This window comes from Papaver somniferum, chromosome 1 (assembly GCF_003573695.1).
Source record: "Papaver somniferum cultivar HN1 chromosome 1, ASM357369v1, whole genome shotgun sequence".
Lineage (NCBI taxonomy): Eukaryota > Viridiplantae > Streptophyta > Magnoliopsida > Ranunculales > Papaveraceae > Papaver > Papaver somniferum.
The window spans coordinates 44,486,954-44,631,132 of record NC_039358.1 but is presented as its reverse complement, the minus strand read 5'-3'; the positions used below and the strand labels follow the sequence as shown (position 1 = coordinate 44,631,132).

General features: G+C 36.4%; 5 protein-coding genes and 4 long non-coding RNA genes across 10 annotated transcripts; 5 read left to right on the top strand and 4 right to left on the bottom strand.

Moving 5' to 3' along the window:
• Positions 1-10,369: 10,369 nt before the first annotated feature.
• On the top strand, positions 10,370-11,608 carry LOC113298367 (F-box protein At3g07870-like). The gene has a single exon (XM_026547127.1). The coding sequence runs from the start codon at positions 10,370-10,372 to the stop codon at positions 11,606-11,608; it is 1,239 nt and encodes a 412-aa protein (XP_026402912.1).
• Positions 11,609-34,691: 23,083 nt separating this feature from the next.
• LOC113328332 lies at positions 34,692-35,932 on the top strand. The gene is made up of 3 exons (XR_003349356.1): positions 34,692-34,852; positions 35,354-35,408; positions 35,794-35,932. It is a non-coding gene; the product is annotated as an uncharacterized LOC113328332 (long non-coding RNA).
• Positions 35,933-40,511: 4,579 nt separating this feature from the next.
• LOC113284686 lies at positions 40,512-43,390 on the bottom strand. The gene is made up of 2 exons (XR_003328322.1): positions 42,556-43,390; positions 40,512-42,206 (listed from the first exon to the last, which is right to left on the bottom strand). It is a non-coding gene; the product is annotated as an uncharacterized LOC113284686 (long non-coding RNA).
• An 18,372-nt stretch (positions 43,391-61,762) lies between these two features.
• On the top strand, positions 61,763-65,929 carry LOC113284670 (protein trichome berefringence-like 7). Its single transcript, XM_026534173.1, has 3 exons — positions 61,763-63,122; positions 64,775-64,942; positions 65,344-65,929. Exons 1-3 carry the CDS (start codon positions 62,302-62,304, stop codon positions 65,651-65,653), a joined length of 1,299 nt encoding a protein of 432 aa, XP_026389958.1. The 5' UTR covers positions 61,763-62,301; the 3' UTR covers positions 65,654-65,929.
• Positions 65,930-71,434: 5,505 nt separating this feature from the next.
• On the top strand, positions 71,435-72,048 carry LOC113328327 (B3 domain-containing protein REM19-like). The gene is made up of 2 exons (XM_026575443.1): positions 71,435-71,492; positions 71,725-72,048. The coding sequence occupies exons 1-2, from the start codon at positions 71,460-71,462 to the stop codon at positions 71,971-71,973; spliced, it is 282 nt and encodes a 93-aa protein (XP_026431228.1). The 5' UTR covers positions 71,435-71,459; the 3' UTR covers positions 71,974-72,048.
• A 1,480-nt stretch (positions 72,049-73,528) lies between these two features.
• LOC113298288 (B3 domain-containing protein LOC_Os12g40080-like) lies at positions 73,529-80,299 on the bottom strand. Its single transcript, XM_026547020.1, has 10 exons — positions 80,177-80,299; positions 79,520-79,910; positions 79,254-79,432; positions 78,646-79,005; positions 78,474-78,521; positions 75,725-76,100; positions 75,444-75,628; positions 74,916-75,297; positions 74,019-74,260; positions 73,529-73,792 (listed from the first exon to the last, which is right to left on the bottom strand). The coding sequence occupies exons 1-10, from the start codon at positions 80,297-80,299 to the stop codon at positions 73,529-73,531; spliced, it is 2,550 nt and encodes an 849-aa protein (XP_026402805.1).
• A 3,194-nt stretch (positions 80,300-83,493) lies between these two features.
• Positions 83,494-84,858, top strand: LOC113328321. Its single transcript, XR_003349355.1, has 3 exons — positions 83,494-83,722; positions 83,809-83,928; positions 84,389-84,858. It is a non-coding gene; the product is annotated as an uncharacterized LOC113328321 (long non-coding RNA).
• Positions 84,859-85,436: 578 nt separating this feature from the next.
• On the bottom strand, positions 85,437-88,128 carry LOC113298205 (B3 domain-containing transcription factor VRN1-like). Its single transcript, XM_026546923.1, has 8 exons — positions 88,000-88,128; positions 87,481-87,880; positions 87,266-87,387; positions 87,083-87,168; positions 86,660-86,745; positions 86,462-86,583; positions 85,854-86,252; positions 85,437-85,694 (listed from the first exon to the last, which is right to left on the bottom strand). Exons 1-8 carry the CDS (start codon positions 88,126-88,128, stop codon positions 85,437-85,439), a joined length of 1,602 nt encoding a protein of 533 aa, XP_026402708.1.
• A 45,096-nt stretch (positions 88,129-133,224) lies between these two features.
• On the bottom strand, positions 133,225-135,858 carry LOC113328313. 2 transcript variants are annotated; one of them, XR_003349352.1, is made up of 4 exons: positions 134,990-135,858; positions 134,831-134,881; positions 133,559-133,880; positions 133,225-133,397 (listed from the first exon to the last, which is right to left on the bottom strand). It is a non-coding gene; the product is annotated as an uncharacterized LOC113328313 (long non-coding RNA). The 2 variants fall into 2 exon arrangements; XR_003349353.1 differs by having other exon boundaries at positions 133,644-133,880.
• Between the last annotated feature and the right edge of the window lie 8,321 nt (positions 135,859-144,179).

The following is a 144,179-nucleotide window of genomic DNA, read 5'->3' as shown; positions in this document are numbered from 1 at the left end:
GTAGTTGAGCTTAAATCTCTCGACGTTCATCTCTTGAAGACGAAGAACTACTAAGGGGAGCTTGTGGAACTTCTTCGACAAAAGGTATGTGGAGACTTGAACTTATCTATCACTTGGAAAGTCTATTTCTACTATCTCCTATATTGAGACATAAGTCGTGTTATGATATAGTTTTCTCTATAGATATTTGAGATTTCGAGCTGAGTATATCTCGCTTACATATTTCTCGAAATATGTGTTGGTAAGCTTTTGCTTCGACCAAGTTCATCTTATATCATGAGAAAATTGCCGAGTAACATCTTATATGGTTTATGTGATACAATCATTTGGTGTAAGACTTGGAAGGTTTCAATAATGATTATTTCAATATCTTGAAAATTGCTTTGATGCTAATAGTGTGTGAAAATGGCTATTGACATTATAGAAGAACGTTTCAATGATTGAAATAAAGAGTTGATGATGTAAACATCTTTGGATATAAGCATATATAGTGTGTTCGCACATTAGTGTATAAGTCCATACACCGGAAGCCAAGAGTATGTATATGTCTGTATACGAAATTGGTGAAGGAGACAGGTTAAGTATGCGTACCCGTACGCATACTAGCGGAAGTTCTCGAATCGAGAATTTCTGCTGAGTTTGGTTTTTGCAAAACTCTTAACTAGTCACCTTAAGTATGCGTACCCGTACGCATACTGGCGGAAGTTTTTGAACCGAAAATTTCTGATGAGTTTGGAAACTTTACAAACTCAAAAACGGTTGCTTAAGTACGCATACTTAAGCTGGTTCTTTTGTCAAATCGGTCAAGTCCATGAAATTAAACATTTAAATCATAAGGAATGCAATCTTTGCAAAACCGTGGTTATAATGTTCATGATTGAATTCAAGTGAATCAAACCGATTTGATTTCAATTGTGTTTTCTAAAAAATCGAACAACTCTTTAACTAGTTTCATTTGAGTCATTTGAACTAGTTATGGTTAATATGAATAAGGTTTATATGAGAGTAATCATATGGCTAACCTCGGTTAACTGTTTGTGAACCAACATGGTGTACACGTTTAGGTACGGCTACATAAACCAAAATGAGGGTACATTTCATTTGTGTGTAACAAGCTAAGTTCGATCTAACGGTTGAAAGATATTATCTTAGTTGAATCAGGCTTTTCATCTAACGGTGAATATTGAATTCTTTGTTACCAAGGTAACTTGGATTGCAAACCCTGATTTGAAAACTATATAAAGGAGAACTCTAGCAACTGGGAAACCTGATCCCCACACCTCTTGTGTGTTACTAGTTGCATAACTAGAGTCGATTCTCCTTTAACTTTAGGTTTATTCTCGAGACCCTGTAGGTTAACGACTTGAAGACTTCATTGGGATTGTGAAGCCATACCCAACTATTATCTTTGTAGTTGCGTGATCTGATCTTGTTGTTTCTATCGTGTCGAGTGCAATTGAAATAATTGGCTCGAGATTTTATATCCTCGATAGGCAAGATAGAAAAGTAATCACAAACAAACTTCGTCTCATCGTTTGTGATTCAACAATAACTTGTTTCACTAGTCGATTAAGTTTATTGTGAGGTGATTGATAATACTAGGTTGTTCTTCGGGAATATACGTCTGGTTTATCAATTGGTTCCTGTTCACCCTGATTTATCAAAAGACGGAACAAAAAACTCTTGGGTATTTCTGTGGGAGACAGATTTATTCAATCCTATAGACTTTTCTGTGTGAGACAGATTTGTCTATCAAGTCTTCGACTTTGGGTCGTAGCAACTTTTAGTTATGGGTGAGATCAGCTAAGGGAATCAAGTGCGTCGTATCCTGCTGGGATCAGAGACGTAAGGAGCGCAACTGTACCTTGAATAAATGTGAGATTGATTAGGGTTCAACTACAGTCTAGTCCAAAGTTAATTGGTAGTAGGCTAGTGTCTGTAGCGGCTTAATACAGTGTGGTGTTGAATCTGGACTAGGTCCCGAGGTTTTTCTACATTTGCGGTTTCCTCATTAACAAAATTCTGGTGTCTATGTTATTTCTTTTCCGCATTATATTTTGTTATATATTTGAAATATCACAGGTTGTGCCTTAAGATCAATCAATTGGAATATCCAACCTTTGGTTGTGGATTTTCACTGATTGACACTTGAACATTGGTCTTTGGTACCGTTCAAGTAACTCCTCTTATATTCAATCAGGCTCGCAGATTTCTATTTGTTGATTGCGGATTGAATTAAGAGTTAGAGATATTAAACTCTTTGATATAATTTAATCTAGATTGAGTCTGACTGTCTAGTTGATTCTCTAGAAAGTGTATTGGAGTAAGTCCTCTCAGATTGCCAAACAAATTTTTGGGTGTGGTTGTTAGACCCCTGCATTTTCAACTTCCATTACCAATTTTGATTAATTCAAATTCGTAAGAAATTGCGGAAATCTGGGTTTTTTTACTGTTTAGGGATGGGAAGAAGTTGTCGTCACAACCGTGAAACAATTGAACGACTAGGAAAAAGCTCTCTTCGCAACCGTTATATATCTTTACGGTCTGAAAAGTAAGTACTTTTGTCCGTAATACACATCACGTCTAGGTTAAGATCAACTTCTGGCCGAATCTTCGTCTACATTCCCCTGTGTCTCCATCACGGCTGCGAACCCAACTGAGTAGTCATAAACGGCTGGGTATCCCAGCCGTTTTTTGGTGTCGACACTCTCACCCAATGCATTTATTTCTTTTTTTGAATTTGACAAATATGGTTGATGACCTAAACGACTAGTTTTCAAGAAAAAAGTAGTTGTTAAGTCATTAAACCCTACAAAGGAGACCATTCTATCATCTCTTCCTCACCCAAATTATAGTTATAAACTTTCAAATTCATTCTCATCTATTTATCATCAAATAAAATAAGAAAAAACATTATGGTGACTCCGTACCCTTAATTATTATGAAGATTCTGTGATTGTTAGAGCATGGGCGACGGTCAGACAACATGATGAAGATCTAGACATTAATATAGATCAAACATCCATGTATTTTTGGAACCGTGTTTTCATAGTTTTGTGGCAATAAACAGAAATCATAATGGAAGAACTTTGGTGATCGTTAAGGAAAGATTCGAGAAAGTCTTTGAAGAATGCGAAGTTTTCAAAAAGGAAATGAAATCCCGAAAATCCATCCCACTATGCCGGGTGCGATAAAAGTAAGTTTGTTAATAAGTTGTTTCATTAGAAATCGTTTTGAATAACACTATTTAACATAATGTATTTGTTTCTACAGTGGTCGAGGGCTCACCTCTAATATGAGGCAGTTCATGGGAAAGAGTTTGAACAAAATGATAGCTATCGCATCTTGGAAAATACTACATATGATTTTGACCGATACGAATAAAAGTTAATTTTAAATATTATGATATATCCTATCAATGTAATGAAATATGTATGCTTTTTTGGTTCAATGAATGAAAAATCATTTTGGTGTATTGAGTTTTATGTTTGTTCCATTTCTTAAAAGAAAAAACGAATAGTTTAATTTTTTTTAAGTATTTCCAACTAGGTTCTGATCACAAATGACCTAGCCATTTTGACCAGAAAAACTGAAAAATTTAGATTTACGGTTCGGATAACGGACATGATCTAACCGCAGTCCAGTTATGGCCCAGATCCTTATATTATACAAACCGTAATAGTTCTTCCAAAGATATTTACGGTTTGAAAAACCCTTTTCGGCTAAGATTTTATCAGGTACACATGGGAAACAATAAATAAAACGACCGCAGGATGCTAATCGGTTGGGTAGACCCAACCGTATACCATGCGAACGTCTAGAAAAGCTGCAAAACTGAACCGTCAAACCAAATCACAGTTGGGAACTTTGTGTTACGGCTGGGACGTCACCTCCACGATTGGGATTTCCTAGCCGAATCAGAGGTAAAATTTCAAGGTTTTTTTTAATATACAAAAAAACTAATGGCTAGCAAAGTCCCAACGGTGCCAGAAGTTACGGCTGGGAGTTCTTATCGACCAGGCCGTAACTACTACTTTATCGGCTAGGTTGGGAAGAACTCTTAGCCGTAACCAACCTAGATTCAGTTTTCAGAATACCTAAATTCATCAATCTTACCTATTAAAAGAATCTAAAGGCAAAATTAATCATGGGTTTTTTGATTCTTAACATTGTGGAGTGATTATTGGTGTTTGGACAGATTCATTCATCGAATCTTAAATTTGTGGTTCAACACCTTCATAAACGTGAGAATCATAACCAGTTGATGTTGGATTCAATCCAAATCTCCTTGATCTTGTCATCTCGAGAATTAACCTTGATAAATATTTTTGAGAGTCGATGAAGATTCGATCAAAAAATTTGGAAAAAAAATTTCATCATAAATTTTTTTGTTTAATTTTGAGAAGAAGAAGAGAGAAAGTTGTGAATTAATTTTTGTTTTGAATTTTGATTTTAATCTTGATTTTAGGTATTAGGATTAACTAAGGGGTAACTTACTTGACTTTTAACCAACTTGTAGTCTCCCACTACCATTTTTAGGACATTAAAATCATATCACATCCCCAATAATAGGATTCTAATAGCATCCACAGTGGGCGAGTATAACCAAAAATTTGGGATGAGATCGTAACACAGTGGGACGGAGTAAAGATCAAATCCCAACCAAAGATCAAATTCCAGACCAAATATGGTCGCGACCAAATCCCAAATTCTAATATAGTCGGGCGTAAATTTAAAGTACGCTTGTTGCTGGGCGTAAATTTAAAGTACGCTTGTTAACGGGCGGAGATTTAAATTACGCCCGATGAAATTTTAATTAAATAAAAAAAAAAAGAATGAGGCGGACTTTTAAAGTCCGCCTGATGAAATTTTACAAAAAAAAAATGGGGCGGACTTTTAAAGTCCGCCTGACGAAATTTTAATCATGTACCGTTGCGTCACAACACGGACTAAACCCAAATTTTGGTCTTTTTTTTTGATCTTTGATCTTTGGTTTTGATCGCACCACTGCAGTTGCTCTAATGAAATACCACCAATTTTTTTTTAAAAAAGAAACAAATCTTCATTCAAAACAGCAGAAAACCAAAGATCCATACAAATTTCAAAAACTTCAATGAAAATTTTCGGCCGAGTCAACCGAAATTCAACCAAAAATTCCTACCAATTTTTGTATTGGCGAAATCAAACATTTCACTACTTTGAATAGCATGCACTGGAGTGGCCTTCTAAATGAAAAGAAAGAGTTCAACTTTCTGGCGAGTCAATCTGGAGTAAAAGGATTCGAACCTTTGCATGTCGGTATCAAAAATCGATGCCTTGCCACTTGCCTATACTCCAAGTTAAGGTCTGAATTTCATAAATCTTTCGGGACCGTGGAACTGGATTACGAGACTCTTCTATACCGAAAATGGAATTTCTGGCAGAATCTCGGCCATCTCGGCCGAGATTGACTATATTGTTTCGGACCCAAATTTATATCAAGGTTCGTAAAAAATCTTTTGCCCCCAAGTATCGACATTTGCCGGAATATTCATAAAGGATGAGTCATCAGAGTCTTTTCCCTAAAACCCTACATGGTCCTTTAAACCCCAAAAAGTCCCTTAAAAAAGTGAAAAGGATTCCTTTCTATCTCCCAAAGTCGGTTACTCTCTCACTCACACTTCACTTCACTCTGCAGCAAAAACCCATTTTTTTCATCAAACTTTGATCTGTTCTTCATCTTTTTCTTTCTACACGAGGGTTTTTGAGATGGGGAACTTCAATATGCTTCCAGGAGATATCGTCTTCAACATCTTAACACGTTTACCGGCTGAAACAATTCTAAACTGCAAGTCGATCTCAAAATCATGGAAAAAAGTGATCAGTTACAAATCCTTTTCTCAATCTCACTTGAATCACTGCCTTAACAATCTTGATTCTGCTGGTGGTAAGTTTACTTTCCTTTTTGTGAATGAAAATCCAATTCATGCATACAGACAGTTCCATAGAATTTTTTGATGATGAAAATTCTTCTTCAGAGGAGCAACCCTGCCATAGAGTTACAAGATTAAAACTAAACCCTGCTCCGTTTAGGTATTACAATGTTATTGGGTCGTGCAATGGTTTAGTTTGTCTAAATGGAGTCCATGATAATGAGTGGGTCAACTATGAACCAATTTATATCTGTAATCCAATTACTAGGGAATGTGTGTTCCTACCGGAATTTGAGAGACCAGATGATCGTGGTGAATGATTGGTGACTGGATTTGGTTATGCTTCTTTGTCAAATGAGTACAAGGTTGTTAGAATGTATTACTTGTTAAAAGAACACAGTTTATTATATGTTGATGTGTACACACTTGGCAGTTGCAAGGGATGGAGGAACATAGGGAAGAACATTAATAAAAATCTGCATGTGTTTGTTGATAGACGCTGTGTGTACATGGGGCTGTGTATTGGGGGCTTAGTGATGGCAAACTTGTGGTTTTTGATTTGGTGAATGAAAATTTTGTCAAATTACCTAAATCTTTTCCCACTGATTAAGAATGTTGTCATTAGAAATAATGACATGGCTTGCCCTACGTACTTTACTAATGTGGTTCTTCCTGCTTGGGATAAAAATTAGACCGACCAACCATTAACTCTCTTCTCAACATCATTTTAGAGAGGTAAATGAGTCTAAGTTTTAGACCTTAGAATGTAATTGGGGCACCCAAATACTTCTCCCCGAGACTAAGATTGGAGATATTAACGATTTTTGCGAGGATTATTTTATGCTTTGGATGTACCTTACTACTGAAAAATAGTCCGGACTTTTCAAAGTTTATCCGTTGACCACTTGCATTGCAATACTTTTGCAAGTATTCTTTTAGAGCATCCACAGTGGTGCGACTAAAATCAAAGACTAAAGAGTAAAATTGGTGACTAAACTTTAGTTTAGTCCGTGGTGTGATGTAGTGGGCGACGACTATATTTAATCGGGCGGGGTTATAATCAACGTTTCGTTATGGAGCGGTGGTATAAAGTGCGCCCCATTCAGGCGTTGATAAAGATAACGCTCGGTGTGGGGCGTTGGTAAAGTTTACGCCCAATGTGGGGCGTAATTAAAGTTTACGCTCAACGAACGGGCGTTGGTATATATCAACGCACCATGGGGCGTGCATAAAGTCACCGCAAGAAGGAAGGCGGATGTAAAATCAACGCCCCATGGAACGCACGTAAAGAATCCGCCCGAAGCCGGGAGGATGTATAATCAACGCCTAAATGATGGTTGGACTTGGGTTAATTGACTTAGAACTCATTGATTTACTGTTATGGCTAAAGTCAATGCAAAAGGACTTGGACTTGACTTGATCGAATTATGAGGCAAATTATATGGATTTGAGATTTTCAGTGACAACTTCCAGGCAACTTACTTTTCTTGTGTGTGTGGTAATAGTTGTTGGTGATTTATGTGTAAGGTACATTTTGTGTGTGAGGGTTGTTAGTTGGCTTTCCTAATATTTGCATGCCATTTTTGATGCAATGGTCATGCTAAAATGTTTTGATTAACGAGCGGAAGCTTTAACCAACGCCTGATTTGGGCGTTTACTATATCTCCGCTTGACGCCAGGCGTACACTTTATCTCCGTCTGTTGCGGGGCGTATACTATATCAACGCATGTTGTTGAGCGTAAACTTTACCTCCGTTTGAATGGGGCGGTTGGTATATCAACGCCTGATTCCAGGCGAACAACTCAGCAAACGCTCCATCGGGCGTACAGTTTACCAACGTTTCGTTGGGGCGTAGTTTATATGGCCGCCTAGTCGTGGGACGAACTCTATACAAGTGCCCGTTGAGAAACGGAGATTATATCAATGCTCGATTATATTTGGGTTTGGTCTTGGTCCCGGAACAAATATACTCTGGGATTTAATCGATGGTCTGGATTTAGTCGATACTCCGTTCCACTGTGTCTGGGTTTTTTACTTTAAATTTGGTTATACTCGCCCACTGCAGTTGCTCTTATGGAATGGAATTCTGGGATGGTGGCTCCAGTGAATAAAAAGCTATCATTTGTAAACAACATGTGGCTAATAGAGGAGCAAAACTAGCACACTTGATACCATGTGTCATATTCAAATCTTCTAAGTGTTTAATATAAGTTGATAATGCCTTTGTGCAAATGATATACGAGTAGGGGGCAAACGATATACAAATAAGTGTAACAACGTAAATGATCTTGTTCATTATGTTTCCTACCTTCTTTTCCGTATCCATCCATTTTTATCATTGATTTTAGGTAAACCCTAGCTTTCCCAAACTTCTTATTCTCTAATACAACATTTCTTCTCACAAAATAGAATTCTAATGATTGCTGTGACTCTAAAATCAATATTTACTAAATAATTAACCAACATTATCACTAAATAATCAAGAGTAGATTAACCATTGTGAAAAGTCGGTGGATAAGAGGTTCTGGATAGCCTATTTTGTTTTATTAGTAGCCTCCAAATCTTTTTAGTCAGCCTTCAAAAATGCAAGGAAAAAAAATGACGAAAAATAACAAAAGAAAACACATTTGATATGGTCTATGTTGCACGGACACTTCAAGAAAGATGTCGTAATCGTGTCGGACACACAACACGGTTACAACACTTCCCGACACTCGATGGACACGCCACATCACGTGTCGCGTAAAAATTGATATTGGACATATTGCAGACACTAATTGGACACTTTCGGACACATCATAAATGATTTATTTTGGTTTACAAAGTCAAAATAAACTAAATGTGACGTTAATTTATTCTTGTTTTAGTCAAATCAAGCATAATTCATGAAAAGCTTTACCATTATTACATTATTATTAATTTTATATAATTAGTAATCAAATATTTTAAAAATAAGAGTAATTATTTTGTTGTGTAGATTATAGTAATATTTCATTTTAATGATGTGAGTAATATATATAATGTGTCCCTGCAACCCGTTTTTTTGAGATTTGACGTGTCCCCGTAACCGTGTCGTAACTGTGTCCCGTGTCCGTGTCCGTGCAACATAGGGTCCATAAAATAAAACGGAAAATGGGTCATTTGTCCAAATATTTTTAAATCACGGTTCAAATGGACGAGTAAAAAATAGTTTGGGTGAAATGGCCAAAAAAAATAGTAAGGATGAAACTGGTTTCATCATAGCTTAAATTTAAAAAATAGTAAGGATGAAACTTGATACCTCCTTTGTAAATTAAAAATAAGAAAAAATATTTGAAAATGGGCACGATGAAACTGGTTACATCCTGCCTGTTTTTACATTTATGTCCATTTAAACAGTATCAAAATATAACTGTCCATTTCACCCAGAAATTATTGATTTTGGTCTTTTTAACCAATTTTATGATAATAAAATTTCTTGACAATCGACATGTATCTTACGATATATTGTTGGTAATATTGTTAACATTGTAACTTACGTGATAAAAAATTTGGTAGATATTTTTTTTTGTTAGATTTTGTATATTTTTTTATCTCTGAAAATCCACTAAATTTATATCTATAAATCATTAAGACTGATATGAAACTTTCATAAAACCATTAGAAATCACTAGATTTCAAAATAGTCTCCAGCATCCCTCAAATAAAAAGCCTACGAAAATTTATAAATTCTCATTTGAGCATCTCTCTTTAAAGAACCTTTCTCTAAGAGTAAGTCTTATGGTGGAAGAGTTCCATTTTCCATCTTCCACGCCACCTCAGCATTTGGAATTGTGGATGCAAGTGTAAGTGTAGTGGTGGAATAGTGAAAACGCTATTCTTAATAGCACAAAAAAACGCTATTAAGAATAGCACAAAAAAAACGCTATTAAGAATAACACTCAGTGTTATTAAGAATAGCGTTTTTTTCTCAACTGTTAGATTTCAACAACTCATTTGATCTACGGATAAAAAAAACCGCTATTCTTAATAGCACTGAGTGCTATTAAGAATATCGTTTTTTTGTGCTATTCTTAATACCGTTTCTTGTCTTCTACTGCGCTATTCTGATTAGCGTTTCCATGGATTCCACGGATCCTTCCATCAATTCATGGAACTCTGCTTGGATTTTTTGTGGAAGACCCCAACTTGGAAGTCACTAGACTTGACATTTCATGATTTTTCCACACTTGGAATAGGTTGGATTTCACCGTAAGACTTGCTCTAATACTCTACTTGAGTGGGCTTTTTCATCTAAAGTATGTCCATCAAGTTTTTGTCCCCTCAACCCTAATCAGTCCTTAAGAAGAAGGGAACAAAACCCCTTTGCGAAGAGTCACTCCTCGTCTCCACAATAAATCCCATTTCATTTTAAAATCTCTTCAGATCGTCATCTCTATTTCTGCCATTAATACTCTGTAGATCGTTTTGGTTTGAAATGGGGAACTTTAATAAGCTTACAGTAGATTTAATCTCCAACATCTTAACACGTTTACCAGCTGAAACAGTTCTAGACTGCAAGTTAGTCTCAAAATCATGGAATAAGGTAATCAGTCATCGATTGTTTCCTCAATCTCACTTGAATCACCTCCTTAACAATCTTGATTCCGCTGGTGGTTCTGGTGGTAAGTTTACTTTCCTTTTTGTGAATGACAATCCAATTCATGCATACAGACAGTTCCATTACTTTGAATATGCTGAGAATTCTTCTTCAGAGGAACAACCCTTTCATAAAATTACAAGAATGAAACTAAACCCTTTTCCGTTTAGGTATTACAATGTTATTGGTTCCTGCAATGGTTTAGTTTGTCTAAATGGAGTCCATGATAATGAGTGGGTCAACTATGAACCAATTTATATCTGTAATCCAATCACTAGAGAATGTGTGTTTCTACCTGAATTTGAGAGAACAGATGATCATGGTGAACCATTGGTGACTGGATTTGGTTATGCTTCTTCGTCAAATGAGTACAAGGTTGTTAGAATGTATTACTTGTTAAAAGAACACAGTTTATTATATGTTGAGGTGTACACACTCGGCAGTTGCAAGGAATGGAGGAACATAGGGAAGAAAATTGACAAGGATATGCGTTTGTTTGTTGATAGACGTGCTGTGTGTGTAAATGGGGCTCTGTATTGGGGGCTTAAAGATGGCAAATTTGTGGCTTTTGATTTGGTGAATGAAACTTTTGTCGAATCACCTAAATCTTTTACCACTGGTTCGAATTTTACACTGGGGATTTTTGGGGGTTATTTGTCAGCTGACCACTATGATAGAGATTCTAAAACTTCTGATATATTGCTCTTGAAGAAGAAAGAAGATGGGTCGTTGGGTTGGATTAAAGAGTTCAGTATAAGGAACAAGGACGCAGAAGAAATTGTCATAGATTCGCTTGTCCTTACACGTAGGGGTACAGTTCTATGTCACTCAAAGACAAACGTCCTAATTCATGACCTAAATTCTTCGTCTTCAAAGATTCTTGTCAATTTTGGCAAGGATAAAGCTATATTTCAAGCAATCCCGCATATGAACACCTTGGTTTCGTTGAAAGCATTAGGAGAAGAAAATACCAAAACAATGGAATCAGTTGAAGTACCAAGAGTGGTAGCTGAACTATACGCGACTGAATATGCTCGGAAGAATGAACAGGTCAAGCAAATGTGCAGGCAGCAGTAGGAAGGATTACATCTGCACGTACCTACATTTAGTCTGGTAACTATCGTCGGGAATGTTGGGTCTAACATAATTTCTATTTCATGTATAACGACTTTATTTTTGAGTTTCCCAGTTGAAGTTTAGCTATCTTGCTTGGCTAGTTGTGCTTCTCTTATTGTCACTGTCTGCTTATGTTAAATTTTTGTGTGATGCCTTATGCATTTTACATCTACTTCTATATTTGGTGATGGAGTTTTAAAGTAGAGTAAGGATTGAACTTAGAGGCATACAGTACCATCTGCAGTTCTTATTCGCTAGCAAAATGATTTATGTGTTGTAGCTAGGTGGTAAAATGTATTGTATGAGCCAACTCACCCAAGATGGCAGTATTCTTCACAACTCTGTTTTACATGATTTATATTTCTACACTGCTTCATTTTTTTATTAAGCTAATTGTCCGTCTTTTATAAGGCTCTACCAACATGATTTTTGTTTCTATACTACATTTCCGTCTCCACGATAAGGTGCTACTATAGCTAGGCTCCTTGCACCTGCTACTAGGAACTGGAACAAATAATGTTTCCATTGGCAGCAAGGATTTTGGTTTCTTTGTCCGAGAGGATGACGAGTGCAAGTGTAAATACTTGATGCACCCACTTCACACCTGCCATTACCAGAATTTTATGTCTGCAGGCGCTGTAGTGAGGTTCTCAATACAGTAGTATTCTTGTTATTAGTTGTACTGATATATGCGTACGAAGTCAGTGCTAAAAGACTTGCATCCATCTGACATTCTAGATTGAGTCCTGAATATTGTTAGATTACATCTTGAGCATCCATTTCAGTTTTCCCTTTGACTGTTTCTTTCAAGGCCAAAGCACTTAGAATATTTTTCTTCATCACAATGGTTGCATCTGGTTCTGCGTTGTTACCAGCAACCAATCAAGGGAATACCACCCTCCTTAGTATCTAAATCATTCAACACATTGAACTTTACTGTACTCCTAAATTAGTTTCCTCAGATTTCAGTTCATTTCAGCATATGTAGTATCTATCTGGATCCTACCCAAGCAGATCCGGACATGGGATGGCTTCCATTAATTGTTAGAGACTCCATTTCGTCTTTGCTCCCATAAGGATGTTAATTGTTATTTTATATATTTGTTTCTGCATCCTTGAAAGTTACCTGCATTTCGTTTGATTCAATTTGGTTCCTCTAAGATATGGGGATTTTGTGTGGATCTTACCCAAGCAGTTGTTGCTGAAACATCTGGTTACCAAATGTAGCTTAAGGCAGTTGTTTGTTGTTTTTCTAGTAGTTTTCTCTGTTTCTTGGTCTGATGCCTGGCTTTGGCTGTAACTCTTTTGGTTGAGTGTTGGCTGTTTGCCTGCTCCTCTTGTAGCACCTTGTGCATTCCTTTCCCTTGCTTTTAACTTTTAATAAAGCTTTAACCTTTTTCTTCAAAATCAAACAAATTGTAGCTTAAAGCGGACTCCTGGGTGGGTTTTAGTCACATAATGGATTCTCAGATGTATCGGACTTTGTCAAACTTCCTGACCTATCTGCTAGTGAAACTTATTGTCAGAATTCCCAACCCATTAAATTTCATTCTCAGATGTAAGGTATCTAGCTAGTTCAACAAGTAACTCTTACAAACTTCAAAAATGGAAGAACATTTTGACATGCGTCTATGGACTTGGAAATCATATTGCGGGAAAAAAAGAGCACAATTTCTGAGTCCCACTAGCGCTATTTAGGTGAGGCATATATTTAATAATGCGTACTCTTGTTGTGCCAGCGCGTTATGTTTTGTTTTGCATTCAGCAGTCAGTACTGGTATGGCAAATTTAATATGCGCCATGATACAGATAATCTATAAAGGATAAGGTCCCAGATTCCCAGCGTTATACTGCATAGCAGAGTGGTCTAACATTCTCATTGCAATGTCACAAGTCCTGCGCAAATTCCCACTACTTTATCTATATATTAACAAAAAAAGATCCCGCTCAAAAATTTGGTTTTGGATGAGGGGATCATTTTATTTATTTTTGATAAAATAAATAAAATAAATACAAACTAAATTGGGGCCTAATACTAGATGACAAAATAGGGTCATTAGGAGAAAATTCGTAGAAACTCCTTATCCAATATTTATATTGATCCCCAATATACCCTTATTAAATTAGTGTTAATTCGGATTATTAAATAATGTTTAATCAAGTTAATCCTAAAATTAACTTTCATTAATCGATAATCAAAACTTGTAAAAATTTTTAGTTTTTACTCGATCCAGACTCGGTTTATGTTAGTGCATTTGTAAACCGATTCTGGGTTGAGTTTTATGCTTAGGAAGATGTAAACCCAGAATCAGAGTTTTATCAATACCCACATAAACCGATTCCAAAAATCGGACATTTTTAATGCACATGTAAACCGGTTATGCCTTACTTTCAAAAACAAAATATTCATTACATAGTTTAGGAAATTAGCCCACTACATATATATAGGACTCAGTATGGGAATTCTAGAATTTGACACATCAAATGCTCATCGATGAACCTCCGAGCACGTCGGTACAACTTCATATATTCTTTGTGGTGAATGAACTTTCTTTCCCCATTACGAATTCTCCATAGCCCGTTGAAACGTTCCAGCTGAAATTCAATGAATTCTTATATGTTAGTATGTGAAACTAGTGTAGTTGACATGGGTATAAAAATGATAGCATTACTCACTTTTTTCCTAAGAGGAGCTCTTGGATGATAGTGGTACACTATATTTCCAACTATTACGTACTCTCGCATTGCCCCTTTAATGTGTTGGAATCGAAATGCCAAGTCTCTCCATTTGCGGTTGTTGGGATTCGCGGTACGCCCATAAAAGAACTCTTTAACTCTCTTCCAAAACATTGAATAGATTTCATTCGGACGTTCACGGAACGTATTAGCAAAGGATTTAACGAGACATAAAACTTCATGTGGTTCCCATTCCATTTTCTAGGCTAAGTGTGTGATATGGGAGTGGGTGAAAGAGGTTGTCCTTATATAGATAAGGACTCAACGACTATTTTTTTTATTCAAATCAAACAATCGGATTTTATGTATGTCCACATAAACCGATTGTGTCCTTACAAAATCATATAAATTGTGCCTCTCAACAATCGGGCTTTTTTAATGCACATGTAAACCGATTGTCAAAGTTACATAACTTTTCTTCAAAAAAATCGGATTACATTTGTGTACATGTAAACCGATTCTAATAGTTACAGAACTTTTCTTCTTAGCAATCGGGCTACATATTGGTTGATGAAAACCGATTCTTGGCTTCAAAAATTACAGGAGTTTTCTTCATCACAATCGGGTTTGATAAAGTTAAATGTAAACCGATTCTGAAACTGAACCTCTGGGAAATTGTCAGAATCGGGTTACATATAACTATATGTAACCCGATTCTGATAGAAAAAATGCTAGAATCCTGAAATTTTTTCAAACACATTAAGTCATTCATAAACTAGAAACCAGATTAAGTCATTCATAGACTAGGAGTGTAACCAAACATAATTCGACGATAAGTTTAAGACAAGACATAAGTTTTGACTCCATAATTATCCATACTTAAAGACATAAACATGACTACAACCATTCATTCATGAACATCCCCACCACGACCACGACCACGTCCACCGCGTGATCGTTTAGTAGGTTGGGCGCTGCTCAATTCACCTGACTTTGCACCAGCTTCTACATCTTCGAGACTGTTCAATTCATCAATTATCTTTTCATTGGCCTTTACATTTTTCCCTTCCCTGATTTCCAGCTTTTCCCGGGTTATCAAATAACAATCAATAAAATATGGTACTCTGTTTCAATTTCAAATAACAAACATTCAATATATAATGCTAAAACCATTAACAATCAAGCTCAGACCAAGTATTTGACTCGTCCTTCTTGGTCTTCTCTTCATCCCATTGGAACACTTCCTTGGTTCACTTGTAAATCTTGTCCCAATCAAGCTCTTGCGCATACTCTTTTTGCTTCACGGCTCTGGCCCAACTGCCTTTGTAACCCCATAATACATTTCCTCCATCAGCTGGTATCCCTAAAGGTGGATCATCAGGGCCGCGAGCAAGCATCTTCAGATCGTCGGGTATGTGGTCACCTTTCGTCTTCTTTGGAACTTCTTTCTTCTGACCTTTTCCTTTAGGGTCTCCTTCTTGTTCTTGAACGACTTCTCTTATATCTTTATCACCTTCCTCGTCACATTCTTCTTCATCACTTTCACCTTCATCACTTTCACTCTCATCATTTTCGTCTTCAACACCTTTCTTTCCACGGGCACCTTCATCACTTTAACTCTCATCACTTTCTTCTTCAATACCTTTCTTTCCACGGGCATCTTCATCACTTTCACTCTCATCACTTTATTCTTCACCACCTTCCTTGCCACCACTTTGTTCTTCATTCCTCTCCTCCTCACCACCTTCTTGTTCAGTAGGTGTATCAGAATCAGGTTCTTCATATGTTGGTTGCTCCGCTTGAGGTGGTGGGTCATTGATGCTGGTCCCTTTGGCTTTACTCCCCGTGGCCCTTCGGTGAGAAGCATTCAAATTTTTACCGTCTTTTCGACGAGGTCCCAAAGGCTTAGGAGTAGCATGGTCATGTTTCCTCTTATATTTCTTTTCGGCTTAATTTTTTGCCTGTAGAATACGGATTTAAGCGACAAAAAACAATGGAATACAATGCATCTTTAAAGTCATGGTAAATAATCAGTTTACTCAATATACATATAAAACCCGATTCTTAACATAATGCAATCCACAATCGGGTTTTTTTATGTGCTAATGTACACCGATTCCTGGAATCGGTTTACTCGATATACATATAAAGTCCGTTTCTAAACTAAACAATCTTTTTTTTTAAGACATATGTAACTCGATTCCTAAAAAAAAAGATCCAGGAATATTGGCTACCACAATCGGGCTATTTATACAATAACGTTCCCCGTTTCCTTTTCACATACAGAACAATCGGGCTATAAGTTTATGAACAAAATCCGTTTCTAATAAGAATCGGTTTACTTCGTGACTAACGTAATCCGATCCTGTGAACACTGAAATTTTTTTATTTCAAAATTCTCGATTTCTAACCTAAAAGCATGTTACTAAAACCTAGTTTAGAGGATTGGGTTGACAGAAAAGTACCTGATTCGACCCATTTCTTCCTCATGTGCGATACGAGCGGCTTCAGATTGTTCTTGCAGTTCCCTCGTTCTATTTCGAATCGCTTCAACAAGTCCCGGATCGTCATCACTAGAATAATTCTTGTTAGTAGCATACTTCATTCTTGTTGTTGGTTTCGGCATTTTATAGAAGAAAAAAACGATTAATCGTCGTCGATCATCGACGATTTTTGGTTTGAAAAAAATGGAAAAAGAGGGAGTGGAGGAGGAGATGAATCGGTTTTTATGTTAAAAATAAAAACTGATTTTTGTTAATTAGGTTTATTAAGGATTTATGGGGATAATTTAGTAATATTAATATTTTTTTAGGAAAATTTTGGTAGTTTACATAAATATTAGACACCCCTTATCATTTGAATTGGTTAGATGAAGTAATCTATAGGCCTCAATTAAGTGGCATAGGCCCCAATTTAGCCAGGTTAATAAGGTGTTGGAGCTCAGCTTGTTGCTAGGTTTCCAACTAAAAGTTTGTAATTTCAGTTTTGATCATACCTGATTTATTATCATTAATAATAGTGGTCTAACATTCTCATTGCAATGTCAGAAGTCCTGCGCCAATTCCCACTACTTTATCTATATATTAACAAAAAAAAGATCCCGCTCAAAAATTTGGTTTTGGATGAGGGGATCATTTTATTTATCATTGTTATAAAAAGGTATGAGGTTTGTCTCCATGATAGCCAAGGCTATCAGACGGACGTCATTAAACGAGGGCCATCATTCGGCGGCCGGGATGCTCCGGATGGAGTTTTTAAGTGGACGGCTTGGAAATTTTGCCTAATATTAAGTGGGAAGGCGTGGGTCAACGAAATTGGGGTGGATAGTCTTTCCGCCTGCTAGAAAATCTATATTGTACTGGGGTGGATAGTCTTTCCGCCTGCCAGAAAATCTATACTGTACAATTCTTCCCTCTTTTGTCTCCCCAAACACTTTTTCTCCAATGCAGATAGCGTAAATTTTTTTTTGTTTCTCTCAATTCTTCCTTGCTTATTTAATGTGGTTACCTGAATTTGATTGTATTTATTTTTTCAGGGTTTTCAGGGGGTCGATGCAGAATCAAAAAGATGTGGTTTTTAAGGTGTTATAATCGAATCGATTAGGTTTTAGTTTGGAATGAATTAATGGAAAAATTATCTTCTTCTTCATCCTATTTAAAAATCTTAAAATCTTCCAGTTTATGACTTTAACAATATTCTCTTCATCTAGCTTAATCACAACATAGAAATCGTTGATAAAGTTTTTGGCAAATCGTTGAAACCCTTCATCATCTTCCGTGTTTTAGCAAGTTCGATCTTTTATCTCAATTTCATCGTATTTTACGTCCTGAAGTGGTTTGAATCTCAATTTTTGTCGGCGTTTTCGTGACAATGTAAGTGTTTTGTATCTTTAATTGACCAATGGAGAACCTTGCGCAGAGAAACATAGAGATATGGTGGTTTTTGAGAATGATTTTATTAATGGATGGGTTTCCCATCGTGAATTGATTCATACACTGTATAAAATTTTGATATCGATTATGTTTGTATTCCCTGATCTATCTTCAAAACAGATATGGTTGTTTTTTAGCTACAATTTTTTCCTTATAGCATATGTCCAGTATTTTTAATGTTCGCATTATTAAACTCATTCAAGATTATTTCAATAATTTTGGATTATGGTTTATGTGAATAGTATAGCTGAATCGTGTAGTTGATTGGGTGCGATGGGATTTAGTAGATGTCCATTATCATTAATATGGGTTTATGTGGAAGAAGCTATAGGGAGACGGTGTAGATCAGAGATGATTGAATAACGTTGATATGGGTTAGTTTATTTTTATCCCTCTAGAAACATTAGTCAGATAAGTTTCGTTAATCTATTGGTATGAACTCGTAGCTATGTGAAGTGTAGTTTATGGAATCCATTCATTTTATAAAATGTAAAACATTTAAACGACATGATTGTTGAACTATTACTACTGCTACGTATATAATCAATGGTCGACATGTCAAAATCCGTTAATGATTCACTTAATCAAAAGGCCATTGGTTTATCCGATGAACCTCAAATTTCCAGCACGTCTCTCACCTCATTCCATGGTTCAAAAGCATATTCTGATGTTTCTAATGATGTATCACCAACCTTTTCATAGCGTCTTATGTTTTAGTGTTGATCTCTCTCTGAAAGTTATTCTGTCTGTGTGCTTCACAGGTACAGATCTTTAAACCAAACAAAGATGGATGAATGTTTTCCGACTTGAGTAAAGACTAAAAGACATGAACTTTTCGTATATTCAGGTATCCCTCCAAAAACCTATTAAAGATTGAAGGGAAATGTGATGGGTCTCTTTGTTTACTTACACATCTCTTTTAACATCATTTGCCAGTCAATTCACTTGGTCAGCATATGCATTAAGTCACTTGGTCGACAATCAATATATGCTCTGTAGTGTGAAAGAGTTGTAGGTTTCTTTGCGTGGTATTTGAAGCTTTCCATTATATAATTTATGGCTGATGTATACCATTAGATGCCATCTCTTTTATTATTTATCCAATTGAAATTCCTTACACGAAGCACATAAATTGAGTTAGAAATATGAAAAGGCTTTGCTTCAAATGTTTCATTCTGGATGCGACTATAAAATTGACATCTCTGCTTGCTTTTAGGATATATAATTAGCTGTAATCAGGTTTTTGTGTATATTAATTTTTCCATACTTCTTTAGTTATTACCAGCATGCTTATTTGTATCCACAATAATTCTTCTCTCAAATTTCATTTCCTATACAATGAGTATTTTACAAGTCTCTACTTAGCCAACATTTGGGTGTGTTTTCCCCCGGGTACTTCCAGATGCTCCTAAGTAGTGGCCATGATGTGACATATAGTTTGTAGGAAAGTGGAATCACTATTGATACAACACAACAAGTGAAGATACTTGCTACTTTATCTATATCGTTAATAAAAACTCTATTTAGGAGTCAGAGTTGATTCGCTATGAAATTCAGTTCTAAATTTGAAATTCGAGTGAGAACAATATCCAAAGTAATTCTTTACTGTTTCATTGTGTGCTTCTTGAATTTTTATTTCTTTAAGTTCATTTGGGATCTTATATGTTTCAGTTTTGGTCTTTTTTGGATATCTATAATATTTTCTTTTTCTTTTGGTGTTGATTGGTGGTTTTGTAGTTGCAGGAAATCCTACACTACATCCCTCATAAGATTTCAATAACATTCAACTCATTTTAGATTAACAATCTTAATTTTATTGATGAATCTTTGAACAATCATACAAGAAAAGATAAAGGAATCAAGAATAACCACTGCTCTAGATTTTCTCTCTCATATTTACTTGCTTCTCACTCAGAAAAGATCTCTCTTTTTTTCCTTTACAACTGAGCGGCTATTTATAGGAAATTACATAGTGGATGACAGCTAATATATCCTTTATTTTCGGATATGGCTTGAGACATTCTCGCAACCTTACAAATGTTAATCTCGCAAACTCTCTAATTTTCGCAGGACCATCACATTTTTCTCATAATTTAGCTGACGTCGTTTATTATTTCGTTTCTGAAGTTATTCTGCGACGCTGCTGTGTTGTGTTGTTAATAATTTCGCTGAGACATTATTGCTGCGAGATTCTGATCCTACATCTTGCATCTTCTCATATCTTCTCTGCGAAGTAGAGAATGATGTGAGAAATGCCGCAGCTGTTCATCTCTTCATATTCTGCATTTATCACACGTATTCTTTCTTCCATCTATTTCTTGACACGTCTTCTGTAACCGTTGCTTTTCAACCGCTCATGTCTTTTCGTATTAATAGTGTTTATATCTTATCTATATATTCTTCTTACTCTTCTTTCCATTTTATTTTTACTTTCTCTTCTCTTTTTGTTCTCTCATCTCTGCAACTCTATTGTTCTTCCATAAATTCTGCCATCACAACTTTTTCTTCTTTCTTCTTCTTTTAATCTTTTTAATGTGTTCTTCATCTTCATACTGTTCCCTCTGTAGATCTTCACTGTTCGTAACTTTCTTCCTTTTTAATTTTACGAATTAATTTTCCTGCTGGTATTTTCCATGGATTCATCAAGGTTAGTTTTCTTTTTTATTTCTTATGGGTTTTGCTGAAATTGATCTTGCTTACTGCTTTATTTGATGATGCTGCTTATGTGATTCCCATACTGTTTTTATTTCAGCAAAAACGCCTCTAACACCAAATTTACGGTTCAGAACCCTAATATTCCCAAATCGCAGCATAATATTGTTGTAAACAAAAGAAAGTCTGTGAATCAGAAGGTAGTAAGAAACATTATTCTTTTCTAATAACAATATTGTTGCCTCTGTTTCTTATCTGGATTGTGATTCGCAGGGTGATAAGGATGCCAACAGACCTCTCAAGAAGTCTCGCCACCTTAATACCGTTGAAACCTCTGTTCCATTCCACTTACTTATTTCTTCTAAATCTCCCGCGACATCTTCGCAAGTTAAACCACTATCTCCAATTCGCGAAAAGGCTGCCTCAGATTTCATTTCTTTAACTGACCTTTCAATGATTGAAACCCCCCTTATTAATCCTTCTGTGAATGAAACTTCTTCTCTTCCTATTGATAATGTTTCTCAACCTTCTATCATTGCCAGTTCTCTACCTGAGCCTCTTCCTTTTTCGAAATAAACCGTGGAAGGAATAGATATTGCTTTCAAAGTTTTGTCTGAGGTCCTGGATGATGGCAAGAAGTCTTCCATTGATCCTGTCAAGTCTGGTATTTGCGAAATTCTGAGTAAATATTTTGGCCCTGACAGAGCTGCTTCGCAAACAACTTTGGAAAAAGAGTGTAATGCTCTTCGTCTCGAAAATCAAAAGCTCCAGAATTTTTTGTTGGATCGCGACAATCTTCGCAAGAAGAATGATGAACTGAGAGGTATGATTTCCTTATCTGTGTCTTCAATTTGCCTTTCTAATGATTTTATCCTTTCCATATTTAATTATCCTTGAAATCCCTCTTTCGCATGTTAAGCCTTAAACCAGAAACGAATAATGGAGAGATATCAATTTGAATCTGTTGTTGAAGAAGCCCGTGTTGATAAAGAGATTTTGATGGATCAATATAACCAATTAGATAACCTCTATTCATACTCTGTTGATCATATAAATAACCTTACCAATGAAAATACCTAATTAGTTCGGAGGCAAGATTTATTAAGTAATGAAATATCTCGCCTCTCTTATTCTTTAACTAAAGCTAATTTAGGGATGGAATCTTTATCATATGAGAATAAAACTCTGTCTCAAGAGAAGCGAATTTGTTTAAATAAGATGGCGATATCTTCGCAACAACTTAGCATCCTTCAGAAAGTATGTGATGACCAAGAACAATCTCTTCGCTCTTTGAGAAATGAACTTAAAGAAGTAACAGAGTCATCTATCGCTGAAAGAGATACACTCATTCAAGGTAGAATAACTTTAAGTGTAAAGGCGAATCAACTCAAAGAACAATATTCCAAATTAGAAGAATCTTATTCTTCTCTTGCAAAGAAAAATGCCTTTCTTATTTCTAAAGAGAAAAATCTTCAGTCTCAACTTAAAGGTTTAGTTGGAGATAAATTTGATGATGCAATAGACCGTTGGGAGAATAGTTTTCTGACCTTGATTCAACACCTTATTTCGCAAAAGGAAGGTATTCATAATAGTTTGACTGCCTTAACTATCTTTTCTTTGTTATATCTTTTTGAGGTCTTCATCTTACTGAAAATTTATATTCTACTTTTCGCAGAATCTGAGAAAAATCTTCATTCCTCCATTTCTGTTTTGGAGGCTAAATATGCCAAAATTCGCAAAGAAAATGCACTACTCGTCTCTGTCCTTACTGGTTCTCGCGACCGAGCAGAAAGAAGACTTGATTATCTTGCTTACTTTAAGGATATTCAAGATAGGAATCATCAGAGAGAACTTCTTCGTCAAGTTCATCTCCAGGATGAAGTCCTTGTAAATGATATTTTATTGTCCAAATCTCTTCCTCCTACATCAATCGAACCTTTGGAAGTAGATGATGATGAAATTCCTCGTCCTGTTGATATTGATTATGATTATGAAAGTGGTGGAGAGAATAGTCTTCTGGAAGATGGAGAAGAGATCCCTTCTAAGGAAGCAGCTGCTGGTGCTAATCAAGATGAAAATGAAAAAGAAATCTCTTCTAAAGAAGTAATTGCTGGCGATAATCAAGGTGGCAGCGAAAAAGAAGTCCCTTTCAAAGAAATTATTGTTGGTGAAGATCAGAATCGAAATGGAGAAGAGATTGGCGATAGTGAGAACATTGGCGAAGAGCGTCTATTATCTCCTTCTACTGGAATTAATACTGAAGCATGAGATTCTTATCTAGTTCTATCTTCTTGAATTGTTTCACCTTTATTATTTCTTGCGAATAATATTCTTCAACCAACTTTAGAATTAATTTTCTATTTAGTATTTTGTTGGCGAGAAAGATAATGCCTCTTGTTTACTGATTCCCATACTTGCCTCTCATTATCTTTCTTGCGATAAATGATTTGTTATGAATACTTACAAATATTTTGTTTTTTCATGTGGTCTTAATTTTCCTTCCTAATTAAAGGTCTTATTATGCCACCTCTTGTCATTGCGACAAAATCGCAGGACGTCCTTGCACTTTCATGCAAAAACCCATTGATCTTGCCTTAACTTTTTCTTTTGTATTATTGCCTCTTCAGGATTGTTGCGACAATATGATAGGCCTAAATTCTCTTGCGAAAATAAATCCCCATTACATTACCGTCTTGTGACGAAATCGCAGGACGTCTTCGCACTTTCATGCGAAAACCCATTGATCTCATCTTATCTTTTTCTCTAGTATTATTGCCTCTTCAGGATTGTTGCACAAATATGACAAGCCTTAATACCCTTGTGAGTAAAAAGCCTCATGACATTTGCATCTTAAGACACTTATCATCTCCCTAATGGAGGGTGCCCCCCTTATCTCCCCCCTGGTTTCCCCTTCAAGGAGGCGTACTTCTACCATACAAGGTTAGCTCCTCCCATCCATTCTTAACAAAAACCAGTTGTTTTCGCAGCCTCTTATCCCTTTTACCTATAGGATTTATGGTTATGAGACTGCACCCTAAGTGGGGTTGTCTTCGGGCCGAGTGCAGTATAAGCCAAGACTTGTCAAGAATGGAAAGGTACGCTCCAGACTCCCCTGGCACTCTTGACTCAACCGTGTACCTCGGCGCCTTGATCAGATTCTGCACTCCTTGGGAGAGTCCTTATTACCTTAGTCGCTCAACCTAAGTCATTTGCTTAAGCTGAGAATCCAAGGTGCCTCTTCCGGATGGGCTTTATTGACCCAAAATCTCCATGACTCAGGTTCCGGTGGCGGTGTAGCCTTTGCCTGAGCCATGCAATAGGTACCCCCTTATATGATGTACTTTAGGTCTTACATTTGCCTCTTGCGAAATTTTATTCGCGAATTAGGGTGTACGCCATAAAGGTTCGCCCCTTTCTTTTATGTCACTGTTCTATGATTATCTCTGCGAAAGCTTCGCACATCATGATCTTGTTTTGATATGAATAATCTCGCAACTATTCTTTCAGAATCCATAACTTCTCAAAGCTTCTTACGGATAATATCTTTTTAAGTACAATCTGTTCCATGGTCTGTCAAGTCTATGACCAACATCTCTACCTTCTGGATCCATTAATTTATAAGCTCCTGTTCCAAATATCTCCTTAATGATGTAAGGTCCATCCCATTTTTTCGCTAACTTTCCACCATTTTCTCACTGATATATTGGTGTCTCTCGCAGAACTAAATCTCCTGGCTGGAATTCGCGTACTTTGACACGTTTATTATATTCTCGGGCTAATCTTCGCTGATAATTCTCCATATGTTGTAAAGCTCTTTCTCTTTTTTCTTCTAACTCATCAAGTTTGCTTAAGATCAAACCCGCACTAAGATTTTTCTCCCAAGCTTCTCTCTTTGTTGTCGGAATAACAACTTCTGTTGGTAACACCGCTTCAACTCTGTATGTTAAACAAAAGGGTGACATTCCAGTAGCTTCTCTTCTAGTTGTATTATAAGCCCATACTGCATTGTGTACTTGTTCGCACCATGCTCTATGATGTCCTTTTAATTTCTTCTTTAATATATCTGCGATTGTTTTGTTTGTTGCCTCTACCTGCCCATTAGCTTGTGGATACAAAGGAGTAGACTTTCCACATTTTATCTTAAATGCATTAAGTAACATTTTTATGTTCTGTCCTTCAAATTGTTTCCCATTATCAGATACCAACTGCGCAGGAATTCCGAATCTGCAAATGATATTTTTGAATATGAATGTAAAGATATCTTTGTCGCGAATATGCTGTACTACCTTCACTTATGTCCATTTTGTGAAATAATCTGTTGCGACTATTAAGTATCTTCTTTGTCCAGATCCTGGTAAAAATGGCCCCACAATATCTAAGCCCCACTTTCCAAAAGGCCACACACTGGTTGAAGATGACAATGGTGCTCCAGGTGCATGTATTTTCTTTCCATGCCGCTGACAATCTTCGCAACGTTGATATTTGTTTTGCATCTTCGTGCATGTATGGCCAGTAATAGCCTTGCATTTTTGCTCTATGTGCCAAAGATCTTCCCCCGCTATGATTGCCAGCATCCCCACTATGTAACATTTTTAGCACCTTTTTCTCTTCTCGTGTCAAACATCTGAGTGATGGTCCATTAAAGGATTTTCGGTATAGCAGCCCATCTCTTAATTCATAATTTGTTGCGCGGCTTTTTAACTTGTGTGCTTCCAATCTATTTCTTGGTGTTTCTCCTTTCGCCAAATATGCATGAAGTTCTGTTCTCCAATCTGCGATATTGTTCGTTTGTTCTTCTTCTCCACCGTCTATTATCATCACGTCACTTCTTCTTCTTCTTTATTGATTGATGGTGACAGAAGTGTCTGTATTTTTATGCATCTCGCAGTTGGATCTGTCATCATGCTTGAGATGAAAGCAAAAGCGTCTGCGAGTCTGTTATCCTTCCTTGAAATGTGCCTCCATTTTATTTTTGGGATTTTCGCTGACAATTCTTCAACGAGCTTCTTGTATTTCTTCAAGGATGGTTCATTTGTAGTGTACTCTCCCTTTATTTGGCGAATAACTAGCTGCGAATCACTAGTGATCCTGGCATTTTCTAGTTTCATTTCTATTGCGAACTTTAAGGCATGTATCACAGCTTCATATTCCGTTTCGTTATTAGTGGATGCGAATTCCAATCTGAATGAAAAAGCCATCTTCACTCCTTCTGGCGAAATTAAAACAATTCCAACTCCATTGCCTTCTCCATTTGATGATCCATCTACCAATATCTCCCATCTATTTGGTTCTGTTAATAAGTCTTTTGGATCTCCGTGTTCTTCTTCTATATCCATCATTTCTTCTACCGCTTCATACTCTTCTAAAGGAAATTCTTCAAAGAAATCTGCAACTTGTGATTTTGGTGAAGACAAAATTTCATATTTAATATCCAAGTGGCCTACTTGTGCATTCCATCTCTCCACTCTTCCTGATCTTTTTGAATTCTTCACCACTGATTCAATTGGTACTTTTGTTAATACCTTTATTTTGTGCGCTTGAAAATATGTGCGGAGCTTAAATGATGCATAAACTAATGCCAAGATTAGCTTCTCAATCTTAGAGTAATTCTTCTCGGCAGTATTAAAAGTTTTGATAATGTAATAGATGGGTTTCTCCACTCCTGCGTCTATTCGCAATAACACGGCACTTAATGCATGCAATGTCATCGCAAGATAGATTAACAACTCTTCTCCTGATTCTGCTTTTTGTAAAATAGATGTATTCATAAGATGTTATTTGATCCGTTGAAAAGATTTTTCGCATTCATTAGTCCATTTGAATTTCGCACCGTTCTTGAGTATATCGAAAAAATGCTTGCATTTGTCTGATGATCGCGAAATGAATCTCCCTAGCGAAGCTAAAAGTCCATTCAACTTCTGTACATCTTTTATTGTTGCTGGTGTTGGCATGTCACGAATTGCTTGCACTTTTTCTGGATCAACCTGTATTCCTTCTTTTGATACAATGTAGCCTAATTTTTTTCCCGATGCAACTCTAATGGTACACTTCTCAGGATTCAGTTTAATGTCATACTGCCGCATTTGTTCAAAATCTCCCTCAGGTCTTGTACATGGTCTTTGGATTCTTTACTATTTACTAACATGTCGTCCACATATACTTATAATGTTTTGTGTATCCATTTCGTGAACACCTTCTCTACCATTCTTTGGTATGTTGCTCCCGCATTTCGCAAACCAAATGGCATTTTCGTGTAACAATATAAACCTCTAGGGGAGAAAAAAGCAGTATGATCTTGATCTTCTTCAGCGAGAGGGATTTGGTTATATCCTTTGTACCCATCAAAAGACGATACCCTATCATTTCCCGCTGCTGATTCCACCATTTGAGGAATATTTGGTAATGGAAAGCTATCTTTAGGGCAGTCTTTGTTTAAATCAGTGAAATCTATGCAAATCCTTATTCCTTTGTTTTTCTTTGGAACAATGACCATGTTCGCTATCCACTCTGGGTATTTAGCTTCCCTTATAATTCCTGCATCAAGCATTTTCTGTAGTTCTTCTTCTATTTGGGAATGGTAGGCTGTTGCGATTTTTCTTATTCTTTGTTTAAATGGTCTCACATTCTTGTTAATCTCCAGCTTGTGACATGCAATTGATGGATCTATTCCCGGTATCTCATCCATGCTCCCTGCGAAAATGTCTTTATATTCTCGCAAAAGGTTAACAGTTCTTTCTTCTTCTTCTACATCCATCTTGGTTCCAATTCTCAATATTATAGGTTCTTCTATAGTCCCAACGTTTACTTCTTTTGTTGGTTCTACGGCAGTGTAATTGGACTTGGGTTCTCCCGTTGGTGTTGGTTCTTTTATTGTTTTCACAGGTCCTTCTCCTTCTTCCGAAATTTCGTTGGGTATTCCCCTGCCTTCTTTTGCCCTTATCGTGTACACTCTAAATTCTTCTTCTTTCTTTGCCTCATTTGCCAACTTTCTGCAAAATTGTTTCTTTTTTGCTCGTCCTTCATAATGCTTTACTTCAATTTGATGACATAATTTCGCATTGTCAACATCTCCTCTGATTTCACATATTCCATTTGGTGTGGGGAATTTAATGCATTGATGCAACGTTGATACTACAGCTTTTATCGCATGTATCCATGGTTTTCCTAGCAACATATTATATGGCGATTCCATATCCACTACGCATACTGTCACGTGTGTTTCGATTTCTCCCAGTGGAATTCATACCACTATTTCTCCTTTAGGTTTTGTTGTGGATTTTCCAAAGCCATGAACAAGATATGTTGAACTGGACATTTCTTCATCTTTAAATCCCATTCCCCTGAACGCATGATAAAATAGTATATCCACTGAATTTCCTGTGTCGACTAAAGTTCTGTTCAATGTCCATTCTTCCGTTGATTTTGTTGTTGTCCCCTTCTCTTTTCACGTAATAGGTACTGTAATAACCAATGGCGATGTATGGTTCAAATTTTCTTTTGGTATTTCTGTCACCATGAATGTGATTTTTTTCTTTCCCCAATCTTTCAAGGGTGATGTCTTTTCTACCGCCATAACCTTCCTTCCTTCAAAATCTCGTTTATGTATCCTTCCTTTGATGTTTTCATGGAATCCATTAACCATTGTTTTTGTTATCATATTACACTCTAATCTTTTGTCATCTTCATTGATTATAATCATTTTTGTTTTAACTGGTTCACTGATTTTTTTAATCACTTTCTTGATTTGAACTATCTCAACAACAATCTTCAATTTTCAATCTTTAGCCTCCCTGTTTCTAGCGCCATTATGTAGTTGCAGGAAATCCTACACTACATCCCTCATAAGAGTTCAATAACATTCAACTCATTTTAGATTAACAATCTTAATTTTATTGATGAATCTTTGAACAATCTTACAAGAAAAGATAAAGGAATCAAGAATAACCACTGCTCTAGATTTTCTCTCTCCTATTTACTTGCTTCTCACTCAGAAAAGATCTCTCTTTTTTCCTTTACAACTGAGCGGCTATTTATAGGGAATTACATAGTGGATGACAGCTAATATGTCCTTTATTTTCGGATATGGCTTGCGACAATCTCGCAACCTTACAAATGTTAATCTCGCAAACTCTCTAATTTTCGCAGGACCATCACATTTTTCTCATGATTTAGCTGATGTCGTTTATTATTTCGTTTCTGAAGTTATTTTGCGACGCTGCTGTGTTGTGTTGTTAATAATTTCGCTGAGGCATTATTGCTGCGAGATTCTGATCCTACAGGTTTTCTTACAACTCGGGATTCAAATCTTTAATTGGTGTCTAATCTGGAGTCTTATCTAGATGTTGGTGCAGGTAAGACAGCTAGGCGAGTTCATCCTGACAAATATCAAAGTGATCGTCAAGCTGCTGAAAATTCCAGGTGACCTCATTGTTTTTCTTTTTGATCTTTTTGGTCAATGAGTGACAATATTGTGTTCACTATGTACTACAAAAATATTTGTATTTAATTTTTGTTGCTGAATTAATTATATGTGAATTAAGAGGTTGATGGTATCTCACAATTTAAGTGTTTTTACAAGTTTATGAAGCACAATTACTGGAATAGAATACTTATTGAGTGTTAGCTTTCCAGCAGGTATTGGGAGAAGCTTATCAGTTGTTGAGCGATCTAGCACTAAGAAAGGCTAACGATCGGAATGGGGTATCTATATATATATATATGTATGCCTTTTTGGATAAATTATTGATTATGGTTTTTGTTTATTTTTCGTGAATGATGCTTTGGAAAGAAGTGAGTTGTTGAGGAACGGGATTTTTTTTTTTAAAAAAGAACTGTAAGTATTATGTATCTTAAATTAACCAATGGAGAACCATGAGCAGAGAGAAGACGTATAGAGAGCGAGGTAATGACTGGCATAACCATTTCATGAGAACGATGTTGTTACTGGATCAGTTTCTCATCGTATAAATTTTTATCTTGATTATGTTTGTATACCTAAATCAGCCATCAAAACAGAGCGATATGGCCGTTTCTAGCTACATCTAATCTTTATAGCAGATGTCCAGTGTTTATAAAGTTCAAATTATTAAAATCATTCAAACTTATTTTAATTATGGTTCACTTAATGTGAACTTTATAGCTGAATCGATAGGTGAACTGTCTAGACATCTAAGTTTCGCGTGGCTTGGAGATAATGATTGTGTTGGTAAGTGTCGATCTCAGACTCTAAAATATTATCATACGGGGCACCATTTACATGTTCAGCATGGTTATCATGTACATCTTCATACATACTACTTAAGTAAATTGGCCTACGCAATATCCTACATAAGAGAAATTTATTATTGGGATTCGATTCTGTTGCAGATTTATTAACGGAGATGTGCAGGTTTTGAGTTAATTTATTTAAGAGCATGCGTTGTTTTTAGTAGGAAGATTTTCTCTTTCTAAATCTTCTTGAATATTAGCTGCAGATGTATTTTAAACTAATTGATTTAAGAGCTATATTTTGATTTTAGTAGACATATTATTGCTTACTATGATTCTGAATTTTCGCAGGCTCATATCGAAGTTAAATTTGGAAACTTAGAAAATGCAGAATCATTTTATTCTTTGTGGACTTTTGAGTTTTCCTTTCTCATCTTTTTTTCATCTTTAGAAGTATAACATAACGATTACTAATTCATATTAGTGGTTCTTTACCTAATAGATTGTGAGATATTGGATGGATTATTTGACCAAGCCGGAGTTATTGAGATTTCTAAGGTAAAACTTTGTTTCCCTCTTTTTTTTTTCTCTCGCTCATTTTAACAATTTGTGCGGTTGAATGGTGTTAGTCACTAATTCTGATGTTGGATTTCTTAACATTATCAGTTTTCTGAAACCTAGGTTGTTTATGTTGTTCGATGTATGCAGTTTATATGTTTGGTAGAGATCAATCTTTGGTTGTATTATGGGTTCAATGAGACACTGATGTTGTGTGATAGTGCGACTACAACAAGCGTGTTTTTTTTTTTGACAAATACTTACATTAATATGATTAGGGCTCAAACACTATCTCATAGGAAATCATTGGTAATTAATCAGAAATTACTTCTACAGTAACTAAATTTTCATATAACTTTATAAAGAGCAAGATAGTAAAGGTAGGGGATCCATGGTAAATAATCAGGAATTACTTCTAATTGACCGAGTAGGGTGGGAGATAAAATGAAAAGAGTTTGTTGGTACATCTACTTTGTATTTTAATGTATAAATTACATTTCATCTTTTAGTGTTTTGCTCATATATATAGTGCATAGTGTCAACAAAGCTTAGCTTAAGAAGTAGAAGTAGAAGTTAATCTTTTCCTCCTTGCATAAGTTAATATTAGGAAGTTGTGTGATGGAATCGATGTGTGCTTCGATGTATCAGCATGTCAGTTAGTGTTGTATAGGCACTTGCAAAAGTAAGAGAAGGCAAATATAATTTCACATATGTATCTGAGAATGTTACATACACACTTTTGACAGGTATTTCCTGACTTATAATTTTCACAGGTTTATATGGAGTGGACTAAAGGTGCTCCAATGCTAACAGAAAATCCCTCTAACCTCGAATGCCGAAGGATCTGCAGGTACCATTATAGGTTAAATCACTCTATCTCCCACTGTAAATTCTGATGTGCGGTATTTCTTATGATCAGCACAATGAACAACTCAAATAATCTGTAAGTTGTACTATCACTATTGAACTCTTTTGTACTTTTCCCTTCTTCGATCAATTGCAGTATCTGTGAATCTACAAACATTGTTCTATGGTCTAATGAATAAAATGGGTTCTTATATGATTTCCCTTCTCTATTTCTCAAAAGTTTAATAGTTTTCAGGTGGTTCTTATGCTTGATTTAGGGGATCTGTATAGGAAGAATTTTAGGAAGAAATAGGTTTAGCTCAAAATGAGAAAGACAATAATTTTATGGAACATAATAATTGGGGTATCAGTAGAGGAGAGTATAGGGAGAAATTTTTGATGGGGGCGTTTTTAGATGGGGGCATGAGGGAAAAATAAGATGTTGACATGTGTATTTCCAATTAATTGCTTCTAACAAATTTTGTTTCTAAAAATATAAGCGAAATGTATTTTTGGAGAAAATATTGTTTATCATAATTGTTTATATTTTATGGTTGGTATTTCTGGAAACGGGATTTGTGAAAACAATTAATATGAAGGACACATGTAAACATCTTATTTGTCCCCCATGCCCCCATCCAAAAACGCCCCCGTCAAAAAAATTCTCGTAGAGTATAGCCTATGTTTATCGGTTTGCCTGTAGATGAAAATTCGTGTCGCTGGAGATTTAGAATGAAATTTCCTGTACAGTCATATGTATCTCAATAGTATCATTTTCTGTTGTGTGGTGGCTTTAATAATCAGCCCAATGAACAAATATTTGTATACATAAACTCTCTTGCTTACATGTCCACAACATGTATCTATGCCATAATGGTAGCTCATCTGACTACATCTATTTTTATTTATTTATTTTGAAGTTGGACTCCATGTCATAAGGTCGCGTATTCGATTCACAACATCATGTTCGTTCGTTTCGATGAGGCAAAGGAAGATCTGCCCTTGGTAAGATGTAGATGATCAACTAAGTCATGTTCTTTAATTTAAAATTGATTGAAGTAATAGCGTAAAGGAGTAAAGTGCAAATATGTATTGTACTCCATCCCTTTGGTTGTGTTAGCTCAATAGGTAGAGCACATGGATTTAGTCATGAGGTTGTAGGTTCGAATCCCTCAGACAGTGACTGAACCAATGCTTTGTGTATTGATATTACTTTGAGACTGCGTATAGGGTGTGTGGTACACGAGAATAATTTCACTATGACCGGTGTTATATAGCTTTTCAATGTAAACATGAGTAACGTCAACATTTGGAAAGTTGCGGGCAGAAGTTGAATCCACAAAACTTCCTCGCTCTAATAGCTTACACATTTATCTGGATATAAAAAATGTATCGGACGGAGAGGGAATTTGAGTTCAGGACAGGATCTAACACATTTTTAATGTTACAAAAGAATGTTCATCTTGATGAGATTGTGTAGGTTGGGAGCAGCATGCTTATGCCTATGATTAGGACAACAGTTCTCGGTGCCGCAACAGTTGCTGAGTATTTCAGTGTTAAAGAAGAAACTCCGTCATTTACCTATTGAGGTTATACAAACTGAGTTTCTTTTCCTACGTGGGTGATTGTTTTACTACTTTCTATGATAGGTTGGTTGTTTTCTGTGCAGCTGTCATAATAGATTGGTGGTTTGACTTGATGCAAGACAGGTTACATAATATCTTCTATCAAAACTTGCACATGCCGTACCCGGCATTTGGAATTTGTTGAATAAGCTAATGGTTGCCCGGTAGTATTAGCTGATGAAAACGACTTTTCTGATTTCAACTGGGACTTGTACCAACTCATTCTGGGTACGTTATCATAAAATTTTATTTCCTTGCCACTACTTGCCTTTATTTGCAGATGTTCCACGAATTTCATTGAAGAATGTATTGTGATCTTAAATATACATGGTTAATGCAAAATATAATACACAATCATTCAAATGATAATGAACAGAGATGCTATAATGAGGTAATAATTAATGGTTGACAATTTTCAGATCATAATACAATCTTACCCAATCATTACCTCTCAGGGGACACTCAGCTTAAGTTGAGCATTTTGGGAATAAATCAAATACTTTAGACTATTGATTGTAAGACTCAAAATAAAATGTGCAGTGGACTATAAAAATCAAGGAGCAACAAGCCACTGCACATGGATTATGATATGTACCACAGTGAAGTCAGTTAATGTCGCAGTTGTTGTTGCATTCTTTGTTCTACTATTATCGATTCGGTCCATGGAGGCAATAGTTTTATTACATGTGAAACTAAACAAGAAGAATAGCAAGAAGATAGCCAAGGAAAATTTACTTTGTTCGAGCATCAGAATTCCGGGCTCTAAGTCAGTCATTGGTGCATATGAATAACTCCAACATGTTGAATTACATGATCTGAGGTTGTGAGGTTGTAGTTGGGTTGACTGAGTTTTTCTAAAGAGAATTAACAATCAAATAGTTGACATCATCATCAACACCACCATACCTGTTTTGATTGAATTTAAGTAAACCCAAATCGTCTCCTTCTATTTATTCCTTTAGAAATTTGAGGCTTATTTGAAGAATGACGAGTTCATTGAATAACACACAAAAGCATATTTATAATATTTTAAATATTTTCACGGAACATACCAAACTGAAAACCCTGTATTGAATATCAAATTCTACAATAACACATAAAACTAATTAGAGGTTGAGTCGGGGTTAAAATTTTGCAGGATTTTGATCGTTAAAATAGTGATTTCATTACTTGATGCTCATGATTCCATTACTTGATGCTCCCAGAATAGGGCTCCAACAAATATGGAATTGGACTAAGGTCTTGGAGAAGCTTTTAAGAAGGCATTTGTCTTATTATCTCTCGATGGGTAAACCTTCAGGTGATAACTAAGATTGTTTTCATAGGGATAACACGGTAGCCCAAAGTTGCTTCTTGGATATCCTTGCTTTGTTCATAAAAGGTAATTTTAAATTTTCAGTTGTGGATTTTTTTTTCCCAATAAAAATTTAAATTTATCGTTTATTCTTTTCATTATATGCACCGATTTCATTATATGTCCGGGATTCCTCGGATGATGTTTTTTCCATTCGACGGACATGAAATTTCTTTCTCTATTTTCCCACTTTAGCAAAGCTGAGAGGTTTTTTCTTCAACATAATGAATTTGTCTTTGGTCCCACGTTACTGCCTCCATCGACTTCTCCTTTTCCCATAGAGGCTTGAGCAAATCCTTGCAATATCTTCATCATCTTTTTGTTGATTTTAGTTGAGCATAAGAGGATTTGGTAGGTAAGAAGAGATTTTCCTAAGTAATTGAATTTTGTTATATTTAGTTATATTTAAGAAATTAAAACCTAGGGTTTGATTTATTTGGGGGCTTTAAATATATTGTTTGATTTTAATTGATTGTTGTGTTATCTTGCTAAGAAATACCAATTTATCAATTTCTTATACTGTGTTTAGGGCTTTTTTATTTGTTTTTTTGTTTCGAATTATTGAGTTACTCTTTTAATGGGTTTAATTGATTTTTTAATTTAGTTTTTTTATTTCTGCAATTTTGTTAATGAGTTTCTACAAATTCTTGGGTAATTCAATTATGTTTTGTGGATTGGATAACAACCTGGGGACAATGGCATTCAATATGCATATTTTTTAGCTTACTAGGATTTAAAGTGCCTTCATTAGTTCCTTACACATACTACTAGAGGCCTATTGTTTGCATATAATTGAGTTTTCGTTTGAAAATTGGGACAAAACTATCTAAGAATTTTTATTTTTTGGTATTAGCAGGGAGACCAACAGGAGTTGTTACTGGTGCAATTAAAAATCCTAGGATCCTCCATCTGTGAGTTTATAAATGATACGTCAACCTTTCCCCATTATTTTCCATTGCTACTTTCGATTCAAAACAATTCTTTATAAGAGTTTATAATTTAGTGGTGCATTTTCATAAGATTGTTTTCATCTCCTACTTTGATGATGAGAAGAATAATTCTCACTTGATGATAACAAGATCATTAATTCAACAACTAAATCGATCCAAAGTCTTATTTGTTTTGTGTCTTTATGTTAGATTTATTTTTGTTTGGTACGTTCCAGCAGCCATATTAGGATTCTATAATATGCAAGAACTTCAAACGTCATTGCCACGACATTGGTAATTGATATCCTTAACGATGGTAATGCTAACTTAATGTTTTATTTATTTATTTTTTCTTTTTTTTTTGCAGTGTTCCAAAATAGAGTCAGCGGTCATTAAAGCAATTGTTAGAAAACTAATATTTTAATATCCTTAACTCTTTGAGACTTTCCATTCCAAAGTAGCTCGCCTGCAAATGCAAAAAGTTACAAAAGAATAAAATCTACAACACCGTTTTATGTTTTTAATCAAGTTAGTCTTTTGGAACTTTCATTTTTAGTAGTATCCTTTCTGGGGTATAAATAGCGAAGAACATTTTTGAATACTATCAAAAGAATTATTGATGTACTGCATTGTGGAGTAGAGGAGATTTTAAAACCTTGGAATCCTATCTGCCTGTGATTGAAGAAATGAAGGTATCTTTTGGTGGGAAGATGTATCTGAAGTACACTTATGAGTATTCTGGTGGAAAAAATGAGTCGTGTGGAGAAGTCGAGGCTCAGGAGAGGACGAAAATCTCACAAGTACTGGACTCTACATCAAACTTTCATGAGGTCTTTTTCAGCCATTAAATTTTAGCATAGCTATACTTAATGTTATTTATTTATTTATTTATTTATAGTCTAAGCTATTAGATTTTGCATGCAATCAATTGAAAACCAAAACTCAAAAGGAATACTAATTTCAGAGTAATACTTTCAGCCAAGTGAGCCCGAGTTCCTTTAATTGCCATTGGATTTTCTCAACTAGGTTGTTTTAGCTTGAGTTGCATGAGTTGATTTTAAAGAGCAATTTTGTATTGCTTTATAAGTGTTCTGGAAATAGTAGAAGTTGTGCATTAAGACTTCAAAATATTTTTGTCCTCTCACTCACTTCAGATACTACTAAGTCGCATGATGCTCAGGTTTCACGAAAACAAGGGAGACGTTTCTCAGTATGATTTCTTTATTTCTTTGTCAATTTTCTACACATGTACACCTGTAGGATGTCCTAAGAGTATATGAAGTAAAGAATGTGGAAATCATGGATCACCCACCAGTTTTTATAGTTGCACTTAGTGAGGGGTGTGGGTGAACGAAATATGGGGTTGGTGCGGATCCTTCATGTAAAATCTAAATTTCTCAATACAGAGTTCTCAAGCACTCTTTCTCCGCTCTTTTGCCTCTCTGAGCAACAAATCACCCAGTTCAGATTTATGTTTGATTTTTGAAACTTAATAGTAATTAGTATGGTTTCATTGTTATTAGCTTCATCAGTGTTTGTAGCTTTATCTCTTTTTTATTTTGTTTTGACTTTTTTTTTATCGGTAAAGGTAAAAAATTTGATGCTAGCGAGTTGCGAACTCAGGTCACTGGTATCATCACCCAGTGACTTTACCACTGTACTACAGCAGCACCGGCTTTTCGAGGGGAACTGATTGTTTAACTTTTGGTATGTTAAAGCTATACGTGATGTATTCAAGAAAGTGTGAGTTGGGGGTTTTCTGAATTTAGCAAACAACAACTCAAAAGTATTTCTGACAACAACATAAATAGGGCTCTTGATTCCAATGCAAGGAAGCAACATACTTGAATGTTTATATTGTTAAAGTTTGTCCCTCACATGTTAAACCAGATCAATACTTCCATGGATATCTTCTTCTATGTCTTAACTAAACTAGATCAACGAGACTAACCATATTTATAGCTCTGTTTGTGCGAGACTGCAGACTATACAGAATGGACAGGGGAGTTTCGTAGGAAACAATACTTCATTGACGTTTTTGAGGTATGCCTAAGAAGTTACCCAACTGTATATGTAGTTGTTCTTTGTAATTGTACAGTTGTGTTTAGTCTTGCATTCTAAATACTGCCATTCACAATTTGGTTGGAAACAAACTGTTTGATTAAATGCCTTGAACTTTACTGCCTTTATCCCGAATTTTTTTGTGTTGTATTTACATTTTAAAAGATTTGAGGTATATTTACAGCTTCAACTAACGTTGTTGTCAATCCAGAGTAGAATCAGGAAGAGGCAACTGCTACTATCATGGTTTACACGGAACGATTTACGACTTATGAGCTTGAGAAACTAAAAGAATGAGAAAAAGAGTTTTCGACATACCTTATCTATTTTGCAATTATATTTTGTTCATTGTTATGCGTCCACTTCCACACAATGCACTTAGATTCGAAGAGTTTAGTTGACTCCAACTTATGGTGTATCTTTCCCCCAAGCTATCTTAGTCAAGTACAAACATCCTGAACGTACAATGCTTGCAGCCCTCACTATTTGTGCAAGTTAAACATTATATAAGATACTTCTATTCACCATAATATTTCACTGACATTCCCTATATGTGGAGTGAATTCATTAGGTTCTTCCTGATGCATTAAGAGACCTTAAGAATTTTGGGTATTTTTCAGCCAATTGTAGCTGTCATGTTTGAGACATTATAAGATCATCGGGTTAGTAGTGATCCAACCAGTGCAGAAAAAACATGAATATGGATTAGTTTTTTACTGGCACAGTTCATTGACCAGTGTACACATCATTGAGAAACCAAATTTAGAGTTTGCATATGTAGATTTGTTTGACGTTTTGGAGTACATATATTATCTATGGAAGTGCATGATTGGGTCTAACTCCTAGATGTTTTAGCATTACTTTCCATGTTTTCTTTATTTTCAGGACTCATCAGTGTCTTCAGTTGATCTGTGTATTTGCAGCATACTTCTAAAAAGTCGCGTATATGCATTGATATATACGACAAAGTCGCACTGAAGGTGGTGCTTCTGGAAACTTTGGAGGACTCCATGAAGAATAGAAGAGGAAAACGGAGAAAGCTGAAACAAGTATGAAGATTCTGCCTGACTTCGGGAATAAATATTCTTTGATTGCATCTGATAAAACTTTGGATACTTGATTACTTAAATTAAATGGCTAATGTTCAGTTGATTTAAGGCTCTAATATAGGGTTGAAAGCGCTGAATTAAGGTCTCTTATTATTACAATAATTTTTAGTTTGTTTGCGACATTATTTTGACTAGAGGAATGGCTCTATTAATTTACTTATGCACTTATGATGCACAATTCACATGGGATCTAATTGACTAAGTTGTAGTCTTTTTAAAGTATTTGGATACTTTAACTGTGTTGTAGTATTTTTTGTTGCAAAAAATAAAATATGTACATTTAAGATTAAAAGGAGAGGTTGAGCCGGGACCTTACGGCCCCGGTGATACCTAGTTTTTGATAAATAAATAAATACAATTAATAAGGTGTCGGAGCTCATCTTGTTGCTAGGTTGCCAACCAAAAGTTTGTAATTTCAGTTTTGATCATACCTGATTTATTATCATTAATAATACTGAAAATAAATAAATAAATAAATACAATTAATAATCACTTTATATATTTTTGATAAAATAAATACAATTAATAATACAATTAACGGCCACCTAGCTCAGCTGGTTATCCCTGTTCCAAGTTTCATGCGCTCCAGGAGGTCCTAGGTTCAAGCCCTCAATTGCGTAATATTGCAGGAATTAACATGGAAGGTAGAGTTAGTTTTTTCCCCTGTGACACAATCTCAACCCCCCATCCGTTTCGACTCCCTTGGCTAGGTTCCTCATGCTCGCTGGTAGGCTAGCACAGTAACCTGTTTAATTAATGTAGTAGCACGTTGTTGGAGCCTAGCTTATTAGGCTTCCAGCTAGTTAATGTAGTACTCTTTATCTAATAATAAATAATTATAAAAAAAAAAAAGATAATTCCCTCAACCAAAAAGACTCGAGTGATACGAGGACTTGTAGAAGCGAAGATCTCAGTTAAGAAAGAAACTCTTGTTCGGTGGCGGAGCTACAATGGCAAGGGTAGGCAGTTGCCTACCCTGCTGGGCTGGCTGCCAAGTCCATTTTTGCTTATGCCAGGGTTATTTTTGTCCAGCCCAAGTGTTTTCTGCCTTTTTAACTACCCTGTACAAACTTCGCCTCCCCATAGTAGATTTTTTGGCTCCGCCACTGTTTTGTCAAGCATACCATTTTCTGGTCAAACTAACAGAAGAACGAAATTTGGAAGGCAAAATTGCCCTAAAGCACCAAAATCTGAACTCCCTGCTTTGCATTTTGTCTTTTAGGGAATTATACACTTCACAGAGTAAACAATTATCATTCGTCGACAGAGGTCCCTCTTGGTTCACAAAGTTTCAAATTTTATCATCAATACACCAAAATCAAATAATTGTGAAGAGTTTTAAATATTATCTAAACGTCCGAACAAAAGAATTAATATTTTGGAACTATCCATTTACTGAATTTTGATAAAATGTTAATATCTCTTGTCATCATAGACCAGGATTATTTTATTTTGTATGGATTGGTACCTCCTTATGAAAAGAGACGCATGCCTTTAACAATCGTACAAGATTCATTTTGTAACTGGTGTTGGCCAAAAAGTTTCGAGCAAAAAAAGAGGCAATTTTGTATCTTATAGTCATGAGAGTTTAATTAAGTGTTTTATTTAACTAATTCAACCAAACATGCACCAAATGTTTACAGGGTTGATTAGAAGATTAGTTGCTAATTTTCTTTGATTAATATTCACAAATGTTGGTATAATTGTAGAAAATTTGACATCCTACATCTAACATTCAGAGTAAAAACATAAATCAAGATATGTAAAGAGAAATATGAGACCAACATAAAGATATAAGTGGTTCGGCATGATTAGCTACGTCCATAGAGGTGAAAGATGAATCTTATCACGTTATCACACTTACAAGTCACTCGGTTAAGCTTACTAGATTCAGAATGAATCTACATTGCAGACGGTTTGATAATCAATTGATTAATAGAAGAAGATAAGAATGGTTTACAGGACAGACTCAGTTTATATACTCATTTGAATTCTCTCGACTCAGTTCACCTCACATGTGCGACTCTCACACAACTCGCATACTCACATTTCATAAAACACAATTCTCACAGTACATAGTCTCTTATGCTATTACCCTCCCTCAATGTCAAGTTGGCTGTAAAAGACAACTTGAGATCGGAAACACAATTCTCACACTACATAGTCTCTTATGCTGACAGTTAATGGCGATGTGAAGAGTCAAGCATATAATAAAAGGATAATACCAGGTGGATGTAGTAGTTGCAGGTGGAAATCCATAAGTCTAAAAACAGTAGCTCCAAAAGGGGCAGTTGGGTGATGCAGAATTGTTGACGCAGAAGCTACAGCTGCAAAACAGAACACCAACTGATGAAAACTAACTGTACCACCATTTTGATGCAGAGAAAGGCAGTTGAACATGTCACCACTAAGAAGTAATGTAGCAGCTGGTGGATCGGGAAAAATAGCAAGCTCCGGTAGAAATAGTTCCTTGCAGTGTAATAAGGCCATCATGAGTTGCATAAGAATAGGCACCCCTGTATACTGTGGAGAAACTCCGCACCACTGTATTCGAAGCAGTATGCTGCACAACTGATATCCGTAACTTTACGCCTGCCAGAATTGAGCTAAAAGTTCATCCAAAACTGTAACTACACTAGCTTGCTAGCAAAAGAAATATAATAGCTTGTAGTGTAAGAATGTCCTGATAAGATTGCAGTAGTAATTTGAACACAGAGAAGTGAAATTGCAAACCAAGTATGACTCCATTGGACGAGCTGTTGGCGTCACTTACGCATTCTGCAATATAGCTTGTATGGATGCATTTCCAAGGACCAATATTAGCACCAGTGAAATTCAATGCAGAACCATCTTGAATATTAACAACCTGAAAAACCCATCTAACAGTAGCACTGTATCCTGCATGAGCTTATACGACCTGCACATTTTAGATTCATAAAGAGAAGTAGGTGCACGGCATGATGAAAATTGATGACTTGCAGCTAGCTAATAAGTGTAGCCGATTCAGCACCAGACTCTCATATTGAATTGCCATCCCAAAATTCAGTGCAAAAGGCACAACAGCGGTATGCAAGACAGAATAGGCGCCGTAGTGGAATTTGAACTTGCTGACCATGAGAAAACAACTGAAGAATAGCAGCACCAGTTCACTGACAAGCACATCACAGTAAGGAACAACAGGTAACCAAAATTGTGCGCATAAACTAGTAGGTGATAAACGAAACATGGTCTGGAGAAGAACTACACGGTCGTAACCAATATAAACATTTTGGAATGTCACTTGTGTACCAACCTTGTACAATGAGATGCAATAACTCACGAGTCTCTGCAACTGTGATCTTCTTGAAACACCATTATTAGCAAGCAAAGAAATATTGAAAACAACAAACCAAAGCTGAAGCAGTTTATCGAAAGCACTTATTAAAGTACCCATATTATTCACCAACAGAAGAGTAAAGATAACTAAACCAGGCTACATTCAGAAGTGAATGTAAATTCAACAAAGAGAACTCCGATCTCTGATGCAGTACCAAACCAATTCCAAATCCACTCCTCACTCTCAGCTCCATCATTGAAACACGCAAGATTTTCAACACGACGAAAGTGAGGACTGTCTTGAAGTAAGGATTGAGTTATGAGTATGAATATGAGCGATTTAAGCACTAGATTTGTGCAGCAAAACTTCACTAGCAAAAATCTCAACCTTCTACTGAATCTATTTAGTGGAACAACTTTAAGTTGTCATCTAACCATCAAATTTGTGGCAGACTCTAACATGCTCAGACTCAAATAGCAACAGGAATCAAGAATAGTAAATTGATTAAAAAATTAGATGAAACAACTAATTATGATGAAGAAACAAATTATGACGAGGAATTGAACGTTGTTGAGGTAGTGAATCATAAATCGAACACATAAAATCAGATCTAAAGTAATCAAAAGATCAAATTCGAGATTACCAGCTTTGACCTAGTTTTCCTGACGAAGAAGAAAAACCAAATTCTAGAACTGAGAAGTATGCTTGATTCAATTTGAAGACGTAGCAGTGAAGCACCAGGATCAAATCTCACTCCACACCAATAACCACCAGTAACAAATCTTCATCCAAACTCCATGAATCTTCAGACAAAACTCCTTTAACAACCAAGACGTAGTCAATTGTTGCTTGAGATGCAGAAAAGAAACATCAAAACTAAGCGAATTTGTCTTTTAAGAGGTAAACTCAGATCAAATTTCATCACAGAGATTAATTTCTGATGACAACTACCAGCAGAGAAGAGGAAGACAACAGCAGGAAGATGAGTTAAAGAATTTAGGGTTGAATCAGCGGAAGATAGGATCGATACCCTCAGAAATTCATGATTTCTGAGTCTGATACCATACTAGATTCAGAATGAATCTACATTGCTGAACAATTTGTATTCGATTGAATATTAAGAAAGATAAGAATAGTTTACATGACAGACTCATCTGAATTCTCTCGACTCAGTTCACCTCACATGTGCGACTCTCACACAACTCGCATACTCACATTTCATAAAACGCAATTCTCACAGTACATAGTCTCTTATGCAATGGAACATAACATGTTTTCTATCTCAATTCAGCCTGGTATTTATAAGCGAGCTGCACATATAACATAAGTACAGTGTAGGATATATTTATCAAAGTTGTTGTTCCCTTGTCGTGAGGAAGGATCCGATATGTCATCTTCGACATCTTCTTTTTATCTCCTGATATGTTATTGAACCGAGTTTTGAGTGCGTTGAAAGTCTTCTGCCATCAGGTCTCACACTGCTCTGACCTTCTGGTTGCCTCGCGCATCATGTATTAGTATTATTTAATATTATGTCGCATGTTTCAAACTCAACCGTTTGCTTCCTTCTTCCATTTCCACGTGTCGCGCTTCTGGGCAGATGTGGTAGATATCATGATCGCTCTGTTTGAACCTTCGGATAGGATCTAGTACTGCACTCTTATCTTCCTTTGATACTCCATTCCTTCAGATGTACTTATGCTACGTATCATTTTACCACTACAATTGGGTATCATTATATAAAGTCTTATCATTTTGTTAGGTGACACAAAGTGACCATAAAAAAAATTGTTTTCAATTTAGGCGGGTAAAAGCTAAATGTGAGAGCTCACTTAAAACACACCCAGCTATAATAACAAATTTGAGTCACGAGGTTAAATTTGTTCAAAATACCAAACATGATTCATGACACAATTTTAGGTAACGGGGTAAAATTTGGGAGACTAGCTAGGAATATGATAAATATAACGTCATGGTGGAAATTTTACGGTCACTGGTTGTAATGCGAATGTTAAGTCACAAGATAACTTTTGTGTCATAGTGACAAGTTTTGGATTGCGGGATGAATTTGATGATACATACAAATTTTGGCTCATGGCGTAAATTTCAAAACCACACACAAGATTTTGGATCGTTGAGGTTTATGTTAGGTCCATGAACATTTTCAAGATATGTAGCATATTATGATTCTCAATGGCAGATTTCGAGTAATGATCCTTTGTAATGATCCATGAGATTTTCGTTTGAAGTGGTAGATTTACTTTAATGGTGTTAATTTTGAATCAGATGTAATTTAACTTTTAAATCATGAGGCAGACTCTATTTTGTGGAGCAATTTTCGCAAAAATCATATAACCTTTGATTTATGAGACATATATTAAGCCAAAGGACAAGTTTGAAATTTCTGTGCAAAATTTGGTTACGAGAGTGGTTGGGCAAATTTTGAATTATGATGATATATTTATGACAACAATTCAAATTTTTAGTTTGATGCATTTTTTAGATTGAGGAGCGGATTTTAATCCACGTAGTAAATTTTGAATCAAGAAGAAATTTTTGGGCCAGAAAACAAAATTAGGTCACGAGATAACTTTGGTTACACTACAAAACTTTCTGCCAATAAAGTAGAATTAAGATCTTCGAAATAAATTTGGGTCACGAGATAAATATTAGATTAGAGTGTCATATTTAAGGTCATGGGGCAAATGTTAGATCATTAAGAAAGTCTATCTGTATTATTACCCTTTTCCCCTTTAGAAATTTTTAAGTGATTGTTGGACTCTGACGCTGAGCATCATATGCATTACTCATTTTGTGTTTGCAACTTGCATGTGCAAGTATAAAATATCAATCTACTCATCCCATAATTCCACCAAATTTGCACCATCTAACTAATATCTTAAATAATTTTTTAAAAAAAATAAAACATGATATGATTACTGCATTCGTCGTTCTATATTCTGTTTCGGTAAAATTCTAAAAAACAGTTACTAAATTTTGGTTAAGAGTTTTGTTTGGTAACCTAAAGTGATCAGAAGAAAGAAAATTGATGTTTTTTTTTTAATATTTGGGGGCATGGATGGGAATCAAAGTCAAAAATATCCCCAATTAATTCGTATCTAAAAGATAAGACCAATATTCAGTTTACTCGATTCTTATTCCATTACCAAAAAAATGAAAGTAATAATTTTATTGTTGGATTTCACGTTAGATGTATTGTGCTTGTTACGAAGCAAGCTTAAATCCGTACATTGAAGACGACCATTTTTTCCAGTAATATTCTTCTGCGTGGAAAAGGATCCCTAATTTCTATAAATTAACAGTTTTTTTCAAATTCCTCCATCACCTCAAACTTCTCTGATGTTTATACATATCTTTGTAGTTATCATGATAAAACTCACAGCTGCACATATAAAATTGCACAATAAACTATTATGTATAAGGGATGGACAATATGAAAATGGATCGATTTATTAGTGAAAAGACATGCAACAAATATTTGGAATTACAGTCTCACACAAAATTCATTCATTAGCATGTGACTTGTGTTGAATAAGAAATTTATGAGAAAGGTAAGGTAACTTTGTATCTGAAGAAGCGGGGGTCTAACAACCACACCCAATATTTCGTTCGGCAATATGTATGGACTAACTCCAATATAATTCCAAGAGAATCAACTAGACAGTCAATTAAGGAAATATATCCAAGAGTTATATCCTTGTTTCTCAATGTAATCAGAAAGTCAAATTGACAGACATCCGTAAACCTGATCATTATGAGAAACAACTTGAATGGTACCAAATATCAATGTTCAAGTGTCAATCAATTTCAATCAACAACCAAAGGTTGGATTTACCAATTGATTGAACTACGCACAACTTGTGATATTTTAATTATATATACAAATATAATACCGAAAAGAAATAACACATACACCAAAAGTTTTGTTAACGAGAAAACCGCAAATGCAGAAAAACCCCGGGACCTAGTCCAGATTTGAGCACCATACTATATTAAGCTGCTACAGAGACTAGCCTACTGCAAGTTAACTTCGGATTGGATTGTAGTTGAGTCCTTACCATGTCTCACACCGATTAAGGTACAGTCATGTTCCTTACGACTCTGAATCCCAGCAGGACTTTACACACTTGATTCCCTTAGTTGATCTCACCCACAACTAAGAGTTGCTACGACCTAAAGCCGAAGACTTTATAAACAAATCTGTCTCCCACAGAAAAGTCTATTCTGATAGACTTCATCAAGGAGTTTATAAAGATACAAGATAACTCCTACAATATTCCACAACCGCACTCCCCATAAAGATTTTGGCAGTTAAGCACAAGTTCAATTAAAAACTCTCACCCATAAAATGTCATTCCCGAAAGAACAGCAAGAGCAACCTTACTTTTACAAAAAAAGAAGGATTTCTTTGGACATTAACAAATCAGATGTAACATGAATTTGTATCCAGAAAACTCGAATAAATTAACGATAAGAGAACCTTAATGATTAATTTAATTGGAAACGCTCAACATAGCCATACATTACTTTCACTTAGAAGTGGATCAGGGAAAGATCAATACTGCGAAATATTCAAAAGTTCATTCTATCTTTTATCAATATTTGTATTATGACACAATAGACTTAACTTTTGACATATATGAGATAATCATAGTTCACGGATATAAACACGCATATCCCATAAAAATTTTGCAATATATAAAACCATAAAGATTAATACTGCAAAATCATCTTCCAAATAACTTAGAATTTAAATAAATAAATCTATAACATTGCAAGATGAAAATCGTTGGCAATAGCTATGTGTAATCATAATATTTGCTATTCCAAATCCTAGTTATCCTTCTTAAAACACAAGAATAAATTCTTATAAGAAGTTTTCTAGACATTAAAAATATTTCTAAAAAGAATAAGACTGAAGGACTTAGACATAATCAACAACCAGAGGTCGAACAGAAATAAGTTCATCAGTTGCTTTCTTCAGTTCAGTCTTCAGGAACTCAAGATTCTTTGTTGCAATTTCAAGTTGATCATGTACAACCCCAAAATATCGAAGAAGATTTCCAACCAATTGAGATGACATCTGAACTGGAAGATTGTTTTCATGATCAACTGGATGATAGCAGGTTATGCGAAGAGGGTTCTCATGAAACTCGATAACTTTGTCATTTTCAACTTTGTCTTCCTTTTTTCATCCATCCATTGTGGACTCCATGATATCACGAGAGAAATCTTGAGGATACGAACAAGCATATATCATAAGAAAAAAAATCCCTGCATATATATGTGTTTTTCATAGGGAAACCCTAGAGTCACATGTTTATCTTTACAAACTTGTCAATATTGGAACCGTACCTTCGGTCATGAAGCAAGTGCACAGATGTTTGTGGTTATAAACCAAAATTCAGAACCAAGGAACCGATGAAATCTATTTTAGAAGCATGTTTTAACAAAAGATAAAAAACAAGTTCTAAACTTACGACAGAGTAACTTACCCTAAAGGAATTTAGATTACAAGACATTTGTTGACAAACAACAAGTAAATTATCTTAAAGGAAGAACAAAAAGAAGTTCTTTCAAAGCAAACAACAAAGAGTATAATCTCAAGAGTTAACGATCATTTATATTAAAAGTTTGATAATTAACCGGAGCCAGGCTCAATAGTAAGATGATTATTATTTTATGTAAAGATAAATACAACAAAGACCACTTTGTCAAGAAGAAGGTATCTTCTTGAGAATCATGTGCATCCTCACACGGTCTCAAAGAGGACGCATAACTGTAAGTAGTCAAGTTGTAACTCGACGAGCATATTGCTCATCAAGGGTATTGACATTCTCAACTTTTCCTTGAACTGCATCAGAGAAGTCAACAGAGTTAGCCTCAAGAGAATCGATAAAAGTAGGACAAGAAATACCTGAAGCTGCTGCCTTCCTTGCCTTCTTAATGCTATGCTTGAGTCTATTTATACTGGTCTTGAGTTCCGAAACACGATTATTGATATAAATATATTCATGAACGGTCGACACTTTTGATCCAAAACTTCCTTCAGCCACGGAAGAAGAGTTTGAAATTTTCTTACTCAATGGATCAACATGTCAGTCATTTATCCTTACAACACTATTCTTTTTACAATTGTAATAAGGCTTTGTGTTATCTTTACAAGCAAGAATTGGCTCATCACAGCACTTTCCTTGTCTGAGGGTTGGACATTTAAGACTAGTATATGAGAAACAAGTTTAATTACTTCCTTAGACATCCAGATAACAATGTTATGAAGTTTTTCATTCCGCAAACGAAAACGACATCTCCTCTCAAGATGACCTTTGTTTCCTCAATAATAACATCTGAAGAGACTGTTATTAACCGTTCTCATATGAACAAGAGGTTGACAACCCTTGTTCTTTGAAACTTCTGCCGCTGAAGGTAATTTTTCACTTTTGCCATCAGTGAAATTTTTCTGCTGAAAATTGTTATTAGTACAAACAATATCAATCTTGCTTCCTTGGTAGCCCAAACCTCGTGTATCACGATGTTCCTTACAAGATCCCAGCATAGTGGATAATTTTGACGAACTAAGGTTAAACTTTTTCAAGTTTTCTTCCAGCATATTTAACTTGTTCAGAGCAGCAGTTAGGTCATCCTCCAATTATTTTTCTCGTGAGCGAAAGGCGTTTTCTCTGTCATTAAAACAACTTTTTTGAGAGCTACATCTTTCTTCTGAATCAGCAAGTTCTTCTTTCAACATAAAGAGATTTCGACGAAGATTTTCACATTCGGAATTTTTTGAACGCACATCTTTAAGAAGAGATTGTAAAAGATTATACCCACAATATAGTAACCCTTAAACAGTTTTCTAATTTTTCTTGTTTTCTAGACAGAGAGGAGTCAGAAACTTAGTCAAGCAAGACATTGACTTTTTTTCCTTTATGAGATGGTCAAAAAGCTTGATGTATTGCGAGACTTCCTCATCAACATCTTGTCCATCATCTGAATCACTTTCATCTGAAAGATCATCCAACTGTTCATCTAGGCGTATTTATTAGTTATAGACAGTTTCAAACAATGAAGAGGACGTGAGAGATTTGTCAAGAGAGCCAAAGCTTTGAACCAAGTCAGAACGTTTCTGAACCGGTGATGCGTTGTTTGAGATAGCACTTCTGTCCATAGAGTCAGATTTCTACAAACACGGACTTATGACGTCTTTAACGTGTTTGTCTGCTCCGATACCAATTGAAAAAGAGGGGGTATAACAACCACGCCCAATATTTCGTTCGGCAATCTGTATGTACTAACTCCTATATAATTCCAAGTGAATCAACTAGACAGTCAGAATCAATCAAAGAAATATATATAAGAGTTATATATGTGTTTCTCAATGTAATCAGCAAACCAAACAGACAGATATCCGTGAGCCTAATTATCATGAGAAACAACTTGAACGGTACCAAATACCAATGTTCAAGTGTCAATCAATTTCAATCAACAACCAAAGGTTGGATTTACCAATTGATTAAACTGCGCACAACCTGTGATATTTCAATTATATAAACAAATAAAATGCGGAAAAGAAATAACACAAACACCGGAAGTTTTGTTAACGAGGAAACCGCAAATGCTGAAAAACCCCGGGACCTAGTCCAGATTTGAACACCACACTGTATTAAGCCGCTACAGACACTAGCCTACTACAAGTTAACTTCAGACTAGAATGTAGTTGAGACCTAACCAAGTCTCACACTAATTAAGGTACAATCACGTTCCTAACGTCTCTGAATCCCAGCATGACTCTACGCACTTGATACCCTTAGCTGATCTTACCCACAACGAAGAGTTTTTGCGACCCAAAGTCAAAGAATTTATAAACAAATCTGTCTCCCACCGAAAAGTCTATTCATATATAAATTTGTCTGTCTCCCACATAAATACCTACGAAGTTTTGTTCCGTTTTCATAAATCAAGGTGAATAGGAACCAATTGATAATCCGGTCTTATATTCCCGAAGAACAGCCTAGAAGTATCAATAACCTCACAATAACTTAACTATATGGTAGTAGAACAAGTTATTGTGGAATCACAAAGAATGAGACGAAGAGCTTTGTGATTACTTTTTATATCTTACTTATCGTAGATAAATCTCGAGAAAATCTTAGAGAAGATAATACTCAATACGATATAACAAGTAAGATCAGAACACGCAACTATAGAGAAAATAATTGATTATGGCTTCAGAATCCCAATGAATTCTTTAAGTCGTTAAAATATAATGGTTCTAGGAAAAACCTAGGTTAAAGGAGAATCGACTCTAATACGCAGCTAATATTACACATGAGGTGTGGGGATTAAGTTTTCCAGTTGCTAGAGTTATCCCTTATATAGTCTTAAAATCAGGGTTTGATAGCTTTGAAACAAAGCAATCAATATTCATTGTTAGATGAAATCATGATTTAAGATTCAAGCTAAGTTTGTTTAAAACCAAAGCAATATATCTCCTCCATTAGATGGTCTTAGCTTGTTACACACAAATGAAATATACCTTCATTTAGATATAGGTAATCGTACATAAACGCGTATATTGAGTTGGCTCAACAATAGTTAACCGAAAGCCATATGGACACTTTTGTTTTAACCACATTCATATAACACTTCTAGATAAAATAATAATCAAATGAATCTAATTGTGTTACTCATAGAGTTGTTCAATTGCTTATATTCTCATAGAAGTATACAAGACACAACTGAAACAAAATCGAATTTGATTCAAGAGAATCAATTCATGAACATTTAGCCATAGTTTGCAAAGATTGCATTCCTTAATTTATAAACGTATTTGTTCATGAGTATGAAATCATACTTAACCGATTTTAGAACTTAAACCAACTCAGTTTGCAAACGGGTACGCAAACTTAAGTTCCTGACTTTGGTCATGTCCGACAGTTCGCAAACCGGTTTGCATACTGTCATTTCAGACCTAACTCAGGTGAAACCGTTCACATACTGGTATGAAAACTTGGTTCCCGGACCCGAATCATACTACAACAATTTGAATACTGGTATGCATACTGTGTTATATCCACACAATGGTTATTGTTTTAAACTCTCATTTCAATCATTTAAACATCCTTAGAAGACGACAATAGCTGTCTCACACAAACTATTAGCTTATAAATAATTTTCAAGTGATTGAATGATCAGTACGAAACATTCAGAGTCTATATCAAATGATTGTCTCACACAAATCATGTAAGATGTTTCAAGGCAATTTTCACATGATCATTGAATCATTATTTAGTTTCCAACAAATAAATTGTCTCCAACTAAACTCGTCAAGAATAATGATGAACATAGTTAAAGCAAAAATCTTTCCAACATATATTTCGAGAAAAATATAAGCGAGTTAAAGCCAGCTCGAAATATCAAATATGTATAATGTAAATGTTTATATAGCTATAAGACTTAGTCTCACATACCTTTTGCTGATGAAGTTCCTCCAAGCTCTCCTCAGTAGATCTTCGTCCGCAATCGCCATGAAGTCAAAAGCTAAACTACACATTCTATCATAATCCGAGACATAGCTATAAGTAGACTAGAAATCAAGACTTATAGTTTTGATCACCTAAACTTGACAAACAAGCTTGAGATAGCAACACTTGCGAGTTCGACCCAGCAGTGCTCTAACAATATCTTCTAGCCCTACAAGTTTAAGTGTCTATAAAATGAATAATTACGCCAAACATGTACCAGATGCAACAATATGGTTTACTAGGTTAATTATTGTAGTTATTAGTTCTCTTTGATTAATATCCGTTATTGTTGGTACCTTTATAAGGAGATCCTAATTATCCAAAAAAATATCATTTATAATTAAGGAAATCTGTGCTTACTCAAAATCAAATCACTTTATTAGTAACGCAAAGTGGGCAGAAAAAAAAAACTCCGCTAAAAATAGCTCTCTCTCCAAAATAGCATTATGGTGACTAATTCTAAAGAACATAAAAACCTCTCTCTCCAAAATAGCTCCGACGAAAATCCTAATACTATGAGCGCCACTCTGCTTAGATTTACACCTTTGGAGTAGATATGAGCAAATCAATAATCATCCATAGCTTATCCTCCTTTGCCCTATCATCTCCATGTTTTTCAGTTGGTTATTGTCTTTCTTTTGGTTTTCTGGTGAATTCTTCCATTACTTTTTCAAAGTTTTGTTGGTAGAGCATCGGTCTTATTGGATCGTTTTGTTCCTTGTCCTGATAAGTATAATATATTAACACATACATACTTTTCAAAGTTGATCTCCATCACAGCCAAAGCACTAGTTTCCATCTCCGACAACCGGAAGAAGAGTGGCTTTGTTATCCGCTTTAATTCTTATTTCTGTTATTCTTCCTTGTGTTAGACTTAAGGTTGAAGTTATATGTGATGTTGTACTGCTTTTTTTAGCCTATAGTGTAAGTGGATCTATGATTGTGTAGTGTAGTTTGTGTACCATTTCATGTTTTCTTTTATGCTTTATTAGGTCTATTTGTAATTTATATTAATGGTCTATATAACTCTTCTAACATGATTAAGATCAAGATCATCGTCAAACATGTTAATCAAACTTCCATGTCGATTCAGTTCGACAGAACCCGTCCCAAACACCTTGATACTGATTCAAAAGACTCCAAAGGTATATGTTCCTGTTACTTTGACACTGATAGTTACAGTTAGAGCACTGCTCGGTCGAACTCGCAAGCGTTGCTATCTCAAGCTTGTTTGTCAAGTTTAGTATATAAAACTATAGTATTGATTTCTAGTTTACTTATAGGAGTTTCGAACTAGGATAGATTGTGTAATTGAGCTTTAGACTTCACGGCGCTTACAACTGAAGGCGAAGATCTACTGAAGAACTCGGAAGAACTTCATCAACAAAAGGTATGTGGAGATTAAAACTTATCTATCACTTAGAAGTCTATTATATTCTATTCTATCTCCTATTGAAACAAAAGTCGTATAACGATATAGACTTTCATATCCTACATATTTGTTATTTCGAGCTGAGTATAACTCGCTTATCTATTTCTCGAAATATGTGTTGGTAACTTTTTTCTTTAGCTAGATTCATCATTGTTCTTGACGAGTTTATTTGGAAACAATTTATTCGTTGGAAACTAATTAATAAGTCAAAAGATGATCATGCGGAAATTGCCTTGAAATGTCTTACATGATTTGTGTGAGACAATCATTTGATGTCGACTTAGAAAGTTTTGTATTGATCATTCAATTACTTGAAAATTGCTTATAAGCTAATGGTTTGTATGAGACAGTCATTGTCTTCTTCTAAGAATGTTTCAATGATTGAAATGGGAGTTCAGAACTAAAACCCATGTATGGAAAACATCACAGCATGCGTACTTAGTGTACAAACTGTGTTGGTATGATTCAGGTCCGGAAACCAAGTTTGCATACCAGTATGCAAACGGTTTTAACTATTAAAGTCCGGGAACCAAGTCTGCGTACCAGTATACTAACGTTTCTACCTGAGTTAGGACCGGAACAATAGTTTGCGTACCCGTTTGCATATTGTTGGACAAGACCAAAGTCCGGAACTAAAGTTTGCATACCCGTTTGCGAACTTAGTGGTCAAAGTTCTAAAATTGGTTTAATATGTTTACATACTCATGAACAAATACATTTATGAAATAAGGAATGCAATCTTGCAAAACGTGGCTAAATGTTCATGAAATGATTCTTATACTTCGTACATTACGAATCAATCTGATTTTGCTTCAATTGGATCATATATACTTCTATGTGATTGTCAACAATTGAAAACTCTATGAAACACAATTATATTATGTTTCATGATTGATTGATCATCATAGTTGATCCATATGTGTTAGATGAATGTAGTTAAGACAAAAGTGTTCATATGGCTAACTTTGGTTAACTATTATTGAGCCAACTCAATATACACGTTTAGGTTACCCATATCTAAATGAAAGTATATTTAATTTGTGTATGACAAGCGAAGACCATCTAACGCTGGAGAGATATTGCTTTAGTTTCAAGCAAACTTAGCTTGTATCTTAAATCGGATTTTTATCTAACGGTGAATATGGAATAATTTGTTTCTAAGCTAACTTAGTAAACCCTGATTTGAAAGGATATATAAAGTAGAACTATAGCAACTGGGAAACCTAATCCCCACACCTCCTGTGTGATACTAGTTGCGACTAGAGTTGATTCTCCTTTAACCTAGGTTTTTACTAAAACCATTATACGTTAACGAAATAAAGACTTCATTGGGATTCTGAAGCCATATACAACTATTTTCTATGTAGTTGTGTATTCTGATCTTACTTGTTCTACCGTATTGAGTACTATCTTCTCTAAGATTTGCTCGAGATTTATCTTTGATGGGTAAGATATAAAAAGTAATCACAAAGCTCTTCGCCTCATTCTTTGTGATTTCACAACAACTTGTTCTACTACCATATATTTAAGTTATTATGAGGTGATTGATATTTCTAGGTTATTCTTCGGGAATGCAAGACCGGATTATCAATTGGTTATTATGCACCTTGATTTATGATACGGAATAAAACTTCATAGGTATTTCCGTGGAAGACAAATTTATCTATCAGAATAGACATTTCTGTGGGAGACAAATTTGTTTATAAGTCTTCGAATTTGGGTCGTAACAAATCTTAGTTGTGGGTGAGATCATCTAAGGGAATCAAGTGCATAGAGTCATGCTAGGATTCATAGGCGTAAGGAACGCGACTATACCTTGATCAATGTGAGATTAGTTAGGACCCAACTACATTCGATTTCGAAGTTAATTTATAGCAGGCTAGTGTCTGTATCGTCTTAATACAGTGTGGTGTTCAAAATTGGACTAGGTCCCGGGGGTTTTCTGCATTTGTGGTTTCCTCGTTAACAAAACTTCTGGTGTCTGTGTTATTTCTTTTCAGCATTATATTTTCTATATAATTGAAATATCACAGGTTGTGCAATCCAACCTTTGGTTGTTGATTGAAATTGATTGATGCTTGAACATTGGTTTTGATACCGCTCAAGTTATTTCTCATATCAATTGGGTTCACATATTTTTATCTGTTCGATTGCATATTGTATTGATAAATGGAGATATAGTTCTTGGATACATTTCCTTGATTGAGTCTGACTGTCTAGTTGATTCTCACGATTTATATTGGAGTTAATCCATACATATTTCCGAATGAAATATTGTGTGTGGTTGTTAGACTTTTTCTTTTTCAGTTACTTTTACTTTGATAATCTTAGTTGTTATAACTTTGATTCACCTGTCCTTAGCAAAACTGGGTTGGATCCAACCAGGATCCCGTTGCTGGCATATGCAATAGTGGAAAACAGTCTTGTCCAACTAGTTTGGCCACCTGATTTGGTTATTGATTTTCAAAAAACTCGGTTGTATCTTTTCAAGATCCCATTATTGCTTTGTGCATTGATGTAAACTAGAATTAATAGGGTAGTTTGGCTACCTAATATGATTTTTTCTTTATGGAATCCCGAATCGGTTAAAATGTTTGTAGGGTAGAGTTATTAGTCGAGATTTTTTTTTTGGGATACTATAAATTTGATAAAGGTGTTTGAGGTTGAAAGACTCTGTAAAAATTTACAACTACCAAAATCGGGTTCATAAATGAACCGAATGGATGTTTTCCCATAAAAAAAGTTGAAATGATGTGGTAGTGACATAGAAATGTGATGGTAGCGACAATTAAGGTGACAGGGACTGTGACAAATATACAGAGAAGATGGTTTCACATCATTTATGTTATACCGTCTAAGGCTTAAGCTGTGTAGCTTATTGGTGCATTCACCCTTTAATGCACCTTCAATCAACACTGCTTCCATATATATGTCTTATTGACATTTCTACAAATTAAAATGAGGGAGCATTTTTCCATATGCCAAGTCCAGCTGCTTTCGCGAAAACGAATTTAGGAAATAGCACCATAGTGGTGCATAACAAGTTCTGGTTCCACTTGACCAACCTCCTACTGACGTAATGCACTATTGTGATGAAGCTTCTGTCTTGGACCAACATGCCTAAACGCCCCACACATAGCTTGAGATGAAGCTTCATCTCGTTCAGTGACGCATCTTTCAGCATGTGTGTGCATAAAGTGAGAGAGTTACATATATGAGTACCACTTTAGTGGTAATATCTGTTTCAGTAAAACCCTTAACTGAAAAAACGTTCCTTTTTTTAGCAAATCCTCCTTCCGTGCCATAAAACTTGGTCAATTTCCTTTCTTTTTTTCTTCTTCTTATAATAATGATCTTTTTGATTTTCATATGTTATTTTCCCAAACAAATCCTTAACAATATCTAGTGTTGTTAAATTTTTCTCTAAGAAATATAGAGAATTTGGTAGTCATGTTATAATTTTTGTGCATGTCTTTTAAAATATCTGCAACGATATAACATTTAGCAATATCCGTTTTTTAGTTTGCGAGATTTTTTGATTTGAAGTTTTAACACAAAAAAGTAGATAAGAAAAATATACTAGAAAAATCTTTCCTTATGTTCATATTTCTCTCTCATGTTTCCTTAGAAACTGTGCAAATATTAAAAGGATCAAATTTTATGGGAGAAATAGATTGTTTTTTAATATTTTATTGGTAACGATGAAAGTGACCAAAAAAAAAGACGCTTTCTGTTTTTTAATATTTCCTGGCATGGATAGAGCATCAAAGTCAAAAACATATTAAACCGTATGTAGAAGAAAAAACAAGCACTGTATTTACTTCCATTCTCAACATAATTCTATCACAAATTTATTTTCTATAGGATTACTGTGGTGTTTTTGTTGCAAAGCAAGCCTAAATATGTTTATTCAAGAAGACAATTTTTTCAATGATATCTCTCAGGCACTCAAATGGGCGTGTAGTTTTCAAAGAATAATAGCATAATAATAGCATTTTCAATTTCCTCCACCACCCCAACCTTTCTTAATGTTTATATTCATGACTTCTCACAGTGGAACTTAGCATATATGAAAACGCGTTATAATACATTTGCTCGTATGGGGGATGGACAATATGAAAATGGATCAATTTATAAGTACAAAGGCAAGCCAACAATTTTTTAGAATTTCAGTCTCACACAAAATTCATTATTTAGCATATGATTTGTGTTGAATAAGAAGTTTACGAGAAAGAGCGAAGCAAACCTTTTATCTTCTAGAGCTGTAAGTTTTAAGTAATTACATAATGATTGATTATACCAAACATGCCCCAAATGTAATATGGTTTATTATGTCAATTCAGTTCTTATTGTTATGTTAGTACGTGTAAGGAGATCTCTCTATAAGATTTTAGGACTTCCAACTCAAAATCAATTGTGATATGAGTATAGAGGCTAGAGGTTATATGCAATGTCAGACTATTTTATCCCAATACTCCCATTTACATATAAGGGAGACTTAATTCATTTAACATGTGGATCACATACAAGTGGACATTTAATTTAACCAATCACTATAGGCCTCGCTCTGATATCATGTAAGAATTCTGGGCATCCAATTATTCAAAATTAATCAGGAACGAGCGGAGTGTCCCTTACATGTTATATGTGTATAGAGGCTAAAGGTTGAAGGAAATATGGGAATATTTCTTCCGAACAATTTTAATCAAGCGAAACAATAGTTGTAGCGAAATCTTTATTATACTGATAGATTAAAGTCGTTTTATTTTGGTTATTAACATAGAGTGATTAATAAAAAAAGGATGATCCTTAAGGGCTTGTGCCAAAGTTAAATATGAGAGCAAATTCAGCAAACACCCATTTTTAAATTATAAGAAAAAAAATAACACAAACAACACAACACTAAGATCATATCATCGGTTATAAAGAGTTGGGATGATTCAGTTTGTGCTAATTAAATTGAAGATGAATGGTCGGTATTGAATGGTGATAGATTGTGTGTGCACTGAGGACAATGAGTAATATAGAATTTGTAATGAGTTTAAGCACTGCATAAACTATAACCAGTGTGAAGTGTGAACATTATAGTGTAATCCATCTAATTTAACAAGTTGAATGCACGTGCTTGCACGTTCTCGAACATCCATCCATAACCGTCAAGTACCTATTTCCCAAAAAAAAAAGATGGGTTCTTCTTGGGATATCTTGTTTCGGAACCCATTTAAATCGGTTATTGTCTTCATGATTCCTAATGTACCAAAAATTATGACATTGAGAAAATATATAAATCTCAACAAATTCAAATAACTTGTATATACTTTATTTTGATGATCAATTGGATCTAGATGATGGAAACATGATTAGAATTAGGGTTACGATTTTGTTCTTCATAAATTCAAATCTAAATTATCTAAGATGCAATGAAAATATCAACATGTGAGAAAGATTTTAAGGGTTCCGTTTCTCAAATCACAGTTTTTGTTTCTTCCGCTGAAGAACCAAAGAATAAGTGGTTTTTGAAATATCAGTGAAAAATAAGGATTTTTTGTAACCTCTGCAGAAGAACAAAATCGTACCATTAAAGTCAAGATATCCAACGACCGTTATATATTGTTCAGACGGAAAGTACTGTCTAAATCTTGACGGCTGGATTTCGGAGTCATCTCATCCGACGACTGGAAATGAAATTTAATTTGAAAACACGAAAATATTTTAGTATAGTCTGCTGTCATTAAAAGGGGGAGAGATAAGAGTAGATTTGGGTATATCAAATTGGATTGTGGTATCAATTTCTTGACCACAATAGCGAGTTTTTCGTTATTATACATAGTTCTGATTTAGGGGATATATTTCTTTCGCGATGACAAATTTTGGACCGAAACATGTTTTTGGTCAATAAACAAATTTTGAGTCATGTACTAAACTATGGAATACACTCTAGAATTTTGGGACAATAGACAAATTTTAGATCACTATGCGACTTTCGGGTTATATAATAAAATTTGAGCCACAAAGACAAGTTTTGAGTGATGATATTGCCGCAATGCAGATTTGAGGTTTCGAGACTGGTAAATTATCTTTTTCAGGCTGTTTATCTAGGTAGCCATTCGGCCACTAGGCATGTTTAAGTCACAAATGTACATTGTACGTCTATATGCGATCATCAAGCAAAATTTTGGTCACAACAACAAATTACCAGCAATAAAATCTAAAATTTGGATCATGATGCAATGTAACAACAAATTTTATGTTGCTCATCACCCATAATAAAGCCTCTTTACTACATATTGCCCCACCAAACTTCATTCACAATTTTCTATTTGAGTGGCAAGAAACCGCAAGGATATGCATTAATCAACCCCACGCCAAACTTTCACCTTTTAACCTAACATCTCAAATGATCTTTCTTCCAGTAGGAAAAATGTGATTATATGATTTACTACTTTAATGGTTTTATGAAAATGGATCAACTTATAAGTACAAAGGTATGCAACAATTATTTGGAATTTAGTCGCACACAATATTCATTATTTAACATGTGAATTGTGTTGAATAAGAAGTTTATGATAAAGAGACAAGACAACTTTTTATCTTCTAGAGATATAAGTTTTAAGTACTTACATAGTGATTGATTACACCAAATATGCCTCAGATGTAATATGGTTTACTATGTCAATTCAATTCTTATTGTTAGTACCTATAAGGAGGTCTCTCTTTAAGATTTATGAATTTCCAACTCAAAACTAATTGTGATATGTGTATAGAGGCCAGAGGTTATAGGCAATCTCAGGCTACTTTATCCCAACACTCCTCTTTACATGTAAGGGAGATTTAAGTCTTTTAACACGTAGATCGTATATGGGTGGACATTTAATTTAACCACTCACTATGGGTCTCGCTATGATATCGTGTAAGAATTTTGGGCATCCAATTATTCTAAATCGATTAGCAACGAGTAGAGTGGTCCTTATTAAATGTTATAATGTTTATAGAGGCTAAAAGTTATAGGCAATATGAGAATATTTCATCCCGACAATCTCAACTAGGAAAAACAATAATTGTAAAGAAATCTCCGTTAATAATGCTAGATTAAAGTCGTTTTATTTTGGTTAGCAACACACCCATTCTTTAATTATAAGAAAAAAATAACACAAATAACACAACACTAAAATCAGGTCTTCTGGTTATAAAGAGTTATGATGATTGAGTTTGTGCTAATTAAATTGAAGATGAATGAACGGTATTAAATGGTGATAGATTGTGTGTGTACTGATGAGAATGAGTAATATATGATTTGTAATGAGTTTATGCATAACCAATGTGAAGTGTGAACAACTAATCCATCGAATTGAATAAGAGAAGACTTGGGTATATAAAAATTGGATAGCATTTCCGAAATGAAATCACGTACTTTTTCCTAGTATTTGACTTTGCATAGCCATATATTGATAGTTGTTTTTGGTTCGGCTGTTTTCTTTTTGCTTCGAACGTAGCAAGCAGGCATCACTTTGCGTAGCTTTCCCTCATGGGTGGCGATTGGAAAGAGTGATGGTGGTGACATGGACGGTGATAGAGAGACAGAGAAGCTGATTTCCCAAACATAATATTTTTCGTCAATGTTAATAAAGCGGAAGAGTATAACCGTAATTTTTATGATAATTAGATCTTATATAATGGCTCTTAATAGTTATCAAATAGAAGTAAAAAATTAACCGAGTCAACGCATGTCAACGTTATATCCAGGTTCCCATCCTTAAATTGGACAAAAATCAGATCAAACTTTAGACAAAGCCTAAATATCAAACATCGAATACCCCCAATTTTTTTAAAAATTCTTGACAAACTTGGTTCACAAAAAACACACCGGCGGTGGCATACATTTTGGATTACAGTAACATATTTCAAAGCACTTCAGATTTACATAAGATAGATTCTGGGTCACAATTCAAAAATAGTGTATATAACATATTAAGTGTCTCTAGCCTCTAAGTAACATTTGACACACCATGCATTTTGGGTTTAGGGGTGAATTTATGGATCATGTCATCAATTTCGTCACCACAATATCGACTTTTTCGTTATTATACACAATTTTAATTCATGAAATAAATTTCTTTTGCAATGATAAATTTTGGGTCGAATACATATTTCAGGTCAATAGATAAATTTTGGGTAATATTGCAAATTTTGAAGTTTGAAATACACTCCCTATACAACTTTTGGGTCATATACAAAATTTCAGCCACAGACAAATTTCAAGCAATGTTACAAATTTTAGTCTGTTTATTGCGGCAATGTAGAATCGAGGTATCCGAAACCCGTAAATTATCATTTTCAGGCCATTTAGCTAGGTAGCCTTTCGGCCACTAAGCATTTTTTGAGTCACAAATTTACATTATAGGTCTATGTGCAAACATTAAACTAAATTTTAGTCACAGCAACAAATTACCAGCAATAAAATCTAAAGTTTGGAGATACAATTTAACAACAAACTTCATGTCGCTCATCCCTCATAAAGCCTCTTTACTACAACATATTGCCCCACCCAACTTCATTCACAATTTTCTATTTGTGTGGCAAGCAACCGCAAGGATATGCATCGATCAACTCCCCACCAAACTTTCACCTTCTAACCTAATATCTCAAATGATCCTTCTTCCGGTAGGAAAAATGTGATATGATTACTACTTTAATGGTTTTATATTCTGTCCGAGTAAAATCCTTAACTAAGCAAAAACAACATTTGTTAGGACATGAACATCTTTGTTAACTTAAAAGCTAATCATTTTGTTTGGTCAGAAAGTGACCAAATGAAAAGGATGTAGGGGCATCAAAGTCAAAAACACATCCCCGATTTTTTTCATTACAGGAAACAAAACGAAACAGGCACAGATATCGGATCATCACCTTCATTACATTATTACATCTAAATGACAAAAATACTCTTTAAATTTTATATTACAGTATTTCACTCTCTTCCCATCTCTTCTAACTAAACTTTTCTTCTCTGTCTCCGCCATTTTACCACCACCACACTCACAGAAGCTTCCAATATCATTACATCCCGATCTAAGATTAAGGTTCACATCATTACCTTGATCTGGCATTTTCAATGAATCCAAATTAAGGTTAGGTCTTTTTTTATAATAATAATCAGGGTTTGTTTCTCTATCCAGTGCTACTCAAACTGAAGCTTCATCCACTATTGAAGGGATGAGTTTTCAGGGATTTCAATTAGTTTTCAAGAAACCCTTTTCTTGGATTTGAGTTAATGTCTCTGGGTTTGATCCAACAAATTGATCTTGTGCATCTGGGTTTTTGTAAAGATTCAATTTTTATTTGGTTGAATGAATTGTAAATTTTGATGTGGGTTGTTGTTGTTGTTAGTAATATAATCATATGATTGATAAAGATGGTGGCTACATTTAATAGGAGTTTGTCTGGTCATTATAGCAGAAAGGGTTTGAGTTTTGGAAGCCCTAGGAGTCCTAGAGTTGGAGGACATCGAAAGACATGGGTATCAAGGTCGTTTCATATACTTGTTGGATGTAGTTTGTTGATTACATTCGTTTTAGCAATGGGTTGTGGTTATTTGTATGTGCTTCCTAGTCTAACCCAAGCTTTTCATGGGTATGGTTTGTCAAACGACTCGAAACCAGTTGAGAGTATAGGCGGAACATGTGATTTATTTGAGGGAAATTGGGAGCCATATATTGGTTATCCATTGTATAATAGCTCAGAGTGTCCGTTCGCTGAACCAGGGTTTAATTGCTTGGCAAATGGGAGGAAGGATATCGATTATTTGAAATGGAGGTGGAAGCCTAAGAATTGTAATGTACCGGTGTTTGATGTACATGTAGTTTTGGAGAGACTTCGTGGGAAACGGGTTGTTTTTGTTGGTGATTCGATGAGTAGAACACAATGGGAGTCTTTGATTTGTTTGCTTATGACTGGAGTAGAAGATAAAAAAAGCATTTATGAAGTGAATGGGAATAAGATTACTAAGCAGATTCGGTTTTTGGGTGTACGGTTCAGTTCCTTCAATTTTACGATTGAGTTCTTCCGATCAGTTTTCTTGGTGCAGCATGGTTGGGTGCCTAGAATTGGTCCGAAGAGAGTTAGATCGACACTTAAGCTGGATAAGTTGGATGATATTAGTAAAGAATGGATTGATTCAGATGTTCTTATTTTTAATACAGGACAATGGTGGACTACTGGCAAGCTTTTCGACACGTAAGTTTTCTCTGCCACGTTAAATTACTTTACTTTCAACGGTCTTCTTACATTTTGTTAAGATTTCAGGTATTTGCTGATTTGATTACTTGTACACATTGGGCAGTATTTTTCATGTTTCATTGTGTAGTCCTTTATGACATAATCTTTACCCCAACTTTTCGTTTAAACTTGGCATTCATACATCATATGAAATTTTATAAAATCATGGCTCATGGGTACCTCGGATGCGGATAGTAGCTTAACGCCCTCCATTGCTTGTGCGAATTAATAAGTCTGTTGCATACTTTTGTTTAGACAACACTGTAGAAGAAGATTATGATGAACCTCCAGACCCAAAAAGTAGTGGAAGGGTCCCATATCTTTGATTGCAAGTGAAGTAAGATTTCAGCTTACGTTTGAGAGCAGTCAACATATGAACTAGCAAAACCGTAGTTAGAAGCTTACGTAAACTCCCGTTTTTCTTATTAACTTTTCTACTTTTAGGCCTTTGACAATAATATCTAGTCTTTAAAATGTGAGTTTAAAATACATGGCTACTGACACTACAGTTTGTCCTGTGGTAAAGTTTGTGATGAACTTGATTTTGGTTATATACTTATATGAGGTAGACTTTTCTCTTTTGATTGAGAGTTAGGTGTTGCTGTAGCTCCTCAGAGTTAGTCTTTAAATAGGTGTTGCTCGAAGATCTTTTTGTTCAATTGACTTCTGATTGTGCTACTCCAGCTATCCTAACATCTATTCTCTACATATGTTTGAATTTGGAGTGCTTCACATAAGTTGTCATATCTTTTCTAGTCCCAAATATCAGTGTCTAAAGGGTAACAAGTCCATGCAGGAATGATTTTTTATTTTTTTCCATTTTATTAAGCAAGAAAAAATATACAAGTGTTAGGTAAAGCTTGCCGAAGAAGTTGTTCCTGGTGGTTGCCTCATATTGTTAGTCTTAGCGAGTCAGAAGATGGTAAATCTGGATCACATTGTCCTAAAAATATCTTACATGCTGGAGAACATGCAGTCCGGCACCAATGAAAGAAGGATAGTAATAGCGTCCCTAATATAAGACCCAGGGACTGACAATGTGCCTGAGAATTGATAAGATATTTGACAACAACCAGCGAAGTAAAGACCATGAACACGATAGTAGCAGGACATGTTAGGTCTCTACTCGCTTACTAGGAAAAACTTGGAAGAGAAATGTGATTCACTGCTATTACTAACTTACTGACATAAGAAGTCATACAGTGATTTTTGCGTTGCCCTTTATGGAAACCTTAAGAGTTCGATACTTTCTTAAAGAATGTAGGCTAATATTCTGGGAAATTAACTTTGTATGAAATGTATTCAGTATCTAATGCATCGAGTTTAACCCTCTAGGAGTCAGTTTACTATTTCTGAGATGTAATGTACAAAACATGCCTCCATTCATTCGTGCACCAGTTCTCGCCAAATACCTTAAATCTGAAAATCACTCGTCACCGCCATCTCATCAAAAGATGCTTGCTGCTTATGTCACCTTAACTTCCATGTATATGCTTTTTTTCTTTTCACAATGTTTATGCTCGTTTCATTTAGCTTGTCTTTGTTGCAAATCTTTTGTTTTTCAGTAGATATATCTTTAGAGGATGTTTCTAAAATGTGTTTTCAGACAGGGGCTGCTATTTTCAGGTTGGAAAAGCGCTAAAGCTTGGGATGTCTATCACGGCTGCTTACGGAACAGCATTAGACACCTGGGCCTCATGGGTTGAGAAATCGGTCAACACAAATAGAACGAAGATCTTCTTTCGGAGTTTTGAGCCTTCGCATTGGTCTAATTGGAGGTACTGTTTTTGCACTGAATATTTTTTTGTGCCTGCCAATTTTATACACATCTAGCCGTAGTTATACAAATTTATTTTACCTGTCAGCTGTCATCCTGTCTAACTTGGACCAGTGGCATTATAATTCTCAATTTTGTAGCCAGAGTGTATATTTCTATTTGGCTTTTGATTATTATGTAGATCCTCTTCCTAATGGTCAATTTTTAAAATATTTGTTTGCAATTTTGAAACAAAAGTGGTCTATGTGAAAAACATAATTCTGTTTGCCTATATCGAACATAAATTGGACATCGACACCAAAGCTTTCTGAATGAGAATTTCTGTTATATTTTCTCTCATAAGTTAATGTGTTTGTATGTTAGATAATGATTAACAGTGGAAAATCTTTTCTACTTCTGCAGTGATCAATCACGGAGATCCTGCAATGTGACTCAATTCCCCATGTCAGAAACCGAAGGGAGAGACCAGAGCCCCTTTTCAGACATCATATCAGAAGTGGTAAAGAACATGACTGTTCCTGTTACAGTTCTTCAAGTTACTTCTATGGGGGCTTTTCGGAGCGACGCCCATGTGGGACCCTATAGTGACATGCCAGATGTGGCTGACTGTAGTCACTGGTGTCTTCCTGGAGTACCTGATGTGTGGAACGAGTTTATGGTGTCATTGCTTCTTGCTGACGAAAAACTTGCTCTAACAAATACGGCCTGGTAACTTTAATTTTACTTCTTTTTTCCCTTGCGTTTCCGAAGAGAAATATAGGAATTAAAACCAGCCAATCAATTTTTTTGTTCTTGTAGTCTTCTCCATTCTTATGTACATATTCTTAGATTAGCCAAAATTGTTTCACAAAAGAAACATCAGTATCTTTCTATAGAGGTGAGTTATTTTGTTGTTCGGTTTCTAGTCTGCAAAAGTGAATAATGCAAGAAAATTTCATTGGAAATCTACTCTCTTAGCAAAGAGTCAGGTTTTTCTCTTCGCAAATGCATACTGTAGATTTTGTTGAACCTGGTATAACGGCTATACTCAGTTTGCTTGTTGCTGTTGAATGCGTGCTAGTAAAAAAACTATATGCCGAATAATTTTACTTAGCCGATAGCGTTAAAACTGTATAATAGTGTTAAACTGAACGTATTCTCATGTCGAGAGAGAGCGAAAACTAAACTAGTTCGTTTCCACTGTTTACATACCACCACCGACCATTTCTATCTCCCTTCAATCTCTGTCTGGCTCTCCCCATCCCTTCTGGTAGATAACTTCGCATACCAAAAAAAATGCCTTGTTAAATCCTTTAAACAGTTCCCAAAATATGATTAACTACTTCCCGGCAAAAATATAAAAAGTTCAAACTAGTCAAATATAATCTTACTAGAATAAAAGAAAATAACAGTCAATAAACTTAAAGGAGTATTAAATTTATGCATTGAAACTAGTAAAAATTATGTTGATATCACCCACATGCGGCTATGCACCAAGAAAATAACAGTCAATAAACTTAAAGGAGTATTAAATAACAGTCAATAAACTTAAAGGAGTATTAAATAATCTGGGGTGGCTCCATGTAATGAGTCTACGCACCAAGATTTGCTGGATAAACACCCACATGCGCCCCTTCCTGTTGTGCCAAGTGATGATATTTTGGTTGATGCGGTAACAGTGGACTCTCGGGCTGTATTGGGTGCTATCGAGAGCTTCCCAAAAGGGACATTATGTGGCCGGGATGGAATTCGTGCACAACATTTGGTGGATGTGATGAGTGGGGCTGCAGCTGTAGTCGCGGATAATTTACTTGCTTCAATCACAGGGTTGTCAATCTTTGGTTGGCTGGAAAATGTCCCGGGAGTTTAGGCGAGTTCATTGCCAGTGCACCCCTAACTTCGTTGCTTAAACCTGGGGGTGGTATTAGGTCAATTGCTGTTGGCACGGTTTGGCGAAGATTGGTCTCTAAAGTGGCTGCTTTCTCTGTTGGAAAAGATATGACTTCGTATTTGGGAGATTATCAATTCGGAGTTGGTGTGCCTTCTGGGGGGAGAGTATTTTACATGCTATAAACTACTTACTGGAGATGAAAGGTCACTCAGATAAAATGTCAATGCTGCTCATTGACTTTTCTAATGCTTTCAACATGGTGAGTAGATCTCAGCTCATCAAGGATGTCCGTCTTCATTGTCCAAGTATTTCTCGCTGGGTAGAATTTTGTTACTCGAGATCTGCTAAACTCTACTATAACCAGTATATTTTGTCTTCTGCACTTGGAGTTCAGCAAGGTGACCCCCTCGGTCCCTTGTTGTTCGCGTTGACACTTCACCCTCTAGTGAAGACTATCGTTTCTCAATGCAAACTCGATTTACACGCTTGGTACCTTGATGATGGTACTATTATTGGTGATACATTGGAGGTAGCCAAGGCCTTGAGCATAATTGAAACTGAAGGTCCAAACAGGGGTTTACATCTGAATGTTAAGAAAACGGAAATCTTTTGGCCTTCTCCTGATCCCAGAGGCACAGCCGATGGTGTCTTTCCCCATGATATTGGTAGACCCTCTAATGGCGTTAAACTCTTGGGTGGTCATGTGAGTTTGGATTTGAACTTTATTAGTGATATGATGTTGAATAGGGTGAATAAGACTGTTCAACTAATGTCTGCAATCAAAAAACTCAAGGACCCTTAGAGTGAGATGTTATTACTTCGTAATTGTACTGGAGTGTCAAGACTATATTTTGCAATGCGAACTACCAATCCTGCAGCCCTGCAGCCAGCCGCTGATCTTTTTGGTGACCATCTTCTTAAGTACTTGAGGCTACTAATCACTGGAGATGGTGCTGGTTTTGTTCCTTTACAACAGAGATTAGCTACCCTGCCTATCAAGGATGGTGGCCTTGGCATCTACACCATGGTTGACACCCGCGCCTACTGCTTTCTTGCTTTTCAGAGTCAAACAGCTTCGGTACGAAAAGCAATTCTTGGCAGCTTATTCTCAACGAACAAAGGTTTTGCTTATCAGTTGGCTCTTCAGAATTTTATCCAGGTTTGTGGATTGCCTCCTTCTTATTGTGTCGATGATGCTGCCCCCCTTCCATGCACTCCCTGGCAGTTACTTATTTTGATGCAGTCAAGAAGAGAATCCCAGACCAATTTTCCATGTCTGCAAGAGATTCCATTTTGTGGCAGTGTAATCGTGTCAAGCATGCACAAGATTGTTTACTGGAGGTTCCCATTAGTGGGCTTAACCAATGCCTTGAATAGACAGTTCAGAGCAGTGCTTTGCTACCGCCTTGGCATCCCATTGTTTGTTGAGAATAGCTTATGCTCAAGTTGTAACAAACCTATGGACATCTTTGGAGACCATGCGCTTCATTGTGCTAAAGATGTTGGGAGTAAGTTCCGACATGACCTTGTTCGTGATGTGGATGTAGACATTTGTTACAAAGCTAATGTGCCTGCACGCAAGGAAGTCTCTCTCGGTATTCTATCAGACGATGACAAGGATTTGAGGCCTGCTGACATTCTTGTTCTCAACTGGGAGAATGGTCGAGATGTTTGTATGGATGTCACAGTGGTCTCGCCCTTTGCTGGTGATGGCATTCGCTCTTTTGCTCCGGGAAAAGCTATATCTAATGCGATCTCTCGCAAACGCACCAAATACCTGGACAAGTGCACTGCACTTGGATATGGCCTGGGAGTGCTAGCTTTTTCCACTTTAGGAGAATTTGGCGAAGATGCTTTGTGTTTTTTTAAGCGCTTAAAGAATTGTCTAGTCTGTAATGACGCTGGTAGTGGTTTTGGTAGTTTCATTTTTCATAGATTAGGTATCGCTATTTAAAGAGGAGTTGGAGCCCAGCTTGTGGCCAGGCTACTAACCAAAACATCTGTATGAGTTTATTACCAAAATAATCTTAAAATAGAAAAATATATCTTTATTCATTCTCTAATGGCAATTGTGTTGGAGCCGAGCTTGTTGCTAGGTTACCAACCAAAAGCTTTGTATAATGATCTTAAAATTAAACTTTCTTAAAATAAAAATAAAATAATAATAATATAATTTTGTTGGTAACACTAAGAGCTTTAATTCTTTTGTTGATACAAATGCATCATTATAATATAAGATCTTAATTAGAGACTTAATTAAAAGTAGAAACATCAAATACAAGAAAAACGTTATGTTTGGTTTCAATATAACCCCGAAACCCGAAATACTACTTGTTAGTATGGGTCAAAGTCAAATACAATTAACTTTCATTAGCGCCTTTATACTCCTATAGCCAAGAGAGAAGAGGAGGAGAAAGAGATATTGAGAGATCGGATATTCACAGTCAGTCAGAAAAACTAAAGTGAAATGAATCCTAAGCAAGTGTCTCACTATAATCAGAGCAGGAAGAGGAAGAAGATGGAATTATCATTATCATCATCAACATCTTCTTCACCATTGCATTTCTTCAAGATAATCCTTAATCATACCATTGAAAATAATTGCCTGGTAAGGTTTTAATTAGTACTAACATTCTTCCTTACAGATCCATTCCTTCCTTCAGCTTTCTTCACCGCAAGCTGCAAACAAACAAAATATTCCTCTGAATCAAATGAACAAAAATAAAGAGAGCTAATAGACGGAGTCCGTTCAATTTGTTTGTTGTTAGATTAATATTTCACATTTCAGTGGTTCAGCTGCAGCCTGCACCATGAGGATTCACTTTGCTAGCATTAAAATAAACCCACATTTAGCTAGTTAGAAATTTTCTTTTTTTTTCTTCTCTTAACTTTTGCTCGTAAAATGAATAAAAGTTGTAATGATTGTTACAGGAAATCCCAAAAGAATTTCTTAAGAAGTTTGGACATGAACTGTCTGACATTGCAACCATCGAGGTTCCTAGTGGTTCAATGTGGGATGTAAGATTGGCGAAAAGACGAGGTGCGATTTCGTTTGAGAAAGGTTGGAAGGAGTTCATGGAGTTTTACTCTATTTCTCTTGGACATTTTTTGGTTTTCAGATATGAGGGGGATTCAAAATTTCATGCTCTTATATTCAACACGACTGCTACTGAGATTGAATATCCAATAGAACATAACTTCCGAAGCAACTATAGTGATAAAGCTCAACTGATTGACATTGATTCTTCTAGTACTCATAGCGACAGTCAAGCTTCTACCGAAAATGAGTCTTCGTCCAGTAGAGACGGTCATGTCAATCGGGAAACTGCACCTGCTGGTAAGTTTTTCAACACTAAACTTAATTGCATATATGGTTTATCTCGGGTTGCTGTTGTTGGAGTACGTGGCTCGATAAACACCACATATGTATAGCTAGGATAGTCCCACATGGAATAAGAGGAAGTACATGTAGTGTATAATAAGCTTGGGCATCTCCTTACATAGCACCGAGGCCTTTCAGATTAAAAACCACACCTGCTGCAACAGGTGGTGGCGTTATTAATTGTTTTTTTTTTTTTTTTGCAAATGCAGTTGATGAACATGGCGTTATTAATTGTTTATTTATTTTTTTGCAAATGCAGTTGATGAACATGCTTTTCCAAAACGACGAAAAGTGTTTGCTGCGACTGTTACTACTAAAAGATCACGTTTTAATACTTCACGGGTAACAGGATCAAATGAAAGAGCACTAAGAGCAGCCGAGGCATTTAGGTCAAAGGAACCATTCTTCAAGGCCATTATGCACTCATCTTGTGTAAAGAGCGGAGGAAATGTGGTAAGCTTTTCAACTTGAGAGCAAACAAGTTTCATGATTATCTTAGTAAAATGCATTTAGGTAGGTTTTACTTGCTGTTCTTAAATTTGTCAAAGGTATTGGACATGGATTTATTGAACAAACTGAAAGGGCCAAAGAAAAATATTTCCTTGTAAACTTATGATTAGTAACCCACCTTATTATCCTTGTCAATGCAGTATGTGCCATCGGATTTTGCAATTCCATATTTGCAACACAAAACTACACGGGCTACTTTAAGGGTTTCGGAAGGGAAATCATGGGATGTTGGGGTAAATTTTACAGAGAAATGTAAGAAAACAACTCTATCTAAAGGCTGGCGTAAGTTTTCTTCAGATAATCATTTGCACATAGGGGACGTATGTGTGTTTGAGCTGGTGGATAGGAAAAAGTTCGAGATGAATGTTCACATTTTCCGAGTCAAAGATAAAGCTCAAGTGGTCGCCATTGATTCTTGTAGTACTGAAAGCGAAAATGAAAGTACTTCTACCGGAAGCGAGTCTTCTTCAAGTAGAGACGGTCAAAGCAATCTGGAAACTGAACCAAGTAAGTCTGACTGACAACATTAAACTAACATTTGTGGAGTATCTTGGCTTGTTTTATTGCTCATTGTTTATTTTGTTCTCAAATGCAGATGATGAGCATGACTTTCCGAAACAAAGGAAAGTGTTCTCCAATACTGTTACTACTAGAAGATCGTGTTTTAATCCTTCACGGATAACACAATCAAAAGAAAGAGGAGCACTTGCAGAAGCTAAGGCGTTTAAGTCTAAGAAGCCGTACTTTAAGGTCACTATGTGTGCCTCATATTTACAACTTGGATTTGTGGTAAGTGTTCCATAATTCGTCTCAGCATAAAATACTTTAAGTTCTTGTGATACTAACCAGGATACAAGTGTTTTTGGCATAGTATTTTGTTTGTCTAAAATCTAAATACAAGACTAGATGTTCTTAAAAATTAAAATACCAATTTTGAGTGAAATGCTCAACACTCGTACAAAGATTGCAAGCATGTACATGGTTTGATAAACTGTATTCCTTGATTTTCTTTTGCATGCAGCATGTACCTGCGGCTTTTGCAACCCAGTATTTGAAACATGCAGTTAAGAAGGTCATTATAAGGGTTTCGGATGGGAGAAGATGGAAAATTCATTGTATTACTAAAGATGGATATAAACGTGCAAAGCTCTCCGAGGGTTGGGCCAAGTTCGTTTCAGATAATCACTTGAGTAAAGGTGACATTTGTGTTTTCAAGTTGGTTAATGAGGAAAGATTCGTGATGAAAGCTTCCATTGTTCGAGTCTCTTAGAATGGGGAATAGAGTGGAACCGCATGTACAGAGAAGGCATATATGAAGCTACTGAAGATACATGGTAGTGTTGCAATATCTGGTGGACTGGTAGTACACAAGTTCAATTTTTTGCTAGATAACTAAATATTAGTATGTACTTTGGTTCAGTATTTTGGTTTGGTTTGTAGTACACACGCTCATTTTGCTGTAAACTTGATTCAGTATTTTGGTTTATATTTCCGTTTTATTATGCTAAGTGCAATGGAATTCTTATGCTAGATTTGGGTCAAGTTTAATACAAATTCATCTCTTAAAAGACCAGATTCTCCAATTCTGAGAAGGATCAGGGTACTGTGACATAACCTCATTGGATACAAGATTGAAGACCTTTAGGTGTGTGATTGAGAGGATGACTCTGTGGACTGGCATATTCATCCTGTTTCCACATCTTGATCGTCTTATCAGCTTCACATGTGACTACTCGTGAACCAGTTTTGTCATAAGAAAGGGCGTATGTTCCAGCTTCACTGTCCAATGAACCAGGCTGCACAATCGTTTGGGATTGCTGAAAGTTATGACCACTCTTCCAGTCACAGAACCACAAGCTTCCTGCAGCCATTACACCATCCTCATCAACAGCCATTGCATTTATGATTGTTTTCTGCTTGGAAAGCATATTGTGCAAAAATTCTCCTCTTGGAAGGCCAAACTTCTTTATGTCATCACCAGATGCAGACGCAAAACTGCCCTCTGATTTCTTGTTCTGAGTGAGTGTAGCCATTTCTCCCATATCGGAGGTCCCAGAACTTAATTGCAGTATCATGGGAACCGTAGACCGAGCAAAATCTGCATTCTCATGTCCGGAGAGAGCACGCCATGGTGCACGCCAGACTGGACGTGGCCGTTCGCTGCTAGGAATTTTTTCAAAATTAGTATTCAGCCCCCTTTATATATTATGAGTCAGTCAATGTAGTTTAAACACAAGTACTTTTCTTCCGTGAAAGAAACCCTATCGTCCAACACATTCTCTTAATTCTTTCAAATCTTCATATATTTGTTAATGGGGACTTCGATTCTTCTTAGATCAGCTCGATCTGCTCTAAAATCTACGGAGTTAGTTACCAGATCTCTGCCTACAGCTGGTGCGACAACATTGATCAGTCAGAGATTGGGGAGCTCGGACAGATTTTTGAGCTCAAATGTTTCTAGTCTGGAACTTGCAAAGCAACGTGAAGCTCTGGAGGTAACTGATGATATTATCAATTCTGAGGCTAAGCTCCACGCTCTGTTTATGAAGTGGATCTCGTATTACGACCACCTCCATTTTGATTTGGAAGACGAAAAAGCTTTTAAGGAGAGGTTTGGTATTAACAGAGAATTCAATTGCAATTAGCGTAAAGGTACAGAAAGGTAAGCCAAAATACTGAATCAAGTTTAGAGCAAAATGAGCAGAAAGTACATAATATTTTAGTTAGCTAGCAAAAAATGGAACTAGCGTACCACCAGTCCACTAGATATTGCAGCACTACCACATGTTCTTCAGTAGCTTCATATATGCCTTTTCCACAGGTAACTATTCCCCATTCTGAGAGACTCGAACGATGGAAGCTTTCAGCTCGAATGTTTCCTCATTAACTAACTTGAAAACACAAATATCACCTTTATTCAAGTGATTGTCTGAAACGAATTTTGCCCAACCCTTGGATAGCTTTGCACGTTTACCGTTATCTCCATTAGTAATACACTGAATTTTCCACGTTCTCCCATCCGAAACCCTTATAGTGACCTTCATAACTGCATGTTTCAAATACTGGGTTGCAAAAGCTGCAGGTACATGCTGCATGCAAAAGAAAATCAAGGAATACAATTTATACAAACCATGTTCATGCTTGCAATCTTTGTGCGAGTGTTAAGCATTCATCACAAAAATTGGTATTTTAAGAACATCTAGTCCTGTGTGTAGATTTTAGACAAACAAATACTACGCCAAAAACACTGGTAACCTGGTTAGTAACACAAGAACCTAAAGTGTTCTATACTGAGATGAATTATGGAACACTTGCCACAAATCCATGTTCTAAATATGAGCGACACATAGTAGCCTTGAAGGACGGCTTCTTAGCTTTAAACGACTTGGCTGATGCAAGTGATTTTTCTTTTGATCTGGCTGTGCGTGGAGCATTCGTCTCCAATTTTTCACCGCTATATGCTTCTTGGGAGGCCCGGAAAATGTGAACATTCATCACAATATTTTTTCCATCAACAGGCTCGAACACACAGACATCCCCTAGTTTCAACTGATTATCTGAAAAAAACATCATCCAACCCTTAGATAGAGTTCTTTTCCGATGATTCTCTGAAAATATTAACTTTGACATCCCAAGATTTCCTCCTATCCGCAACCCTTAGATTGACAAGTGTAGTTCTCCGTTGCAAATGTGGATGCTTAAAACTCGCAGGTACGGTCTGCATTGCAAGGAAATTAAGGTGGGAAGTCATAAATTTACAAGAAGTTAAGCATACATAAATACATTTATCTTAATAGAACAGTGGACATGGGATACTTTGACCTTTCAGTGCCATATCAAAATTACCTTGAACTCAAATTTAAGAAAAATTTACTAAGATAAATCATGAAACATCTATGCCCTCGAGTTGAAAAGCTTACCACAATTCGCTCTTTACAGAAGATGCGTGCATAGTGGCAATGAAGAATGGTTTCTCTGACCTAAATGCCTCAGCTGCTGCACGTGCTCCGCTTTCTTTTGATTGTGTTTCCTGTGATGGATTAGAACACCATTTTCTAGTAGGAGCAGTATTGGAAAACACTAAAAGCCATGCTCATCAGCTGCATTTGAAAATAAAATAAAATAAACAACGAAGCAATACAACAAGCCGAGATACATACATGGTTTAAGTTGTCCCCCTGAGGAGTTTAAGTTTAATGTTGTCGGACTTACTTGGTTCAGTTTCCAGATTGCTTTGACCGTCTCTACTCGATGAAGACTCACTTTGGGTAGAAGTACTTTCATTTTCACTTTCAGTACTACAAGAATCAATGGCGACCACTTGAGCTTTATCTTTGAAGTTGGTTTTGAAGACTCGGAAAATGTAAACATTCATTTCAAAAAATTTCCTATCCACCAGCTCAAATACACAGACGTCCCCCATGTGCAAACGATTATCTGAAGCAAACATACTCCATCCTTTAGATAGAGTTGTTTTCTTACATTTCACTGTAAAAACTACCCCAACATCCCATGATTTCCCGCCCGAAACCCTTAGAGTAACCCGTGTAGTTTTGTGTTGCAAATATGGAATTGCAAAATCCGATGGCACATGCTGCATTGACAAGGATAATAAGGTCGGAAATCATAAATTTACAAGGAAGAAAAGACACTATCTAAAGAACAGCAAGTAAAACTTACCTAAATGCATTTTACTAAGATAATCATGAAACATCTTTGCTCTGAAGTTGAAAAGCTTACCATATTTCCTCCGCTCTTTACACAAGAAGCGTGCATAATGGCCTTGAAGAACGGTTCCTCCGACCTGAATGCCTCGGCTGCCCTTTGTGCTCTTTCTTTTGATTTTGTTATCCGTGAAGTATCAGAACGTGATCTTTTAGTAGTAGCAAACACTTTTCGTTGTTTCGGAAAATCATGTTCATCAACTGTATTGGCAAAGAAAATAAACAATTAATAACGCCATACAGCAACCCGAAATAAACAGTTAATGTTGCCAGGTGCAATTTCCCGATTGACATGACCGTCTCTACTGGACGAAGACTCATTTTCGGTAGAAGCTTGACTGTCGCTATGAGTACTAGAAGAATCAATGTCAATCAGTTGAGCTTTATCACTATAGTTGCTTCGGAAGTTATGTATTATTGGATATTCAATCTCAGTAGCAGTCGTGTTGAATATAAGAACATGAAATTTTGAATCCCCCTCATATCTGAAAACCAAAAAATGTCCAACAGAAATAGAGTAGAACTCCATGAACTCCGTCCAACCTTTCTCAAACGAAATCGCACCTCGTCTTTTCGCCAATCTTACATCCCACATTGAACCACTAGGAACCTCGATGGTTGCAATGTCAGACAGTTCATGTCCAAACTTCTTAAGAAATTCTTTTGGGATTTCCTGTCACATATAGCTTTAATTCAGTTTACGAGCAAAAGTTAAGAGAACTCAAAATTCTAACTAACAAAGTGATTAGGATTCATGGAGCAGCTGAACCACTGAAATGTGAAATATTAATCTAACAACAAACAAATTGCAAGGATCAGAACGGACTCGCTCTCTTTATTTGTGTTCATTTGCTTCAGAGGAATATTTTGTTTTTCTGAAACTTGCGGAGAAGAAAGTTAAAGGAAGAATGTTAGTACTAAAACCTTACCAGTCGTTTATCTAGAATGGTATGATCAAGGATTATCTTGAAGAAATGCAGGAAGAAGACGTTGATGATGATAATTCCATCTTCTTCCTCTTCTTGCTCTGATTACAGTGAGACACTTGCTTAGGACTCATTTCCCATATGGTCTGAGTCTGTGAAAACTATACTAATTGCAAGTAATCTCTCAATATATCTCTTTCTCCTCTCCTCTTCTCTCTCGACTACAGGAGTGGTGTGTGTTTGACTTTGACCCATACTAACAAGTAGTATTTCGGGTTTGGGGGATATATCGAAACCAAACATAACGTTTTTCTTGTATTTGATGTTTCTACTTTTAATTAAGTCTCTAATTAAGATCTTACATTGTAATGATGCATTTGTATCAACAAAAGAATTAACGCTCTTAGTGTTACCAACAAAATTAATTTTTTTTTGTTATCAACATAATTTTTACTAGTTTCAATGCATAAATTTAATACTCCTTTAAGTTTATTGACTGTTATTTTCTTTTATTCTAGTAAGATTATATTTGACTAGTTTGAACTTTTTATATTTTTGCCGGGAAGTAGTTAATCATATTTTGGGAATTGTTTAAAGGATTTAACAAGGCATTTTTTTAATAGCGAAGATATCTACCAGAAGGGATGGGGAGAGCCAGACAGAGAGATTGAAGGGAGATAGAAATGGTCGGTGGTGGTATGTAAACAGTAGAAACGAACTAGTTTAGACTCGGAGAGGGGAAATAGTGTCCTGTGTGTGTGGGGTGGGGGTTCTGGCTTTTGTCTTTCGGATACATATATATGATAATATTAAGCTTCATAAGGCATTGTACCGTTTTTGTTGGAGTAACGGCTAGATTCAGTTTCTGCATGCGATACTGCTTTTGACCATCAGTTAAAAACGCCTTAATTATACGATTTTGGACGTTGGAGCCGACAACCATGAAGAAAATACACGACCCTATCTCTTCCAGTTCTAGACTATCACTGTAGTCAATGAGTCATTCATCCATTTCTCTTTTTTCTTCTTTGATTCATTGATTGGACTTGCTTCTACTGGTTGGCAGTTAGCACAGATCTGAGACCAATGCATCTTTTGGTATAAAAAGCACATTTAATATATGGTGGTAGTACTAGGGACCTAAGTCTGGTGCTAGAAAAGAAGAAAAAAATCCATTACTTTTCACAAGGTGAAAGGATTAGCGAAGAAATTACTTGAAGTAGAGTTTTTAACCAGGTGAATAATTCCCAAAACTGTTGTCCAGTGGTTAAAACTTGATTCAAAACTAACACTGCCCAAACTGGTGCCAAAACTGAAAGTTCTAACACAACCCCGCCGCTATTAGCATAAAATTATCGAAAACATAAATAAAAAACCAATCAAGTTTACGGCAGAACAAGCAGAACTGCACAAAGTAGCTAATACTCCCTCTGTCCCTAATAAGATGACCTAATTGGTTTTAAACTTTGTCCTATAAGTAGATGACATATTTCAATAATCAAAGGATATTTCTAAAAGTACCCTTTTAATTGATTATTTTTTTTATAAAAAATATGTATAATTTGATAGTCATGTTTATATTGGTTGCGTAGGTGTTTTAAAATGATTTTAAACGGTATAAAGTTTATAAAAAATTGTGGTATAATTTAAAAGATAAATCGTTTCTAAATATTACTAATAATTGACCATAAGGGTATAGTTGTAAAATATAGTTAAATATACTCCACTTTCCTCCTTGCCTTAAAATTTATGCAAATTACAACTAGGTCATCTTATTAGGGATGGATGAAGTATTTTGTTAGGCAGCAAAAAATGGACCTCAGTGTACCACCAAATATTGCAACACTATCACGTCTGTTCAGCAGTTTCATATATGACTTCTCCACATGTATGATTCCACGTTATTCTCCATTTTAAGATAAGAGATTCGGAAAATGTAAGCTTTCATCTCGAAGCTTTCTCTGTCAAATAACTCGAAAACACAAATATCACCTTCATTCAAACGATTATCTAGCACGAATTTATCCCAACCATTGAACAATTTCGCACGATGTCGATCAGATTCGTAAAAGGTTACACTGCATTTCCCACGTTTTGCCGCCCGTACTGCTTAATCTGACCTTAATTTCATGCTTCAAATATGGAACCGCGAAAGCTGCAGGTACATTCTGCATGCCAAAGAGCATTCAAATGGTAATTTAAGATCACCTTGTCCTGTGCGCAGATTTTGAATCACCAAATATTACACCAAAAACACTAGTATCTTGAACCAAAAGTGCGACACATAGTAACCTTGAAGAACGGCTTCTTAGACTTAAACGCCTTAGCTGCTGCAAGTGATGTTTCTTTTGATCTGGCTGCCTGTGGAGCATCCCTCTCCAAATTTTCACCACTATATGCTTCTTGGGAGGCCCGGAAAGTGTGAACATTCATCACAATTTTTTTTTCATCAACAAGCCCGAACGCACAGACATCCCCTGGTTTCAATTGATTATCTGAAAAAAACTTCATCCAACCCTTAGATAGAATACTTCTCTGATGTTTCTTCGAAAATATTAACTTGACATCCCAAGACTTCCTACCCACAACCCTTAGATTGACAAATGTAGTTTTCTGGTGAAAACATGGATGCTTAAAAGCCGCAGGTACATTCTGCAGTAAAAAGGAAATTAAGGTGGGCGATCATGAATTTATTACAGGAAGTTAAGCATACATTTCTATAACAGAACAGTAGACATGCAAAACCATGACCTTTCGATTCCATATGTTATTAATTTCTTATTACCAATTCCTTAGGAAAATCTTGACCAAAAGTGTCGAAGATACCTTAAACTCAAACTTAAGGACAATGTACTAAGATAAATCACGAAACATGTATGCTCTCGAGTTAAAAAGATTACCACATGTCCGTTTTTCACACAAGATGCGGGCATAATGGCAATGAAGAACGGCTTCTCAGACTTAAACTCCTTGGCTGCTGCAAGTGCCTTTGATTGTGTTACCGGTGAACTATTTGATCTTCTAGTAGTAATAGTATTTGCAAAAAATATTCTTTGTTTAGGAATATCATGTTCATCAGCTGCATTTGCAAACAGAATAAACAACAATTCAATACAACAAGCCGAGATAGGCCGTACATGTTTAAGTTTGATGTTGAATAACTTACCTGGTTCAGTTTTCAGACTGACATGACCACCTCTACTTGATAAAGACTCTGTTTGGTTAGAAGTTCCATTGCTGCTATCACTAGTACAAGAATCGAGATTCATCACTTGATCTTTATCTTCAAAGTTGTGGATTATTGGATATTCAATCTCAGTAGCAGTCGTATTGAATATAAGAACATGAAATTTTGATTTCCCCTCGTATCTGAAAACCAAAAAATGTCCAACAGAAATAGAGTAGAACTCCATGAACTCCTTCCAACCTTTCTCAAACGAAATCGCACCTCGTCTTTTCGCCAATCTTATATCCCACATTGAACCACTAGGTACCTTGATGGTTGCACAGTCAGACAGTTCATTTCCAAACTTCTTAAGGAATTCTTTTGGGATTTCCTGTCACATTTACAACTTTTATTCAATTTCCGAGCAAAATTTTAGAGAAGAAAAGCAAATTCAAATTTCTAACTAGTAAGAGTATCAAAATGTGGGTTTGTTATCTGTGGATTGTTCTAAGTTTGTTATCTGAAACAAACCATTAGTTATCTTGGATTATCAGGAGAGTATTTTCTAGAGTTAGAAAGTACTATTGTAACAGTCCGTTGAGAAGAAATCTAAAGGAAGGAAGAACGGGGAGAGTGTAATTAGTATTAAAACCTTACCAGACGTTTGTTTTCAATGGTATGATTAAGGATTATCTTGAAGAAATGCAACGGTGAAGAAGATGTTGATGATGATAATTCCATCTTCTTCCTTTTCTTACTCTGATCAAATTGTGACAACATTTGATTAACTACGACTGATTATCCAATGGTTTTAAGGCTGTGAAACACAGAAACTTTTTTCTACGAGCTGTAGAGTCAAGGACTCATCACTCAAGGATGATGGTGCAAAAGGTAAGTTGTTGGAACAGTAAAGCAAAAGGGTTATAATGCTCTTGAATGAAATGAGGTGGTGTTTTGAGGACTGAGAGCATCCACAGCGGGCGATCAAACCCATTTATTTGGTCGAGTAACGAGACACAGTGGTACGGACTAAAGACTAAAATCTGGACCAAAACCCAAATTTCAGACTATATTTGGTCTGGGACCAAGACCAAAACCAAATTTGGTCGAGCGGAGATTAAAAGTTCGTCGGGAGTGGGGCGTAAGTATAAAATGCGCCTGACGAAAGTTTTTGAATTAAAAAAAGAAAAAAAAATGAGGCGGACATTATATGTCCGCTCTTTGAATTTTTTTTTTTTTATTAAAATAGAGAAAATGGGGCGGACATACTAGAGTCCGCCCCTTGAAAAGTTGTTTTCAAAATTTTTTTAAAAAGAATTGGGCGGACATACTTAGTTCGTCCCATGAAAAAAAATTTTATAAAAAAAAGAGGGACGAACATATAGTGTTCGCCTGATGAAAGTTATGTGGGACGGATATTTGAGTTACGCTCGATCAAATTTTAGTCGGGTACCGTTGCTTGTTGCCACGGACTAAACCTAAAATTTGATCTTTTTTTGGTATTTGGTCTTTGGTTTTGATCGCACCATTGCAGTTGCCCTGAGAGCATCCACAGTGGGCGAGTATAACCAAATTTATGGGATGAGATCCTAACACAGTGGGACGGAGTAAAGATCAAATTTGGACCAAAGATCAAATTCCAGACCAAATATGGTCGCGACCAAATCCCAAATTCTAATATAGTCGGGCGTAAATTTAAAGTACGCTTGATGCTGGGCGTAAATTTAACGTACGTTTGTTAACGGGCGTAAACCAAATTTACGTATGTTGGTGGGGCGGAATTTAAATTTACGTTTGTTGCGGGCGTAACATAAATTTACGCCTGATGAGACGGACAAAAGAATTCCGCGCGTTGCCAGGCGGACACCAAAATTCCGCCTCTCTGGGGCGGACACCAAAATTCCGCCCCTCTCAAACGGACTTTTTTTTTACGCCTTATCAGCAAAATTATGAAACATGAAATGAAAATTTTCGAACGTTAGAATGATAATTTTTTCGAACGTTGGCGTTGGAGATTGCGTAGCAGATTTTTGACCGTTGGTAAGATATTTATATCTTTCGAACGTTTGAAATTGAATGTTAATAACGGGTTTATTTTATACCTATATATACCAGATGAATTCCTTTCACATTTTCATATCATTCGTTTGTATTCGGCAAGAAAAAAATAGTATCAGGGAAAGAACCAAATGTTCTATGCAAACGTTTAGTTATACATGGAGGAAAATGGGTGGAACACATTATAGGAAAGAGTTAGCCACAACCATATTGACGCATTAGAGAGGAAATATTTCACCCAGCTGAGATGATCATGGAAACGGACATTAAAATCACGCCTATTTGATCTTTAGTTTTATCATACGTATCTAAATTACGTTTACGTCCCACATAGGCGTAAAAAAAATTTACGCCTCATTAGCAGGCGTACTAGAATGCTTCCGCCCCATTCAGGCGTACTAGAATGCTTCCGCCCCATTCAGGCGTACTAGAATGCTTCCGCCCGTGTGTATGTATACGTGCTAAAGAAACGTGTTATCGCCAGGCGTAATTTTATTTTACGTGCGTTGGCACGGTGAGATGATCATCCGCCTGACAAACGGGCGTAATTTAAAAACCCGTCCCACGTGAAACGTAATTTATATTTACGCCCGTCGTCAGGCGTTAATTTAACCTACGCCTGTCTCAAACGTAATTTAAATCTCCGCCCACAAATCAAACGTAACTGAATTATCCGCCCGTCTTCAAACGTAACTAAATTATCCGCTCGATCAAATTTGGTCTTCATCCCGTAGCGTCACAGTACAGAGTAAACTCAAATTTGGTCCCGTTTTTTGATCTTTGATCTTTGGGTATAGTCGTACTGCAGTTGCTCTGAGGAGAATTGGTCGTACTACTACTATGGAGTGTGGAGCTAGAGAGACTGAAGGGAGAGAGAAATGTTCGGCGGTGGTGTTATTCACACAGTAAAGAACTTTAGACTTAGAGAGAAGGGAAATAGTTTCCCATCAGTATCAAGCTTCGTTTGACGTAACCTGGTGTAACGGCTAATTAATTAATTCAGTTTGCTGCATGCGTGTTTTAACCATCAGTATCAGTAGCGCCTTAATGATACGATTTTTAGGGCTGCACAAAACCGAACCATAACCGAAACCGAAACCGAAAACCGAAATTTTTTAACCGAACCGAACCATAACCATATTCCTGTGGTTCATTTATGGTTGTCAGTTTCAGATAACCGACAGTATCGGTTTCGGTTTAGGTTTTGAAATAAAACCGAACCAATAACCAATTGGTTAACCGATTAATAGTGACCGTAGGATTAAATGATTTTAGGCCGTTGATGGGGATATTTAACCCTAATAAGTAATAACTTACATCGCTCTTCTCTTCTTTCATAGATATCATATTATCAGAAAGCTTTCCCACAGACAGTTCCACTTCCAACTTCACTCGACTCGACTGATTTTTGGCAGTTGTGCTTATGATTTGTAGAGGAAATTGGTTCAGGAAGCTCTTTCTCGTGATTCTTCTGGTGCTGTTCAATCCAACTTCTCTTTGATTACTCCTACTTCTGGTGTCTTTCAGGTTTGATTTCTTTTTGAAACTTTGTAGATCTGGGTTTTGTTTCAGATTCCTTTAAATTTTTTTTACTAGAAATGGAGATTTGGGGGTTTTGAATCTGCTATTGAAATTACTGATTAATTTTTTTTTTTTAATTTTTCGTTTTGTTTGATTTTTGTACCTTTATTCTTGATTTACAGGGATCTCTGCAAGTAGTTTGGTTGTGAATCTTGTGATTGTTGTCATGTTCATATTTATGTGATTGTTGTCATGTTTATGATTTTAATTATGATATCAGGGTTTGTAAAATTGAAAAAAATTGGGGATTTCAAATGTAAAATTGGTCATTTAGGTTGATTTACATAAATTAGGGAAGGTAAATCAGAATACATAAATTAGGGTTTGTCAATAGTACAAGGTATCCTGTATTATCACATATGGCGAGAGATATACTAGCCATACCAGTCTCTTCTGTTGCCTCAGAATCTGCCTTTAGTACTGGAAGGCGAGTTATTGATTCATATCGAAGTTCACTGCTGCCTAAGACTGTTGAGGCGTTGATTTGCACGCAAAGCTGGTTACAGACACCGGTTGATCTTGATCCAAACACCTTAGGAACTGATGATGCTGAAGATGTTTCAGGTATTTTCTCTACTCACTTTTGTAAAATTCTGATTTGTTATTTTCTGTACTCACTGTTTGTCACTTATTGATGTAATTTCTTGCAGAATTTTTAGGTTCTCTTGCAACTTCTAAGTTCATCCGCATTGACATAGATGATGATGAAGAAGAAGAAGATTCAACTTTGTTATCGTGAAGTTGATTATAAATGATTTAACGGGTTAGCGGTAAGTTTCTCTAGTTTGTAGTTTTATTAGCAGTTGATATTTTTTTAGAATAAAACTTAGATTTGTTTAAGCATATGAATAGCCAAGTAGAAACAATGAACTGTCAATAATGTGAGTACTCTCCTTTACGCCAAAATAGCTTAAACTCATGCCATTGCCTTTGAAGGTAGATCATCTTAGTCAACTGTTATGAATGTTCAGGGCTTACTTTACTTGTAACTTCTTCATATCAGTACAATTCCATTGTAGTTTCATTGGTTGAGGTGATAATGCAACATTAAAATTAGAAATGCATATTCCAGTAAAAGGATCATCCTCAATTCCAGCTAAACGAATGCTTATTGTTTAGTGCTTCTCTACCATAGCGGTTGCTAATCTTGATGTTCTTAGTTACATTATGTACCATTGCACTGATCATGATTGAGAAATTCATATTTAACTCGAGTTTGTGTATGTGCAGGTTACCATTACAACCTCCTGTGGAATACCCAATTTCTACACATGCAAAGTGTATTCACTGTAACAAACTATTTCCTGTCGACCCTTTTAGGAATGAACTTATGATGTGTAGTCAGTTATGAACTTATGATTATGATTTTTTGATGTTTTTTCATTTTTGTTATTAAGGAGAAACTAGACTCTTTAAAATTTAATGTTTCTATCAATATGTATTGGAAGTTGGAACATTTGATGTATTTGAAACTTGAGTGACAGGTTCAGAAAAATTTGCCTGTCATTTTTGTGAGACTGACAGATATAAAAAATTTCAGTGGTTAACCAAAAACCGAATGGTTTTATACAAAACCGAGTTGGAACCGAACCGAGAAAAACCGAACTACCCAAATGGTTTCATTGGTTTTCATTATTGGAAACCGAGTAGTTCGGTTTCGGTTTAATTTTTTCAAAAAACCGATGAAAACCGAACCATGTGCAGCCCTAACGATTTTGGACTTTGGAGCCGACAACCATGAAGAAAATGCACGACCCTAGTTCTAGACTTTTACTGCAGTCAATGAGTCATTAATCCATTTCTCTTTTTTCTTTTTTGGTTCAAAATATACTATTCGAAATAAATTCGGATAAGTTTGATTGATGGGACTTGCTGCGACTGAGAAACTAGTTGGCACAGTGCTGTGATTGAGAGTACCCAACTAGCCATGCATCTTTTCTTGTGCGGAAAGCATATTATTATTTATCCGAAGGTGAATATGCACCTAGGTCTGAAGCACAAACAATGGTACGGCCTCTTCTTTTGATGCCATGTGAAATGTGAATGTGATACCTTCTGATATTAGGGAAAAAAAAAATCCATTACTTTTCACACCATGAGTTGGAGAATAAATTACTTGAAGTAGGATCGTTAACCAAAAAACTAATCAAGTTACGAACTGCACAAAGTAGCAAAAAGAATTGAACTAGTGTATCACAGGACCGGATGTTGCAACACTAGCACACATCTCTTCAGTAGCTTCATATATGCATGCCTTCTCCACAGGTATGGTTCCACTCTATTCTCCACTCTGAACGACTCGAAAAATGTAAGCTTTCATCTCGAATCTTTCTCTATCCACCAACTCAAAAACACAAACATCACCTTCATTCAAATGATTATCTAGGACGAATTTATCCCAACCCTTGAGTAGCTTCGCACGATCAGGTTTGTGTAAAAGATTACACTGCATTTCCCACGTTTTGCCACCCCTACCACTTATTCTGACCTTAATTTCATGTTCCAAATACGGAACTGCAAATGCCGCAGGTACAATCTGCATCCATTTGTACAAGTGTTAATCATTCAACTTAAAAATTGCCAATTTAAGGTCACGTAATCCTGTGTGCACATTTTAATTCAGACTACTATCTTGAACCACAGGTCAAAAACTGAAAATTACCTAAAACATATGCTTTCGAGTTAAAACACTTACCACATGTCCGAGTGTTAAGTAAGTGCGACACATAGTAACCTTGAAGTACGGCTTCTTAGACTTAAACGCATTGGCTGCTGCAAATGATTTTTCTACTGATATGGCCGCCCGATGAGCATTTGTCTCTAATTTTTTACCACTACATGTCTGTTGGAAGACCCGGAATATGTGAACATTCATCTCAAATTTCTTTGGATCAACAGGCTCAAAGACACAGACGTCCCCTTGGTTCAACTGGTTATCTGAAACAAACTGTTTCCAGCCCTTGGATAAAGTTGTTGTGCCCGATTTAATAGAAGAAGTTAAGCTGACATCCCACAATTTCCCATCCGAAACACTTAAAGTGACCAGCGCAGTTCTGTGTTTTAGATATGGAGTCGCAAAATTACCAGGCATGTTCTGCATTTGAAAGAAAATTAAGGAAGGAATGATAAGTTTACAAGAATATAAGCATACATTTCTCTATCAGAACAGCATACGTAATTTATTTTAAGCATTTAATATGTGAAAATTGGTAATATATGATCACCAATTCCTTCTGCAATTTCTATGTGATTAGACAGTGTCAAAATCATGGAACGTCTATGCTCTCAATTTGAAAAGCTTACCACAAGTCCGTTACTTATATTGAAAGGGCGCCTAACGGCCTTGAAGAATGGATTACCGGACGTAAATGCCTCAGCTGCTGCAAGTGCTCTTTCTTTTGCTTGTGTAACATTACTGCAAAACACTGCATTTGCAAACACATTAAACAATAACGCGATATAGCAAGATAAGTCATGCAGGTTTAGTGTTGAAAGACTTGCCTGGTTCCTCAGTTTCCATATTGACTTGACCCCCTCTACTTGATGAAGACACATTTTGGGTAGAAGTTTCATTGTTGCTATCACTACTGCAAGGATCGATGTGGATCACTTGAGCTTTATTTTTAAAATTGGTTTTGAAGACTTGGAAAATATGAACATCCATCTCGAATTTTTTCCTATCTACCAGTTCAAACACACAGACGTCCCCTATGTTCAGATGATTGTCTAAAGCAAACTTACGCCAGCCTTTAGATAGAGTTGTTTATTTAAGCTTTCTGTAAAAATTAGCCCAACATCCCACGATTTCCCATCAGAAACTCTTAGTGTAACCCGCGTAGTTTTGTGTTGCAAATATGGAATCGCAAAATCCGACGGTACATGCTGCATTGAGAAGGATAATAAGGTGGGCATTCAAAAGTTTACAAGGAAATATGCATGTAATATCTCTCAAACAGAACAGCAGATATAATTTGCTTTTTGGCAAATTGGAACGACAATGTCAAAAATACCTGAACTCAAACATTAAGAACAGCAACTAAAGGTTACCTAAACACATCTTTGCTCTAAAGTTGAAAAGTTGAAGAACGGTTCCTTTGACCTAAATGCCTCGGCTGCTCTTAGTGCTCTTTCATTTGATTCTGTTACCCGTGAAGTATTAAAACGTGATCTTTTAGTAGTAACAGTCGCAGCAAACACTTTTCTTTGTTTTGGAAAATCATGTTCATCAACTGCATTTGCAAAGAAAATAAACAATTAATACCGCCATACAGCAACCCGAGATGAGCTATATATGCAATTAAGTTTAATGTTGAATGACTTACCTGGTTCAGTTTCCAGATTGACTTGACTTTCTCTACTTGATGAAGGCTCACTTTGGGTAGAATTTTCATTGTTGCTATCACTACTACAAGAATCAGTGTCGATCTCTTGAGCTTTATTTTTAAAGTTGGTTTTGAAGTTACACACTGGGTATTCAATCTCAGTAGCACTTATGTCGAATATAAGAACATGAAATCTAGAATTCCTATTGTATCTGAAGACCAAAAGATGTCCAACAGAAATAGAGTAAAACTCCATGAATTCTTGACAACCATACTCGAACGAAGTCACGCCTCCTCTATTGGTTAATCCTATACGCCAGATTGAACCGCTAGGAACCTTGATGATTGCACTGTCGGACAGTTCATTTCCAAACTTCTTAAGAAATTCCTCTGGAATTCCCTGTCACATTTACAACTTTTATTCAATTTAGGGGCAAAATTTAAGAAGAAACAATGAAAATACTATGATCATTTGAAGAAGTTATATGAGATATATTAATCCTAATCCAAAAACCTTACCAGGCGTTTATGTTTAATGGCATGAGCTTGGATTATCTTGAAGAAATGCAACGGTGAAGAAGATGCTGATGCTGATGATTCCATCTTCTTCCTCTTCTTACTCTGATGTGACATTTGCTTAGAACTCATTTACCAATGGTTTAAGGCTGTGAAACTCTTGCTATAGGATTTTTTCTTATAAATAAGAGCAATTTTCACATTAGTTTTTCTGACGGACACCTACAAGCTGTGGAGTGTAGATACCAGCCAAAATCTCTTCCTCCCCTTCTCTCTCTTTGCTATAAACCTATAGAGGGTAATAACTAGCTCTGGTTACTAACGAAAGTTAATTGTGTTTGACTTTGACAATTATGAAGTACTCTATTTCCGTTTAACTAGAGCATCTCCAATGCCAAGGTTGGAAGTCATCCTATGTGGAGGTTTTATTAATATTTTTTTATTGGGGATGATTCCTATGTGGCTAAAACAAATGAAAATTTGACATTTTATCTCAACTTTCATCTCCAATGCTAAAGTCTCCTTACACTAAAATCAATTTTGTAAAAGAGTTAAAATTATGGTGAAAAACCATCTTTGAAGTTATCACCCAATAACAATATTTTCTAATTAAAATAAATTAATTTTGGAATAAAATATTGATGATGTGTCAATAGACCCAAGGTCATGAAGAAGGTGAAGATATGATTTTCTCCTTTACCCCTTCTTATGAGATGGCATCCTTGTCATGATTTTCATTAACTTTGACCTTAGCATTGGAGATTAATGTTTGGTTAAGAAAGTGTTAAATTCTATGTGTCATGTCTTTTTAAGACCTTCACCCCTAGAATTGGAGATGCTCTTAGGGATTATAATGAAACCAAACATAACCTTTTATTTGAGGTTTCTAGTGTTAATTAAGTCACTAATTAAGATGTTAGATAATAATGGTGTTTCAAAATGTTGAATAAGGTAATTATCTAAGACTACTATTTAATTACGATGCATTTGTATCAACAAAAAAAATTAACATTGTTTTTCTTACTAATAAAACTTTTACTAGTTTCAATGTAAAAGAAATTTGGGTTACTATTTTTTTTTTTTTGTAAGTTAAAATGCATTGAAAAGGCTAACTTAGGGAGTTAGTAACCCTTACATCAAGTTGAGTAGAGCCATCTAATGATGGGCCGAAAGAATCAACCATAACATTTGATTTATCTACTTCCAAAGCTATCTTAATACATTCTGGTATTGTCTTTCTCCAGTTAAGGAGAGAACTGAAGTTTTTGGCTTCTTTGGCCATTGAGTCGGCTACAGTATTAGCTGATCATGGTACAAAATAAAATCCCAAAAAATTATTACAAGACTTTAATTCGTTGAAAGCTTCATCTAAGATAGGAATGTTTTGCCATTCTAACAATGACTCCTTCCCATTAAGGTAATCAAAAAGGTTCTTGCAATCTCCTTCTAGAGTAAAGTTGGGCAGTCCAAGTTCCACTGCCAACTTTGCTCCCTGCAACAGTTCTAGTGCTTCCGCTTCTTCAGGGGTAGCGGCTGTGAAGGCTCCATCTCTTCCTTGTTCAAGTAATCCTTCATCATTTCTAAGAATTATAGATAAACCTGTCGGTAAGTTAGCTGAGATCCATGCTGCATCTATGTTTATTTTCAACTGTGATTCCTCAGGAGGGATCCAGTTAGTATTTTTGTTTCCATTTTTCAGAACTTGTGTCAGTAAAGGATGATCTTTATACTAAAATTCTAAGTGTATTTTAATTTTTGTACTTAATTGGGCACTTGTCTGATTTTTATTTTCAAACACTAAGTTACATCTCTCTTTCCATATGAACCAGACTTTTGTTAAAGCAAGTTCTACAGATATAATATTATTCTGTTTTCCTAACCATTCTTTACGGATATCCAAAAAAGTAACAATACTATTGAACTGAAATTGTACAGGGTGAGGTTCAGAAGCCCATACTTCTTTGGCAAATGGACATAAGAATAACATATGTTCTATTGATTCTACAACATTACAGTCTAAAGGGCAATTAGGATGGATGTCTTCCATAAATTTTGTTAGCTTAAGGTTGGTTATCAGAGCATTCTGTAAGCATTTCCAAGCAAAGATCTTTATCCTTTGAGAAACATTTAAGTTCCATAAAGAGCTCCAAAAAGAATCAGACTGTGCTAGATTGTAGTGATTTCTAGTTTTTCAGTGAGCTTGTTGTACATTGATTTGACTGTAAATGTTCCTGATTTTGTAAGTAGCCATCTAAGTTTATCAGTTTTTCCTATAGCTATCCTGACTTTATTTATTTTGTTGGAAATTGACAGGGGAAACAAGGTCAACAGTTGAGAATAATTCCACCTTTTAGTAGAGGGATCTATCAGATCCTTCACAAGTGTTAGATAAGAGTTAGTAGCTGTTTTAAGGCTATTAGGAGTGATTTCTAGGTTTGGGATCCATTTATCCTCTCAAATATTAATAGAGTTTCCATCCCTTATTTCTCAAATACTGTTTTGTTCCACTAGGAGAATTCCTTTGCTAATGCACTACCAAATCCAGGAGCTAGTAGTTGGGGTTTTAGCTTTGAAAACAGAGGATTTCCTAAAATATCTAGGTTTCAACTGTGATACCCAAAGGTCTTTGGGTTCATTTAAGAGTCTCCAGGCTAGCTTGGCAATCATTGCTAAGTTGAATTTTCTAACATTTATAAATCCTAATCCACCTTTGTTTCTAGGTTTACATAGACAATAATAGGATATTGGGTAATAACCTTAATAGTTGGTTTCCTTACCCCACCAGAAGTCTCTTTGGAGAGCATCAATCTTATTGGTGATTTTCTTAGGTAGGATAAAGCAACTCATTTGATAGCTTGCCATACTGGCTAGGGTAGCTTTGTTAAGCACCATTTTACTTGCTTGACTTAGAGTTTTTCCCATCCATCTTTGTGTTCTTTGTTCCATCTTTTCCGCTATGAAATCAAAGAGCGGGATTTTAGCTCTACTTATGAATAGAGGGTTTCCTAGGTAAGTATCTTTAGGATCTATTTTCCTTATTTTAAGAAGTTTGCATATCATTCGTTGATGCTTGGGCTGAACTTTTCTACTAAAGAAGACCCCAGATTTATCAAAATTTATCAACTGTCCCGAGGCTTTACTAAAGGACTCTATAAGGTTTAGAATATTATAGCTTTCCTTGAGATCAGCCATAATAAAAAGGAGACAATCATCTGCAAAAAACAGGTGAGAAATAGGACTGTTTTTTTTTTGCGTGATTTTAACTCCGTTAATTATTTTTTTGCTCTTTTCCCGAGAGGAGAAGCCTGGAAAAAAATTCCATGCAGATGATGAATAGATAAGGAAAAAGCGGATCTCCTTGTCTAAGACCTCTAGTTGGTTTGAAGAATTCCCCAGGACTTCCATTCAGAAGGACTGCAATACTAGAGGTGGAAATACATTGATAGATTAAGTTACAAAAATTAGTGTCAAAACCAAAAGCTTTCAAGGCTTTGATAAGGGAATCCCAGTCCACCCTATAAAAAGCCTTGGACATATCAATTTTTATCCCATTCCATCATGTTTCACTTTTTTTTTCTTGAAATAGTGGATTATTTCTTGGGCAATAATTATATTGCCTGAAATTTGTCTTTTCGAAAGGAAGGCAGATTGGAATGGGGAAATGAAGCTATTAAGAAGAGGTTTAATTCTGTTAGCTATGATCTTTGTTATGATTTTGTATATAGTGTTGCATAATCCTATAGGTCTAAATCCAATAGGGTCTTTAGGGTGTATACTTTTTGGGATAAGAAACAAAAAAGTTTTGTAGAAATCAGGATGAAGGCAACCTGTAGAAAAGAAATGTTGGACAGAAAAAATAACTTGTTCTCCAACTGTTTCCCAGTTTTGTTTAAAGAAACTAGGTGGGAAACCATCTGGTCCTGGTGATTTGTTGGGTTTGAGTTTCTTGACAACAGACCAAATCTCATCTCCAGTGGGGATATAATTGAGAAGAACATTATCCTCAGAGGATAAACATGGATTAATACTCTCAAAGAGATCATTATTAGGCACTGTTTGGGTTGAAGGGGCAGTAAATAAATTAGAGAAGTAGTCATATAGAGTAGATTGTATTTCAGGTCTTTTCAAAGTTACTTCATTGTTGCTCTTTCTAATGCATTCTATGTTATTCCATTTCCTTCTTTTCATAGTTTTTGTATGAAAGTATTTAGTGTTTCTTTCTCCTAAGTGGACTATATTATCTCTAGATTGTTGTTTTGCTATTGCTTCCTGGGTGGCATAAAGTTGTTCTAGTTGAGTAAGTTTTTCCTTAATCTTTTCTTCTTTTTTATAAACATTAGATGAGGTGGAAAGATTGTCTATTTGTACTAACACTTTTTTGATCTGTTTTGTAGGCAGACCAAAAATGTTTTTCTTCCAGTAGTCTAAGTTATTCTGAAGGGTTTTAAGATTTTGTGCTAAAGATTCAGGTGGAGAAACTCTTATGACATGATTCCAAGAATCGTGAATTGTTTGCACACATGAGCAATCCTTATGCCATGTGTCATAATTCTTAAAAGTATGAGTTATTTTAGTTGCTAAGGTGTCAAGAGTTAGAGCTATTGGGCAGTGATTTGATCCAGCTGCCACTAAGTGAACTAATTCACTATTAGGGAATTGGGCATCCATTCTGTATTTGCCACTGATCCATCTAGTCTTTCTTGGATGTTTTCTATACCATCTCTATGGTTATTCCAAGTATATTCACATCCTTTAAATCCAATATCTAAAAGACAAGCATTGTTCAGAATGTTTTGATAATAAGCACTTTCTGACTTTTTGAAAGGTAATCCCCCACATTTGTCATCTTGGCTGAAGATCATATTAAGTTCTCCTAATAAAATCCATGGCATCGGATGCTTATCTACTTGTTCTGTTATATCTGTAAGGAAGTCCCAAGCAATTTTTTTGTTATTAGGATAAGGGCTTCCATAGAAGCAAGTAAGGAGCCATTTCTTAGATGTTGAGTTAGTTTGCACTAAAATATTAATCGTATTTATATTCCACTGCACTATTTCAAAATAGAAACCATCAATCCAAGCTAAAGCTAAACCTCCAGCTTGTCCTATTGGATTAATTATGTGAGTATTAGGGAAATCTTTCAGAATTTTCTTAACTAGATGTTTTTATTTTTTAGTTTCTGATAAGAACAAAATTTCAGGTTTTTCTCTAGAAATCAACTGATTAAGATGATTTTGCGTAAATGGGTCGCCGCAACCTTGGATATTCCATGCTATAATTTTCATGATTGGTTTTCAGATTAGAAAAATTGACTACTAATTCATCAATGGCAGTAGACCAACTATTCACCGCAATTAACAACAACTAAATCAAAATAAATCAAAGCAGTAGTCAAACTAGGCAATTAGGGGAATTTTAACAAAGCTATCAGAACTAATTAGAGCATTAAGAAGCAGATATAGAGAAAGTGTGCAGAGGAGGGATTAAGGGTTACCTGGGATTCAGCTCTTTGCACTGATGGGGAGTCCAAATTGAAAGGTACTGGTAAAATGTCATCTTCAACCTGATTTGGTTCCTTCAAATTGGAGACATATTGATCAAAAGAAGCGGTTCATCCGAATTCGAAACCAGGATACGCAAGCCCTCAGAGGAAGAAGAGGAAAGGTATTCAGGGATAACAATGTTGAAAGCTGACCTAGGATGGGTTCTAGGAGATGCAAAAGATGAATGAGATGGATGCATGCCATGATTATTAGGACTAACATGAGATTCTTTAATTGAAATATAACTCGAACCCACTGATGTAGGTGAAGCAAGGTTATCTTGAGCATCCTCAAAGGAAGAAGAGGAGAAAGATAGTCTTCTAATGACAGAACTAGGAACTTGAACAGGGTTACCAATTTTAAGTTTATAGAGTAGTTTTTTTTTGTTTATGCTACAAACAAATTAAATGATGTTAAATTTGACATTCTCCCCAGTAAATTTGTGCTCTATCAACATCCATGTTAAATTTGACTATTTTGAACATTTTGTACTTGTATTTTGGGAACTGGGAGCAGCAAATTTAGCTGGAAATTGTTAAAAGAATAATATCAAAATTACTATACTAAAATTTAGGCATTTTTTAATATGTGAAAAAGTCTATCTAAACCATATTGGAACTGGCATAGGGAGTAATATAATCTAGCTAGTTTGAGGCCTATTAGTAAAAGCCAAAAAGAGTTTGATTATAGTGTTAGAAGTATAACAGAAATTTAATTCCTCTTCTAGGGTTTCGGAAACAAGAAGAAGTAGAAGGAAAAAAAAAACTAGAGTTTGTGATTTGTTTTGCAAAAATGAAACTTTCTTTCAACAATGAAGACTCTAATATAGTGATGAAGAAGTGGTGCATTAGATAATCATGATTTTGATCCTACCGATTTGGATTATTTGTTGAATGAACAATACCATGTCAACCAAAGCCTAATTGAGGATCTTATTGTAACACAAAAATAATATTACCAGGAAAATGAAGGTCATAATGCTTCTAATGGGCAGGTATGCGTTTTAAGGATCTCCAAACATGTATTTGCATCTTATAATAACCAAAACATGGAAAATATTTCAAAATTATTACGTGGACCACATAAACCGATTATAGGTTATCTTCCCAAATTGGGAACGACAATCAGGCGTTGTTCATCACCTTGTAAACCGGTTATAGTAATCTTTTGGTGGGAGTAGTAGCTGAAAAAATTGATTTTTGTTCGTGATGTGCGTATGCCGATTCCTTTACTTGGATATTTAAACACAAAGTTTGCAATAGGTCTATATATGTTTATATGTAATCCGATTATAGGAAAATTTATGGGAAAAATTCATTTCATCCCGAACATAAATCGGATTACATGTTAGCAACATGAACCGGTTGTTTTTTTTGGGAATTTTCTCTAAAATCATCAAGAATATAATCGGTTGATAAACTTATATATATATAAACAGTCGGTTTGCTCGACTGTTACACATATACCGATTCTAGATCCTTAGCTTGTTGATATATATTGTAGATTATTTAAGCATTCGACGAAGATCAACCAGAACTTGTATCTCAGTTGGGTCCTCATACCTCTGCCCACTATTACATTGATTTGGTATGGGAAAAGAGGGACGATGCAAAGCACTGGTTTATATACAAGGGCACATATATCAAATGCACATTAGTTTAGACCGTCATTCAAGCCGTGATCATTTAGAAATTGTTTACGAGAGAGGTGGAAAAAAAGAAAGTCACAAGGCTAAGGAAAAACAGTATGTGAAGAAGACGTCTAGGGCCTACATGATTAAGTCAAAAAAATATGGCTTCCCATTTAAGATTATAGACCCAACGGTGTATACAAGCTCTCTAAAGCGATGAATGATTGTCGTAATTAATCATGATGATCCAGAATCTCTTATCGGACACTGTCGTTTGTGGGTTGAAACCACATCAATTGGAAATGGTAAAGTCGATGAAAACGTGTAAACCAAGTGACATCCTTAGGAAGATTAAGGAGAATGATAATAATAACTTGTCCGTTTTGAGGAAAATTTACACGACAAGAGCATCCTTAAGGAGGAGGGAATGGGATGGTAAAACGGTAATGAAACAATGTCAGTGGTTATCCGATCAACACGAATACGCAATGAGGAAACGGATAGTGGAAGGGTAAGCGACTCATACTTTCTTGGCGCATACAGAGATGATCAAGTTGGCCCAATATTTTTATCAAGTTATATATATATTGTACGCACAAGACAAACAAGTGCAACATGCCGTTGTTAAACATTAGTTGCACACTTTCGATTAGCAAACTTTCACGGTGGCATGGGGACTTATGGATCGGGAGAATAATGTCAGTTTTATTTGGATGTTAGAGACTTTAAAAGAGATATACCGTGGTGACCAAACTCCGAGGATGATTGTAACGGATAAGGACCAAGTACTAATGAATGCCATAGGGGTAGTTTTTCCCGAACGCTATGCATTTTCTTTGCACATGGAATATACAATGTGCAATATTAGAAGTAATTGTAGGGGTCGTATCCAAAATCCAAAGCCACAGAAAGGTACGACTCGTGAGAAGGTTGAAGATGAGCGTCTTAAGAAATTAACTATGGGGAATGAGAGAATGGAAAGAAGAGACAATCCAAAGAGTACGAAGATATGGGTTAAAGTGGAAAGCTTTTCAACATCATTGGGATTTGATGGTACATTCAAGCGATGCGGAGTTCAAATCTAATTTGGAGAATTTCATTGGGATTTGGAAAAAGGATTACGAGAAACATGCGGTTTATTGTTTGAAGAAATTGTTGAATCTGTTCAAGGAAAATGTTGTGTATGCGTACACCTACCAACATAGGTAGTACAAGAATGAGGCGACAAGTACCGCATAAGAGTCTCATGGAAATTTTAACAGCCTTCTCAGAGGGAGTCAAAACAATGTGGTCACGGTACAAGAAGTTATCCATGAATACACCAAGGGTGATATCATCAAGATAACAACGCAAATCGAAAAGAGTAGGATGAAATTCGTGACCCCTTACAAGGATTACCATCAGTTTCCTAAAGGTATAAATTATAGGGTGTCTCACTGGGAGGATTGTATGTTCATGTATGACGATGACGGCCATGGGACTCCCCTATCATCACATGATTGCTAGGTACCAACAAGGAATTTTGTTTGATATCATTGATCCTTTTTGGATAACAACTAACTTTCAAACCAACCGAATCCTTTGAGACATGGATATTGGAAAACAAATAATCGAAAAATACGCCAAGAAGGATGGTTTGGGAAGACAATTTTTGGTGCACGACTTGATACTCGTCGTTAACCACCATATGGTACAGGTTGAATAATTAATGGTGCAATCGCCGATGGGTATACCATCTACCAATATGAATAGGAAGCAAGAAAGAAAAAAGTTCAAAGTGGCGATGAGTACCCAAAGAAACCTTTCACTACATGAATATGAAGAGGTACATGTTTCAAAAAAAAAGGGTCGACCAAAGAAGGGATAAAGTGGGACAAGTAGCACACAAGTCAAACCAAATGATCCAATCGTTCATTCTCAACATGAGGACGAAGAGGTACCGGCTAAAAAGAAAAGGGGTCGTTCAAAGAAGGGAGAAAGTGGGACAAGTAGAAATTAAAGTAATTGCACTTGGACATTAATCCCAAATGGGTTGATCCCTATAGTTTCAGTTTCAGTTTCGAACTAGAAACTATATACCAAGTGTATACCTTGTGGTTGTTATCTTCTTGACAGTTTCAGTCTATAGTTTATCACGCAAGGTATGTGACTTATAGGTTGATATTGAAAAGATTGTGTTGTACTTGGTACCCTCGTCAGTTCACATGCTCATCCACTACTCTTTGGTAATTTGTTCATTCCCTTTTGGCCCTTTTACATTAGCAACCATTTCGTCAAATTTCACTTCTTTGTCTTCTCTCGTTCCTTCCATCATCATCGAAATGTGAAATTTCTAGTGATCTTGTAGACGTAAGGTCATCATCTTTCTGAAATATTGGCATTGGTGTTAGAGCACTGCTCGGTAGAATTTGCAAGTGTTGCTATCTCAAGCTTGTTTGTCAAGTTTAGGTGATCAAAACTATAAGTCTTGGTTTCTAGTCTACTTATAGCTATGTCTCGGATTAGGATAAAATGTGTAGTTGAGATTTAGAATTCATGGCGTTCATCGATTGAAGACAAATATCTACTGAGGAGAGCTTGGAGGAACTTCATCAACAAAAGGTATGTGTAGAATAAAACTTATCTATCACTCAGAAGTTTATTCTATTCTATCTCCTATTGAGTCTAAGTCATATAGATATATAGACTTTTACTTTATACATATTTGATATGTCGAGCTGAGTTTAACTCGCTTATATCTTTCTCGAAATATGTGTTGGAAGATTTTTGCTTTAGCTACGTTCATCATTATTCTTGACGAGTTTAGTTGGAAACAATATATTTTTTGGAAATAATTTATTTTATGGAAACTAAATAATAAGTCAAAAGATGATCATGTGAAAATTGCCTTGAAACATCTTACATGATTTGTGTGACAGTCATTTGATGTCGACTCGGAATATTTCGTATTGATCATTCGATCACTTGAAAATTACTTATAAGCTAATAGTTTGTGTGAGACAGCTATTGTCGTCTTCGAAGGATGTTTCAATGATTGAAATGGGAGTTTAGAACAGCTAACCATTGTCTAGATATATATATAGCACAGTATGCATACTAGTATGCAAACTGTTGTGGTATGATTTAGGTCTGAAAACCAAGTTTGCATACCAGTATGCGAGCGGTTTTAACTGTTGAAGTTCGGGAACCAAGTTCGCATACCGCAAACGGTTTTACCTGAGTTAGGTCCAGAACGACAGTATGCATACCGGTTTGCAAACTGTCGGACAAGACCAAAATCCGGAACTTAAGTTTGTATACCCGTTTGCAAACTGAGTTGGTTAAAGTTCTAAAATCGGTTAAGTATGATTCCATACTCATGAACAAATACATTTATAAATTAAGGAATACAATCTTTGCAAACCGTGGCTTAATGTTCATGAATTGATTCTTGAATAAGTACTTTGTACAATGATGAATCAAATCCGATTTTATTTCAATTGTGTCTTGTATACTTCTATAAGAATATAAACAATTGAACACCTCTATGAGTAACACAATTAGATTCATTTGATTATCTTTCATGATTGATTTATCATCATATTTGATCTAGAAGTGTTAGATGAATGTGGTTAATACAAAAGTGTTCATATAACTAACTTCGGTGAATTATTGTTGAGCCAACTCAATATACACGTTTAGGTCCAGTTACCCATATCTAAATGAAGGTATATTTCTTTTGTGTGTAACAAGCTAAGACTATCTAACGGTGGAGAGATATTTCTTTGGTTTTAAGAAAACTTGGCTTGAATCTTAAATCAGGTTTTCATCTAACAATGAATATTGATTGCTTTGTTTCTAAGCTATCAAGACTATATAAGGGAGAACTCTAGCAACTGGAAAAACCTAATTCCCACACTTCTGTGTGATACTAGTTACGTACTAGAGTCGATTCTCCTTTAACCTAGGTTTTTCCTAAAACCATTATAGGTTAACGACTTAAAGACTTCATTGGGATTCTGAAGCCAGACCCAACTATTTTCTCTGTAGTTGCGTGTTCTGATCTTACTTTTTCTATCGTATTGAGTATTATCTTCTCTAATATTTGCTCGAGATTTATCTCCGATAGGTAAGATATAAAAAGTAATCATAAAGCTCTTCGTCTCATTCTTTGTGATTCCACAATAACTTCTTCTACTACCATATAGTTAAGTTATTGTGAGGTGATTGATATTTCTAGGCTATTCTTTGAGAATATAAGACCGGATTATCAGTTGGTTCATGTTCACCTTGATTTATCAAAAGACAGAACAAAAACTTCGTAGGTATTACTGTGGGAGACAGATTTATCTATCAGAATAGACTTTTCTGTGGAGATAGATTTGTTTATAAAGTATCCGACTTTGGGTCGTAAAAACTCTTAGTTGTGGGTGAGATCAACTAAGGGAATCAAGTGCGTAGAGTCCTGCTGGGATTCATATGCGTAAGGAACGCGACCGTACCTTAATTGGTGCGATACTTGGTTATGGCTCAACTACATTCCAGTCCGAAGTTAACTTGTAGTAGTCTATTGTCTGTAGCGGCTTAAGACAGTGTGGTGTTCAAATCTGGACTAGGTCCCGGGTTTTTTCTGCATTTGCGATTTCCTCGTTAACAAAACTTCTGGAGTATTTCTTTTCCGCATTATATTTGTTTATATAATTGAAATATCACAGGTTGTGCGTAGTTCAATCAATTGGTAAATGCAACCTTTGGTTGTTGATTGAAATTGATTGACACTTGAACATTGGTCTTTGATACCGTTCAAGTTGAAAAAGCGGGGGTCTAACAACCACACCCAATATTTCTCTTAGCAATCTGTTTGGACTTTTAAGAGAATCAACTAGACAGTCAGACTCAATCTTAATAATAAAAGTATATCAAAGAGTTATATCTCTCTTTCTCGATTCGATACTTACTCAAGCAAATAGAAATCTGCGAGTCTAATTGAATACAAGAGAAATTACTTGAACGGTACCAAAGACCAATGTTAAAGTATCAATCAATTTCAATCAACAACCAAAGGTTAGATCTCCCAATTGATTGATTCAACGCACAACCTGTGATATTTCAATTATATAAACAAATATAATGCGGAAAACAAATAACACAGACACCAAAAGTTTTGTTAACGAGGAAACCGTAAATGCAGAAAAACCCCGGGACCTAGTCCAGATTGAACACACACTATATTAAGCCGCTACAGACACTAGCCTACTACAAACTAACTTCGGTCTGGATTGTAGTTGAACCCCAATCAATATCACACTGATCCAAGGTACAGTTGTGCTCCTTACGATTCAACTTCTGAGAAACTTGCAAAAAACTTTTAAGTCTCTCTTAGTAAGGAGTTTGAATTGAGTAATGTTGGTGAATTAAAATTATTTTTGGGTTTACAAATTCAATAACACAAGGATGGAATTTACTTATATCAAGAGAAATATGCGAGAAATCTTGTCTAAAGATTCGGCCTTGATAAGTCAACTCTGAAGCTAACTCTTATTGAAAAAGTGGGGGTCTAACAACCACACCCAATATTTCTCTTAGCAATCTGTATGGAATAACTGCAATATACTTTTAAGAGAATCAACTAGTCAGTCAGACTCAATCTTAATAAAAGTATATCAAAGAGTTATATTACACTTTCTCGATTCAATACTTACTCAAGCAAATAAAAATCTGCGAGTCTAATTGAATACAAGAGAAATCACTTGAACGATACCAAAGACCAATGTTCAAGTATCAATCAATTTCAATCAACAACCAAAGGTTGGATTTCCCAATTGATCGATTCAACGCACAACCTGTGATATTTCAATTATATAACAAAACATAATGCGGAAAAGAAATAACACAGACACCAGAAGTTTTGTTAACGAGGAAACCGCAAATGCAGAAAAACCCCGGGACCTAGTCCAGATTGAACACACATTGTATTAAGCCGTTATAGACACTAGCCTACTACAAACTAACTTCGGTCTGGACTGTAGTTGAACCCCAGTCAATCTCACACTGATCCAAGGTACAGTTGCGCTTCTTACGTCTCTGATCCCAGCAGGATACTATGCACTTGATTCGCTTAGCTGATCTCACCCACAACTAACAAGGAGTTAGTCCACGAGTGAGTTGGGGGGAGTTTAATGTATTTTGAATCTTGGGGATTTTGAGGGAGTGAAAAAGAGTATAGGGAGTTTGAGAGAGTTTAGTGTTTTGAGTGTAGGGAGTTTGAGAGACTCTTCCAAAATCTCTACTTTTTTGAGAGATTTGGAGTGAGGCAAAAATACACTAGAAACTCCATAGAACTCCCCAAAACAAACCAACGCCCTAACATTCTAGTTTTTACCACTAACAGGGAGTTTAAGAGTTTGTCTCAAACTCCCCCACGACTAACAGGGTTTTCTAGGGAGTTTGGGAGACTCTTCTAAATTCTCCCACGACTAACGGGGATTTTGAGAGACTCCTTCGAACTTCCCCACGACTAACGGGAGAAAACCCAACTACACCCAACTCCCCCAACTCTCTTGAGGACTAACACCCTGTAAGAGTTGATACGACCCAAAGTCGAAGACTTTAATAAACAAATTTGTATCACACAGAAAAGTCTACAGTAATAGATAAATCTGTCTCCCACAAAAACCTACGAGTTTTTGTTCCGTCTTTTGATAAATCAAGGTGAACAGGAACCAATTGATAACCCGGACTCATATTCCCGAAGAACATCCTAGTATTATCAATCACCTCACAATAATCTTAATCGACTAGAGAAATAAGATATTGCGGAATCACAAACGATGAGATGAAGATGTTTGTAATTTCTTTTATATCTCGCCTATCGGATAAATCAATCTCAAACCAATCTTACGATTGTACTTAGTACGATAGAAACAACAAGATCAGATCACACAACTACAAGAAAAGTAGTATCGGTCTGGCTTCACAATCCCAATGAAGTCTTCAAGTCGTTAACCTACAGGGTCTCGATAGAAACTTAAGGTTAAAGGAGAATCGACTCTAGATAATACAACTAGTATCACGCATGAGGTGTGGGGATTAGGTTTCCCAGTTGCTAGAGTTATCCCTTATATAGTCTTTCAAATCAGGGTTTGCAATCAATGTTAGCTTAGTAACAAAGCATTCAATATTCACCGTTAGATGAAAACCTGATTAGATTCAAGCTGATATCTTTCAGCTGTTAGATCGAAACTTAACTTGTTACATACAAATGAAATGCACGTTTATCTAGGTTTGTGTAACTGTACCCAAATATTTACATCTAGTTGGTTCAACAGTAGTTAACCAAATGGTTAGCCATATGAGCACTTTCATATCAACCATATTCTTCTTTACCATAACTAGTTCAAATGACTCAAATGAACTAGTTAGAGAGTTTTTCAATTGCTTAGATCTTATAGAAGTATACAAGACATAATCGAAGCAAAAACGATTTATGAACTTTATAGCCACGGTTTGCAAACTTGCATTCCTTAGTTTATATAAGTTTAAGTTCACGAATAATCGTTTTTAGAAAATAACCAACTTAAGTACGCGGACTGGTACGCGAACTTAAGTACCCTGAATAAGTTTGTTTTCAATTCATAAATTCCAGCAGAAATTCTCAGGATGAGAACCTCCGACAGTACACGGACTTGGTACGCGGACTCTAGTTCCGGTTTTCCTGAGAAGCAAAGTACGCATTCTTTGTTTCAAGGAATAAGGACTTATACATGTATGAGTTACCACACAATGCTTATATCCAACCATGGTTATATAATCTAAACTCTCATTTTAATCATTGAAACATTCTTAGAGGACGTTATATAGTTGGTATTCACACACTATTTTTCGTCAAAGAAATTTTCAAGTAATTCAAAATTAACATGACTTTCGTCACTAGTAAAGATGAACTTGGCCAAAGAGAAAGCTTACCAACACATATTTCGAGAAATAGATAAGCGAGATAAACTCAGCTCGAAATAACAAATGTGTAAAATCAAAGTCTATATAGCAAAACGACTTTTGTCTCAAGATAGGAGATAGAGTAGATAGACTTTTGAGTGACAGATAAGTTCAAGTATCCACATACCTTTTAGTCGGTGAAGTTCCACCAGTTAACCAAAAGGTTATCCATATGAGCATTTCATACCAACCATATTCTTCTTCACCATAACTAGTTCAAATGACTCAAATGAACTAGTTAGAGAGTTGTTCAATTTCAAGGAAATCTTATGTACTACACAAGACACAATTGAAGCAAAGATGATTTGATTCACTCGAATCGGTTCATGAACTTTATAGCCACGGTTTGCAAATTGCATTCCTTAGTCTTTATAAGTTTAAGTTCAGAAATCATCTTCAGATATATAACCTTCTTAAGTTCGCACACTAGGTTCGCGGAATTAAGCAACCGGGCAGAGTTTACAAACTCCAGCAGAAAATCTCGACAAAGAATTTCCGTCAGTTCTCGGACTGGTACTCATGCAACAAGTTTGTCAACTTCAGCAGAATTTCTCGGGATGAGAAGTTCGGAAGTTCGCGGACTTGGCAACAAGCCATTCTTCCGGTTTCTCTTGATCAACAAAGTTCGCAAACTTTGGTTCAAGGAATAGGACTTATGCACATATGTGTTTCCACAACAATACTTATGTCCATCATTGGTTATGTAATCTAAACTCTCATTCCAACCATTAAAACATTCTTAGAGGACGTTATATAGTTGTTACGCCATTTATCGTCAAAGGAATTTTCAAAGTGATTAAAACATATCATGACTTTCGTCACTAGGTAAGATAAACATGGTCGAAGCGAAACGCTTACCAACACATATTTCGAGATATAGATAGGCGAGGTATACTCGGCTCGAAATACCAAATGTGTATAATCTAAGTCTATATATAGCATACGACTTTTTGTCTCAATAAGTAGGAGATAGAGTAGATAGACTTTTGAGTGACAGATAAGTTCAAGTCTTCACATACCTTTTTGTCGAGAAGTTCCACCGGTTCCTTGAGTAGTTCTTCTTCTTGTATGATGAATCGCCATGAAGTCCTTGAGCTCAACTAAACTTTCTATCCTAGTCCGAGACTTAGCTATAAGTAAACTATAAATTAAGACTTATAGTTTCGATCACTAACATTGACAAACATGCTTGAGATAGAAACGCATGCGAGTTCGACCGAGCAATGCTCTAACAATCTCCCCATTTGTCAATTTTAGTGACAAAACTATCAATACATATGGAATACAAAAATAGATAAATAAAATTTTGTAGATTCTCTTCCACATGCCTGATCTTCTTGGTTCTTCAACATTACTCGAAATCTTCGTCACTTCCAAGTACTCCAAAGATTCCAAAGGTTGTAAGTTTAGTATCACCGTCGTTGAAAATCCGTAGTGATAACAATGAGAAAACAAGAATTCTCAATCATTGTTATACAGTGTCATAATATTATTATACAACATCAAAGTTCAATTGTATCACAACTTCGACAACAATACTATGGTGATATGTATCACTCCCCCTTAGTCAATACTCCATCTCACATGGAAACCACTCCCCCTTACATAATGATCCGAAAACCATATGTATTTGTAGTGTGACCTACACATTAATTCTCCCCTTTTTGTCAATAAAATTGGCAAAGGTACGAAAACTAGTGGGATCCTAATAAAATTTCCATAGAGACATTTCATGACCAAAAGAAAACACATATCAACTTTTTAGATGCTATCATATATCCGAAGCTAAATGCATCCATCAAGGAGTTTATAAAGATACAAGATAACCCCTATAATATTCCACAGCCGCACTCCCCACAAAGATTTGGCAATTAAGTACAAGTTCAAAAGAACTCTCCCCATAAAATGTTATTCCCGAAAGAACAACAAGAGCGACCTCACTTTCACAAGAAAAGAAGGATTTCTTTGGACATAACAAATCACATACGAATATGAATTTGAATCCAAAAATACTCAATTAAATTAACCACGAGAAAACCCATGATTAATTCAATCGGAATACACAACTAAATTACCACAAGAGTGTGATCAATTCAATTGGTCATGCTCGACATAAGAGAACTTACGGAGCCGCACGGTATATACATAAAATATGGATCAGGGAAGATCAATACTGCGGAATAGACAAGGATTCATTTTATTTTCCATCACTATTTGCACAATGACATACAATAGACATAATCCTCGTAAACAAAAGTTCATCATATCTTCCATCAATACTTGCATAATGACATAATAGGCTTAAAACTTTTGTAATGTCAAAAGTTCATTCATTCTTTTATCAATACATGCATATCGACATACGAAAGACTTAACTTTTGACAAGGTATGGGACAATCATAGTTCACGGACGCAAACCCACATATCCCATAACAAATTTGCAATATATGAAACCATAAAGATTAATACTGCAAAAATCATCTTTCAAACAATTTTTTTAGAATTTAAACAAATAAACCTAAAAACAATGAAGATGAAAACGTTGGACATAGCTATGTGTAATCATAATAATGGCTATTCCATAAACTAGTTATTCTTCCTAAAAAACAAGAAATAAAATTCTCATAAGAAGATTTACTAGCAAATAAAATCAAAGTTCCCTGAGAACCTCATACCTTTCAATGAATCCGTCAAAGAAGGTATCATTGATTTCATTTACTCTCTTGACCGTAAACACACCATGTTCGTGAGTTAGTACACTGACTTTACGATAAACAACCCGAGCAAGCTGTCTAGCCTTGACACAATCCATGATGATCTTCTTTTGATTCCGTATCAGCATATTCTGACTAGCAATGATTCTGGCCTAACCATCTAAGAGCTGGTTTATTTGCAGTTGAAGATTCGCAAACTCGACCTTTGAATCGTTCTGAAAACGAGTTAAATCCTTGACAGAATCATCAATCCAGGAGTTGTGATCCTTTCTTTCAAGCATCTTCTTTAGAACCAGCTCTTGAATTGACTCACGTCCTTGAATGTCTTCCTCCATATCAAGATGCACTATCTCTTGAGATTTTGTAGAGTTCTCCGTATGATTTTTTTCGTTAGGGATGGATTAATACAATATAGGATGTATATGTATTAAAAGAGGACACTTCTCATTAAGGAAACCCTATGAACTCACAGGAGTAGGACAAGGACGTTCACAGACCGTTTACAAGAGAAAGATGGAAAAAGGAATCCAATAAGAAAAACACAATGTTTGTCAATATATCTCAATAATCTTTAAATTAGAGCCTGAGCTATGTCAGTTGCATATCTCATATTGATTTACAAAAGAGAAATAACAAAAAAATATACAACAATTCTTGAGACTCCCATAATCATCATCCTTGTACTTCTCAAGAAAGATTCAAGGATGACGTTACCTAAAGTTAGGTAAAGGAGTGAGAATTGATCTCACTACGAAACATGGGAGAAGGGTTGTACAAGTTTTTTGAGCATTTTACTTGTGGGTCACCTTTCTTCTATTGATTATAACGTATTCCAAAATAATTAGTCTAAACCCTTTCAAAAGTCCATCTAAAGGATTTTTCTGAGGACTGAGTCTAGGAACTCTAGAAATAGGTTTCATAAAATGGAATTTGGTGGATTTCCATTTTCTTGATCTAGACTTACCAGACTTGTTCTTATGAACACATGTAAAGTCTTCATTAGTGGCACAAGAGTTTATACCATAATGAGGAACATGCACCCTGTGATGATTTCTTGAAGAGAGATCCTAGTTTTCTGTCGGCAAGAGATTCACTGTAGATGTCCTCAGACGATTTATTCCATTGACAGTAGAAAAAAGCAAATTGTGGAGATTAGAAATTTTTTTCCTCCTAACAAAACAATGAATTGCATAGTGATTCTTTTTCTTACAGAATGAACAACACCGTGAAATTGAGAGATGATTGCCTTGATCCAAACCTTCATCCTTCACATGCACATTTTGCAAGTGATTCTCAGTAGGTACTTCCTTGTAGGAATTTTCCTTTACATGAGGTAAAACCTTGTGAGTATCAGGAGAAGGTGTAGAGAATGACTTAATCATCAAAAAAGAGTTTTCCTTTTCAAGGCGTTACACTGTTCTTGGGCAAGTTGCAGAGATGCAACGAGTTTCTCTTTTTCATCACAATAGTTGTTTATTTCTGATGAATGCGTCTCGATCAAACGTTTTTCTCTAATTGAATCTTCCTTGAAAATATCCTCAAGAATACTAATCTTTTCACGCTGTAGATAAGTTTCTTGAAGAAGTTTTTCGATATTGTTGGAGAAGGACTCAATGATATTATAGAGTTCACGTTCTCGACCAAGAGACTTTTCAAATTCATCAATGAGCCGAGCATGATTCTAAAAATCAATAGTCTCAGTCGAATTTTTTGAGATTCTGGTGAGATTCTTTTCAGCTTTTGTGATTGTGTCGACTATCTCTTTAAAGGAACAAATATCAACATTTGTTAGATCCTTTTTTTATCTCGGCATTCGGAAGAATCAGTGAAGGAGTAATCCTTTGAGGTGACCCCAAGACATTTGACATAGTTAAAAGATTTGGAAGGCATTTTGGTATGCGTATATGCCAGAGATGAGGTTCTGTCCACATACTCAGATTGCTATGAACACAGACTGATAAGGTCTTTAGACGTGTTTGCCTACTCTGATACCAATTGAAAAAGCGTGGGTCTAACAACCGCACCCAATATTTCGCTTAGCAATCTGTATGGACTAACTCCAATATACTTTTAAGAGAATCAACTAGACAGTCAGACTCAATCTTAATAAAAGTATATCAAAGAGTTATATCTCTCTTTCTCGATTCAATACTTACTCAAGCAAATAGAAATCTGCGAGTCTAATTGAATACAAGAGAAATCACTTGAACGGTACCAAAGACCAATGTTCAAGTATCAATCAATTTCAATCAACAACCAAAGGTTGGATTTCCCAATCGATTGATTCAACGCACAGCCTGTGATATTTCAATTATATAAACAAATATAATGCGGAAAAAAATAACACAGACACCAGAAGTTTTGTTAACGAGGAAACCGCAAATGCAGAAAACCCCCGAGACCTAGTCCAGATTGAACACACACTGTATTAAGCCGCCACAGACACTATCCTAGTACAAACTAACTTCGGGCTGGACTGTAGTTGAACCCCAATCAATCTCACACTGATCCTAGGTACAGTTGCGCTCCTTACATCTCTGATCCCAGCAAAATACTATACACTTGATTCCCTTAGTTGATCTCACCCACAACTAAGAGTTCTACGACCCAAAGTCGAAGACTTTAATAAACAAATATATATCATACAGAAAAGTCTACGGTAATAGATAAATCTGTCTCCCACACAAATACCTCCGAGTTTTTGTTCCGTCTTTTGATAAATCAAGGTGAACAGGAACCAATTGATAACCCAGACTTATATTCCCGAAGAACAACCTAATATTATCAATCACCTCACAATAATCTTAATCGACTAGCGAAATAAGATATTACGGAATCACAAACGATGAGACGAAGATGTTTGTGACTTCTTTATATCTTTCCTATCGGAGAAATCAATCTCAAGCCAATATTACGATTGTACTTAGTACGATATAAACATCAAGATCAGATCACACAACTACAAGAAAAGTAGTATCGGTCTTCCTTCACAATCCCAATGATGTCTTCAGGTCGTTAACCTACAGGGTCTCGGTAAAAACTTAAGGTTAAAGGAGAATCGACTCTAGCTAATACAACTAGTATCACACAGGAGGTGTGGGGATTAGGTTTCCTAGTTACTAGAGTTCTCCCTTATATAGTCTTTCAAATCAGGGTTTGCAATCAATGTTAGCTTAGTAACAAAGCATTCAATATTCACCGTTAGATGAAAACCTGATTAGATTCAAGCTAATATATTTCAACCGTTAGATCGAAACTTAGCTTGTTACACACTGTAGATGGGGAAAACCGATTTGCTGGTTTTTACGGAATTGAAGAGCCGACCGTGTGGAGACTCCTTGAACCGAGCGAAATGTTGAACCTCACACAGATGCACTGCAAGAAGGGAGTAATTTAAGTTCGAGAGATCAATCTGTAAGACCCCGGCCTAAACCAAGAACAATGGCCGTTCCAGAGTCAATTCGGTCACAGGAGAGGATGGGTTGATCTGTAGGAGGGAAGCTGAGAAATGCGTGAGATCAATGATGATCTGATATTGTAGGTGTGTTGTGAATTCAGCGTGAAAATGCTCCGAATGATTGAATTTTGCTCAATTGAGAGTAATTTCTGTGAGTTCGTGTAGACGAAAGATTGTCTGTATGAACTTTGAAGAGAAATTGCTCGTTTTGGCGAATGTTGTTCGATTGTTCAATCAGGATTCAGAGACATTTTATAATGCGGAGTTGAAAACACCCTGATCCCATGAAGTGTGACAGTTGCTGGAATCAGAGAGTGGGAAATGGGGAAATCGTGTTAAAACCAATTACTCATCGTGCGGAGACTTGGTTAACTTTCCACCCACTACTTTGCTGACTCTTCCAACTGATTGCACGACTTGCTCACATTCTCTTCGTGGGTGAACACACGTGCCGTAGACCGCCAAAACAAAACCCTAGTTTATATCCCCCATGTGACACGATTGAAATCTCGTGATTGTGGAGTCAGTTGCTGACTTTATGGGACGATGAGTCCATGTAGCGCTGAGTTGAACATGATTAACAAATGTTCCGAAACTCATGAATTAAATGTATGTCTGCTGAGACGAGGTATCATTATAACCTAAGACGAGCGAAACTGTGTTGCTAAATTGTTGAATATTGATAGTTGAACCAATATTCTTTGGTTTGAGCAAATATTGCCGGTTCGAGCGAATATTGCTAATTGAGCAAATATTGCTAGTTTGAACAAATATTGTTCTTTTGATGAATTGTTGGTAGTTGAACCAAATAAAATATTAATTTAAGTTACTGACTGCTGAGTCGAGCAAAATAAATATGAATATTAATCATGGAATCAACATAAAATTATCAAAGTGTTCGAATCTGCTCAGAATCACGTTTCTGCAGAGTTATGGATTCAAAACCCTAATTTTACCGAGATGATGGTTTACTGCAAATCACATAGGACCGGCTACATGGGATGACGGGTTCACCATATAACGCTCAAATGCTCGAATGAGAAAAAATACCAAAGTCTCTTGAGGACTAGTTGGTGAAAGAATGATTAAATGTTGATTTAATCATTTACTGAAATAATGCTCGTGTGAGCGACAAATCATAAAACCTGATGTAGAAAATATGAGGGACCGACCAAGAGGTCATGAGACCGGCTCTTGGTGGTCGTGGGACCAGTAGATGGTCGTTTGAGCGAACTTCCAATTGTTTGGAAAGAGTTCGAACCTAATATGAGCAACTGAGCAAATTAGGTTAAAATCATTAAAACATGCGGGACCAGCTGTTTGTAAGCCTCAGGGTCACCCTTGGTCGGTCAAGGGGATGTGCCTGTGTCACCATAGTGTCCGTTCTTCAGTCCTGAGAATTTTGATATTTTCTGATGCACGTTTGAGCAACATCTGGAGAAAATATGCAAAATCCATGGTTTTGCTGAAACCGGCAAAAATACATGAGATGATGAAAATAATAAATAAACAAGGAATCACAAGGTGTGGGACCGGCCACGCCTAGGGCATGGCCGGCCTGCTGACACGCGGTCCCACATGCTTTTCCCAGTTTTATGTGATTTTATGTATTTTTCTCTGATTTAAGGGAAATTCCATGAAACTGGAGAGTTTGGCGAAATTAGGGAACTTCCATGAGATGAGAGACATAAATTAAAATATAAAATAGGAAATGGGAGTATGGGACCGGTAATGGCCGTGGCATGGCCGGCCATTACCGCTCAAGGCACTCTTCCCAATTTTATGTAATTTTGATGATTTTAGATAATTTTTGATAAAATCAAAGGGATTTGTTGAAATCAGGGAGTTTTCATGAAATCAGGAAACCAAATACCAAATAATAATAAAATAATGGGCGTGTGGGACCGGCTAGGGAATGGCCGGCCGGCTAGAGCCCGGTCCCACAAGTTTTCCTAATTTTTTTAATATTTTCCATGATTTTAGAGAAAATACATGAAATTAGGTAATTTTAGGGAAAATTCATAAAATCAAGGAATTTTCATAATTTGAGAAGGAATAATAAAATAATGGGACGTCAGGTGTGGGACAGGCCACGACCAAGGCATGACCGGCCGGCCGGCGGTCCCGCGACACCTTTCCCTAATTTTATTATTTTTTGATAAAATCATGTGATTTAGATAATTTCTTTGAAATAAAGGAAATTTGCTCGAACGAGAGGATTTTCATGAGATCGTGAAAATAGTAAAAATATGGTAAAATATAAAATTGGGCGCGGGACTAGTCACGGCATGACTGGCCGAATGGTGAGCCTAGTCCCCTGGCGCTTTTGTTTAATATTTTATTATTATTATTTTCCCTTCCTATTTTGCATAGGTTCCTCGTTCGTTCGTATTTTTAAAATGCTCGTTCGTGCATTCAAAATGCTGGTCTGTGTATTATCTACTAATTACACTTGCACCATTTTGTCAGGGCTTATTCGATGCCCATATGCCTGTTTCGTTGAATATTTATTACTAACCTGCGAAATTCTGCTGGGAAGAACCACAGATTGAAGTAATGAAGTATAACATAACGAGGAATCGTAGAATATTGCTGAATATTCAGGCGATTAATTGACGACTCGTAGAATATTGCTCGATATTCAGACGATGGCTCGTAGAATGTTGCTGGATATTCAGACGATTTAAGATAATTAATTGCTGGTTATGTACTAGAAGGGCTTCCTGTCTAGGAGCATTAATTATCTGAGGGTTGAGCAATATGAACTTGTTGGAGCGTCATATTCCTCTTGCATAGTCGTGGGAAATCTGGTTACATCCCGAAGACGTTGTCGCTCTATACTAGCAGACATGCTGTCTAGGAGCCGCCCAATCTTTCGATTCTACACAGTATGAGATGTGTCGTGGCCTCAGCTGAGAGACTGCACATCTTCATCTTCTCTGAGAGACTTTCTCCATCAGAGGTGGCATGAGCTTTCATGCACAAAGACATGAGTCTCGATACTCATCCGATTGCCGGATCCGGAGTAATTACTGAAATTGCTCAATATTCATGAGATGTGCCGTGGCCTCAGCTGAGAGACTACACATCTACACGTACTCTGAGAGACAACCTTCTCAGTTAGAGATTTATGACATGAGCTTTCATTCTTTAATGAGAGACATGAGTCTCAATACTCATCTGGTTGCCGAATTTGGAGTATAGTTTTACAATTCTACCCTTTGTCGAAAATCCACCATCTACATTAAGTCCCCTGCTTAGTGAGGAACAGTCATGTTCCTCAGTCAGCATTTAATGGTGATTTTCCAAGTATAAATAAAAATAAGTAATTGAACTTAGTCATAAGATAAGATATTACCGGATTTCGACTGAATGAGCAAACCATGGTTTGAACGGAAACTTCTGTGGAATAATAGAGCATCATCCAGTGAACATACAACCGTGTAGAACCGCTGGTTCGATGGTGGAACCTTGGTTGGTTTAGGATTCACGGGTCGGGCCCAAAAGGGAAATCCTTATGGAATTAGGTTTTGGAAATAAAATTAGGTATAAAAGGGATTAATTCTCTTTTTTTTTATTCTCCTTCCCACGACCACCATCCTCTTCATCACCTTCACATACGATCTTGACAGGAGCAGGAAGGATTTTCGCCGGAGCGTCACCGTCAGTCCGACCGGAGCTAGCACCATCCGGCCAACTTCCGGCCGGCGCCGACCAGGTGCGTCCAATTTTTTTTTAGATGTTTGATGATTCCATGAGTGTTTCATGCTTTCACCATATCAAAATCCTATACATGTGTATATGTTGATGTGGGTTTTGTAGAAAACCCTTGTTTTATCAAACGTATGTTCGTTCGATCGTTAGTTTTGAAAATTAATAAAAATCCCTGATTTATGAGAGATTTTTTTTTTATATATGTGGACTTAGGTCCAGTGATAAAACTTAGTGTATGAGCTTTCATGTGAAGCAAGATTTTACCTTAATAGATGTGAGCTTTCATAAAAACGAAATAAACTCCGTAAGGATAATGTTTATTCGAGGAAAATATACATATATATTTTTATGTATGTAAACTTATGTCCAGTGATAAAACTTTATTTATGAGCTTTCATGAGAGTTAGTATTTTATCACAATAGGTGTGAGCTTTCACAAAACTAGCATAAACCTTCGTTTATAATAAAACACTAATACGGAGGAAAATAGATTTTTTTTTACATGTAGCCGTGACATATTTTATGTGAAACATGATGACGTATTTTATTCACATGGATTTGTTCTTATTAGATAAATTATGAAAATTTATATGAACAAATTTCATTAATTATTGTTTTGTAAAACCAAGACACGGGTTTTGAGTAACCTTCAAACTATACAACTTATTTGTGATGAAGTTATGTCTTATTGTAAATATCATAGTTCAGTTGTGTGAATGTTCACATTATGAAAATTATGTACATGATTTTATGAGAAAATCATTTTCCATGAACTAATGAAGTGTTGTTCGTTATTGCAGGTTTCAAGGAACGAATTTATTTCGTGTATTAACTCTTGTACTGCAACCACTATTGTTAGTGAAATTGAAAGAGGTAAGAGTTCAAGATTTACCGTTTGTAGACACCGGCGTTTTAATTTGCATGATTCCATCATCTTATTGAATTTGCGGATGACTGAAACATTGTGTGGATTTCACAGCAGCTTTACGAGGATGTCTGATTCTCCAGCCAATGACGCTTTCAGAGATGAAAGGTGTGCAAATGATGATATCTCCATAGAGGAAACATGCACGGGTGAGACTTCCGTTGGTGAGGAAGACGAAACACCTGGAGTCAAGAATGTCCCAAACATAGATGACGCTTTCTTTGAGGTTCAGGAGCCCGAAAATCGTCTCAAGTCCCCGGTATATCGCCTTCTGATCAATCCCAGGACGGTCACTCAAAAGAAATTGGTGGCTCCTCGTGCTTCTATTCGGTTCTGTCTTGAATGAGGATTATTCTAGGCTTCAATGATTGAATTCAAGCTTTCTCGACACCCTTTAGAGAAGTTCTCGGTATGGTCTAGACACATGCTGGGATCTCCTCGTGTTAGAGCTATGCTGGATAAAGCACAAATTACCAGGGCCGTTCAAACATCTGGAGATTTGTATATCTTTCATGACACACGAGGTATTGTAGCTATTCTTGCTTGCTGGTGCATCCCAACTCATACGTTTATATGCAGCTGGGGAGAGTTCACTATTACCTTGGAAGATGTAGTTGCTTTGTTGCATCTTCCAATCACATGTAACTTTCCTGAAGAACTTTGGACGGGTGAAGAGAAAGCAGTTTCCAAAACTTTAACAGCTGAGATGGAGAGAATCAATAAGGTTTTTGGTAAAGGTTGTTACGCTCATTGGTTTACACATTGGTGGCCACGAGACGCCCCTCTTGATGAACCCGACGGTATGTTGTCTATTGCTGCTTTCTTGTGCTTATGGTTGTCCAGAGATGTGTTTGAAGATGCAGGTACCTTGTTGAAGCCGTTTGTAATTTCTTTCGCTATTAAACTGGCTCAAGGTGAACAACTTCAGCTCGGTAGCTTATTCTTTGGTTCTTTATATTCTAACCTGGACTCTTTAGTCGTAAACTCCAGTGTTTCTAACGGCTTCATGAAGACTGAATGCTTCGCCAATACGATGTTCCTCCAAGCTCTGATGTGGGAGCGTTTCGGAAACTATGCACCCATTCCCCGTAGTGTCTTACAAAGTCTGAACTCTGCTGATGCTCGACGTATCTTCCATGAGAAAGACAACGCTAGGATTATGCGCTAGTCTACGAAGCAAATTCAGTCCAAGACACGCTTCATCGACGTATTAGATGACGAGTCTGAGTTCAACTTCCGTCCTTGGGTGGTGGTTCCTCCTCACGTTTCTCAATTGAAGACTTTCAATGCTGGAGAAAGTAAGTATTTGAAATCCGGTGCTGATTTGAGTGATGGCGAAAGATCTTTCATGCTGAGTTGTACTCCCGGTCACATAATATCAGCAGTATGGAGATTTTTCGGTGGAGGAGTATAATATTGACAGAACCGCCGTCAGATGGGTATGGACCAATGTGTTCCAACCTTCAGAAGGAGAAGACCATCAGTGGAACAACTTAAGACTTGTTTAGATCACACACATGATGAAGGGAGCTCCTATTGGTTCCCTTGTATTGATCGAACCACGTACGTGACTCCAGGTTACATGGAATTCTGGGATCAGCAGCTTGAGCGTCTTAATGATTATGTGACGGCCTCCCAACCTTTAGTGAAGGATCCCCCTTCTTCTGAGATGAGTGCCTCTCGTCCCAGACTAAGGAATATTTCTGGTGGTGACAAACGAAAGACATCTCCAGGAGGTTCACCGGTATGTATTCTTTTGCATATTCCTCATACAACTCGTATAATCGTCTTTAATTACTACATCAATTTCTTTTGCAGGAGGGTCGTGCTGTGAGACCTCGAATTGAAGTGAATTTCTCAGAGGCGGAGGCAATTTCCCACGGTGGAGAAGGCAGAGCAAGAATTGCAAGTTGTTGCCCAACACCATAAAGTCCCCAGTCGCCTTTTTGGTGAGTTGTTGATATTTTTCCGCTGTGACTTCTTCCATCCGCATTATCAGGATCTCAAAACCAATATTTTATTTGGTTACAGGACTTTGCTCCGTCTAGTATTGACGGTCTTCGATTCTCTGCTGCTGGGCAGACGACTTCTGATTTGAGCGTTGAAGAAGAAGTCGCCGTGAGTAATTTCCTTTACCATCGGACATAAAAGTTTCATGTGAAGATGCTAATTACTTGATAATATGTCCAGGAGGATGTCATCATGGAGGCGGAAAGTGCTGATGTTCGACCTTCCTCTGAGAATATAGATGAAGGCGCTTCCAAAGATTCGGAGCCAAATAGAAGTAATGAACCCCTTGTCGTTAATACGGACGATCATAATTCCTCGAGTACTTCGGAGACCTCCAAAGTAAGTATATACCCTGTACCCTCTTCATAGAAGTATGAAAGTGCTGATTTGTGAATGAATGAATGAGAATCTATGTGTATATATGAAAAAACTTGGTCGAACTTCGTCGTCAGAAAATTCAGAACCCAGTTTTTTACCAAAAACGCCGTAAAATCTTCATCTGGAGTCGGATTTTCAATATCTGCATATGTATCCTCAAGCCCAGGAAATTTCCAAGCTTTATAAGAAGATTTTTAAGTTTTGAGCACGTTTAGGGCCTGAAAAAGACGAAATAGTAAACTTCCAGGAGACTTTCAGAACTTTTTCAGATTGCATGTTGCCCGATGTTTTGACCACATCTCCTAGCTCGTTCGCCCAATTGCCATGAAATTTTGACATGTTGTAGAGGACTTCCATACGAAGAGAATGGTATATGACCCAACTCTATACTCCATACCAATTGCTCCCAGTTCGTCATTGAACACAGGGAAGTGTAAAATTTCTTCAGCTGAGTTTCTTTGAAAACGTGTTTCATGACTTTGATGCTACTTGTACACGTCTTAGATGCATGATAAGGAACTTAGATGATGTTAGTTCACTTACTTTCTTAATTTTATAATCGTATTGGATTTCCATCCTTGAATCATTCTAATCCCATGTAATCTTCGCATTAGGTGCCGAATAACGAAGTTGGGAATTATGAATCCAGTAATGATGGTTTGGGCAATCCAGGAGTTGTCGGTGACAAGACTTCCATATCTGTGCCTCAATATGATGAAGCGCTAGTCGTTGGTGCCGTGGAGGTAGAAGAAACTCTAATTGTGCCTCAGACGGTGGAACTCGAACCCGAAATATCGGAAGCTACTTCTTCTGAAATTGTCTCTATGATCACTGATGTTGCTCCAGTAGTTGAGAACCAGATGATAGTGCACGAGTATTCGACTGCAGGGATTTCCTTTGATCCTCAATTTGGTGAGTTACTCCCGTATCACCAACTTGTTGGAGGATTTAGCGTTCCTATCGGATATGCTGCTATGTACAAGGAACTGTGGGAAATGTATGGACACATTGTTGTCACTCGGGATCCAGAACGTAGTTATTTCTGAAAAACAAGTGGAGGCTATCTTGCGTGTCATAGATGATATCCGGATTACTGCCAGAAATATTGTTACTCAAGATGTACTCTTTGATTGGGAATACAACTTGAAGAATGCTGAAGATCTTGGCTTCAATCTGAAGTGGCTCCGTCAAAGACTTGAAGTTATCAGGAAAACAGTAAAGGGAGATGTTTCCTTCCCTACCAGTGATGCCGTGTTGAAGAAGATGAATGAAGTTGCTGATCTAACCAGGAAGCTGGAGGTGGAAAAGGAGGCTCTGAAAGTCTTGGCGGAGGCAGAGGAGCAGGAATCTTTCTTCGACGGTTTTCTTTAGTTTCCTTTCCATAATCCCATGAATTTCTGAACTTCTGAGAGATGTGAGGTTTTCATTTGGGTTTTGATATTAGCTGGTTTTGGATTGCTAGATGGTTAAGGATTTTCTTTTGGATTTGATTGAGATTTTCCTTTAAGTAAAGTGAACTGAATTTTTGATAAATTGCTGAATTCAAATACTGATTGCAAGTATTGCAAACGTTTTGGAGGAATTGAAATACAATGAAAGAAAATCCTAAATGCCAAATCCAGACATCATGAGTGCTCAAACGCTCAGTACCTCAAATACCCAATAATTTCAGACAAACGCCTTAAGCCAATTCTCGTGAATTACTGGCAGGGTTCTGCCATCCGTGTTGACCAATTTGTAGTATCCTCCAGTTATGGACTTAGCAACCATAAATGGTCCTTCCCAATTGGAGCTCCTTGCGGAGTGGAGATCTCGTTTAGCCGCCTTGAGAACCAAATTCCCTTCCTCGAATTTGTTCGGCTTAGTAGTTCGCGCCTTGAATATCTTTTGTGATTCCATGGTTGTGGCACGTATGGGCACTCATGTAGAGGAGAGTACCCAGCATACTGTCTGTCGTGCTTAGCCAGGTCTTCAGCAATAAACCTCTTGATAGAATGACCGACTTGGAGAAGCTCTGAACCCAACCATTGGGTATAATATTGGCGGGGTGAAGTTGTCCATTCATAACTTTTGGTAATTGCTAAATCGTTTGTAGGGAGAAGTCCTTGAATCAAAGCATCATATTTGAACATTGGTAATATTGGAGCACGAAAAGGAATAAGACTTGCCTGAGCTCGAAACCTTTTGACAAAGGTATGTGGATTTTTCCCAGGTTCTTGCGTAAGTCCCATCAAGGTTTTTACTTCCTCCAGATGTTCGAACGGTGGGGTGTCCTCTGTTTCCTCTTCCAACTTGGAGTCTTTGTCGACGACAGAGCGTGTTGAAAGCTTTGAAATTACCCTTCCAGCATGAATCCAAGTTCTTCCAAGGATCATGTCATATACAGGATCTTCTCGAATTATGTAAAGTTGGTCTCAGTGCAGACCAAATTCTCTGTGAATTTGAGAATGATGAAGCCGTATGCATCTCTGGAGATTCCTTCGTGGTCCCTGATTGCTATGGGAGCATGAGTAGCCTCTTGTCGAGTAATGCCAGCAGCTCTGAGAGTTTTCAAAGGGATGACGACGGCGGTGCCGACATCAACGAATGCTCTTTTGAACTCATTTACTTTAATATGCACGGTGGTGAGCAGTCCCCAGTCATACATTTCTTTGTCGGTGGCTGAAGGTTCACGAGGTACTTCTGGAATCAATAGGCGTTTCCCAGTCACTATGTGGTTCAAAGCTGTGAACATGTCTCCCCTTTGTTCTTTTGACAAATAGAGAAATTCACAGACATGCTCTATCAATGACTGAACCGCTTCCTTGACTGGTGCTTCAGAAATGGAGAAAGTCCTGACAGGAAGAGGATCTCTGTGTACTCCTTCGGCTCCAAGGTTAAGTTCTCCTGACTCAACTTTTTCTCTGAATATGCGTTTCAAAACTTTGCAGCTACTTGTGGGGTGATTGACGAACCTGTGGAATCGAGTAACGAGGATTTTCCATGTCTTCCTCAGTTGGGTCTCTCCTGACATATGGCAATTTGATTGCACCATCTTGGATCCAGTGTCTAATAGTTCGAGCACTTCTCCAATGGGGAGAGGAAAATCAGGTGCATCATCAGGAGCTTCTGTGCGGTGGCCAGGAGCCTGTGTCTCTGGCTTGTCCTTCTTTTGCGTCTTTGGAGGAGCTGTATGCTTGTTCGGGGATTCTGCCTTGCGCTTGCTCCCTTCAGCAGCGTTTGCAGAGGGCTGCAGGTTGTACTGCTTGTTGATCAGGCGTCTGCTTCCTCGAGTGTCACGTGATTCCTCAGTCTTTGTGGACTTTGCTCTTTCTAACAGGGCAGGTGCAGTGGTTGCTGATCTCTTCGCGGCTTCGTGAAGCTCTGAGAAAGTCTGGAATCGAAGATTCTCCAATAGAGCTCTGTAAACCGGGAGCATGCGTTGATACACAAATCTACCAGCTGCTGCTCTGTGACATTTGGGTCATGACAGTCCAGGGCCTGGACTCTGAATCTTTTCACGTAATCATTGGGATTTTCACTGACCCTCTGGAACATTCTTCCAAGATCAGAGAGAGTGACTTGCTCTGACACGAAAAATTACTTCCTGTAAAAGGCGTTGATCATTTCTCCCCAATTGTTGATAGTCCCCGGTGCGATGTTGTTGTACCAGGTGTATGCTCTGCCTTTCAAGGATTTTGAAAACTCCTTGAGGCGAACAACATGGTTATGTTCATGCTCTCCCAAGGCTTCGAGGAAACGAGAGACATGTTCTCGAGCATTTCCAGTTCCGTCATACAGAGTAAAAGTTGGAGAAATGTAACCTTTTGGAAGGGGAATCCTCTGCGTAGCAGCAGGATAATGAGGTTGGTGACGATGGACATGCGATGTCTTGTCTTTTACACGGTTCTCCAGAAAGCGCTCCACGTCTTCCCGAGTAATGAAATTTGATGGTTCCTTTGCTGACGAATCTGCAACTTTGCCAGTTTCATCATCATCCACTGTATGGATTGGGATTACTTCAGGATCAGCAGCATCTGAGGATTTCTCCTTCTCTTTTCCCTTTTCTTGAGTCTTCTCTGTCATCTTATCAGTAAGAGTTTTGAGATAATTGCACAACTCCTTCTGTGTAGCAGTTGATGGTTATTTTCAATGATGTTGTAGTAAAAGGTTCGTTGAGACTTGTGAAGGAAGATTTTTTTAGACTTAATTTTTATAAATAAAAATAACAAACTCAATTAAAAAGTGTTGTAAAAATTATGGAGAGACCGGGGCTAGGATTCCACAATTGGTCGATATTAGTGATTTAATAAAAACAATAATTATGCAACTCAACATCAAATTGATTCTAATAGTATTGCCTAGACATGTAGATTTTCAAAAGAATAGATGTTAATCCAAGCATAGAATATCAAAACCCTAAAGCAAGCATATTATATCAAGGAAATACACCTAACTAATTAAAATCATATAATCAAGTTTTAATTCAAGCAAATCATAATAGAATTGTTATAATTAATTAAAAATATAAATATATCACTGTTACCGAAACAACGGCTTCCTCCATAGCCCCAAGGATTGGGTCTAGATCCGCATATTGGAAACACAGTCAGAATAATTTTCATTGCTCAAAAGTCTTTACAAGTGATGAAATGGGAGAAAATAATATTAAACCGGGTTTGCTCTAAACGATCCCCAAACTCTCCATCCCCCAAATGTGCTCTCTAGCTCTCTATTTTACACACAAATACATATTACTCAAATATATTCTTCCATAACTCCAAATCTTCTTCTTTTAATTAAAAATATCTTCAGGAATTTTTCCTTCTCTTTATTCTCCATATTCTTTATTAAACGCATATCTTTCTTTAATTCGCAGAATAAAATCCAAGATAAAATCTTCCAAGGATATCTCTCTTGTTTATACAAGATAAATTCCTTTTTCTTTTCAAATTCTTCCTGTTTTAAGGCAGAAGATTTTCTATCTTAAAGATAATAAATCCTTTACCGGTGGAACCAAATTTCCCGCAATATTCTTTTTGAATGTTGAGATGAAGGGTGCCTCTTATCCTTCTGTTGGGGTGCCGATAGTAATTTGGGTGCTGAGAACAAATTTGGGCTGCACATAACCGCGGGTTCCCCTTAGCCAAATCTGAGGTCCGCGTAACAATGTCCTCCGGGGGAGCCTTTAGCAGTTTTTCGAGCCGATTCTTCCAAAAACGTTTATTCCAAAAATACCTACAAACACACAAAACACCAAAATAAGTACAAAATCGAGTACCAACATAGAGAAATTGAGGAAAATTTAGACACAAAATGTCTATCAAATACCCCCAAACTTATTATTTGCTAGTCCGCGATCAAATTTATTCTAGAAAATAAAGTCTACACTTAGCATGTGCAGCAAGCCGTTAAACCTCAAGGTGGCCTAGCGGCGGAGTGTTTCTCCGGGGGGTTTATACCAGAGGTGTACCCACAAAACCTTTACCCAAGCCTAGCTATCTACGTAACCTTGGAAGGCACTAAAGAATCTCCTTGGTTGGCATACTTATGACTACAGGAGGAAGTACCCTGATGCGAAATTCCAATTGATGTACACGAGTTTGCACTCAAGCATACTAAAATTCATATAAAGTGACAGAGCTCTACTCAGATAGTTTCTGGACATCATAAACCGGAGTCAACCAATCACATGGATAGATTAAGAAGATGGATGTAGAGAAAAACGTAGCTGATGTTGACTAAGGTGAACCTATCCTAATGGACTGAGATACTGGTCTGGACTAATATCAACACACTGGCAAATACAAGGGAACCAGTGGTCAATAATCCTAACTCTAGGTAAACTCACTGGCAAATACAAGGGTACCAGTGGTCGACTTTATTGTATTTATTCTGGTTGGTCTGGTCTCATTTTTTTTTTTGTATCTTAGTCACTCTATTTCACCCTAGTAATGGTAAAAAGAAAAAAAGAAGTGATCAGGATTCTTTCGATGTTTCCATCACGAGGATATGGCGAAACTACCATGTTTTCTTTTCTAACACCTAAGCTCCTGGCTTTTATGAATAGACTCTTATATATTTTCCATCTATCATATTGGTTCCTCAACTCCTACAACCAAATGTTCCCATCCACTTAGATTGGGTTAGTGCATCCTTAATAGGCAAAATTTCTAGGCTCTGGAGTTTATTTATTGCAAACGAAAAAGTTTCTCCCATACCCCCAAACTTAAATCTAACATTTCTCAATGTTATAAAGATAAATTAAAGCATATGAACAGGAGAAAATTGTTACCATTTGAAGCAAAAGGTTAAATAAAGATATTACCGTGTTGCGAGATTGGGTTACCTCCCAAGAAGTGCTAAGTTTAAGTCTTCAGCCAGACTAAGAAAGGATGTCACCACGAAGAATCATATAGCAGCAGCGGGAATAATTGCGGGTCATCTGAATCAAAAAGTGTTACCCAAAAGAAGAGAAAATCGTAACATACCATGAAGATACCGAACATACCCTTATTTAACTTTAAGACAACAATATATAGTTGTGGTTCAGGTTTAGGCTCTATAAAAGGGTCTAGATAAAAGGTTTTCATTGGTTGTACTTCCTCAAAGGAAGGATCTTGAAGGTCAGGTTGTAGAGTCTGGAAATACTCAACTAAGAATTTAGAAGCACATAAAAGTAACCTGAATAACTGGGGATCCTCTAAGTCAATCAAATTTGACTTACACAGATGACCATAATGAATGTGGTGGTCTTCCTTAAACAAATGTGTCGACCCTAATCTCTTAAAGTAATTAGGTTTAGTCTCAAAACTCAATAACCGACACATCTGAAATTCAAACGTTCCGACAATTGGAATAAAAGTTTTTGGTGGGAAAACAAAATCAATCTGGGTATCATAGCCTGGGTAAACCACATCAACCAGAGGATGGGTTTCTAACAACTGAACTTATTCCTGGATATTATTAGGTTCGGGAGAGCTAGTATGAAGGTAATCTGACACAATGGATGAGGCATATATATCAAGTCCCAAGTGAAGGATCTCTGTAAGAGCTAAAGGTAAGGCACAAGGAGAATGATAATCACCCCCAAACTTAGAGTTTTGGGTGTCTCTATATAGACTAGATACAATTTCCCTAATTTCTAGATCATCGGAATCCTGAAAATGGTAAATTGCTTCGTGTAGATTATACTCAGTTGATGCATCCTCACTCATATTTAAAAGCTCTACGAGTTCATCTTCTTCGTCTAAGACTAATGTTTCTAAATTTCTAGACTCTAAAACAATATTCTCAGAATAAACTCGTTCCTCTAAACTATCGTTGGCTTCGTAATCATAAGGAAATACTACATCGTCTAAAACGGGAGTATCTCTAGTCAAATCCTCGTTCTTTTGAATAGGTGAATAATTATTAAAATTATTTGGATTTGAACAAGAAACATTATAATTATTAAGTTCAATTGGAGTAACAAATTCCTGATCACTATGCCTACTTATTTCAAATTCTTCATCAACACTATCCTCATCATAATCATTATAATAACATGAAAATGGTTGGACCTCATCTAAACAAGTAGTGTTACCAATTTTATCCTCGTCATCTTGATTATGTGAATAACTATCTTCATTCTCAAAGGTATTATTTGATACACTATATTGGAAATTCAATTTATTTCGAGCAATACTTTCGTTCATCTCTAACTCAAGTCTACGTGTCGACTCAGCTATCCTCTCAAGGGTCTCCTCCAAAGAATGTTACCTTAGTGTTGGATCTAAGTTTTGAGTTAATCTATTGAGGATATCTTCTAAAGATTCAGTCGTTGTTGCAGTCCTTTCGTCCATAACTACGTTATTCACCTCAGCTAACTTACATGTCGATAGCTAACTTTCGTGTCGACTCAGCTAAACTCCTGAGAGACTCTTCTAGAGAAGGAATATGAACTGAAGGATCATAAAAAGGACTACTTTTCAAAAGTTTGATTGTATCCTCTAAATACGAAGAACTAGTATTATAATCTTCTTGCTCGTAAGACTGATGCGCATGCGGGTAGTGACCCAAAATCTTGAAAAGGTTGGCGTGCCCAACCACTATTCACACTATGATCATAAAAAGAGTAATTTCCATGTTGCTCGGTTGGATAATCATTGTATTGGGTATACCAGTTCGACATCCTAACTGCAAGGGGATTCTAAACAAGCACAAAGAAGGCTGACTCGACCACAACAAGCCTATTTTATCTAGCAAACAAAAAGCATGATGGCTCCACTTAGATTGTTTCTAGACCAGCTTCTAATCCTTCGAAAGGGAATTTGTTACAATTTAAGCAAACCCCTCTGGAATCAATCCGAGTCAAAGTAAGTTGAATAGAGGCGAGGGAAGCTGCGTGGAGCTTTGATACCCAAGGCCTCACCGCATTAAAAGGCGGCGCAGTCACGCATTCAACTCACAGAAACAATCATGAACTTCGAAGTATGCTTAAAAGAGTAACCAATATTTTTCGAATGACTTTCCTATTAATCTCGTTACCCTATCGGTCTCGTTCTAGTCAAAATTTTAGGCATAGGTTCGCGTTTGGTTTCGTTTTCCTAAGGCGGGCAAGAATAGAACGGTGATGAAATCCAAATAAAAATGTATCACTTTTACCGAAACAACGGCTTCCTCCATAGCCCCAAGGATTGGGGTCTAGCTCCGCATATTGGAAACACACTCAGAATAATTTTTCATTGCTCAAAAGTGTTTACAAGTGATGAAATGGGAGAAAATAATGATTAAACCGGGTTTGCTCTAAACGATCCCCAAACTCTCCATCCCCAAATGTGCTCTCTAGCTCTCTATTTATACACACAAATACACATTACTCAAATATATTCTTCGATAACTCCAAAATATTCTTCTTTTTAATTAAAAATATCTTCAGGAATTTTTCCTTCTCTTTATTCTCCATATTTCTTTACTAAACTCATATCTTCTTTAATTCGCAGAATAAAATCCAAGATAAAATCTTCCAAGGATATCTCTCTTGTTTAATACAAGATAACTTCCTTTTTCTTCAAATTCTTCATGTTTATAAGGCAAGAAGATATTCTTATCCTAAAGATAATAAATCATTTACCAGTGGAACCAAATTTCCCGCAAATATTCTTTTTAAATGTTGAAGATGAAGGGTGCCTCTTATCCTTATGTTGGAGTGCCGATAGTAATTTGAGTGCTTAGAACAAATTTTGGCTGCACATAACCGCGGGTTCCCCTTTGCTAAATCTGAGGTCCGCTTAGCAAATGTCCTCCGGTGGTGCCTTTAGCAGTTTTTCGAGCCGATTCTTCCAAAAACGTTTATTTTCCAAAAATACCTACAAACACACAGAACACCAAAATAAATACAAAATCGAGTACCAACATAGAGAAAATTGAGGACAATTTAGACACAAAAATATGTCTATCAGCCATGTCAGTCTGATTCTTTGCGAGAGTCTCCTGCACTTTGATAAGATCAGCAATGATAGGTGGTGGATTTCCTCTGAAATCTTCAGGGTGTCGACCGAACAGGGGATGAACTTCAGCGTGAGGAGGAGTAATGTCACCACCATCAGTGTTGGAGGCCGGAATCGTTTCCGGGATATTCTGATTTTCATTGTTGTTGTTGCTAGTACTAGCGTCGTTTGTGTTGGAACCTGTAACTAACCCAGACCTAAGACCAGCCATCTTGTGAAATTGTGAGATTGCAACCGAGAGATTAACCTCCCACTGTGGTCGCCAATCTGTAGATGGGGAAAAACGATTTGCTTGTTTTACGGAATTGAAGAGTCGACCGTGTGGAGACTCCTTGAACCGAGCGAAATGTTGAACCTCACACAGATGCACTGCAAGAAGGGAGTGCTTTAAATTCGAGAGATCAATCTGTAAGACCCCGGCCTAAACCAAGAACAATGGCCGTTCCAGAGTCAATTTGGTCACAAGAGAGGATGGGTTGATCTGTATGAGGGAAGCTGAGAAATGCGTGAGATCAATGGTGATCTGAGATTGTAGGTGTGTTGTGAATTCAGCGTGAAAATGCTCTGAATGATTGAATTTTGCTCAATTGAGAGTAATTTCTGTGAGCTCGTGTATACGAAAGATTGTCTGTATGAACTTTGACGAGAAATTGCTCGTTTTGGAGAATGTTGTTTGATTGTTCGAAAAACCTCTTTTCTTCAATCAGGATTCATAGACATTTTATAATGTCGGAGTTGAAAACACCGTGATCCCATGAAGTGTGACAGTTGCTGGAATCAGAGAGTGGAAAATGGGGAAATCGTGTTAAAACCAATTACTCATCGTGCGGAGACTTGGTTAACTTTCCACCCATACTTTTCTGACTCTTCCAACTGATTGCACGACTTGCTCACATTCTCGTCGTGGGTGAACACACGTGCCGTAGACCGCCAGACCAAAACCCTAGTTAATATCCCCCATGTGACACGATTTAAATCTCGTGATTGTGGAGTCAGTTGGTAGCTGGACCAAATAAAATATTAATTTAAGTTACTGACTGCTGAGTCGAGAAAAATAAATACGAATGTTAATCATGGAATCAACATAAAATTATCAGAGTGTTCGAATCTGCTCAGAATCACGTTTCTGCAGAGTTCTGGATTCAAAACCCTAATTTTACCGAGATGATGGTTTACTGCAAATCACATAGGACCGACTACATGGGATGACGGGTTCACCATATAACGCCCAAATGCTCGAATGAGCAAAAATACCAAAGTCTCTTGAGGACCAGTTGGTGAAAGAATGATTAAATGTTGATTTAATCATTTACTGAAATAATGCTCGTGTGAGCGACAAATCATAAAACCTGATGTAGAAAATATGAGGGACCGACCAAGAGGTCATGAGACCGGCTCTTGGTGGTCGGGGACCAATAGATGGTCATTTGAGCGAACTTCCAATTGTTTGGAAAGAGTTCGAACCTAATATGAGCAACTGAGCAAATTAGGTTAAAATCATTAAAACATGCGGGACCAGTTGTTTGCAAGCCTCAGGGTCACCCTTGGTCGGTCAAGGGGATGTGTCCGTGTCACCATAGTGTCCGTGCTTCAGTCCTGAGAATTTTGATATTTTCTGATGCACGTTTGAGCAACATTTGGAGAAAATATGCAAAATCCATGGTTTTGCTGAAACCGGCAAAAATACATGAGATGATGAAAATAATAAATAAACAAGGAATCACAAGGTGTGGGACCATCCATGGCTAGGGCGCAGTCCCACATGCTTTTCCCAGTTTTATGTGATTTTATGTATTTTTCTCTGATTTAAGGGAAATTCCATGAAACTGGAGAGTTTGGCGAAATTAGGGAACTTCCATGAGATGAGAGACATAAATTAAAATGTAAAATAGGAAATGGGAGTGTGGGACCGGCAATGGCCGTGGCATGGCCGTCCGTCCAATGGTCACGGGCCCAAGGCACTCTTCCCAATTTTATGTAATTTTGGTGATTTTAGATAATTTTTCATAAAATCAAAGGGATTTGTTGAAAACCGAGATATTTTGTTGAAATCAGGGAGTTTTCATGAAATCAGGAAACCAAACACCAAATAATAATAAAATAATGGGCGTGTGGGACCGGCTAGGGCCGGATCCCACAAGTTTTCCTAATTTTTTTAATATTTTCCATGATTTTAGAGAAAATACATGAAATTAGGTAATTTTAGGGAAAATTCATAAAATCAAGGAATTTTCATAATTTGAGAAGGAATAATAAAATAATGGGACGTGAGGTGTGGGACCGACCGGCCGACGGTCCCGCGACACCTTTCCCTAATTTTATTATTTTTTGATAAAATCATGTGATTTAGATAATTTCTTTGAAATAAAAGAAATTAGCTCGAACGAGAGGATTTTCATGAGATCGTGAAAATTTTAAAAATATGGTAAAATATAAAATTGGGCGCGGGACTAGTCACGGCATGACTGGCCGGATGGTGAGCCTAGTCCCCTGGCGCTTTTGTTTAATATTTTATTATTATTATTTTCCAGGGTAATTTGCGTTACCTCCCCTGGCGAAGATCATAATTTGAGTTACCTCCCCTACAGAACAAATATTAGTAAAACCTCCTCTCGTCACTTTTTCCATCCAAACCCGGTTAGCTGAGTCAGCTGCTTCGTACAGGTGGAAAAAAACAAACACGTGTTAATCAGCTTCCGAAAATACCCTCATCTTCAATAACACCATTTTTCAGGTCATTTTTCTTCTTCCCTGTAACAATTCTAACATACATCGAAGGTTTATCCAGTCCATCACAACAGCAATACATCAGATAACAACAACTCAGCCAAATTGAATAACAACAACAACAGAGAATAACAAATCATCCCATAAGGGAGATTTAGACAGAGTTTCCTCTATTTCAGGCCATTTCCAGGACAAATTCAGGCCTATTTTCAACTCCATACGTACACAAATCCTCCATCCTAACATACATCTATTAATCTTCTGTATTCAACTTGTTGTAGACTCAATTCAGTGACCTTAATCTCCACCAGAAACCCATCTTGCCTGAATTTCATCATCAAGCTCAAATTTGCAACCACCATCAGCTCCACTACAAGCCCTAACTGATTTCTATGCATTCAATTTCTTCTCGATTCAGACTCGAACCCATAAATTCTTCACGGTTGAACTCAAATACACCTCATACCATGAAAATCATCAGCAACAATATCTTCAATTGCAGTTCCAGATCGAAACCCTAATTTGATTTACCTATTCAATCACCACCATCACAACTCAGAAAACTTGATTCAAAGTGAACCCATGTCTTGATTCACTCTCTGCAGCGTCTCTATGTCAATTTCATATCTGAATCTGTCAATTGCCTTTGATTATCACCAATGCAATAACCATTCTTCAATTCCTTCCATATGCACTCTTACTGAAACCTACATCAAACCCAATCTTATAATCCATTGTATTTACTCTCATCAGTACCAGATTCATCATCGAACTTCAACAGAAAGAACGAGATCTGTTTCTTTCTTCGTCTGTTCAGGTAACGCAAATCATTTTTAGGGAAAAGAGAAAACATGTGTTACAATGAAATTTGGATTTTGATTTCTTCCTTTAATTGTTCAGATTCATCATCGCCCATCGATGGCTGCTACTGATGCTTAGGTTTATGGTTTGGGGAAGAAAACTATACAGTACTAATTTTTTTTTCTGTTCACAAAGAAAGAGGACGGAGATATAGAAGACGAGGGTATTTTTAGTAGATAAAGGCCATGTGTTTGTTTTTGTCCACCTGTACGAAGCAGATGACTCAGCTAACCGGGTTTGGATGGAAAAAAAGACGAGAGGAGGTTTTACTAATATTTGTTATGTAGGGTAGGTAACTCAAATTATGATCTTCGCCAGGGGAGGTAACGCAAATTACCCCTTATTTTCCCTTCTTATTTTGCATAGGTTCCTCGTTCGTTCGTATTTTTAAAATGCTCGTTCGTGCATTCAAAATGCTGGTCTGTGTATTATCTGCTAATTACACTTGCACCATTTTGTCAGGGCTTATTCGATGCCCAGATGCCTGTTTCGTTAAATATTTATTACTAACCTGTGGAATTCTGCTGGGAAGAACCACAGATTGAAGTAACGAAATATAACATAACGAGGAATCGTAGAATATTGCTGAATATTCAGGCGATTAATTGACGACTCGTAGAATATTACTGGATTTCAAACGATGGCTCGTAGAATATTGCTGGATATTCAGACGATTTAAGATAATTAATTGCTGGCTCTGTACTAGAAGGGCTTCCTGTCTAGGAGCATTAATTATCTGAGGGTTGAGCAATATGAACTTGCTGGAGCGTCATATTCCTCTTGCATAGTCGGGGAAAATCTGGTTACATCCCGAAGACGTTGTCGCTCTATACTAGCAAACATGATGTCTAGGAGCCGCCCAATCTTTCGATTCTACACAGTATAAGATGTGCCGTGGCCTCAGCTGAGAGACTACACATCTTCATATTCTCTGAGATACTTTTTCCATCAGAGGTGGCATGAGCTTTCATGCACAGAGACATGAGTCTCGATACTCATCCGGTTGTCGGATCCGGAATAATTACTGAAATTGCTCAGTATTCATGAGATGTGTTGTGGCCTCAGCTGAGAGACTACACATCTACACGTAATCTGAGAGACAGCCTTCTCAGTCAGAGATTTATGACATGAGCTTTCATGCTTTAATGAGAGACATGAGTCTCAATACTCATCCGGTTGCCGAATTTGGAGTATAGTTTTACAATTCTACCCTTTGTCGAAAATCCACCATCTACACACACAAATGAAATGCACGTTTATCTAGGTTTGTGTAACCGTACCCAAACATGTACATCTAGTTTGTTTAACAGTAGTTAACCAAATGGTTAGCCATATGAGCACTTTCGTATCAACCATATTCTTCTTTACCATAACTAGTTCAAATGACTCAAATGAACTAGTTAGAGAGTTGTTCAATTGCTTAGATCTTATAGAAGTATACAAGACACAATCGAAGCAAAAATGATTTGATTCACTCGAATCAATTCATGAACTTTATAGCAACGGTTTGCAAACTTGTATTCCTTAATTTATATAAGTTTAAGTTCACGAGTAATCGTTTTTAGAAAATAACCAACTTAAGAACGCGGACTGGTACGCGGAATTAAGTACCCGGAATAAGTTTGTTTTCTATTCACAAACTCCAGCATAAATTCTCGGGATGAGAACCTCCGACAGTATGCAGACTTGGCACGCGGACTCTAGTTCCGGTTTTCCTGAGCAGCAAAGTACGCATACTTTGGTTCAAGGAATAAGGAATTATACATGTATGAGTTACCACACAATGCTTATATCCAACCACGGTTATATAATCTAAACTCTCATTTCAATCATTGAAACATTCTTAGAGGACGTTATATAGTTGTTGTTCTCACACTATTTTTCGTCAAAGCAATTTTCAAGTAATTGAAACTTAATATGACTTTCGTCACTAGTAAAGATGAACTTGGCCAAAGCTAAAGCTTACCAACACATATTTAGAGAAATATATAAGCGAGATAAACTCGGCTCGATATAACAAATGTGTATAATCAAAGTCTATATAGCAAAACGACTTTTGTCTCAAGATAGGAGATAAAGTAGATAGACTTTTGAGTGATAGATAAGTACAAGTCTCCACATACCTTTTAGTCAATGAAATTCCACCAGTTCCTTGAGTAGTTATTCGTCTTTGTATGATGATTGCCATGGAGTCTTGAGCTCAACTACACTTTCTATCCTAGTCCGAGACTTAGCTATAAGTAGACTAGAAATCAAGACTTATAGTTTTGATCACTAACATTGACAAACATGCTTGAGATAGCAACACATGCGAGTTTGACCGAGCAGTGCTCTAACACAAGTTATTTCTCATATCAATCAGGCTCACAGATCTCTATCTGTTCGATTTGCAGATTGTATTGAGAAATTGAGATATAACTCTTGGATATATATCCTTGATTGAGTCTGACTGTCTAGTTGATTCTCTTGGAATTATAATGGAGTTAGTCCATTCATATTTCCGAACGAATTGTTGGGTGTGATTGTTAGACCCCCGCCTTTTCAATTGGTATCAGAGCAGGCAAACACATTAAAGACCTCATAAGTCTGTGTTTGTAGCAATCTGACTCTATGGACAGAAGCGTTATCTCTATAAACGTACCGCCAGTCTTCGATGGCTCGAATTACTTATGGTGGAAAATATCTATGCGTTCCTTTCTTCAAGCACGTGATTTTCATTCATGTGTTTATGTTTTTAATGACTATAATCCTCCAATGGTTATAGTATACGGTGTAACTGTTGTAAAGGATATTGGTAGGTAATTGTTTAGTAGATGATGCCTCCATCTAATAATTTCTTGCTCTTGTCTCCTTGGATTTATAGCTTGAATTTTTTTCTATCCTATGGGTAAAAATATTTGTTTAGTTTTTCCTGATCCCATTTATTTTGTTTCGTTATTAGCTCTTGTACCATTTTTGGTGCCTGACCTTGTAAGTTGAGAATTTTGTGGACAATATCCACATTAGGAATCCATTTGTCCTCCCATATTTTTACCCGATGCTCCATTTTTGACTTGCCAAACAAAATTTCCCTTAATCAGTTCTAAACCTTTTTGGATGCTCGTCCAAATCCACGACAAATTCGAAGTTCTGGAGGCTTCAAGTGGGTGTGAATTTGGGAAATACTTGGCTTTTAGAAGTTTAACCCATAACTGATTTGTTCAGTGATTAACCTATTGGCTAGTTTTGTGAGGAGAGTTATATTAAGGTGATGCGGGTTTTTAATTCTTAAACCTCCTTGAGAGACAAACTTGCGCATATACTTGTCCAAGCTCTCATGAAACCTCCTTGTTTTTTTGCCATTCTTTTTTCCACCAGAAGTTTCTTTGAGTTTGGTCAAGTTGATCTAGAGTTTCTTTTGGCAGAGCTAGGACTTGCATTTGGTAAGTTGGGTAGGCTTGAAGAATCGATTTAATTAAAACTGTCCTGCCCGCTTGGGATAGAAGTTTGGATTTCCATCCTTGTAGAGTGAAATAATATTTTTGAAGGAGAGGCTCAAAGTTAGCTTTTCAATTCTTATCAAAGAAAAGAGGTGGACTTTTAAAAATTTTGCAATAATTTTCCCGTGTTTGGGATGGATACAGGGACTAAAATAAACACTTGATTTTTGTCAATTAACCATCTAGCCAATGATTTCTCAAAAAGCAGTAAAGAGGCTTCCCCTAGATCCGCTTTGGTGAATTTTTGCTAGTTTGAATACCACGGAATCTTACAGATTCTCAATTATCTATAAATATATCTTAACAAAAAACTTATATCATTAGTCCAATGTATCTTAACAAAAAAAATAAAAAATGATTCCCCTAAAAATATGTTGCCCAAAGTTAAACTTTGGCCCCTTTATGTCAGGGCCGGCCTTGGATCGCCCGATGCCAAGCTCATTCCTCCCTCGAAGTAGATTCTGTCCCAGTAGAGGGGCAGTCAGCAAAATACTCCTGGTGCTTCATATTCACTCCGTACTATTTAGGGGTATCAAAAAGAATGAAAGTATTAGTCTCAAATTCAGAATTTGGAATGAGAACGAAAAATAGAGCGGTCCAAAAAGAAAAATTGAATGTAAAAATCTGTGAAACTCAATTCTACATGGACATGGCAAAAGAAGTTCCTACAGAGCACATACGTTGATATAAACGTGTCATATATCAAATCCATCTCCTTCAGGGGAACTTCATGATAGGAATGGGGATGGGGAAGCACAGAATTACCAAATCATGTCAGCTCTGCACCCTACATGGTGAGCTCAACAAAAGAGACATTGGTTGCTGGCAAGATGGCTTCAGATTGTCCTGGTCTAAGTTGTCCTACGAGAAGCAGTAGTCCTGGGCGTGCACATTTAGTAGTGGTTACTCCAGCTGTCAATAGTTCCTCTCAATCGGCTTCTTTAAGCCAGCCCATTGGAGGAATGCTGAAATCGGGGAAGAGTCTGTGCTGGAAGGTCGCTCCTTGAAGAGGCAAGGAAATGGGTTTGCAGTGTATTAGTAAATATAAAGAGGATGCAGTTACTCGTAGTGAATTTGAGAAGGCAAAGCAGGAACACGAAATTTAGTTTCTAAGATTAAACCCTTTTAGCATCAATCCACAAGCAGGCTATCATAAGATTGAACATCTCTTCAATGCAATTTCCTGTACCTAAGTTTTTTTAGGCATTATAGTTCGAAAAACAAATCACTTAAGGTCCGGAAAAAGATCACTATTGGTATCTGAGCAACTTAAGAGTTTAACCTTGATGAACCACGGCCACAGGTTTCCATGTGGCAGATCTAATACAGCCTAACTGTGCTTCAGTTGACTGCAAAATCGTACGTATACCTTAATTATTCCATCCATTACCTTTCATAGGTCTGCAATAGAACACTTTTGTAATGCCTAGTACTACTGGAGATTTTCCTAACCTCATGTCACTTTATGTACAAATTGAGTTGTGCTCTGTTTTTGTGCAGACTTCAATTCAATCTCTAGATTTTTACATTCTTACAGTAAAAAGATGGTCCGCCAGCAAGGCATGAAAACTGAAACGGATGCCTAGAGTCCTAGATTCATCTCTTAGACTAACTCATGTAGCAGGCATGAACAATAATTATTCAAGAAAAGCAGGATAAGCAACAACATACAGACCGCAGTGGCAAAATCTTCCGCAGAGCAAACAAGTGAGGATATCTTATGCAATAACAAATTCACAAAAACTGCAGAGCGTCCATGGATGACAAATTAGATCAAACATGAAAAATGTGCGAGGATTGTCAGCGAGAAATTTCTACATCTACTTCTATCGAGAAAGGTCATGATATTATTAAAGAAAGCTGTGCCCACATATGTTGTGGAGCGATGTACGATGTGTTTGGAGTTCTTTTTACAGCATGACATATGTTTGTATAGAGTTGAATTGGCATACCTCACGTAGTGACTTAGAGAGATCATCCATCGTCAAGGTCAGGCGTTTGTCCTGCATCGGCAAGAAATTAGGTTATCCATCTAATAGAGTGCCAGCAGTGAATATAATAATATATAAAACAAGAGGTCAGAATTAAACAAAACTACAACTTCAACGCACCTTTTGCTGTTTCTTATCCGGCTTACAAATTCCAATGTTACTCATCATATTTCATCATCTAATCAACTTCTTCTTCTTCTTCTTCTGCAGCTAATCATGCCAATTTGAACACCAGTTACTCTCCGATCTTTCTTTAATTTGAGCAATACAGAAACAGTGACCCATTTAGTTGTAACGATACTATCCAAACAATTACAAGCTCTTTAGTAGATAACTTAATTTTCTCTTAGGCATTTCCACAAACACACAAGAGAAAAGGTAGATGCTCTTCCATTTTTTTTCCATGAGCTAAGACAGCTTATAATATTTTTTAGGTTAGAAATTTTCCTTGAACCATCTGTTTATTGTTGTTAACTCGTGCACCAGCAATACTGTTATGGCGGGATTACAGACGATTCATTCTTTTCTATTATATTTTTTGTTTGAAATTTTGATGGTCAGTTGTTTCAACCGGAGTTCTTTTAAGGAAACGATGGAGAAGATATATAGCTGGCAATACATCAACTGTGTGGATTTATGGGTGAAGTATGTCTGCACAAACGTGGAAGATAATACCTTCAACTGTTGGTGTACTTAATTGTTCAAATTATTAATGGAGTGGCTCATCTTTTTTCTGGGCCACGACACTTGCCTCTGAGAGTAAAATGCATTCAAATGCTCAATCAGCTTTCAAGTTCTTCAAGGGACTTCATCCATGTGACATCCTTGGTGCTAGACTCCTTGGAGTACATTGGAACTGGCAAGCCAGATGCAAAATCTGCAAAACCCTTTGACATGTCATTTGCACTAAAGGTTACATGATTTAAAAGTTTCATTTTTTTAATGTTGTTTGTTGAAGTAATGGTAGGCTGATAAGATTCAATTTTTGATGTAGGTCCCAAAGCAGTGGCTGAAACCACATCTCTTCCAAGAAGAGTGTGTCTTATCTGTGATTGAGCTGCTTTCAGCTCACTTTGCTCAGTGGAGCTACCATATACTGAGCTGGCAGCTATTCCCCTAATTCGTCTGAGAAAGTCCAATGAGAAAACTACTGTTGAAAGTCTTCGACGTCCCGTCAAACGTCTAATAGATATGGTATATCTATCTCCCCAGTTTGCCTCAGTTTTCAATACTAGTTTCACTTTGTAGGGTTTAGCTTTGTAACATTATTTTATTGGATAAATTTATGGTAATGCAGGTTGAGAAGAATGTTGAGTTTGTGAACAAGAAAAGAGAAGAAGTTGCCTTTTCACCAAAAGATAAGGCATCTGTTGACTCATTTCTTCAGGAGGTTGGGTTTCTTTCTTTCCTTTAAATGAAGAATGTGCTAGCAAATGCTTACTCGGTGTCTTGAATAAATTTTTGCAGATCAAAGTGGAAAGCAAGCAGACTCCTTGTACTCAATATTATACTGATATCATTAAAAGAAGCCTCTCCAGAAGTTCGGTCATGCAAAGGTATATTCTAATGAATCTAGTCACAGGGCCGGCCCTGACATAAAGGAACTTTGGCCAACATATTTCTAGGGGCATCAATTTTTACTTTATTTTTGTTAAGATACATTGGATTTTTTTTTTTTTTTTGAATCACATGAATTTTATTAAATGAAAATAATTGTAAAATAACAGCCCAAAATTAATGACACTAAAAAAGCCAACTACATAGGCCCATGAAATAAAGAATTACAACTCAAATAAGGTTTAACTGAATCTATAGTAGATTACTCCTGGCATTTCTATTCTTGCAAGATGAGATGGCCTCCCAAGGTTAAGTTGCCATTCTCTTAGCTGAGTCCCTTTCTTGGCTACTGCACCTGCAGAAAAATTAGCTTCTCTGTAGCTATAACAAAATCTGATCAATCTTACTCACAGCTTTAGTCCATCTAATCTTAACAAACCATGGCACTTTACCTTGTTCAAACTCAGATATTGCAGTTTTAGAATCAGAGTTTAATATAACGTGACTAAGATTCCATTCTACAGCTAATTCTGCAGCACATATCAGGGCATAAACTTCTGCAATGTAGTTTGTTGCTATTCCAATACCACAAATGATCTCTTATCACCACTCCAAATCCAGCTGCTCCAGGGTTTCCAATAGAGGCACCATCACAGCATAACATGATTTCTCCATTGTTTGGAGGGCACAATTGACAAGCGAGGATTTTTTGAAAATTGATGTTTCTTGGACCAAGATTGAAGAAGGAAATTACCTGCAAATCATAGTTGTGGTTCCATGTAGTACCTTGCATTCTGATTCCCCCTTCAAGAACCATCTTTTTGATCTTGCTTTTGAACCACTGGATATTGGGCTTTACTTCTTCAAATATTTTTCTGTTTTTCTGAAACCAAAGTTCTTTCATAACAGAGGAACTTGCAGTAATCCATACCTATTTGATAAGAGGACTTTTATTCTGTGCACTATTCCATATGTATCTGAATTTTTTTGGAGGTGTAAAAGCAAAAACTGCACATATCCAATTCCAGATATCAATGCTAAATGAGCAATCCCACAAAAGGTGATGCATGTTGTCTTGTTCTTCCTCACAGATGCAACATCTTGAGGCTATTTCATAACCATTCTTGACTATCACAGAATCATCTACATAATACAATTTTCCATACATTGCTAGATGTGCTAGGATGAAGGAAGTAAATCCAGATTTTCCTTGGCCAGCTTAACTCAATTTCTTTGCTTCTTATTATGTTGAATGCAGAAGGAGTAGTAAAGTCTCCTTTTAGTTCACAAGTCCACATCATTTCATCCTTCAGTCCTCCCACTTCAGGCATAATAAGAGTTGCAACATATTGCTGAACTTGATGAGGAATGTTTCATTTACCCTGCTTAAGGATGTCAGCCACCTTTAACTTCATATTGCTTTTCACAAAAGGGATGTAACCAATTTTCTCAATAAGTGCAGCTTCACCTATCCACTTGTCAAACCACAAAGAGATTTTTGTGCCATCTCCAACACACCATCTAATGTTTTCTTGTAGGCTTTCCCAAGCCAATTTCATGTCAGGCCAGATAGTTGAAAATTGCCAACCATTTCTCTCCATTGAGCATTTTTGTCTTGAAATTTAGCTTTTATAAACATAGCTCATTCTTCATTAGATTTCACTATCCTCCACATTAGCTTCATTAATAAAGCTTTGTTAAGAGTCTCCAGTCTTTTAATGCCTAATCCACCTTCCCTATATGGAGTGCATACCTTTTTCCAAGCAAGAATAGTATATTTCCTTGTATCCCCATCACCAGACCAAAGAAAATTTCTAATAATTTTTTCACAAGTTTTGATGACAGAAGCGAGCCATTTGTACACAGCCATATTGTAAATGGGGATGCTACTAAGCACTGATTTAATAAGAACCGTTCTTTCCTCAAAAGATAACAACTTCCGCTTCCAAGCAGATAGCTTTTTTTGGATCATTTCAACCATGGGCCAAACTGTGGAGACTTTAACTCTTCCTGAATGAAGGATAACACCTAAGTATTTGTCTGGGAAATCACTTAATTCTCTTTGCATGAAATCTTTGATAAATATTTTCCTAGATTCTGAAGTGCCATCAACAAAGAGTTTAGTTTTGACTTTATTAATGAGTCGGCCTGAGCTTTTTTGATAATCATGTAACTAATTCAATAAACTCTCTAGGATTTTTTTGGCACCATTGCAGAATATAAAAACATCATCTGCAAAGAAAAGGTGGGTTGGATGAATACCTTTTCTTATAACCATTAGAAGAATTGATCCATTTTGAACTAGTTGAGTTAGTCTTCTGCTTAGTACTTCTTCCATAAGAACAAATAAAATTGGATATAGGGGATCCCCCTGTATTAATCCTCTTCCCACAGAGATAAAACCTTGAGGACCACCATTCAACATAACTGATATTTTAGCAGATTTAAGAATATTATGTATCCATTCACACCAAGAGCTAGAAAATCCATATTTGCTAAGTACCTGAATTAGAAATTCCCAGCTAACTGAGTTATATGCTTGAGAAATGTCTAATTTAAGGCCCACATTACCACATATTCTCTTCTTTTTCATCTCATTCACTAACTCAGAGGCTAGCACTATTTGATCTTGAATACATCTTCCTTTTATATAGGCAGTTTGCTGAGGAGATACTAACTTTGACATAAGAGAGCTCATTCTTGTTGTTATAATCTTGGTGAAAATTTTGAAACTCATATTACTAAGACCAATTGGTCTGAATTGATTGGGAGATTTGGCACCTTCTGTCTTGGGAATCAGAACAAGAAAATTTGAGTATAACCCTTTTGGAATGTACGTTTTACTCCAACAAAATTGCACAACCTTAATAACATCTTGTTGAATAATATCCCAGCAAGCCCTATAAAAACTGCCTGAAAAACCATCTGGACCTAGGGAACTGCCAGGATCCATATTAAAGAGAGTTGTTTTAATCTCTTCTTCACTTAGAGTAGCATCTAACATCTGTTGATCTTCATCTGTGATAACTGAAGGAATTGCTTCTAACAATGAATCAACTTTCTCTATTTCCTTATATTCAAATTTTTTCTCAAAATGATGAATCAAGGTCTCTGCAATCTTCTTTTGGTCTGTGATAATATCTCCATTTGCATCCTCAAGCTCATTTATGCAATTTCTAGCTTGCCTAATTTTAAGAGAAGTATGGAGGAAGGTTGTATTTGCTGCACCATCTTTAATCCATCTTAATTTAGATTTTTGCTTTAACAGAGTACTCAATTGCACTTCTCTTGAATTGTAGATGTTTTCAGCCTGCACAAGTTCTTCCAAAACATTAGTATCAATAGGACAAGTATCTGATTTTAACATTGCTGCTTGAACTTGAGTTTCTGCTTCTTTGATTTTTTTGTGGATATTGCCAAACACTTTCCAATTCCAATCCTGCGGAATTTTCTTAAACTTTTTCAGTTTACTTTAAAAGAAAAAAGCAGGGTCCCCCAAAATATACTCAGACCAACAATCTTTAACTACTTCCAGAAATTGAGGATGAGATAACCACATTTTCTGAAACTTAAATGGTACATTAGAAGGCTTTGGAATACTAGCACAACCTCCTAATAGAGGAGAGTGTTCAGAAGCAATTCTTAATCCAACCTTATAATCCCAATCTGTGTATTTTTGAAGCCACTTATGATTAAACATAGCTCTATCTAAATTACAGAGGATTCTTTTCTTGCCATATTAACAGTTTGACCATGAGAATTGAAGACCAGTTTTTGGAGCTTGCAAAAGTTCACAAACATTAATGCATTCAGTGAAGTCCAACATTGATCTTCTATTTGAAGCTCTTCCCCCCCATTTTTCATCAGAAGTAGTAAAAGCATTAAAGTCTCCAATGATTAACCAAGGCTGCTTATGATCACTAATTAACTGCATTTCAGACCATAAAAAATTTCTTTGAAGCTGACCAACATGAGTAGGTACACCTGAAATCAGATTACCTCCAATGCTAATTGTTATCATTTGGCTTGACATTGACACCACTGTTAGAGTAGGTAAATTCTTATTCCAAAATAACCATATATTCTCCTTTTTTTTAGCTACAGAATTATGTATAACCATACTTTGCATTCCAGATAAATTTAATTTGTTGCAAAAAGAAGCATCACAAAAAAAATTAGGTTCAGCAACCCAAACTAATGAAGGATTAAATTGGTTGACTAATGACCATAATTTATTTTGAGCCCTAGGTCTTCTTAGGCCTCTTAAATTCCAGTATAGGACTTTCATGGTTTGGATTGGAGGCCTTTAGTGCCTCCTTTTCCATGATTTTTTCTAAAATTATACTTGACATGAGCTTGAGTAGTTACCTCCTTTGAGCTTTCAGTGTTGGTAGAAGATGTAGCTTGTGAAGGTCTTTGAACCACTCTAGACTGGTGTGTGTCGTAACCACACCAAATTAATTGAGATATTTCCCACTAATTAATAAATAATATAGAGATAGTATGAGATCGTTCCCACAGAGAGATGTGTAATTGATAGGTTATTTATATTAGCAAAACAAAGGAAAACACAAAGGGGGGTTGATTGTAAGATAAATAAAAAGATAATAATAAAGAAAATAGATGATCAAGGAATCCTTCGTCGTTACCAAGCGTTAGCAGGATCGGAATACTTATCTATCTTCTTTTTAGAACCATTCATCACCAACCGTAGAATAACAACTAGATCAGTGTTATCCCCAAAACTCCTTTTATCACTGGATACGAAAGTTCTCGACTACCAGATTCTATTCAACGAACCACCAAGTCGTAGATCAGTCAAGGTGTAATCCAATCGAACGCTTTAAATTTTGTGAATTTAGGTTGATCCCAGTAGTTAAACTCTTAGATTAAGGTCCACTTGCTGATGTTGTCTTCACTCGCAATTGCTCCACAGAATCCCTTTGCAAGGTCTGGCAATGTCTACTTGTGTAGAGAGTCAATCGACGATTACTTATCTCATAACTTCTACTAGCGATAGAACAATCAATATACTAATCTAGTATGCATCCCAAATCAGTCTAAGAATCATTCATAAACCCTAAATATAGAAAAGACAATCGATGATGATTAAAACTTCGAATAAATTTATATAACTAATAAAGCTTCACGCTAGCACATTGAATTCATCCTTAATCAACAAAGGTTTAGTTACACATAATTGCAAAATAATGGGTTCCCACTATAGGGGTACCCTAGGTTTTGATGTAGAAGATGTGATATGAGAGGTATAGATTGTGTCTCCAAGGTATGGTATATGATTTGTCCATGGATGTCTTCTTAGATAGCCTTCAATGCTTGGCCTTCAAGTCTCCTCTCTTCTAGGGTTAGGAAACCCATTAGGATCAAATTTACTCCTTTTAGAAGTCCAAAACGCGTTAAAACATGTCTTTCTCGTCTGCTACAGTCGTCACGGTCCTTAACCATGACCCCAACGACTCTAAACACCCAAAATAGGTCGTACTCTATGTCTGGAAACACTCAAGGGTCGTCATGGTATTTTCCCTAAACCCCAAAGACTCTAAGTGTTGAAATTGACCCTTCTCTTCCCGAAAATCTCTGAGAGTCGTCATGGTATAAATTTGGGTCGTCACTATCTTCTTCCTTGTATTTTTAAGCTCATTGTTTTGGCTGTAATCTCTTCGTCTGAACTCGGAATAACCTCATTGTTTCGCCGTTCTCTTTGTAATCGAATTCTCTTCAAGATGGTGATAAGAAATCCTGAATTTGGATAAGTTGAACTTGGTCTTCTTGTCCTTTCTTATGATCTTGAGCATTCTTTGATCCTTTTCATCACACTTCTTCCACTTTTTTCGGCTTTAGACACTTGGATTTTTGAGAACTTCACTTTAGATCTTTTGCAGACCTTTTCACTCTTCTTGGGATGATTCACTTGATATGACACATAAAATAGAAAATAATCATAATAACATGTAATATGCAAGAATTATAGCTAAAACAAGTATGGAATTGACATTCTAAACATGTAAATTAAGCACTTATCATAGACCAAGATGTTGTTGGAATTTTCTCAGAAGAAACTGTACCTTTGGTTCCATCCACATATTTAACCACAATGTTATCAGTAGCATTTACTTCAACAATCTGAAGAACTCTTGCAGTGTCTAAACTTACGTTCATATATGTTTCTTTAACTGTTTCATCTTCACTTGAAATATCATTATTGTCTTTAAGAAGACTAAATTTGTTTTGAGTAATTTGGGCACTTGTGTTTTGAGCTTTATCTATGATTTGAGAACTTTGAGCTTTTGGTGTCTGACAAATATCAAAAGGTTCACATACTTGTTTAGGAGAGTTCTTCTCATCTTGCACTTTTGTAGGAGGAGACTTCTGATACCTTGTTCCTCAGCAGATTGATTCTTGTTAAATATGCATTCAGATTGAGTATGACCAACAATTTTACATGTGTGACAGTATTTAGGCAGATTTGTTAGAGTGACTCCCTGAGAAAAGCCTCCATACTTTGTAATTATCCATAATTTGTTAGGAATTCTTTTTGAGAGATCAATTTCAATCAACACTTTTGTATAATATCCACTCTGAAAATTTAATGTAGCACTATCTACCTTGACTGGATTACCAATAGCTCTACTAATAGTAAACAAAGTAGCTTCATCCCAATATTCTAAACTTAATCCTGGAAAGTGAACCAAAACCATGGCTGAAGATGTTCTTTGATTCTCTGGGAGAAAATTTGGAATCCAATTTCTAACTTTCAAAACTTGATCTACCACATCCCATCTTCCAGATTTGATGTAAGCCTTATCCTCTTCATTATCTAGTTTGTGAAGAAACCCTTGCCCAACAGAATTAATTGACATTGACCTTTTAATTTCCATTGATTTTTCAAAATAACTGAAGCTTCAACAAACTTGATTCGAAGTAAATCTAATCTACCAATTAAGGAAAACTTCCAAACTTCATACCTGGAATCTGTTTTTTCATCAACCAAATTGATTGATGGATGAAATTCTGAAGGATTGGATAAATCTACTACTGAAGGATTCATGTCTGAACCGCTGTTTTTTCCTTCAAAATTCATATTATCACCACAAATCATGTTAATTATTACTAAACATGATTGGATCTACCTGAATTAACACTTAATATCACTGATTTTACTCTAAGAGATTGTAAGAATTGCACAGAAAAACGAAAAAATTAATGAAAGTTGACCGAGTTGATGGAACGATTCGCAGACACTCTCTCTCCTCAACTCAGTCCCCCTCAATATTAGAGGGGGGATGTTAGACTCAGTAGTCATCCGTGCATAGTACGAATTCAATCCATACAACTAATCCTGTCCATAGGATTGAGTTATTGTATGACAGCTATTTTGTACCTGTCATAACAGAAACTGTAATAGTGACTGTTCACCTCCTGTTACCAGTCACCGTCTATTGTTTCTTTTCTGTTGAGTCTACAAGTTTATATAAGAGCTTGTCCTGTATACTGTCTTGTACTTTTTCAATACTATATTTATCACATTTCTCACATGGTATCAGATACCAAAAGGGAATTTTAACTTCTCTCTTTGATCCTTACCTAAAACCACTATTAAACATGCAACTTAACCCTAAAAATGGTGAGAACTACTCAAACTCACATCGCATCCTCTTCCGCTGTCAACACCAACAATCTAAACATCAACAATTCTCAGTTGTTTCCACTATTATCATCACCACAACATCCA

Coding starts and splice junctions, on each gene's coding strand:
- LOC113298288 (XM_026547020.1), bottom strand. CDS start 80,299: ATGTTGTCACAATTTGATCAGAGTAAGAAAAGGAAGAAGATGGAATTA. Junction 78,522..78,645: donor CTAAGAAGCCGTTCTTCAAG/GTTACTATGTGT, acceptor TTTGGCATGCAG/AATGTACCTGCAGCTTTCGC. Junction 74,261..74,915: donor CAATCTGGAAACTGAACCAA/GTAAGTCCGACA, acceptor TGTTTTTTTCAG/ATAATCAGTTGAAACTAGGG.
- LOC113298205 (XM_026546923.1), bottom strand. CDS start 88,128: ATGAGTTCTAAGCAAATGTCACATCAGAGTAAGAAGAGGAAGAAGATG. Junction 87,388..87,480: donor CAATCTGGAAACTGAACCAG/GTAAGTCATTCA, acceptor TTGCAAATGCAG/TTGATGAACATGATTTTCCA. Junction 86,746..87,082: donor TATTACATGCATATTTCCTT/GTAAACTTTTGA, acceptor CGATCCTTGCAG/TAGTGATAGCAACAATGAAA.
- LOC113328327 (XM_026575443.1), top strand. CDS start 71,460: ATGTGTGCCTCATATTTACAACTTGGATTTGTG. Junction 71,493..71,724: donor ATTTACAACTTGGATTTGTG/GTAAGTGTTCCA, acceptor TTTTGCATGCAG/CATGTACCTGCGGCTTTTGC.
- LOC113298367 (XM_026547127.1), top strand. CDS start 10,370: ATGGGGAACTTTAATAAGCTTACAGTAGATTTAATCTCCAACATCTTA.
- LOC113284670 (XM_026534173.1), top strand. CDS start 62,302: ATGGTGGCTACATTTAATAGGAGTTTGTCTGGTCATTATAGCAGAAAG. Junction 63,123..64,774: donor ACTGGCAAGCTTTTCGACAC/GTAAGTTTTCTC, acceptor GTTTTCAGACAG/GGGCTGCTATTTTCAGGTTG. Junction 64,943..65,343: donor TCGCATTGGTCTAATTGGAG/GTACTGTTTTTG, acceptor CTACTTCTGCAG/TGATCAATCACGGAGATCCT.